Source organism: Prionailurus viverrinus, chromosome E1 (genome assembly GCF_022837055.1).
Source record: "Prionailurus viverrinus isolate Anna chromosome E1, UM_Priviv_1.0, whole genome shotgun sequence".
Lineage (NCBI taxonomy): Eukaryota > Metazoa > Chordata > Mammalia > Carnivora > Felidae > Prionailurus > Prionailurus viverrinus.
The window spans coordinates 34,186,623-34,306,780 of NC_062574.1; the positions used below are offsets into that span (position 1 = coordinate 34,186,623).

General features: G+C 40.1%; 2 protein-coding genes across 20 annotated transcripts; one reads left to right on the plus strand and one right to left on the minus strand.

The window, feature by feature from the left end:
- Positions 1–1,140: 1,140 nt before the first annotated feature.
- UTP18 (UTP18 small subunit processome component) lies at positions 1,141–42,703 on the minus strand. Of its 4 annotated transcripts, none has more exons than XR_007147067.1 (14): positions 42,365–42,703; positions 40,542–40,654; positions 39,099–39,197; positions 35,448–35,515; positions 31,247–31,335; positions 29,267–29,392; positions 28,993–29,167; positions 23,513–23,613; positions 23,190–23,280; positions 18,647–18,770; positions 8,671–8,845; positions 3,840–3,912; positions 3,621–3,763; positions 1,141–1,225 (listed from the first exon to the last, which is right to left on the minus strand). XR_007147067.1 is itself a non-coding variant. In XM_047833979.1 (14 exons), the coding sequence occupies exons 1-13, from the start codon at positions 42,701–42,703 to the stop codon at positions 2,014–2,016; spliced, it is 1,668 nt and encodes a 555-aa protein (XP_047689935.1). In that variant the 3' UTR covers positions 1,141–1,225; positions 2,000–2,013. The 4 variants fall into 4 exon arrangements, 2 of the variants coding, with proteins under 2 accessions (XP_047689935.1, XP_047689936.1); XM_047833979.1 differs by lacking the exon at positions 3,840–3,912 and adding an exon at positions 2,000–2,038; XR_007147066.1 differs by lacking the exon at positions 1,141–1,225 and adding an exon at positions 1,997–2,038.
- A 117-nt stretch (positions 42,704–42,820) lies between these two features.
- On the plus strand, positions 42,821–114,849 carry MBTD1 (mbt domain containing 1). 16 transcript variants are annotated; one of them, XM_047833968.1, is made up of 20 exons: positions 43,214–43,460; positions 44,099–44,162; positions 48,390–48,488; positions 64,537–64,616; positions 71,489–71,690; positions 78,591–78,730; positions 80,038–80,152; positions 82,846–82,931; positions 92,205–92,322; positions 94,642–94,776; positions 95,055–95,143; positions 95,356–95,590; positions 96,209–96,264; positions 96,604–96,708; positions 100,166–100,313; positions 101,187–101,269; positions 101,656–101,890; positions 102,426–102,503; positions 106,599–106,775; positions 111,615–114,849. In XM_047833968.1, exons 5-20 carry the CDS (start codon positions 71,537–71,539, stop codon positions 111,731–111,733), a joined length of 2,073 nt encoding a protein of 690 aa, XP_047689924.1. In that variant the 5' UTR covers positions 43,214–43,460; positions 44,099–44,162; positions 48,390–48,488; positions 64,537–64,616; positions 71,489–71,536; the 3' UTR covers positions 111,734–114,849. The 16 variants fall into 16 exon arrangements, 15 of the variants coding, with proteins under 15 accessions (XP_047689926.1, XP_047689927.1, XP_047689928.1 ...); XM_047833970.1 differs by lacking the exons at positions 43,214–43,460; positions 64,537–64,616 and adding an exon at positions 42,821–43,175; XM_047833967.1 differs by lacking the exon at positions 64,537–64,616.
- Positions 114,850–120,158: the final 5,309 nt, after the last annotated feature.

Here is a 120,158-nt window from a genome sequence, read left to right on the forward strand (position 1 = left end):
CAACAGCCCATCTTAATAAAGGGCGTTTTCAGAAAGACGCCGGCATACGTGAACACAGTTATCTATCGAGCTGCTCTAGGTCATCGCCAGCAGACCTGGCGGGACCTTGAAGACATTGAAGATGCCCTTCACTGAGCTGTTGGCTGGACCAGAGTTAAGTGGGATCTATTAATTCTTTGGGCAGAGTCAGAGCCATTTTTCATCACTGGGAGAACTTCCTCCTCTAACCTGACTCTCCCAGGTGTCCGCAAGGAGGTGGGGTGAAGGCTCTCAGACCTACTTGATACTTCTCGTAAGGAATCCTCCTTAGATACATGGTCTAGTGTCTGCTTTCCCTAAGAAACGTAGGGACTGGTTTAAAGCAAGGTTATACCACAACTGAATTATGCAACCAACTGTCGACCCTGGAACCTAAATTAAATGAAACATTTAAATTGACATGAGAGGGGGTGCCTGGGTGGCTCAGTTGGTTAAGGGTCCAACTCTTGATTTCGGCTCAGGTCACAATCTTGCAGTTTGTGGGATCAAGCCCCACATTGGGCTCTGTGCTGACAGTGCAGAGCCTGCTTGAGATTCTCTCTCTCCCTCTCTCTGCCTCTCCCCCCAAACACTCTCTTTCAAAATAAATAAATAAACCAAAAAATGTTTTTGAACAGACAAACAATACTTCCAGGGAATGGAGTGGCTAATTAGTAGGACACAAGTACCAGGCTCTTATGTGACCCTCTCCCGCAAATAACAATGACAACCACTTGAAGTACCAAGCCCAGGAAAATCTCATTTCCATTATCACCTTTCCAAGAAAACTTGCAAGTTCAAAATTAATCCCATGAGCCCTCACTGCTCTCATCTCAAGCCAACTGACTCCATCGCTCATCAGAACCTCGCTTAGCATGGAGAGCTCTATGCTGGGAAAGAGGGAAATCTTAAGTAGGGTAAACTGTGAAATAGAGTATCTGTCTGTGTTATTTCTGGCTGCAGACAGGTGTTTCCAATCTCTGTGTGGTCTGAAAAGAAATGCATCCAAGTCAGTGTGCTTGTGTGTAGGTAGGAAGGGAAGAACAACTTACACTTGTTTTCAAACAAAAGTTGCTATGTGTTTGTTAAAACGTTTCTGTTAACTTAAATAATACAGCTGGCTCAGTAAATCATTAGCCATATATTATCACACATTCAGAAAGTTTCTGGGAAGATCAAGACGGCTTCTCTTCCGGCTCAACTGGATCTGAGAAAACAGAAGAAATTATACATTTGATTTATAACTGCTGGTCATCAACAAACATGTGCTGGCTATACAGTTTGGGCAGGCAGGAAACCTAGGCTGCTTTCCCCTCTTGGCTGATGTTTTGCTCAACATTAAAGCGATATGCACTCCCACAGTCTCCTCAACATGTAAGAATCTCAGAGAAGACCAACTTAGTCAATTGTGAGTAACAGGCCAACTGCAAAGCTCAACCTCAGAACTACTATATTTCCACATCAAAGATCAAGCCATAGAAAGTGAAGCACGTCTTACTGTTTTAAATACTAGGCAGCAAAACTAATGACCAGCCACTAACTAGCTCTGTGACAAGCTTCCACCAACTAGCCACAGGGCACGCCACTTTTAATTTCTCAAGAAACACATACAAAATAAGAGGGTGTGAGCTCATGGAAGTTACAATTGTATGTGAAGATTGTCATCTCTCACTGTTACATCTAGCCTTTGTGGATTAAATGTTCAGTAATAACAATTTTGATGACCACTACTGAGCAGTATATTAGAGATCTGACCTCAGAAAGAGAGAACCAGACTGTTGTGATTTGGGATAAAAATTCCCAGGGAAGGTTCAGGTCCAGCTGCGCTGCTCCTGATCTACTTCCATCCCGCTCCCCTATCTAAAGATACAGCAACCCTGGGGCAAGGAAACAAAGGTCAGCTCATGTGGTCCCTCTGCCAACTGGCAGCAACGGGTGTAACCTTAAAACCTGAAGAATCAATAAAAAAGGATTTGCTTACTTCATATAATCTCTTTAGAAGTCTGAGTAATGGTGCAACCTGAAAAAGTAAAAGACAAATCATCTAAACAAACAACTTTGTGATTACCCACAGTATGGTCAATCAGATCACAGAATGGCACTGAAGAAGCATTTTTGGGGGGTAAAAAATGTATTCATAATCATTCTCAACAGGCAGCTAGGTTAAGACTCCTCAATGTGACATTCTGAAGGATCCTAAGGCTACTACCTCAGGTTTTACTAAAAGCATCAAGCTTGCTCCAAAGCATCGAATTGGAGTCTTTGAAATACCTGACCAGCCACACCCAACACAAAGGTTGTCAGTCCCACACACTTGCTAGAAACAGTCTCCCCACTCAGCAATGCTCTGGATAAAATGTGAATGGCCTCCGGTGCTTAAACTTCAGAAAAGAAAATTCAATTAGATAAACCAAAGTTTTGGGAGAGAATTTGTAAGTGCGGTAGGAATCTGCATTCTTGAAAACCCAAACTGAAACAATCACCCCACAAACGACTGCAAGCAAGTGAGAATGATGGAATGTACCAACCATTCCAATGGTGGAATGATGGAATGTGTAACCATCTTCCTTTCTGAACAGAACTTGAGACCCCATTACTCTTTGCCATAACCTCTCTTCACAACTATCTCCTTAAAACTGATTTACATTTCTCCTCTTCTTCAAACCAGATTCTAGGTCTGTGGAAGCAGGCCTTCCCTAAAGCATACAAACATAAACACAGGGTCCTACACACATTCGCCACCAACACAAGGGAGAAGGGACAGGGGGCTGTGATGGAAGGCACTAGCTTCCAGCTTGTCAGCAACCCCAGAAGAGCCACCTTGTCACCTGCATCTCTAGCAACTGTGCAGTTAGATTTTATTTGTTCCCACCTTATAACCAAGTGTGTTGAGTGCAGAAAAGAACCTGGACAGAATGTAACTTTTAGACATCTCTGTGGCTGACATTCTTATTTACAGCTCACAGCTACAGAGAAAGCAGCACCTTTTCCAAAAAAAAAAAAAATCACTTATATCAAGTGAAGTAGGTAGTGAATTAACAAATCAACAAAGGTCCATCTAGACATAAGGCACCAAGAAAGCCGCAATATTATTAAAGTGGCTACGCTGGGGTGTCTGGGTGGCTCAATCGGTTAAGCAACTAACTTTTGATTTCGGCTCAGGTTGTGATCTCACGGCTGGGGAGTTTGAGTCTCATCAGGCTCTGTGCTGACAGCGTGGAGTCTGCTTGGGATCCTCTGTGCCCGTCCCCTGCTTGTGCTCTCTCTCAAAATAAATAAATACGCTTAAAAAAAATATTAAAAACTAAAGTGGCTACTCTTCCTTGACTACTGCCAAATAAATAAATAAAGTTATTTTTAATTAATAAATAAATCCTCAGGCGAACTTTTCTTCTAGTCACATTTTATGGTAGAGAAATGCATTTTGTTAGATAATGAAGAGGACAGTCAGGCTAAACACTCTACAATTAATAATGTATCATTGTAGTTGATTAAGACACTGCGTGTCAAGTGTAGAACTGGGAATGTAACAAGAGTATCTCTTCATACTTTCAAAAGAACGTTATGGGTATTTCTGACGTTTAAACATAAATAACACCCACCTATATATCAGGGCTTTGCCTTTTTCGTTCCCCAAGGCAAAGTACCCACTTCTGGGAGAAAAATCCATGGTATGAACAAGAGAGACTGTCTTCTTTTTAATGACGGGGAAGTTTGAAAATACCGTACAGGAAGGAAGGTGCACCTGTAGGAAATAATATGAAGCTTTAAATCACAACAACTACAAACTCTTCTTTCTTAAATTTTAGTCTTCATTCTACCTGTTTGCTGGAACAAAAAGTTCATTTTGATTGTAGTACACATGATGTACAACTCTCGTAATGGAGCAGTGTTCTGAAATTAAAATTTGGTTTTCAATGTGCTATTAACCTAGAGGGAAGGGAGGGAAGAGAAGAAAGCATTTCTTTGATGCTTCTAATGCACCATCTAGCATGGCACCTGCCAGATTCCAATGTTTGCTGACTAAATAAATGAATACACTAAAGTAAAAAGTCAATAGCAGTACTCAATAATGCTCTAACTTAATGACCACAGTAAACAATACTCAAATTTGGTCACAGGGAACAGATACTTTAAATGTTACAAAGAGTCTGATTTTATATAACTGAAGCCCAGCAAAGTCATACGAACTCTTCCAGTATCATATAATCTCCTTTCCATACTTTACTTTTCTGCTTTATGATATATTCTCTGTCTTTTTCAATCTCCTCTCAAGGAAGACAAAATCATGGAAACCTGGTTTGTCAAGTGAAAACTGTGTTCTGATTTAAAGAGAGATGAAACGCTCACCACCAGGCCTAAACATGAGGGGCACTGTCTCTTTCTCCAATAGACTCCACTGTTGGGGAAAATGAGCCAAGTCCAAGATCGATGCAACCAGTCCTCACTCGATTTGTGGGTAAATAAAACCCCAGCATGGAAGCAGTTACCCGAAGTACACTAGGATTTTTAACAACTCTCACTTTCAAAGATTCTCCAGCTCTTCCAACAAATAGAGGACCTTAGTGTCCCAGTATGTGTGGAGAGCCCTCACTCAGCTATTTCCCTTTGGCAGTCTGTCATCCTCCACACTTTTAAATGAGGCTTTAAACCATCCAAACAAGGTGATTTCGTAGACGAGCCTCAGGTAAAACCCAGTGATAAACACATTCGTCTGTGGAACAGGTTTCAGTGAGTCACTTATTAGGCCCTATTCCTTCTGGTATATACCTATTGACCATATTGTCAAGAAAGTAAAGCTTACTGCGGATCTCCAAGCAATTTCAATTATTCTCAACTTTCCCAGGAACCAGGTTCTGCCTGCACAGCACGGCATCAATGCACAGGCATTAGTGCTAATGAGAAGTGGTCTTGACCCATTAAAGCTAAGAAGCTGGCAGACTTGATCCGAACTTGTAAACTTCTTAAACACCACTCTTTATATAGGTTCCTTGAAAAATATATTTAAAAAGAACAACGACAACTTAAAGCAGACTAATTATTTTAGGAGAAGAGCCACAATATGAACATTGCAAAATCTTTTTACTCTTAGTTTGGAAATGTGGAAATTATATGCATTTTTAATAAGTGGTCTGGCTTCTCAATTGCATTTTGCTTAGGCCACTGTAAGTTTGCATCCTCTAGGCACACACCAACTTTGAACAGGTGATCCAAGGCATCACAGGAGCAAATCAGGAAGTAACTACTTCCTACGAGCGCCAAGAACAGAACTGTCCTATACCTAACTTTGGTCTCCATCCTATGTGTCACCTGGTACTTTTAAACCGTGCTCCAGACGCTTGCTCATTAACTTTGCTGGCAGGACTTTGAAGTCTTTTGTGACTCTTCCAAAATAAAATACACCAGAACCAACCTTTCTACTTCAATGACTTTTTTTTAAATATAATTCATTGTCAAATTGGCTTACATACAACAGCCAGCACTCATCCCAACAAGTGCCCTCTCCTCAGTGCCCACCACCCACTTTCTGCTCTCCCCCCATCCCCATCAATCCTGTTTGTTCTCTGTATTTAAGAGTCTCTTATGGTTTGCCTCCCTCTCTGATTGTAACTATTTTTTTCCCTTCCCTTCCCCCATGATCTTCTGTTAAGTTTCTCAAGATCCACATATGAGTGAAAACACAGGATATCTGTTTTTCTCTGACTTATTTCACTCAGCAGAATACCCTCCAGTTCCATCCACATTGCTGCAAATGGCATGATTTCATTCCTTCTCATTGCCAGGTAGTATTCCATTGTATTTGAATGACTTCTTAAAGATAATTATATTAAATCATGCTTTTTATTTTCTAACCTAAATTGGAAAAAGCAGTCTCCTAATTTGGATTCAATGTAACTTCATACTTAAGTCAACTCGTTATTACAAACAGGGAGCTCACTGTGGGGCAAAAATTGGGGCACAAGACACATATCAATTTTTTAAAACTCATGTCCACCAGACGGGAGCTGTTTATTTTTGTAGCTAAATAAAAAGAAGAGAGTGCCAGAAACACTATGGTAAACACACACTCTTAATAAAGTTTAAGATGTAAACGGTGTCGCCTTAGATGCGGTACCCTCAGGCAACCAAAAGCCTACACAACCGTATACAGTGGCCATGACTTCACACAAGAGGACCGTGTGTTTTTCCAATGGAGGACAGACACCAACCTATCAACAATGTATTTTTATATTTTATCTCCTGTATTGACTTGATTCTCAGGAGCAAAACCACGTTTACAACAGTCTCCTAAGAGACTCACATGTATGTATCTGTGAGGTCCCCCAGTGGACTCTCTCACTGCATTAGCACTTTCTTCTCAGACCAATGGCTCCCACCCACATGCTTAGACATCAGCTGTGTTCTAACCTCTCTTTACGGCCCTTGTATCCAAAACTATAGGTGAACTGTTAATGAAGAAAAAGCCCATAAAAACCCAACCTCTTTACCTCAGAAAGTTCCCTTTACCTCCAACACTATTTCTGTCATCACATTTAAGGGCCCCAGTAACAAAATTCAACAAGTGAAAAGCTCACTCATCCTTAATTTAATAGATAACCAGTTCCACAACTTTCTACTACATCAAAGATTGTAGATGCAATAACAATTTAACTTCTGTGTCTCTTACTGGTGCAATGGCTTAGATTTATATTCACTGCTTTGTGCTGGGATAACAGAACTGTTTGGATCATTATAAGAGACTGCATTTAATGATACTAACGCTGTTTCACCGAGGCATTCTGAAGCTGCTATGCCTGGCTACTTTCCATTAGATATTATGGTTGACTACCATTTAAAAAATGGGATTTGGCTGTTACTAATGAATTCCTTGTGTGATTTTGCCACAGTAAAGAACCATAAATGTTGCCATGATCACTGAAGCAAACTAGGCAGAACTAACTACTAGGCGTCTTGCAGAATATATTATGTCAACAGGAGATAGATCCCATGGTTTTCTAAAACAATTTACTACCATTAAAATGATAAAAGGTTAATGTGTGCTAGTCCACCACTCCCATTAGAGGAGTGGGGATTTTAAAGCTGACTTGAATTAGAACCTTCTCATTTATCAAACAATTCATTCGACACAGAGGCAATAAAACACAGTGCTGTATTTTTTCACTCTTTTCCAACAGAATTCTTTCTTCCTTCCAAGAAAATCTTATGCAGAATGCCAATATACAGCACAGATCAGAGCAGAGCTGCTCTATGTGATACAGGCAGAGCTTGGCCTCCTCCTTGCCCCACTTGCCATCTCAAGTTCTGCACACGTTCTAAGGGTCAGAGGATTTCAGATGGAAAACCATGAAAGTTCTACGAAGAACGGAGAACCCATAAGCACAGTTCTGCCCTTTACTAGCTGCTGACTTTGGGGGAGTTAATCCTCTGAGGACTGTTATTTGGCTCAACATTTTTGTGAGAAGTCTTTATAAATCTTTGGAAACTATACGCTATTACACTTGGTCGAAGCTTTGCTAAGTCAACAAGGTAAAAATAATAGTTTCTGTAAAGTGCTTATAATGCGATAGCATACACGTAACAACACAAGCCAGTGCTGCCATTCAAAGCTCTGTGCCATCTGTCTACCTGGGGCCTAGAGCAAATAACTGTGAAATGAATAAAGAAACTGGTTCTGCCTGAAGAGTAGGAAACTTCACAGAGACTCGATGACATTTAAAATGGGCTCTGAGGTGGGGCAGAAAAGAGTTAACACAGACCCGAGGCTGCTATCCTCAGGAAGGCATGCTCGCACGGACGACTCTTAGATCATGTCTGGGAACTTGACTGGTAAACAGTTTCCCTACACTGATGTGACATTTTCCCTAAATGATAAGGATGGCTCACCAGGCCTCAAGCATTTGTATAATGCGGTTTCTGCTCAACACCTGTCTTTCCTTCTGGGAGCCTAAAATCTGGGTACATGTTAGGCAGAGTGTAGCTACGTGATCAACCAGCAATAAAAACCTTGGGCACGAAGTCCCTAATGAGGGACTTCCCGGAAGAAAACACCAAACACATGTGGTCACAACTTGTCAGAGGAATTAAACATGTCGTGTGTGACTCCACTAAGAGAGGACTCTTGGAAGTCTGTGCCTGGCTTCCTCCAGACTGCCCCATGCACCCATCCCTTGGCTGGTTTCGCTGTGTATCCTTTCCCCGTAATAACTCTTCACTGTGAATAAGACCATATACGGAGTTCTGGGAGTCCTACTAAATCACCAAACCTGGAGAAGGTCCTGGGGACTCCTGGCACAGAGGCATATTCACAAGTAGTACTGAGCCCTTTAAATTGCAATCTTTTTACATAATTTATTTTCAAGCTCAGTTTATTTTCAAAATGTAAGAAAATCATGCTTTAAGAAGCAGAGATAAGGAAAGAAAACTGTAGAAACATGAAGAATTTGCCTTAAATACGTTCCTTAGTACAAATTTGGTGGCTACTGTGCATCATTTCTACAACCACACCCAAAAGCCACAATCTAGTAATGTCTACATCCAAAGAAGCTACTCTTTTTAAAATAACCCAACACTCCCCTTTCCTCCCATCCTTCCATGCCTTCAACTTACATTTTAAGATTATTAATAATGTTTTTAAAGGTAAAGACATATTACCAATCTGACTGCTTCTTTCATTTCTTCTGAAGCAACTGCCAAGATTTCTGTAGTAGGATTGAAGGTCAGAGAAGTAACGCCTGTAACCAAGTTCATTATAGCTTTTATCGGCTTTGGGTTTATTTCTTGGAGACAAGAATCTTGATTGTATATGTTTACCACTCCACAATTAGAACTGCAAAGAGAAAAGGGAATAGGACAGATTAAAAAAACAAGCAGAAGGGCTTTCACAACCTAAATCAATACAGACTGAACCGCACAAACTGGTTTTTGCAGGAATCGTATGGTCTTATGTTACAAAGGGACCAGGGCTGAAGAGTACATCCCAGGCAAAAACTAGACACATTCTACCGGTTCTACTGCAGCCTTCCTAAACTCTTGTTAAGTCTGACAGCTTTTCAACTACGAGCTAGAAAACCCAAGAAAGCACAGACTCTCCATTATTCATTCCTTCAATAAACACTCACTGAATGTCACCTTTAGGCCAGGCACCAGACTTAAGTGCAGAGGTGAACAAGAGAGACCAAGCCTGCCACTCCCACAGTGTGTACGGCCAACCTAACATGCGAAAAGTGTGCCTGAGAGCTGTCCTTCCCCTATTTAGAGCGCCTCTTCTTTTTCCTTCTATCATATTTGTGGGAACCGTCAAAACGGCCGAGTAGCAGCTGTAACAGCAGGTCTCTTCATTCTACTCTCCCGGGAATATGTCCACTCTGAGTTTACAGAAATATTCACCAGCAACAAATTACACCCAATACTCATAAAAAGTAAATCCTGACGGGGTGCCTGGGTGGCTCAGTCGGTTGAGCGTCCGACTTCGGCTCAGGTCATGGTCTTGCAGTTTGTGAATTTGAGCCTCGTGTCGGGCTCTGTGCTAACAAACAGCTCAGAGCCTGGAGCCTGCTTCAGATTCTGTATCTCTCTCTCTCTCCCCCTCCCCTGCTCATGCTCTGCCTCTGTCTCTCAAAAATAAATAAATGTTAAAAAAAAAATTTATAAAAAAAGTAAATCCTGACAACCTTACCATTAACAGAATCATTTCACAGACAAGAACTTTTTTTTTTAAGGTTTTTTTTTAAAAAGTTTATTTATTTGCTTTGAGAGAGCAAGCGTGAGAGAGAACAAGAGCCGGGCAGGGGCAGAGAGAGAGGGGGAGAGAGAATCCCAAGCATGCTCCGTACTGTCAGCGCAGAGCCCGACTCAGGGTTCAAACTCACGAACTGTAACGTCATGACCTGAGCTGAAATCAAGAGCTGGACACTTGACCAACTGAGCCACCGAGGCACTCCGAGACAAGAACTTTCAGGAAAAGTTTTGACCTCAGTGTTCAGACTACCTCCTGCTATGGGCACCACTTATAAGGAACAAGGATAAAGGACTTGCAATACGTACTTAATTCAAACTTTATCAGCAAATGCAACACAAACTCGAAAGATGCATTAAGTCACAAGAGTGACACATTAAGTCACAAGAGTGACACACACGCATTCCACGAAGTGTGTTCTCATTCCTACCAGACATGTACCAACTGCCTACACTGAACCAGATACGATGCATGAACAAGACCAATTCAGTTCACACACGTTCTGTAGCCTGAAACGACAGCCAACCACACAAACAGTATGGTAGTGCTTTCGAGTCTTCAAATTCCTTACATACACATTTTCTCACTCGATCCTAAGAACGCTTTCAGTAGAGCTAACCGCATGTAGTCCATACTAACCACTCAAGAGACACCACATACATCCTTGATTTAATTTTGTTATGGACTGAATATTTGTGCCCCACCAAAATTCCTATGATGAAACCTTATTTTATTAGGAGGTGGGGCCTGAGGGAGGCGATTAGGGCATGTCGGTGAAGCCCTCATGAATGGGATCAGGGCCCTCCTAAATGAGACCCCAGAGGCTCTCTCCCTCTTTCCATGCGAGGACACAACAAGAAGTCGACAATCTGCAACCTGGGACAGGGTCTTCACCAGCACCCAGTGACAGTGGTACCCTGACCTTAGACTCCCCGTCGCCAGGAATAGAAGAAATAAATTTCTGCTACCTAGTCTATGGGGGTCTTTACAATGGCAACCCAAACTAAGACAAATTTCCTCTTCTCCTTATTGTATTTTTGACTGGGATCAAAATGTCTATTCACTGTACTTATTTTACACCAAATCTCTTATCTTGCTGAAAACTAATTTACAGCTAAATCCACCTTAATTAAGGACAAAAAGTTATAATCCATACGGCTCTCTTCTAAATATCAACTTTAGATCAAATCTTACCATCATGAACATCAGAGGCTCCTTATACAATGCCTATTCATTCTTATTTGACTATTGCTTAAATTGATGGAACAAAACTGGCACACGTTAACCATTTTGATGTATGGAAACTTACTTATAGTGGTATTTCTGCTCAAAGACCATAACTAATTCTAATATGCCACTGAGAGTGGGTGGTATTTACTGAATGAGAACTGTGTGTCCAATAGTATGCAATACAGGAATACAGAATAGCAAAAGGAATTTATCCCAGAAAAAAATATATGTGCATAAAATAGCCAGAAATACAAGAGGATACATAACACAGCACACTAAGCTCTATATGTGACCCAGAACCTCGAAGAAAGGAAAAATCAGCATGAGGTGAAGCGGCAGCCAAATGAAGTTTTGTGGAAGACAAAGGACTTAGGCTGGGGAAGGCAGACATGAAGTGAAAAAACAAAACAGAACAGAACAGAACAAGGTATCACAGATAAGGAGGAGAACAGGAACAAACAGAGAAATAAGCATGCTTACTAGCTTACCCCCGAACTCGTAACTAAAGAAACAGACCTGATAATTATCCTTCCACCCACAACCATAGCTGACTGGCAAGTCACACACAACCATAGCAGAAGCAAGTTCCTGAATCAGGGACAGTAAACCCATTAGCAGATCAGCAACCACAGAGTCCTGGCCCACAAAAATCTCCACAAACAGGAATGGTGGCAATTAACCAGATCAATATTTGTCTTATGAATTAGGACTGGGATGGTGATGGTGGTAGTGGTAGTTGGTGTCAAAGCTAAAAGACACAGAGAGGCGCCTGGGTGGCTCAGTCGGTTAAGCGTCTGACTTTGGCTCAGGTCATGGTCTCAAGGTTCATGAGTTCCAGCCCCACGTCAGGTTCTCTCCCGTCAGCACAGAGCCCGCTTCGGATCCTGTCCCCCTCTCTCTCTCTCTCTCTCTGCTTCTCCCCTGCTCTCTCTCTCTCTTAAAACTAAATAAACATTAAAGAAAAAAAAAAGACATTTAGAAAGGGCACACAGGGGCCACAAATAAATTAATATTATGAGCAAGAAGATATCGTAAGGTAGAACAGTAGTTATCAACCAGGAACAGTTCTGCCCCTGGGGGGACATTTGGCAATGTCTGGAGACAGTTTAATAGTCACAACTAGGGGGACACCTTAGCCAAGGATGTCCTACAGAACTTAAAGCAAACAGGTTGAACACAGAACTCAAATGCTCTCCTCTGTTGAATTCTCTAAGACTGAACTCTACCGATTTTAGTCTCGTTCTCAGTTACCCTTTCTCCACGGACTCTTACCCCAAGGTTCTCTTTGCCACCTGCCTCTAATGTCTCACTCACCTTATTTATGGCCACGGGCCACCCGTCTCCTATCACGTCCAAATCAGCATCTTTATGCCACACCACACTTCTACCTGCCTGTAGACATTAATGCACCTCTCCCAACACCACTCCTCCTTCTCCTCATACAATGACAAGTCCACTCTTCTGGCCACTCAGGCCTGCAGCCTGAGAGTGTCACTGCTTCTCTCCCACCCCAATTTTCTAAGCAGCTATGACATACATCACAAACATCACTTCCTGTCTCCCATATTCCCGCTCCCACTGTCCCCAGTGACGGCCCCACCCAGGTTATGTCAATGACTTCAAGGCTCCCTGTACCTCTGCTGCCCCCTAAAGGCTGTCATGGGAATTATCTACTTCAAACCCCAAAATTCAGATGTGACCAGAATTCTCCTCTCTGGAAAAAACCTTGGTGGTTGCTCTTTCCACTCAATATAATGTCCACACTCTTTGACACAGGGTAAAAGTTGTCCCCTTCCTGCTTTCCTTTGTGGCCTAAGCCCTCAGGAGTCATCCATCTGCACTCCACTCAGAATCCAAACCAGAACTTTCTCACCTCCACACCCTTCCTTTCTACTTCCTGCCGTGCCTTTCTCTGAACCCTACCTGGCCCTCAAGTGCTTAGCTGGAGTGCCAATACCTACAATGACACCTCTCCTGATGGCCCTTACAACAGCCCTCACCATTCCTTACAGTCTTTTATTTTTTGAGAAACAGAGAGAGAGAAAGCACAAGTGAATAAGGGGCAGAGAGAGAGAGAGAGAAGCAGGGCTTGAGCTCACCCAATGTAGGACTCAAACTCATGAACCATGAGATCATGACCTGAGCCAAAGTCAGATGCTTAACAACTAAGCCTACCAAGCACCCGTATTCCTTACACTCTTAAGAAATACCATCTCAACTGCAGACCTCATGATGACTTATGATGTACATGGATACATGTGTCCCCACCATGGGACCACTAACTACGTCACAATCCCTAGCTAAATGGTAAATGTTTTTATAAATGAGAAAACCAAGGCAGAAACACATCATTGAATAAAACAGGTTTTCCTCACATTGTAAAACATCTATGGCTTGAAGATTCTCTAGATGAAGTAACATGAAACCCACTTCATATGTTCAATGGGAATGTTAAAATAAAAGAACTATTAACTCCAGGCCCTAAAACCTAATGAATTTCGTATTTTTCTGGAGTCCTGAATTATCCAGTATTTTTTAAATATAAAATCCAAATATTGGGGAGTGGCAGCATGGAAAGAACAGTGAACTGGGAACCAGACGAGCTGGGTTCCAGATCCAGCTCTACCAATAATCAGTTTAATGAGTAACAACCAATAAACAAAACTAAAATTACCCAACTCTTAGGCCTCAGTTTCCTTACCGATCAAATGACTAGATTGGACTCGCACTGTCTACACCTTTCTGTGACGGTGGGAATGCTCTGTATCTGCACTGTCCTAGATGGAAGCCACTAGATGCACACAGCTCCTGAACACTTAAAATGTGGCTAGCGTCACAAAGGAACAAATTTTTATTTTAATTAATTTAAATTGAACTAGCCACATGTGGCTAGTGGCTACCATGATGGACATGCAGGATCAGACTACCATACAAAGATGAAAGAAAAACTTTTGTTTATTTAGCTTTAAGTTACAGAAGACTAGCTCCCACATTCTTCAAACCCAGAGAGGTTGCTGAAATCACAAAAATCCTGAAGCAAGTCTTAAGCTAAGGGTTTAAAATCCAGATTTAAGTAGGAGAAATAGCAAGTCAAGGTCATTTAGAGACTTAAAGAGATAAAAGATAAAGCTATGTAAAAGCTGAAGCACCGAATGGTTGAAGCCAACTTTCCAAAGGGATTCTATATTGGCACAAAAGGATTCATACACAAGACAAACTGGACTATAAATGTTCTTCTTGTGAGATTTCTTAATTAGCAGAACTCCTAGTAACTGTACCTTCATATATTTAAAAACATGAACACAGAGAGGTACACCTTTAAAAAAAGGCAGCAGCATGGTTAAGAGCTCAGGCTTTGTAGCCAGATGTGGGTTGTAATGTTGGCTCTACCACTTACTATTTGTGTGACCTTAACCAAGTAATTTAACTCACAGTACCTCGCCCTTCTCCACCTGTAAAGTGGCGACAGTAGGACCTATACTCTGAAGTAGAAAATGAGAAATAGTTTACGTATGAAAAATATATGTATACACACATAATATGTGTATAGTTAACATACACACACATACACACGTGTATAATTACATATGGAAAACAACAATTCTTGGCACATGGTAAATGCTGAGAAAACATTTGCAAGTAAGGGGACCCTGGGTGGCTCAGTTGGTTAAGCATCTGACTCTTGATTTCATGAGGTCATGACCTCATGGTCTATGAGTTCGAGCCCCATGTTGGGCTGTGTGCTGACAGCACGGAGCCTGCTGGGGATTCTCTCTCTCTCCCTCTCCTGCTCGTGCTCGATCTTTTTATTCTAATTATTATTCAAAGTTTGAAATTACTTAAATGGGAACCATAATAAAAAGACAATTTTGTGTATTTATAAGAAGTTGATGAAGAGTAGAATCAACAAATCTCTAATCACCTGATAGGACTTTGATCTGAAAATACAGAAGTACATATTTCTATAGCGTTCGCCTAAAATTCTCAAAATGCAAAGACCCCAAAGTGGTTTGTAGCTTGCACCCCAAGTAAAGGCAGGAGCCTAAGCTAGCGATCTGTGCCACAGCTGCAACAGGAGACACTGGCAATTTCCTCATGGTAAGCACAGAAAATAAAATAAAACAAAGGAGATTCTCCAAGTCACATTATGAGGTCATTTGAATTTGGTGAGGTCATAAGGGCCTCTGCACACAAAGGGCTGTCACACCTCTTTCCCATTCTTCAATATACAGTGCTTTGTACATAGTAGATGTTCATATGTCTATTTCTTTTTTTTACTGATGGACTTCCGGACCAGCTAGGAAGTCACAGAACACTACTGCATTTACAGAAGATGCAGCAAAGGTACGATTTAACCACAGATTCCACCCAGTGGAGTGAGAGAGGCACTGCACCTGAAAAAGTAAGACCACAGGCCTCCAGACCCCACTCTGTCCATGTTTTCAGTGGTCTCTGACAGAACGCTTCAGAGCATCAGTCCCTGTCTACAGAATGAAGGACAGTCCAGAGATCTCCCAAGTACATTCTAACAATGATGTTGTGTGAATTAACATCAAATTTTCTAAAAGTATATAGCACTCCTTACAGGAACAGATGCCATAAAAAACAGTAATATAAGTGAAAAGAGATCTCTATTTACAGCATACTCAGCTTTCCTACTGCTCTGTCAGAGCAAAACTGCAAAGCAAAGAAAGCATCTACTTTCTGTCAGGACAGTGAATGAGAAGAATTAACAGATACAAACAGATGAGTTTTTAGATCAAAGGAGTTAATTCCTAACAGCAGGAGCCAAGACAGAGGAGTTTCACACCAGTACTAGCAGGAGGAGGGAGAGGGCAGGAGAGGGCAGAGAGAGGAGAAGAGAGGCAGAGAGATGGGAAGAAAGGGGAGGAGAAAAGGAGAGAAAGGGAGCCAACACCTCACCAGTGGGGCTCTGCCTCTCCTGCCTCTGGCTTCTCTACCACCAGTAACTCTTCCCCAACCTCCCTAGTAACTCCAGAAATTCCTCTAAGATTAAGGCCCTGCTTTAAGTATAACAATAACAACCTAATTATGTTCTTGGACCAGGCACATCAGAGTTCCATTACACTGAGGGCAACTCAAATCAGTTTAAACTAGTATTAGATTTTTCCTATTTGGGTCCTTCAAAGGGCCCAATGAATAAAATAATAAAAGTGATTCAAAAAAGAGAGGCAAACTCTGGAGAACAGTACGGAGGTTCTTCAGAAAGTTAAAAAACAGAACTACCCTACGACCCAGCAACTGCACTACTAGGCATTTATCCACAGGATACAGGTGTGCTTTTTCGAAGGGGCACACGCACCACAATGTTTACAGCAGCATTATCAACAGTAGCCAAACTATGGACACAGCCCAAATGTCCATCAACTGATAAATGGATTAACAAGATGTGGTGTGGGGCACCTGGGTGGCTCAGCTGGCTAAGCATCCGACTTCGGCTTAAGGTCACAGGTCAGGTCATGATCTCACAGTTTGCAAGTTCAAGCCCTGCATCGGGCTCTCTGCTGTCAGTGCAGAGCCAGAGAGCCTGCTTCGGATCCTCTGTCCCTGTCTCTCTGCCCCTCCCCTGCGTGCTCACTCTCTCACTTGCTCTCTCTATATAAAATAAAACATTAAAAAAAAAAATAGGTGTAGTGTATATACACGTATGTGTGTATATTCATATATATAATCAAGTATTACTCAGCCATTAAAAGGAATGAAATGTTGCCATTTGCAATGACGTGAATGGAGCTAGAGTGTATAACGCTAAGTGAAATAAGTCAATCAGGGAAAGACAAATACTGTATGATTTCACTCACGTGGAATTTAAGAAACAAAATAGATATGGGAGAGGGGAAAAGAGAGAGGGAAACAAACCACGAAGGAACTTTTTTTTTTTTTGGAGAGAGAGACAGCAAATGGGGGGGGGGGGGGGGGCAGGGAGAAGGGGAGAGAGAGGATTCCAAGCGGGCTCCAGACTGCCAGCACAGAACCCGACACAGGCTCAAAATCATGAACTGTGAGATCATGACTTGAAACGAAATAAAGAGTCAGATGCTTAACTAAGCCACCCAGGTGCCCTAAACCATCAGACTCTTAAAGACACAGAACAAACTGAGGGCTGATGGAGGGAGGTGGGTGGGGGATGGGCTAGACAGGTGATTGGCACTGAGGAGGGCACTTGTGATGAGCACTGGGCACTGTATGTAAGTGATCAATCACTGAATTCTACTCCTGAAACCAATGTTACACTGTACGCTAACTGACTAGAATTTAGATAAAAATTTGAAAAAAAAAAAAAAAAAAGGCAAGGATCAGAAAAACACTAACTTTTAAGTGAAGATCATTTCTGGGCAGTTCTGCTTAAAATTACTCAAAATTAGTATTTTGACAATGCTAGTCTTCGCTTTAAAGGAGCTTCATTCCCAGAAGTTGTGCTTGCCATGACTGCTGCCACAGTGCACACACTCTCCACAAATGCTGGGCTCACACTGAGACAGCCCTCCCTACAGGTGTCACAGGGGTGGTGACTAGGGAGAACACAGGACAGGGAGGGGCCTTCGTCTAGGCCTTTATTTCGGCTGGGTCTCCAAGCTCCACAGCCTGGTCCCACTTTCCCTTCCTCCAGGCCCCAAAGGTGACCAATTTTCAAATGGTGGTGGGCATGTTCCCCAATTTTAACCCTGAAGGGAATGAGGTGAAAAAAGAATGGGGAATATGCTGTGCTTCCAGATCGTAAGACCCGCTTCATCTCTCACTCAGGGAGGATTTGACTGAAGTGGTGTCCAGTCTAAGAAAGTCATAAAAATCCACTGTTGGAAGCTCTAAAGTTACAGGTGCTAATGAGTGGTTTGGTAGGTAAGATGATTTAGAAACACAGGTAAGATGTATCCAATGTCTCCTCCCACCATGCAGCTTTAGAATCAAGTAGGAGAATAGCGTCATCTTTTCCCGAGTGTAATAACCATTTTTTTCCCAATGATAATACAATAGCATGCTCTAGGTAGTATTTTCGAGGTGTCTACGATATTAACAAACAGTATTGCTAAGGAACATATATTTGCTTTATACCACTAGCCAGACAAAGAAAACTATGCCTTAAGGGGCACCTGGGTGGCTCAGTAGCTTGAGCGTCTGACTTCAGCTCAGGTCATGTTCTCAGTTTGTGAGTTCAAGCCCCACGTCAGGCTCTGTGCTGACAGCTCAGAGCCTGGAGCCTGCTTCGCATTCTTGTCTCCCTCTCTCTCTGCCCCTCCCCTGCTCACACGCTGTCTCTCTCTCAAAAATAAAGATTAAACAAAAAATTAAAAAAAAAAAAAAACTATGCCTTAAGTATCTTCAAATTTAACTTGTTCTGTATCCTTGTCAATGGCAAGAAAACTAAAACACCAAGAAAACTTGATGTGATCAAATGAATATTTCAAATATAAGAAAAACTACAATGATATAAAGAAGTGCTATATTTCTTTGGTAAAGAGCCGGTAAACCACCATTACTAAACACTGCATTAAGAATGCAAAAAAAACTGGGTCTACTGATTTTCTATTACTGAACAGTTTATAAACAAAACCACTTAAGCATCATGCAGTATATTCAATTCTTTAATATTTTCTCATTAGTACGATGGGATTGAGGTTATAAGAACCTCTCTTTACCTACCCACAAGCCACATACTGTCCATTCCTAGATGTGGCAATGCTTAATCCATATAAACTGCCTTCATCAACGAATCTGTTAAGGCACTTTCTAGAGTTCACATCCCAAACATAAACTTCCCCATCGCCTGAAAGAAAGAGCCAAAAGGGTTTGGTTAATGTTGCTTTAAACTTGAAAGCCAAGTGAACTGACCATTCATTCTTAGCCACACTTTTTTTTTTTTAATTTTTTAAAAATGTTTTTATTTATTTTTGAAGGAGAGACAGACAGAGCATGAGCAGGGGAGGAGCAGAGAGAGAGGGAGATGTAGAATTTGAAGCAGGCTCCAGGCTCTAAGCTGTCAGCACAGAGCCCAATGCGGGGCTCGAACTCATGAACTGTGAGATCATGACCTGAGCTGAAGTCAGACGCTTAACTGACTGAGCCACCCAGGCACCCCCTCTTAGCCCCACTTTAACAGTACAAGAGACTACAAACAAAAACTCCCTATAAATGTCCTAGGTCTAGAAAACTGGCCTAAAAGGATTCCTTGTATACATTTCTACATGTAGAAAATGCATCCTCAAATAGCCATTAATAAACAGTATCTTTAAGTTTAGAGTGAAAACCACAAACTCTTGGCTTGAGTTGAGCTTTCAGACAGAACTTCTACATTTCACTCAGATGAGTTATTAGAGCAAAAAAACTTAAAATAACAAAAAACAAAATACTTATCATAAGTTCCAATATCCATCAATAGGCAGAGCACCTATTTGTAGGGTAAGTTGATTAATATATCAAACCGATGATGATGGCAATGACAGAGAAAGCACAAAATAAACTGACCCAGACCACAAGAAATTTATAATTTATGATACATACAGCGTATCTATTACCAAGTCACTTAAATGATAAGAAACGCTAACTGTGAACAATAAGCACAAATAGTTTAGAGAAAGAAGAATATGGGTAAGATCAAGGAGGATGTTAAACCTGAAAAGAACACCAGTATTTTCATGATAGAAATGACCATCGGGGCACCTGGCTGGCTCAGTCAGAAGATCATGCAACTCTTGATCTCAGGGATCATGGTTCGGAGCCCCACACTGGGTAAAGGAATTACTAAAAAAAATAAATAAACTTCAAAAAATAAAAAGAAAGGACTATTGCCAAAATCAGTCCTTATTCTTTTTTCTCTCTCCTATAAGCACGATACTGATGATCACTGTCTTCTTCATACCCATTTACAGATTTCTTTTTTTTTTAATCTTTATTTATTTTTGAGAGAGAGGGGGAGGAGCATGGGGAGAGGGGGGCAGAGGATCCAAAGCGCACTCCGCACTGACAGCAGAGAGCCCAATGTGGGGCTTGAACCCACAAACCGCAAGATCATGACCCAAGTCGGAAGTCAGATGCTCAACTGACTAAGCCACCCAGGCTCCCCATTTACAGATTTGTATAATGATCCTACACTCATCTCAAAAGTGTCTCCTCACTCACCCATTTCATCTCTGTCTTTCCTGCGGATACTGTGCTAAAGTTCACTTTTCTATACTCTTCTCCTCCCAATGAGAATTCAATTAATCTCACTGTTTCAAATATTTCCTTGACAAAGATTTTCCAGGCTGGCATAAGGTTTAGCTTAAGCAGTAATAAAATATATTTGGAAAAACTGAACAAGGTCAAACATGAAATTCTTTGTGTTTGCCTGTACAGTAATGTTACGATAAAGGAAAGCATTTACAGATTAGCCCAGCTAGCAACACACTAAAATGGGAAGAGAAGGGATTGATGGCAGGAAGGTCATCTAGATGTTACCAAAGCTGGACTTTTGATTACTTGTCCCCCTGCTCTTACAGGACCTTTGTTATAGAAAATAAGACCTCCACAATCATGACCAATGTTGTAAATACTTCACATCTGCACCTAATTCACATACCAAATTTCAGTATCTCTGACCCTCCACCTCTTCTCCCCGACTCTGGCCCCCCAGGATCCAAGGGCCATTACATTAGGAACATCACTCTGAACCAGTATTTATTCCTTACCTCTCATGAAATCTATTACGACAATAGTTGATTAAAAAAATACAAACGTGACTAACTCAACTTTGTGAAAGTTTGATTCTAGGACAAAAACAGAATATGGCAGAAAACATGAATATACACCTTGCCAAAGAAGACATCCAGATGGCTAACAGACACATGAAAACATGCTCAACATCACTCATCATAATGGAAATACAAATGAAAACCACAAAATATCACCTCACGCCTGTCAGAATGGCTAAAATTAACAATGCAGGAAACAACAGATGTTGGCAAGGATGCAGAGAAAGGGGAACCCTCTTACACTGTTGGTGGGAATGCAAACTGCTGTGGCCACTCTGGAAAACAGTATGGAGGTTCCTCAAGAAACTAAAAATAGAATTACCCTACAATCCAGCAATTGTACTATTACGTATTTACCCAAAGGATACAAAAATACAGATTCGAAGGGGTGCATGCACCCCCTAATGTTTATAGGAGCATTATCAATAGCCAAACTATGGAGAGAGCCCAAATGTCCACTGACTGATGAATAAAGATGTGGGGTGTGTGTGTGTGTGTGTGTGTGTGTGTGTGTGTGTGCATATACATACATACACATACACACACATACTGGACTATCACTCAGCCATCAAAAAGAATGAAATCTTGCCATTTACAATGACGTGAATGGAGTTAGGGTATTATACTAAGTGAAATAAGTCAATAGGAGAAAAACAAATACCATCTGATTTCACTCATGTGGAATTTAAGAAACAAAACAGATAAACATATGGGAAGGGGGAGGAAGAAGAGAGGGAAACAAACCACAAGAGACTCTTAATGACAGAAAACTATGGGTTGATAGAGGGAGGTGGCTGGGGGATGGGCTAGATGGGTGCTGGGTACTAAGGAGAGCACTTGTTGTGATGAGCAGCAGGTGTTGTATGTAGGTGATGAATCACTCAATTCTACTCCTGAAACTAATACTGCACTGCATGTTATCAGACAATAAATTAAAAAAAAAAAAAGGAAAAAAGAAACACAACAAAAATTAAACAAAAGTTAATGCCAATGTTCATCCTTTTTTTAAAAAAAGCTTTTAAAACTTTTTAATCCAGTTGTAAGTCAAGTAGATGTACTTTACAGCATGGTGACTATAGTTAATAACACAGAACTACCTATTTGAAAGCTGCTGAGAGTAGATCTTAAAAGTTCTCATCACAAGAAAAAAATTAACTATGTGTGGTGACAGATAACCAGACAATGTGGTAATCATTTTGCAACATATACAAGTATCAAATCATTATGCTGCACACCTGACTAGTTTAATGTTATATGTCACATTACACCTCAAAAAAACAACAACAAAAAAACTAATGCTATATTATCAAGTGCTCTTAGCTGAGGTATAGCAAAAGTTCTGCAAAAAGGCCCCACAGAGATTGCAGAGTAAGTACTGACACAACCATCCTGATGCCTCCCCCTACCCAGCAGCACGAGCTACACTGAGATTAGTATGGCCCCAAGATCCTGTGGGAAAGGGAGCAAGAGTCCAAAAAGGCACAGGATGATCAGAAAGGCAGAAGAGCAGGAAAGTGCAAGATTAGAGTCTGTCAAGGATGACTGACAGCTGGCCAACTGCACCATAGAAATGTCAGAGGGTGAGCTCTGAATTGTTTTCAATCAATTATGAAGAACATTCAAGACATTATCCAAGTGAAAAGGTACTGTTAAAAGAAAAAGGGTAATGATTGTAAGTAACTTTCAAAAAGAAAGGAAGTCTGAGAATGAATCATTTTTTAAATAAGCGTTTTCTTCCCATCTTCTCCCCTAACATGTTAACATGGTTAAATATGGTTAGCCCCTCACTATTTTAAGTTTGTTTATTTATTTTGAGAGAGAGAGAGAGAGAGAGAGAGAGAGCGCGCGCAAGCGTGTGAGTGCAAGCGGGGAACAAGCAAAGAGGGGGAGAGACAGAACCCCAAGCAGGCTCTGCAGTGTCAGCATGAACCATGAAATCGTGACCTGAGCCGAAATCAAGAGTCGGATGCTTAACCTACTGAGCCACCCAGGAGTCCCGGCCCCTCACCGTTAACATGCTAGCATGTTAAATGTGTAGCCCTTCACTGTCACTAGTCAGTAAATAAGAAGGCAAATGGGGGGCGCCTGGGTGGTTCAGTCATTTAACCGGCCAACTTCAGCTCAGGTCATGATTTGTAAGTTGGAGCCCTGCATCAGGCTCTGTGCTGTGCTGACCGCTCAGAGCCTGGAGCCTGCTTCACATTCTGTGTCTCTCTCTCTCTCTGCTTCTCCCCTGTTCACACGCTGTCTCTCTCACTCTCAAAAATAAAAATAAACGTTAAAAAAAAAATTTTTTTTTTTAAAAAGGCAAATGGTAATGACAATCCTAAAAATAAAAAATTACTTTCTTACTAACAAAAAAATGTCTAAAATCAAGCACTGTTTTTGGTTAAATCTGAAATGAAACATATCCAAAGCTTCAAAAAAGCTTTAGATGATCATGTCAATTAACCCACCTGAAGAGGCATACATTCTCTTACTATCTGAAGAGAATGTGGATGCTGCAACCCTTCCATTAATTTTCATGCTGCCAATCAGTTCTTTAGTCTGAAAAAACAACAAACATTACTTATCAAATTGTTAGGTGGTACACAGAAGAATCACACTGGGAATAAAAACAATGTAGGTCTGTTTTGTTATACCTATTTGACTTTGTTTTTCCCTATAGTCAAAAGTTCTCCCCAAGTCCTATTGTTGCCCTCTGCTTGAGATGATTCAAGACCATCCCTCCACTAATGTCTTATCCTAAAAGAACAAGCAACCACCAATAAGCATTCACCTTCATTGACAGCAAATGAAGATATCCAGCAACACCATTTATCAGCAAGAAGGACCCATCTGGAGAGACTTCAAAGCTCCTCACTATCTTCTCTTTCAAGCCTAAGAGAGGAGATGAATCAATAAGGATTAATATGATTTTCAGTAACATTATCTTTCACTAGCAACTGAGAGTTCCTTACCTTCTAAAATAAAGAGTGCCTCAAACTAAAAAAAAAAAAAAAGCTAGGCTCAGACTCTGAAGAAGTCTGACCCCATGCATCACTGAGTATGACCCAAGTATAAGGTCATTACAAAATGCTCACTTTTCTTCTCTGTCTTGGTTAACATTCACCATTTGAATGACAGGCTAGAGATTCAGCTCTCCAAACAGTAAACATAACAACTAATTTTCCAAATGTACACAGTGACATCTGTAATTAACTAAAAGGATAAATTATACTTCTTTCTCACAAAGTTCATTACCAGAAGAGAAATACACAGACATCAGAGACTGCTAAAACATAGTAACATATAGAAACTAGTTGTTGGCCACCTACTAAACATCCCATGATGAATGAGTCCAGTCCTTAACTTTGTGATTCCAAAAAGGAAAAAAAGGAAAAGAGAAAACCACGAAGTGTCGTTGTATTCAAGGGTCGATCAGCTTCTCAAAATGTGACTCATGTAACCAAACCACATGAGCTAAGTATATAAACCAGAGAGTCAATTTACTTACTTACAAAGGGACATGTTCCTTTTCCATGCCTAAAAGATTCAGATTACCCATTCAAGAGACTCTTTCCGACAAGACTGCTTAGTGAACAAACTTAATAAAAAAGTGCCTAATAGAAAGGATACCTAAAGAATAGGTACAACTGGGGGAAGGGAAGCAAGTGGCCAGGGGGATAGAGCAGACTTTTCATGTCTGCTCTTTCCTATGTATTGGATTTTTGTACATTTGAATGTATCGTTTAGTCAAAAAAATATTATTTTTTAATCGTTTTAATATTTATTTATTTTTGAGAAAGAGAGGAGACACAGAATTGGAAGCAGGCTCCAGGCTCCAAGCTATCAGCACAGAGCCTGATGTGGGGTTTGAACTCACAAACTGTGAGATTATGACCTGAGCCATAGTCGGGTGCTTAACCAACTGAGCCACCCAAGCACCACCCCCCGCAAAAAAAAAATTATTTTAAAAAACGTTTGGGGCACCTAGGTGGCTCAGTCAGTTACGCATCCAACTCGATTTAGGCTCAGGTCATGACCCCATGGTTGTGGGATTGACCCTCACATCAGGCTCTACACTGAGCATGGAGCCTGCTTGAGATTCTCTCTCCTTCTCCCTCTGCCCCTCTCCCCGGCTCACGCTTTTTCTCTCTCTCTCTAAAATAAACAAAATGAGGGGCGCCTGGGTGGCTCTGTTGGTTGAGTGTCCGACTTCAGCTCAGGTCATGATCTCACGGTCCGTGAGTTCGAGCCCGGCATCAGAGCCTGGAGCCTGCTTCGGATTCTGTGTCTCCCTCTCTCTCTGTACCTCCCCAGCTCATACTTTGTCTCTCTCAAAAATAAATAAAATAAAATGAAAAACATGTTTTAAAGTTGCTAAATTAAAACATTAATCAAAATAAATAAATTTAGAAAAACCTAGTGAAGACCCTTGTTCCCCTACCAGAAAATGCTGGTTTAGCAAGCTCCCACAGACTACTTCTACCCTTTTAACAGTCTTTATCCAGATGGTTTACAATCCTACAAACTAGGCCTCCTACTCTAATCCTGCCTCCACAGACTATACCCTATATTCCTTGATGGAAATCAATCCAGATACATATTTCCAATTACTGGAGTTACTCCTGCTAGGGATGACCAGTCTTCTTAACTATGAACCTATTCCTACCTAGGGTCATTTCATCCCCAAATCTGGGCAAACTTTAGGTTCTGACTACCGTAGACAGAAAACAGCTCTAAACAGAAGGAAAATACCATTACATGATGAAACAGGGAGGGAGGCTGATTCTAGCACAGTGTGAGGCTGCAGGTGGAACCCTTTCCCCCCCAGACCCAATCCTACTGACACAAAACTGGGCGGAAGAAATGCAAGAGAAAACTAAAAAGCCTACAGCTGAGGGCCACCAGACCATGGAAGGATATGGACTGCACATGTATCATCAGAGCAACAGGGAACAAAGTTCCCTCATACTGTGCAGAGAAACCCAGGGTGGCAAAGTGCCAGCGGGCTCATTACATAGGTGGCTAGAAGATCTTATGCATTTAGCCTGAGTAAGCTTGCTGTTTTGAGGGAATTCAGGAGAGGGGAGTGTCTTCCAGAAGGAAATACTGGACTTAGAACAAATAAGGATAGGTAGCTGCTTTAGCAATTAATTGGAAAAATAAGAAACACAACTATATTTTCATCCAAAACTTGCAGTATACTAGCTATATGTATACAGTACTTTAATTTTAACCTCAAAAAAAGTGATAATAAATGCTAATATCAATACTGCAATTGCTTCTTACAAACGGTGAACCTTCCAAAACAGAAACCAGATAAAATTTATAACATGGCCTTAAGAAAGAAGATACGCTTTAAAGGTGTCAGATATAAATCTTTTTATAGATCTGTGAATGAGATTTTTAGGTCAACTAATAAGCAACTGATAAGAAAAGGAAAGGCCAATTTAATTATAATAGTGCCAAATTCCATAGGATGGAAAGTGGACTTCGCTGTGATCTGTCATCAGATAAATGATATGCTGCTCCAAACAATGGCGGCAGTTACCACTGAGCATTTACCATGTGGCAGGTGCTAATTTAGGAGCTTATAAAAAATTATCTCTTTTGAACAAACTGAAGGATACCAGAGGGGAGGGGAGGGTGTGATATAGGTGATGGGGATTAAGACGTGCACCTGTGATGAGGACAGGGTGATGTATCAAACTGCTGAATCACTGTATTGTACACCTGAAACTAATATAACACAGTATGTTAACTGGAATTAAAATAAGAACAAAACACGGGGCGCCTGGGTGGCGCAGTCGGTTAAGCGTCCGACTTCAGCCAGGTCACGATCTTGCAGTCCGTGAGTTCGAGCCCCGCGTCAGGCTCTGGGCTGATGGCTCGGAGCCTGGAGCCCGTTTCCGATTCTGTGTCTCCCTCTCTCTCTGCCCCTCCCCCGTTCATGCTCTGTCTCTCTCTGTCCCAAAAATAAATAAACGTTGAAAAAAATAAATAAAGTTCTTTAAAATAAATAAAATAAGAACAAAAAATAAAATAAAAAATTTTTTAAAAAGTATCTTTCAATATTTAGGACCCTCTGTTTCAAAGAAAGAATCAAAATGGCTGCCTGACCAACTAATTTAATTCCCAAATCGTCAAATTCCTTATGCGTTTACCTGGAACAAGATATCTCTCGTAAGAATTACCCTTATAAATGACTCAACAGAAACGGTTTCTGGAATCTGAACTAGTAATCTGGGGTTCTCAAAATTTTTGTGTGTCAGTCTCGTGAAGCGTATGATTCCCCCTCTCAAAATAACAGTTGTTCAAAACTTTCATAACCGAAGGAAATGCTAAACTTCAGTTATAGGTTAGTGAAAATAAAGACGTAATGTTTTTCCCATCTGATTTTACATACCCCTGAATTCTATCAGAATTTTGAGAGTCCGTGGACCCGACATTATGAACCCCATCAGTTAATGGAACTATCAATTCAAAATTCTTCAGAATGCACCAATTCTGCATTCTTCATTTTTCAAGCTTGCATTTAAGACAGTGAATGAGTTTGGTGTGCCTGGGTGGCTCAGTCGGTTAAGCGACCAACTTTGGCTCAGGGCATGATTCACAGCTTGTGAGTCTAAGCCCCACGTTGGGCTCTGTGCTGATGGCTCGGAGCCTGGAGCCTGCTTCGGATTCTGTGTCTCCCTCCCTCTCTGCCCCTCCCCTGCTCACGCTCTGTCTCTCTCTCTCAAAAATAAACATTAAAAAGATAATAAAAAAAAAGACAATGAAAGAGTTCTGAGGTGCATAAGTTTGCACATTCTAACCAGTCAGCAATTTTTCTAATTCTAGTGTCCTTAGTTTCTTGAGTTATTTACAGTTTTATAGTAATAGACTGAAAACAGTGTTCAACAACCAACCCCACCAAAAAAAAAAAAAAAAAAAAAGTTTAATTTATCATTATCACCATTAATGCGCCAAGTTACGCTTACTGAGGAAAGAGGAGGGGAAATATTGAGAGCAAAAGATAAATGCCACGTCTTAGAAGAAAGTTAGTGGTCAGATCCACACTCCTGTGCACCAACAGATCCACAGTAACCATCACTAACTGCATGTGGGCCAACCCTGGGCTTGCTTTTCCCAAGAAGATGCAAGGCAAGGATGGACAAAAGCCCATTCCTTTTCATAAGTGGAATAATAAGTAAAAACACTAACACTACGTGTTGTTTTCTGCTACAACATGGGGGGACTATTTAAGGCTTTTCAACTCAAAGTGAGGTCCATGGACCAGCACCAGCACCATCAACTAAGAGCTTGTGAGTGATGCAGAATCAGGCCCACCTCAGACCCACAGAACCACAATCTGCACTTTAACCAGATCCCCAGGTAATTCATATGCACATTAATGTCTGAGAACCACTGGTTTAAAGCATTCTTAAACTAAGAATCCACTGAAGGTGTCTGGAAACTTAGGAAACAGAAGACTGGGAACACTGAACACAAACACCATAAATGTTTCTAAAGCTGGCCTTGTTCACTTGGAACCATTAGTAGAAAAAAGACTACACAGAGTCACCCCGGTCCTTTCCAGCCCCAAACATACACGCAGTCTAACAAGGAGATGGTCATGGGGCCACAGCGCTGTTCACACCACCTCTCAAGACTTAAAATGCTAACGCAGCCAACCTCACTACGAGGGAAACCAAAGTTCACAGAGGGTTCATGACTGCGTCACTGCATTTTGTGGTGATGTGGGTCGGGGCATGCAGGGGAAGAATGGGTAAGGCAGAGGAAGATAAATTTTCACCTACAAGATTTTTTAAATAGTCTTTAAAATATATCACAACCTCCAAAAATAGTGCTTTCTTTTAAACGTAAACCAAAAATCTATTACAGACACTGGAAGAACAAGAAGAGTATCCAAATTTCCTGACTACCAGAGAGGAGAAAGTTTATCTGAGGACGTGGAACTCAGGTTTTCTAGCTCCCAGGCTTTTTCAGCTGCATAAATTGCTAATTTTAGAGCCAAGTATTTGCAACTGCTTTTCTAGTCTGGGGGACATATGTTTCCAAATTATGATTTTCCTGTGAGTGCTCAATAAAAAGTTCCCTATTTTCATTCAAATGTATCATCTCAACACAATAACATTTCCCAAATACCAAACTAATGGCACTCTTTTTAAGAATCCTATGGGAAAGAAGTGGTTGTAAATTCTGTTAAGTGAACTCAGTCGTGGGCTGGCAGGGAAGGTGTGTGACCGGCTGCCTGTTCAATAGAAACCTTACCTCTCACTTGATGCACAGGAATTAACTTTCCAGCCAGCATATCATAAACATAAAGAACCTTGCTGTGGATACTCGTGGCTAAAACCTCTTCTCCATTAGCACTAAAACAAGCCTTATAGATTGGAAACTTTTCCAAATAGATGCTCTGGATTTTAGGATTTGTTTTTCCATCAACCTACAAGGAAATGCAAAACATTCCTTTTGGTTATTTCCACAGACTGTATCCTGGGAGTCAATACGTCTCACTACAAGTTTTTCACGTAAAAACGCATACCTGAAACAGCGATATGGCATTATCTAGAGCAGCAACCATCACAACCTGCGCACGAGGATGGAATTGCACAGACGAAATCCTGGCTGTAGTAGGACGTTCTGCGTTAGCATGTTGACAATTCTTAATCTGGGGAAAAATAAAGCTGGAATTTTATCAGTTCAAATAGGGTGACATTACCTTCTTCAAAGCATGGAGGAAAAACACAGTAACATAGCTTATAACATAGAACAAAGTGCACTGGAACGGTAACCAGAAGACCCCAGCCCTACCAACTAGCAAGTCATTCTACTATGCAATGATCCATTTTTACCATCTTTCAAGTGAGGGGATAAAATCGTTATGGTCTTAGAGCACCAGGATACAGTCATTTCCTCATGATATACCCATAAAGGTTAGGAGACTTTGACTTCCAGGGGTATTTTACTTAAAACTCTAGCGTCTACTAGAGTAACGTCTAACGTTACTCTAGCGTCTTTGCCATCATGGCACAAAATAAGAGGCACTATGTAATCATCCCCATGGTTCTATAGTTGGCATGGACAGCTTATGTTCTCCTCTCAGCATACATGGTTGCTAGTTTAAACTATTTTTTTTTTTTTTTTTAACATTTATCCACTTTTTGAGAGACACAGCGTGAGCAGGACAGGAGCAGAGAGGGAGACACAGAATCCGAAGCAGGCTCCAGGCTCTGAGCTGTCAGCACAGAGCCCGATGCGGGGCTTGAACTCATGAACTGTGAGATCATGACCTGAGCTGAAGTCGGACGCTTAACCGACTGAGCCACCCAGGCACCCCAACAGGGTTACTAGTTTAAAGCAGTGATGATCCTGGGGCACCTGAGTGACTCAGTTGGTTAAGCGTCTGACTCTTGAATTCATCTCAGGTCATGATCTCATGATTCCTAAGTTCAAGCCCCACATCAATCTCTGTGCTGTCAGCTTGGGATTCTCTCCCTCCCTCTCTCTGCCCCTCCCCTGCTCGCTCGCTCTCAAAATAATTAAACATTTTTTTAAAAACTCAATTATACAAAAAAATAAAGCGATTACTATATGGATGTTTTGTTTGTAACAAATGAAGTTAGATTTTTGTGTAACTGCATTTTCAGTGGAGGTAAATTTACCATATGAAGAGCTGAATGAATTGTCTTCACAAGGTGGGGGGAAACACAATCTCTGTCTCCTAGTGATTTGCCATAATAGGGTTCCCTCCCCCAACTAAAGCATGCCACCATTTTATAATGGGGAAAAATACCTATGGCAGAGACGGATCTGGTCATTTAACAGACACTTAACTTAAGCACTGTGTTGGGTAGGCATGTCGTTACTGCAATGAACAAGTTAGATACAGTGATGAGTTGGAAAGTAATTAACATAGACCACTTCAGACAAGCTAGCCAGGAAGGATGTGTCATCTAACGAGGAAGGTACAAATCGATTGGCCACCAGCAGTATTTAAAGAACAGACACTCAGGAGGAAGAGTGAAGGTGTGAGGCAAGAAAGCATTTGGTATGTTCAAGAAACAGAAAGAAGGCCTAGGGAACTCGGGTAGGAAATAAGGGGAAAACTTCTAACATGACGTTTCAGACGTAGGCAGATGCGAGATTATGAAGGGCAGTGTAGACTGTGACAAAGAACTCAGAAGTTTTCAAAAAGCAAGGAAAAGTGACAAGACTGAGGTTTCATTTTTTGAAGACCCCCCTGGCTCCTACTAAAGGGAGAATAAAGTGAAGTGGGAAACCAGTCACGAAGCAAGAGAGGACAGGGCAGGAACCAAGCTAGTGCCCGTGGAAATGAAGAGAAACCCAAAAGGAGAAATCAAACACAACTTTCAAAAGATCCCTGGGGATATAATTTGATCTTCTTGACCATTTCTGCAAAATAAATAACAGCAACACATTTAATCCCACAGATAACACAAATCCATACATTTGTAACAGGAAGCACACTGGGCGGGAGAGACCCAACTTCACCAACTCTCACCTTTAAGATTCCTTTAGGAAGAGAGGTTGATGTGGATATGAAATTCCCAGTCCTTTGCAACAAATCATCTTCATCCTCTTCACTTTCATCTAAGTCAAACAAACCCACAAGGCTGATCTTTAAAATCAATGAGATGGCCAGTACCTTCCACAAACATCTGCATTCCAAACTTCAATTCCCCCCCACTCCAGCCTCCAATCTCAATCCCTTTATTTAAGCTGCAATTAGTAAAACAGCAAAATAAATTTGAGGGTGGGGGGATAACAGAGAATTCAATTATATGGTTAAAATAAAAGCCTGACTCTGGAATGAAAGGTACACATTCACAGACAGTGACTAAAACAGGATGGGAAAAAAATAAAAGTCAGTATTCAATTTAAAAAGGACAATTCACAATTACAGCCAAATTGGCAATAAGGTAGACAGCAGATGTAGCTTAATTCACATGAAAAAAGATTAACACTTTTAGTTGTAGGAGAGATCAAGGTCAGCAAATTGTGTATCAGAACTTCAAAGAGACCTAACAGGGCTGATTTTTTCCTGATGATTCTAGCAAAGAGAGCCAAGAAGCTGGGCAATAGTTCCAAAACACTCATGGGGATGAGGGCAAAAACCAGCACTAAAAGCCCTCTGAGGTTCTGAAGGGAGTCTAATAAACCACCAGGCTTCAGCACGGGGCCATAAAAGGCTACATACACCGAGGATCAAGGGTGAAATGAAAGAATCATAATAAAATCCTCCATAAACTGAAACACAGCTTTGAATCCTTACAATCTCTCACTGGAGATGCTTGGGACTGCTAGTGCCCCTTACCCAGCCTCTACCCAGAAACAAACATACGAATTCTCTGGAGAAAGATATCTTCGTCCTCTTATTAAACAACAGTATTCTTTCACACACAGTGTCAACACTCAATGAGATACAACTAGGTCAATAATGACAACATAAACTAACTTGAATGAAAACCTAAGGAATAACAGATAGTCTCCATAGGAGAGCTAGATAACAGATTTTCAGACACAAACTTCTAAAGGAATATGTTTAGTATGTTCAAAAACAATGAAAGACAATATTCAGACTTGAACCAGAGAAATGGACTATTAAAAAAAGAACCAAATGCAAACTCTAGAACTAAAATATACAGTAGTTAAAATTAAGATCCCAGTGGTCGTTTTTAACAATATATAAAAATTAGATGGAGGGACAATCAGTGGTCTAGAAAACGGATCAGAAAAAAATATCCAGACTAAGGTACAGAAAGCAAAAAGGACAGAAAATGCAGGGGGGGAAAAATGACACATGTTTAAAAAAATAAAAACATTTAATATACATGTAATTGGTATCCTAGAAGAAAAGGAAGACTGGAACAGAAACAATGTTTGAAAAGGCAGTCGAGAAGAATTTCCAAAACTTAACAAAAAACGACATCAGGCCAGATTCAAAAGCATGGTGAAGACCAAGCAGGATACAAAGCAAGCTACAATGATCTGGGGGGTGGGGGGAGGAAATAAACAAACAAAACAGCAACAATAAAACAATCCATAGTATCAAGGAATTACTGTTGCTAAATTTTGAAAGTCTATGACAATAACATTGTAATTATGTTTAAAGAGAAGGGTACTACTCTTTTAAAGACAACCAATGTAGTATTTAGCAATAAAAATAACGTGTTGGGACAACCATGATGATGGGGTCTAGTCATCACGGTGCCAGTAAGAAGTATACCTTGGACAAGTCACTGTTACCTCTTTGAACCTCACTCCCCTCATCTATAAAGGAAAGGTATAAGGCTGGGATATCTCAGATGGTAGCAGACTGGCTAATTGCTGACCTAACCCATTTCTTTTTTTTTTTTTTTTTTTTTTTTTAATGGGCACAAAGACAAATTACATTTCCACTTAGTATGGCAATATGACTGAGCTCTGGCCAATTAAATCTAATTCAAGGTATCATGTACCTCTTCCAAAACAGGCCAATAAAAATCTCTTTGGGATGAGCTGCTCACTCTTCCCCTGTAAGATGCCTGGATGTCAACCTCTTGGGCAACTTTGAAAAACCCAGCGTGTAGTTGACAGAACCTCTTGGGTCCCTCCCTAAAGGACACTATCCCCTTCTCACCTCTGCATTTTACATGCATGAGAAAAAAATTTCCAGTGGATTAATCTCCTGAGATCTGGGAGGTTTTCTGTTTCAACAGCTAGCATAACCTTATCTAAAATATTCTATGAATGCAGCATTCTAAAATGGATAATAAAATTACATTTCATCTAGAAGGGCAAACTGGTGACCAAGGGTGTAGAAATCATTCAATGCAAAAAAAGGTTAAAAGATAAGAGATGTGAAACTTGTTAAAAAGCAAACTTGAAAATACATTTCTCCAATAACAACAGTTTTACATTAAGTAGAGATAAGAAACACTGCATACTTTTATTTCTAAGTTTTTTAAACTGTACACTTTTAAAGAGTAGAACTACAGAGTATAAGGAGGTAAATTTCAAAATTGGGGCAAAAATTTTATTATTTAAAAAAAAATTTTTTTTACTGTTCTAGTTTTGAGAGAAAGAGAGAGAGGGAGAGTGAGAGCGAGCATGAATGGGGGAGGGGCAGACAGAGAGGGAGACACAGAATCTGAAGCAGGCTCCATGCTCTGAGCTGTTCACACAGAGCCCAATGGGGGGCTCGAACCTATGAACTGTGAGATCATGACCTGAGCCAAAGTTGGATGCTTAACTGACTGAGCAACCCAGGCACCAAGGAAAAAAAAATTTAAGTATTTATCTTGAGAGAGAGCATGTTCCCGGGGGGGGGGGGGGGGGATGCAGAGAGAGGAAGAGAGAGAATCTCATGCAGGCTCTGTGGTGTCAGCACAGACCCCAACTCAGGGCTTGAAATGACAAACCATGAGATCATGACCTGAGCTGAAATCAAGAGTCAGACACTCCACCAAATGAGCCACCCAGGTCCCCCAAAACTGGAAAAAATTCTAACAGTTAGTTCTTAAAGAGGAAAAAACAGTCCAATAAAGAGTACATTATCTGACATGTTTAACCAGAGACTAAATTACCATCTAACAGATGCCGTAGAGAAGATTCTCATTGTGGATAAAATCAGGCTGTATCACTAAGATTCCTTCAACCTCTAAAAGTATCTGGCTGGAAATCAGAAGGTAAATTCTGACTTAATAACAGATTGAGTTTTCTTTTTTTTTTTTTTTAATTTTTTTTTCAACGTTTATTTATTTTTGGGACAGAGAGAGACAGAGCATGAACAGAGGAGGGGCAGAGAGAGAGGGAGACACAGAATCGGAAACAGGCTCCAGGCTCCGAGCCATCCGCCCAGAGCCTGACGCGGGGCTCGAACTCACGGACCGCGAGATCGTGACCTGGCTGAAGTCGGACGCTCAACCGACTGCGCCACCCAGGCGCCCCGATTGAGTTTTCTAACAGAATTACAGAAAGCTGGCTCTTTATATGGGCTCCCTGTACTGGAGTATCATTAGGACTGGATGCAGGGGGTGGGGAGGATGTGGGGGGGGGAGGTGATGGCAATCGAACAAAAGCTCATCAGAAATCAAGGATGCTAAGGAAAGAGCTCCTACGTTATGAGGGAGAATATACTCTGGACTCCCTAAAGGATTTCCAAAGTCAATTCCAAGACTAAAATGTGTAACTCCAAGCACACAAATCAAATCTTGGTAAACCATCCATATTTATAATCTCTAAACTCAAGGATCTAAAAAGGAGAGAGCAATTACGGTTCAAACCAAACTTAAAACCTGGAGTTGAAAAATAGGTTTTTACAAAGTGACTAATCATCTGGGCCTGACCTGACATGTGCTCCCTAGATATCCCATTTCCTAGTAGAAAGCTAGATTAGCTGCCAATGTCTTCAGAAGGGGCTCTGAATGAAGAATAACAGTCATCTTTCCTTAATCCCATAATGCAATACAGTTCTGTTGAAAATGAAACATAAAATTCATCAGTTACTGCCCATACTATAGAGAACACATGATAAAATGAGTCTTACGCTATTGTGAAAAGGCTTCCCTCAGAGAAATGGCAGACTTCGAAACCAGACATTTCAGGGAAAAAAATATATATATTTGAAACACCAGGTTTTAACGAGCCTCATGAGAAAGCTCAAATAACAAAACAGGAACAGAGACTTATTTACTAACTTAAACAGAAATATCAATACTCACCATCTGAAGATGTTTTCCGCTTCTTAGTCTCTGCCCAGGCAGGTACTCCTCCCATGGCATGCTGGAATCTAAGCAAAAACACAAAAATGAAATTCTGTGGCAACTAATAAATGTTCACAGAGCTTGAGACATTTAAATGGTATACATTAGCTCACCCGTTAGAGCATGTATAGAATCTCTGCCAAGGAAATTATCTTTAAGAACAAAAGGGCAACTCACACAGAGTAGTCCCAACTTACTTATTCAGGAAACTTTCATAAACCTCCCTAACCATATAAACTACTCTCAGATATAGGACACCTAGATAAATATTTATTAGTTACTTTCATCTGGTTACATGGTTGCTCACTTGCTCATATCAATGCATCTCAGATCTTGGGACAAAGTAAAAGCTCTTTGTGATTACAAACCAATGCTACAGTAATAGAGTACTTGATAAAACACATCTGAAAGAAAATGACCAGGTTGGTAAGAACATACAAAACACAATCAACATATCCTTTGAATAAAACTGGAGCATTTCACTCTGGAAAAAGTAAGTTTAAAGAGAAGCATGAGAAGCATATTCTAAAGGGCTGGTTTTGGGAAGAGTGCAGAGAATCATTCTAATTGTTTAATGCAGAAATATAGACAAGGCCACCAAACTCAGCCTACTGGCCATAAACTAAAAAACTAGACAAAATATATGAAACTGTTTTCCGATTGGACAACAGGCAACAAAGGATTGTGATCCCTGGGAGGAAGGAAATAACAAGGTGAGCACTTCTATCCCAGGAATTTTACCCTGAAGACAATTTTGTGAGACCCTGGCACAGAACCAATGACAAAAAGTCAGACTTAAGAGGAGCTAAGAAAATTGGAATTTGAGGGGCAGTGGACAGAAGAAAAAAAAGAGCTCCAAAAATCTGCACAGGGGTCCACAGATATTTTTGCTGAATAATAAGCTGCACATTCACAGGATGAAACTCCATGAGGTCAGGCAAAGAACTACCACGGAGCTGTAAGTTGCACAACACCAGAGATGAGACACTTGAGTTCCAACCCATCAAGGGAAGGTCCTTATTGAAAATTCAGGGCATTCAGTAGAGATGGCAGAGAGGTCATACCTTAAAAATGGAGCTAAACCAGCCTAGAATAAATGCTACTCTACAAGCAAGCTAAAAAAAAACCTTGAAAGGATCAAACTGATCTCCAAGCCAATTAATTGTCCACCAAGACAAACCCATTAAAAGCACTCACTCAGGGCGCCTGGCTCACTAAGTCAGTAGAGCATGCAACTGTGAACGTGGGGTGGTGAGTTTGAGTCCCCCATTAGGTGTAGAGATTACTTAAATAAATACTTTAAAAACATAAAAAAATATGGGGGTGCCTGGGTGGCTCAGTTGGTTAAGTGACCAACTTCGGCTCAGGTCAGGATCTTGCAGTTTGTGACTTCGAGCCCTGCGTCGGGTTCTGTGCTGACAGCTCAGAGCCTGGAGCCTACCTCATGTTCTGTCTCCCCCTCTCTCTACCCCTCCCCTGCTCACACTCTGCATCTGTCTCTCAATAATAAATACACATTAAAAAAAATTTTAAGTAAAAATAAAAAAATGAAAATAAAAACATAAAAAAATATGGGGCGCTGGGTGGCTTAGTTGGTTAAGCGTCTGACTCTTGATTTCAGCTCAGCTCATGATCTTAACAGTTCATTGGGTTCTGTGCTGATTGCATGGAGCCTATTTAAGATTCTCTCTCTCCCTCTCTCTCTGCCCCTCTCCTGCTCACTCACTCTCTTTCTCTCCCTCTCTCTCCTCAAAATAAATACTCATTCAATAATCATTAAAAGTAAAATCCAAAACCCAGACACTGACCAACATTCACACTGCCAAAAATCCAATCAAAATTTCTAAACACGCAGAGAAGCAGAAAAGCATGAACCATGACCAGAAAAAAAATCAGTCAATAGGAAGACACAGAAATGACAGCGGTGACAGAATTAGCATACAAGACTTTGAAATAGCCAATACAAATATATTTAAGTATTTAAAGGAATTACAAACATAACAAAAGGGAAAGTAGGAACAAACCAGAACAAAAGGTCTCAAGCTGAAAAGACCTTCTCCAAAGCTGAAAAATGTAATATTTAAAACAGAGTTACTAAATAAATTTAACAGACTCAAAAGACGATCTACTGTATGATTTCACTTATGTGACATTTTGGAAAAGGCAAATCTGTAAGAACAGAAAACAGATCAGTGATTGTCAGGGGCTAGAGAATTAAAAGTTGAGGAGAGGGGTGTCTGGGTGGCTCAGTCAGATGAGCAACTGACTCAATTTCAGCGCAGGTCATGATACCAGGATCGTGGGATCTAGCTCTCCTTCAGGCTCCACCCTCAGTGTGGAGCGTTCCTACAATGCTCTCTTTCCGTCCTCCTTAAGGTTCTCTCTCTCTCTCTCTCTGTCCCTCTCCCTTGTTTACTCTCTCCCTCTAAAAAAAAAAAAAGTTGAGAGAGGATTGACTACAAAGAGATATAAGATAACTTTCTGGGGTGATGGCCATATTCTGTATCTTGATTCCCTATCTTAGTTGTTGTGGTATTTACATTACCATATGTGTTTAACAAAATTCATAAAAAGATACTTTAAAACGATGAATTTCGCTTTATGTAAATTATACAACAAACCTACTTTAAAAAAACGAGTAATACAATGAACCTATATGAATATATAAAAAAAAGTCATCAATACAAATAAAAATTTTCATTTTAATTTATTTATTTGTTTAAAAGTAGGTTCTACACCCAAAGTGGGGCTTGAAGTCATGACCCTGAGATCAAAAGTCACATGCTCTACCGACTGACCCAGCCAGGTACCCCTAAAAATTTTTCATTTTTCAAATATTTTTGAAGATCTGTAAGTTGGAATTGGAAGAATCAAGATGAAATCATTATTTTAAAATATATGTATATTTGGGGCACCTGGGTGGGTGGCTCAGTCGGTTAAGCGTCCAACTTCAGCTCAGGTTATGATCTCAGTTTGTGAGTTTGAGCCCCCATCAGGCTCTGCACTGACAGCTCAGAGCCTAGAGCCTGCTTCGGCTTCTGTGTCTCCCTCTCTCTGCCCCTCCCCCACTGTGCTCTGTCTCTCTCTCTCTCTCTCAAAAATAAATAAAATGTAAAATATATGTATATTTCCCAGCTGTGATCAACTAAAAGCCTAGAAGTTTAGTTTACCATATAGAAATGAACAAGCAAGTAAGCAATATTATCACTGCTTATAAGTGGGTAGTGGGATTACAAAATTTTTCCAAAATTTTTTTGTACTTGTAATCCCTCTCCCTCCAAAAAACTAACACTTGGAGCACCTGGGTGGCTTAGTCGGTTAAGTGTCCGACTCCTGATCTTAGCTCAGGTCTTGATCTAAGGGTCATTAGTTCAAGCCCTGTGTTGGGTTCCACGCTGGGTGGAGCCTACCTAAAAAAATAAAAATACTAAAACTTAATCATTTCCTCCAACAGCAGTGCTCTTACTATCTTCAAAATGGAAATCTAACCAAAAATAAAAAAGGAAATCTCACTACCCAAGAAGCTGTGAGAGCCAAAGACTCAGGGAATCCAAATAAACCACTGATTATAAACACAGCTTGGTAAATCAAGTGGAAAAGGACACTTACTCTTCCTTAAGTCTCTTTTGAAGTTTGTCTTTTGAAAGTTTACTTTCACTGGCATTTTTCATCATATCTTTCCGAAACCGATTGTTCTTCATGTCAACCCTATAAAAAACAAAATAGTATACTTTAAATGATGTTTAAGGATTTGTCCTAACTAGTTGTTGCCTTTAATAATTTGAAAACACATTTAACCAAATACAAACATTTGTAAGGTGTGGAACATCACATACACGTTTATTTTTTAAAAAAATAAATACACGTAATAGAAAACGCTCTGAAAAAATACCAATGATTAATGACAAAAATGTTTTCTCAACACAGATTAAGTAGATATTTCCCACCCAATTAAACTGACAAAGTCTGAAAAAAAGATAAGCATTGGTTATAAGAATGGAGTGCAATGGACACCTTTCAATGGGAAGGTATGTTGGTAGAACCTCACAGTCAATCTGGCAGTATTTATCAAGACCCATACTCGTGCCTAGGCTCTTTAAGTAATCCTACCTCAAAAAAATCTTTCTTCAATAATTAGAAACTGGAAAAAGATTTATACAGAAAAATATCTGTCTCACTATGAATTTAAGGAAAAAATAAGAAAACCTATCTGTCCAACAATACTTTGATAAATTACAATTAGTTCACAAAATGGACTGTATTTTATCCATTTTAAAATGTTTACAAAGCTTTTACTCCTAAGTGGGGAGAAATGCTCGCAAGACAAGACATTCTCACTTATTAAAGTAGATATTTTGTGTGCTTTGTCCCTAGCCTTTCGTTTCAGGCATTGCGCTAAGAGCTTCACATATACCGTTTCATTTATTCTCAACAGCCTTCTGATATTGTTACTATTGTTACCTCCATTCAAAAGAGAAAAGGCAGTTCCAAACTTGCCCTTGGTCAGTTAGGAAGTGGCCAAATAAAAAGGCAAACTCAAACATGACACCGAACACCGTGCTTTCTTTGCTATTCCATATGGCACACAGGAGAAGAGAGCAGGAAAGAATGCCAGTGTGTTAACTGGTTCTCCCTTGCTTGTGGGATCATGAATGACCTTTTTCTTTTCTCTGCTTTACAGTATTTTTCAAATCTTCACATAATCACCAACTTGTAAAGAAAACTTTAAGGGGCGCCTGGGTGGCTCAGTCAGTTAAGCATCCGACTTCGGCTCAGGCCATGATCTCACGGTTTGTGAGTTCGAGCCCCTCGTCGGGCTCTGTGCTGACAGCTTGGAGCCTGGAGCCTGCTTCAGATTCTGTGTCTCCCTCTCTCTCTGACCCCCCCACCCCCATTCATGCTCTGTCTCTCTCTGTCTCAAAAATAAATAAATGGTAAAAAAAAAAAAAAAAAAAAAAAAAAAAATTAAAAAAAAAAAAGAAAACTTTAAAACTTGCAAAATAATTTTTAAAGTACACAGAGGAATTCTGGAAGAAAAACTCAGCAACCTACATTTCATCATCTTCATCCTCTTCATCCACCCAAACTGGCTTCTTTTGAAATAGAAAATTATCTTTTGCTTCATTCTCCACTTCCGAGTCACAGGAGTCTTCCTGTACTTGAACCTAGAGATGACAAAATTGCCTTCAAACACGAGTTTTTCAGCAGACTAGTTAGATGTCTTGTAAGCATGCTTCGTAGGCCCTCTGATGAAATAATGGGACAATGCTACCAAAGCAAATGCTAGAGACAGAACATAAAAGCAGAGATTAGAGAACGGCACCATAAGATGGACGGGCAGGTAGGATGAGAGCACTCGGACATGCTGAAAGGAAAGATCAAGTAAGACAAGAACAACAAAAGGTAAGTTGACAGGTGAGGAAAGGAGCAGGAAAAATCCGGGAACTACAGAAATCACGGGATGAGAGACAGACTAGCATCAAAAACAACGTGATTGAGGGGTGCCTGGGTGGCTCCGTTGGGTAAGTGTCCAACTCTTGATATCAGTTCAGGTCATGAGCTCAGCGTTTGTGGGATGGAGCCCAATGTCCAGCTCCATGCTGACCGCACTGAGCCTGTTTGGGATTCTCTCTCTCCCTCTCTGCCTCTCCCCTGCTCATGCTAGCTTATTTTAAAAAAAAGAAAACTTACACTCAACTATCAAATCTAAATCTAGACCACAGAACGCTCCCAGAAATGAGCTTGAGCTTTTCCAAAGACCATATTAGACATGTCCACTTGATTTCTCCCTGGTCTATTACCAGCCTATGATCCTTCAAAGCTCAACAAATCCCACCGCGCACATAATGTCCCTTTTCTGGACTATAAAACTGTCCCACCCGCCAGCATTTGTCCAGTAGCAGTTCTCTACTTCCCAACTAGTTTTCTGCAGCTTCTCTCATAAGCACCCAAAGGAGATTCTGGCAATCAATTGACACTGGCCACTTAGTAGGTCTGCATTCATTTCCCAAACTGAGTATTCTGTGAGGCTTTGCTGGGCCATCCTACGTAAAATTTCACAGCTCTCCACACACACTCATCTTCCTTTCCCTAATACTTTCATTTTTTTTCTCTTCAACACATGTCCCTAACATGTTTGCATTTTATCTTCTTCTAGTACAGATGCTCCAAGACAGCAGGGATTTTTGTCAGGTTTTGTCCGTTGCTGTGTCTCCTCCACTGACTAGAACAATTTCTGGAACTCTCCTTGTCTCAAAAAAAAAAAAGTTATAGCATAAAAGGGATGATTACAAGTGTGCAAAAAAAAAAAAAACTAATAAAAAAGTGTGCAAAAGGAAAAGGGATGATGAAAAGAATGCAAGATTTTCACTGCCAGGAAAAGTACGTGGTCCCCAAAGGGCTAACAACGACCTAACAGGCAAATACACGATCATTCTCAAAACTTGGCTAATCACTTGGGAAGCTGTTAAAACGCACATTCCCAGGCCCGGGCCCACGAATTCTGATTCCACAACTCCCAAATCACTGCAAGGTACTGAGGCAGGGGATCGAACGACGAGTAAAGAAACAATGATTTGGGGGAGAGGAGGTGGGGCTGAGCCGCGAAAAAAGCTCGCGCCTGCAGTTCGCTCAGCGTACGTGTAGAGCGCCTGCTGGATACTAGGCGCAAGGGCTGCCCCGGGGGCGGAGAAAGGCGATGTCCCCGCCCAGCTGAGACTTCCAGTCTGGCACCCGTCGGCGCCCGCCTTCTCGGGCGCCCGCAGACCTGAGCGCTCCCGGCGCCGCAGGTCGCCCAGGCTCCGCCCCCGGAGGCTCGCCGCCCACCGCGCGCCCCGCCCGAGCGCGCCCAGTCCGCGCGCCGCGGCCTCCCTCACCCGCGGGCCCTGCAGACGCCGTAGCAGCGCGTCCTCGTCGTCCTCGACGTCGCCGAACACCAGCTCCTCCAGGCACCGCTCCACGGCCGGCTTGTCCTCCTCCAGCGTCAGGCGGTTCTGCTGCCGGAGCCGTCTCTCTTCCTCCGCCGCGACTGCGATCGCAGCGGCCGCTGTGCTCGGCCGGGCCGGCGGTTTCCGCTGGGATGAAGGAGCAGCCTTTCGGGGCGGCCCGCCCGGCCCTGCTCCGGCTCTCCGGTCCGGCTTCATTCGGCTCTTCCGGCCCAGCCTCACTCCGGTTCTCCGGTCCGGTCTCGTTCGGCTTCTACGTTCCGGCGGCATCGTTGGGTTTGAGAAGAAACGCAGGCGCTCACGTGGAACCTCGCTGCGCGTGCGCCGAGACGGTTCGGTTTCCGCGGCCGCTGAGGCCCCGCGGGGTCCGAAGGAGCCTGCGCGGCCTGCTAGCACGTGACCGACACTCTCTCCCTACGTAACGCCCACTCCCCTCACCAACCCCTCCCCGTAGGGGAGTTCCTCCGGGAGGACCAATCTTCCGGGTGGAGGGGGAAGCGGCGTGACTGGAGTGGAAAATTTTTTCCAACACAACTTCGCGGCTGCAACTGATTGAAAGGAGCACAAGAAAGCCAGAGTATAGAGTGGGGATGACTGAATCAAACTTCTACTTTTCTTCCTGACTCTGTAACCACTCGACTTCACACGAGCCGCGGTTGCCTTTCCCACCCCTTCGTCTTGGTACAGCCCTTGGAGTACGGAGCCTGCAGAGGGTCCCACGCTGGAGGAGAGAGAGAGGAGGGTATGTAGGGAAGTGGGCCAATCGGGGCGCGGGTCACGGCGCAGGCGCGCTGGGGAGGGAGGGCTATGCTAATGTTGTTGATATCCTGGGGCCACCCGAGTTAAAGGGGGGAAATCCGGGGGCTGCCGCAGCCGCCACCGGTCTGGGCCCAGCGGGGGCTCCCCTGTAGTCGCCGTAGTCCTGGGGAGAGGCGCCTGCCCCCAGCTCGGGGAGGGGGCGCCGCGGGCCCGGGGAGCACGGACAACCCCTACCCATGAGGCCCTGATGGAAAACACAAAGGATCTGGTGAGAGCCGAGCGCGGCAGCCGCTTTGTGTGCCAGGTGGGGGGGACGCCTGCAGCTCCCCGACCCCAGGAACCCCTGCAGCTCCCTGACCCCGCTCCCAGGCCTGCTTCTCCATCCCACGCCCCCTCAACCTCCAGAGTCCCCCTCCCCCTACCGGCCGTTAAACGATTCGGGGGGTTCCCCTCCCCCCACCTCTCAGCCCCGGACTCGGCGGGGTTCTCTCTGCTCCCTTCGCTCTTTGGAGGAAAAATTTTAGAAGAAAGTTTTTCTCTGCGTCCCGCCCCCCCTCCCCCTTCAGCCCTGGCTGGTGGGGGGAGGGAGACTGGGTTTGAGACTTTTCCTTTTTTAGCCGTCCAGGGTGGGAGAGTGGAGTCCTCACTTGCCCCGGGGGCGGGGGCTAGATTCGGGTGCTTTGCGGGGGAAGGTGCCTGTCCCCTCCGGGGCGAGTGCCGCGAGGCATTTCGCACGTGGAGGTGAAAATAGCGAAAGGGGGCGGGGTGGGCACGTGTGGGAGGGAGAGGTGGGAGTGGTGTTTTGGGCAGCAGCCGCCTGGGCCGCTTGTTTAAAAGGGTTCTAGGTCGATGGGCTTCTGGGACCGTTGCGTTCTCTTTTGTGAAATAAGAATCCTAACATTTCAGAGTCGGAAGAGACATTAGAGGTCACCCAAAGCAGCCGTCCCCTCCGCAGCCTCTCTGACAAGTGGTAGGTAGTCTGGCCTGTGCCTAAACCCTTCCCAAACCTGACCGCTCTCTGCCGCCCGGGAAAGCCCTTCCGCTTTTCCAGCCGTTCGTATCGTTGTTCGCCTGCCCCTGTTAGACCTTCCAGTCTCATTCATGCCCTTGTTCAGATGCTCCCTTTTTTACTTCTCAAATTTTCTCTCACATCCTCCTCACCCACCCACCGCTCATTGGCCTATATTTTGTGTGCCAGGAAAGAACAGCAGGGAAGTGGAGGAAGGAGGGTTTGGGAGATAGTGAGGGCCAGCTGAAAACTTTGCTGGGTCATTTTTCAGATGCACTGGCTTGCATGTCTGAGGACGGTTGATACTTTTCTACAGGAAGCTTGGGAATTACAGTCTGGGATTTCATGGCTGTTCTCTGTCACTAGAGTGCATCTTTTTTGTACTTGGAAAACTCAGCTTCATTCTCTATGTCTCCTCTCTCAAAGCACATTAGCTTGTTGCCTAAATCACTCTCCCTAAGGATTCCTCAGATTGCCTTTGGGGATAGTACTGAAGCTGTTAGAAGCATCTCCTGGTGCAGACGTGGTCAGAGCCACTCCCCCTCCCCCCAACTTTGACCTGTGTCTTCCTTTCCAGCCCGGCTTCCTTTCAAGGCCCCTCCCTCGCAATGCTCTCGTTTCTTTCTTTGTTATTTTCTTGTGCAGTTCTTATAGGAGATTTGAAGTTTTTGGAGCACTTTCGTATTTGTTTACAGTTTGCATTAGTTTTTATGTTCTTCATTTTCGTGTATGCTGTTTATCACTCAGGAGCTGAGATAGTTCAGTTTCTGCTGTTGTCAGTTAACGTTTTCCTAATGTTGTCCTTCAATTGGTGAGCTGTGCTGCCCCCGAAAGTAGTTTTGTTGGCATTAGAATCTGCAGGGCGCTTGTCATTCCTCTTCCTTGAAATGGAGTCAAGACTATATAAGATGTAGAAGTAATGAATCTGGTGTAAAAACCAAAGAATAAATTTCCTTTTAAACTCCCAGTGCCCTGTTTAAAATATTGAAACATTTTTCTCTCTCCCCCTCTTCTGACTTAGAGACTCTTGCTGTGCTCTGCCATGCTTACTTAGACTGTTTGTTGTTGTTGTTGTTTTTTTTTTCATTTGTTTACCTCAACACCAATGAGTGTTTAGAAAGAAAATAGCTGTCTTTTTTTGCACTCTTTCTCTGAATAACAAGTAGCTTCTATTTATATAGAACCCATCTCAGGGCTTCTGGGTGCCTTGTAAATTACGTAAAACTGGCTTGAATAAGTATTTGTTCATAAGTATTTTCTATTGGGCCATGTTTTTTAGCTTTCAAATTTTTAATTTTAATTTTTAGTTTAATCCAAATAGAGTTTGACATCTATTTCATCCACATGTAGTCACTAGAATTTAACATGGAAATGAATACTAGGTGCTGAAAAAAGCTGACAGAGCTGTGTGATTCTGTCTTTAAAGTTTTAATTACTATGGAGTCCCAAGTTATTTTCCTGCTTGCTTTAAACATGAACTGTCATGACTTAAATTGACTTAGGAGACATTTGCGTTCTGAACATACTAGACAGGAACAACTGGTTTTATTTTTAAAGAAGACACTGTTGTATTTTTTTTTTTTTTTTTTTTTTTTTTTTTTTTTTTAATGGGTGGTTACATGTTGGTGTCTAAACCTTCCTGCTGTTCAGTTGCTTCTAGTCCCTGGAGTTGTTTGAAAATATAACATAGTAGTCAAAAGAAGGTAGAGCTGTAAGTTGCAAGTGAAAACAACATATTAATGTCATAAATACGAAGCCACTAGATTACTGAAAGCCAAGAGTACTCAGTGGTTTGAGTGACCACATTCTAAAATTAGACAAGTACTATTTTTTGGTTGCTCCTTATTTCTCAGTTTTCATCTTTAAAACATTTGCTGAATAAGATGTAACCTATTCACGTTTATAATTTTAAGGTAAGCCAGTTAAAATGTAACATTAGTTTCAGGATTTCAAGTCCAAGAGAAAGATAAAAACAACGGGTCAGTAGACGAGGAAGGAGTTAAAATGGTTAAAGCAAGCTAAGAAATGCCTCCGAACACCAGAGTATTCTTAACTGTCAGACACTACTCTTAGTTTTATACAAATTTGCAGATTGGTTTAGATTTAATCATGATTTTTTCATGACCTTCCCCCCTGACATGCACACACACAAATGTAGACTTTTTTGGGGTGCCTGGGTGGCGCAGTCGGTTAAGCGTCCGACTTCAGCCAGGTCATGATCTCGAGGTCCGTGAGTTCGAGCCCCACGTCAGGTTCTGGGCTGACGGCTCGGAGCCTGGAGCCTGTTTCCGACTCTGTGCCTCCCTCTCTCTCTGCCCCTCCCCCATTCATGCTCTGTCTCTCTCTGTCCCAAAAATAAATAAAAAACGTTGAAAAAAAAATTTTATAAAAAAAAAATGTAGACTTTTTTTCTTTCTTTGCTGGAACCGAGAAGAAAGGGTGGAAAGAAAGTAATTCCCATTTGAATAAAGCATGGTTTGAGGTGGGATGAAGTGACACAGTAAGAGAGGCACTAGCAGACTAGGTTAGCGTTTCAGTTCTGCCACTGACTAGCTTCATAGCACTTGTCAGACGAGATCCTGTGCCTCTGTTTGCTCATCCTCTTCCCGTTGAAGGGCTGGTCTAGAATCAGCACTGTCCTACAGAACTTTGTGCAGTGATTGGAATGTTTTATACATGTGCTGTGCAGTATGGCAGCCGCTAGCCACATGTGGCTATTGAGCACCTAAATGGTAGCTAGTACAACAGAAGGACCCGGTTTTTTATTTTGATTTATTTTGATTTTTGGACACGCATGTATAAAAGAGTGTTGTCCAGGCTTAACTAATCATTAAAACCACCTCTTGTGGCCATTGCAGCAATACAAAACCTCTCTCCTGATGGTTAGCATTCAGTAGGTGTGCAGTGAGGCCTCTGTTTTTAACGCATGCCCCAGAAACTTTTTCAGATTGATTAGGGAAACGCTGCATTTGAATATTTCTGAGCTCCCTCCTAGTTCTCACTTCAGTGTTGGTAACTTAGAGTGTAGTTAGAAATGAGCTTCTGGGAAAAGTTGGCAAACTGGCCAGGCTCTCACTCTGCTGCTTCTGACCTGTGATCTTAAGTTGCTTAACCGCTTCAGTCTTCATCTTTCTCACCTGAATGCGGGCCGAGCTTCAGCGCTGCCTCAATCCCAAGATTTCTGTAAATCAGCCAGTGTGTAAGAAACTGTAAGGTGCTATGAATGATAAAGTATTAAGTATCCTCCCCAAATCCCTTTTTCTTTTTTTTTTTTCACTGTTACCTATTACTACTCTTATTCTCATGGAACAGATTGTATGCAGTACTCATTACTTCAGTAATTTCTTGTTCTCCCAACTATTTCTTGTTCTCCGTAGTTGGTAGTCTGTGTATAGGACATGCATAGTAAATCTAAAACAGTTTTGTATTTCTGTTGCTTAGCATAATGATTTGTCTATATTGCTCAATAAATATTGGCTGCTATGTCATCCATTGCTTTACTTTTAGACCTCAAAATTTTAGTTAGCTGGTTGCAAATTATTTTATACACCAAAGAAATAATCCCCTTATGTACACATATGTGTTTAACCATATTTTAATTGTATCGTTATTAATACCCAACGGTTATTAGTGTTCAGTGATAATATATCTTTTGTACGACCTGCTCCAGATATATTTTCAAAAGATAAACACCAAGAGAATATCTTCTTATATCAGTGTTTTTGTTAAGTTTTTTTTTTTTAATGTTTATTTTTGAAAGAAAGAGAGCATGAATGGGGGAGGGGCAGAGAGAGAGTGAGGAAGACACAGAATCTGAAGCAGGCTCCAGGCCCCAAGCTGTCAGCACAGAGACCAATGCAGGGCTCGAACCCACAAAACGTGAGGTCATGACCTGAGCCAAAGTCGGACGTTTAACTGACTGAGCCACCCAGGCGCCCCTACATCAGTGTTTTGGGTTGTATCAAATCAACATCATGCTGGATAGTCTGTTTAACTTGTTTTTTGCCATATTTACATATTAATAAATGATCTCATTTGATTGCTCAAACTGCATTTGTACTATAGTCCCAGCCTTAGTATGAATTCTGTTATTTGTGATAGAATAGATAGCTGGTAATGATATTAAAGACCGTCTTGGCTACTGCATTTCGTATTTAATTTTGACATGGTCATCTTATTTTTAATTAGCTTTTCAGGTTCATACTTAAGGATTCATAGCTTTCTTCTGAAGAACTGAAAGCCCATTCATGTGAATTATTTTATTTAATCATACATCCTTCCTGTGTGGTAAGTGATGTTTTCCTTATTTAGAAGAGAGGGAAACTGAGACCAAAGTAATTGTTAACATCCAAAGTCTTAAGTGGTAGAACCAGAACTTGAACCCCAAAAGATAGAAATTTGTATTTCTTACATGTCCAAGAACAGCTTGCTTTTTGTTCACTGTTGGATGTAGAATATTGTCCTCTCCTGTTATTCCCAGGGTACTTTTCAGTCTAAAAAGGTGATTCAGTATATTATTGCTTTCAGTATCCTCTTGATTGTATCATTGACATGAATTTATTCTTTCTCATTGAACTTGTGGAAAACAGAAGCCCAGTAATTCCAAGTCCTCACCGTTTATCTTCCTCCTAATAGCAAGCTGAGCAAGAATAAATGCATTTCGGTTTAGGCCAGTGAATTGTACCCCTATGCCAGACAGCTTTTCACCTGATGGCAGAATGAGGAAAACCAGCAAGGGCTAAAGAGCTCTCTAGCTCCTGCTGAGTCTAGTTATCATAGATCTCTTAACTCCTTCAGTTTTCACTTTGTGAGTTTAAACATACAACTTTCAAACGCAAGGTTTTAGGAAACTTACACTTCATGACTACAAAACCTAGAAAATTAGGTGGGCTGCTGTACCCTATTGGTTTGGATAATGGAGAGTTGATTAACTTATGATGAGTTTAATCATATTGAAATTAGACTATTACCTGGTTGTATATTTATCTGTGCTTGCATTTAGAATCTCAAATATCTTCTGTAAAATTTCTCCTAGGAAAGTTTTATAATTCCTTTGTAAACTTTATAGGGAAAGAGGTTCATCAGGTGACAGTTACAGTAGGGAAGTGAAATTCTGCTGTGATTTGTCACTCCTGGTTATGTTTTGCCACTACAAAAACCTTGTTTTATTTTTTTCACTACAGAAGTATTATACATTTTTTGTTTAAACAAGGAAAACGGGAGCACCTGGGTGGCTCAGTTGGTTGTACATCCGACTCTTGATTTCAGTTCAGGCCATGATCTCATGGTTGTGGGATCAAGCCCCACGTTGGACTCCATGCTGAACGTGGAGCCTGCTTAAGATTCTTTCCGCCCCCTCCCCCCCCTTTAAAAAAAAAAAAAAAGGAAAATGAAAACCATAGAAAAGTTAATAATCCTTCCATTCTCACCCTGTTAATAGTTTAGCTGTTCCTTCTAGGATCTTCCTAAATGCATTTACATACAAACAGATCTATCAATCTGTGCACATACCAGCGTATATTGTTTCTTTTAATAAAAAGTGAGTCATGCCATTCCTACGTGCAATTTGCTTTTTTCCTCAGTACTTTACCTATTAGTATTTATCTCCCTACTGGTGGTTAGATTGCCTCCAGTTTCTCACTGCTACATTATTGCTGCAAGAAACCTTTTTCCACACAGATTCTTGTGTCCTTTGAGTATTTCTGAAGGACAGATTCCAAAAAGCAGAATTACATGGTCAAAAGGCATACTCCTGTTTTTGTAAGATTTCAGAAATAATGTCAAATTGTCCTCCAAAAAGGTGGCATAAATTTTCCCTCCTATGAAGGGTGTGTCAGGGCTGTTCCACACATACATTTGCCAATGCCAAATGTCCTCAACCTCTCCATTTTTACCAGCTTAATGAATTTTAAGAAGGTGATTTACACTTCATAGAAATTGACCTGTATTTTTATAAGAATAATACATGCGCCTAATGTGAAACCATGGTAAAAGTGCCCCCAAAACAGGGTCCTTTATAACAATCTCTTTCTCTTCCCAATATAGCTCTCATGAAACAAGTCCTTTTAATTCTTTAGCTTTTTCACCTAGAATGTATCTCCATGATTCTGATTAGGCTTATATCACCCAGTGTATGAATCCTAGATATTTTGACTTTCTCTGTGGTGAGTGAGGAGTTTTCACATTTGCCCGAATACCAAGTAACATATTCTCCCACCTGCAGTTTCCCATCACCTTACACTCAAGGTCTCAAATAGATAGTAAACAAATGAACATGATTTTTCAGTTTCATTTTGAAGAGCAAAGTGCTAAAAAAAAAAAAAAAAAAAAAAAAAAAAAAAAAAAAAAAGGCACACTACTGGAAATAGTTTTATTTGGTCCTTGTTATCTGTGCTTACAGAAGTTAGCTGACAACAATAATTAAAGGGAAGAAAGAGAGAAACCAGGTTAAAATTTAACATAGGTTTAAGATTATTTTCTTGATTCATGTGGCTAGTGTTCATTTTAGCAGTATGACCTTGGGCAAGTTGCTTAGCCTATTAGAGCCTCTGCTTCCTCATCTGTAAAATGGGAGTAATAACATTTATGAGGATTAAATGCATTACTACACATCAAGTGCTTAGAATGTGCCTGCCACATACCAAGCATCTTGTATATATTGTATTAATCATAATAGACCTTTACAAATCACTAGTAAAAACAGTCCAGTGAGGGATTTCTATGGAATTTAAAATAAACTCCCATACAGCAAAATGTGCTTCTGAATCAGATTTGATAAATATGGAGAAGACTTACTCTGTAAAACTGTTAGGTGATACAAAAAGTGAATCTGATGAGGACAAAGTGTTTCAAAAAATGGCAAAACCAGTATTTCTAAAAAGGAGTAAATATGTATGTGTAAACTTCAGTTTTGGAGAACAGTGGCAGCAGCCTGATCGAATTTCCCCACCCACCTTTCCATAAATGTATATAAAGCCAACAAAGAGTACATGTCAATCAGACACCACCCATGCCTTTAGCATTATTAATAAGCAGGTTATCAGGGGCACCTGGGTGGCTCAGTCGGGTTAAGGGGCCGACTTCAGCTCAGGTCATGAGTTCGAGCCCCATGTTGGGCTCTGTGCTGACAGCTCAGAGCCTGGAGCCTGTTTCAGATTCTGTGTCTCCTTCTCTCTGACCCTCCCCCGTTCATGCTCTGTCTCTCTCTGTCTCAAAAATAAATAAACGTTATAAAAAAAAAAAAATAAGCAGATTATCACAACCTTCAGATTACCTCTGAGTGAAATAATCAGATTCCAGGAGCTCCTTCTGCCAAGTCCTGCGGGATGTGAGGAATGAGAGAGAGAAGGCTTAATGGTTTTAATGGGTTCGGTGATAGGGTTTTAGGCCATGGAACACTTAGATGAAGCACAGAGTATCGCTTCCAAAAGAGAAGACTCCAACACTAAGTTCCAAAATACTGAACACAGGTTTGAAATTTGGTAGTTTGCAGCTTCAGCCATGGAGAAGAGCATTGAAAGTAACCAGTGCCTCGTAGGGAAGAGGTGGAGACATGGCAGTGAAGAGAAAGAAGGAAAAGGAGAAACTAACAACTCTTAGAGAAAAAGAAAGAGAAAGTAAACATAGGAGTGTTCTGGAACCAGGAACCCTTGACCATGAAATAAATAGAAATAGGAAAGAGTGGAATACATGCAGACAGAACTATTGGAAAAAATAATGTGAATCAGAACATCTCACCTAATGAAAATCTTCCTCTCCCCCACCCAGAAAAATGCAGAAAAAAATTGACACAACACTCAAAATGAAATAAAACGCCATCAAACCATCGGTTAGAGATACAAGGAAAAGAAAACCATGATTCAGAAATCTAAAACTAAGAAAGGAAAATTTAAAAAAAAAGGAAGAAATAAAATCAGAGTAGATTACACTTAGAGAAAAGAAGAAGAAATCCTCTCAGATGAAGACTGAATTATAAAGTTTTCCCCAAACAGTAGATTCAAAGGCAAACATAATAAAAGAGATTGAAGCAAAGCAGGAAAATGGTCAAGAGAATGAAAATGAAATTCTTTTCTAACTGATACTTTAAATGGAAGAGGAGTCCAAAAAGTAACATGTATTTAGTGTCCCTCAATAAGGGAAAAGAATAGGGGCACCTGGACTGGCTCAGTTGGTAGAACATGTGACTCTTGGTTTCGGAGTTGTGAGTTCAAGCCCCATGTTGGGTGTAAAGATTACTTTAAAAAATAAAAATTTGGGGGGGGCACCTGGGTGGCTCAGTCGGTTAAGCGCCCAACTTCAGTTCAGGTCATGATCTCATTACCGTTCATGAGTTTGAACCTCATATCAGCCTCTCTGCTGTCATCACAGAGCCTGCTTCGGATCCTTGATCTCCCGCTGTCTCTCTCTGCTCCTCCCTGCCTAAGCTCTCTCTCCCTCAAAAATAAATATTTTTTAGAAAAAGAAAAATCTTTTAGAGGCGCTTGGGTGGCTCCATTGGTTAAGCATCTGACTTTGGCTCAGGTTGTGATCTCACGGTTCATGGGTTCAAGCCCTGCATCGGGCTCTGTACTGACAGCTCAGAGCCTGGAGCCTGCTTCAGATTCTGTGACTCCCTCTCTCTCTCCTCCCCCACTTGGCACGTGTGTGTGTGTGCAAGTGCGCTCTCAAAAATAAACATTAGGGGGGGAATTTTTTTAATAAAATCTTTTAATAAAACCATAATCAAGAAAACTTTCTGGCTATAGAGATGTAGATCTATTCATCAGAAGTTCATACCAGAAGGTGAACTGCAGGCTATGTTTTAGTAAGGCTGTATGACTTTAAAGAAACAGAAAAATTCCCCAGGCTTACAGGTAAAAGATGAAGTGCCTTACAAGGTCTAGAGAATTCGACTGGTATCACCTACAAAGCAAGACAATAATGTGGTAGCATAAGGAAAGAAAATTCTAACCAAAGATTTTATATCCAGTCAACTGTCTTTTGAATGTCAAGACTGTAGAAAACGTTTTAAACACGGACAATAATTTAGAGAATACTGTTCTCAGGAGCCCTTCCCAAGGAAACTTAAAGGATGAGCTGCATCTAAAAGAGATATTTGGGAAATTTTCTGCAAAAAGTTTGACAGTATTTTACATGTCTTTTTGAACTAAGGTTAAAATCAGGAGTAGGGGTGTAGGTAGCAGAATGGTGTACATAAATGTTACGGGATCTGACAGTGGAAAGAAGGGAGCTAAAAAAACTAGGAGGGAAAAACTAGAGTAACACTATTGACTGTAGGTTAACTATTCCAAGGGATTAAAATAGTACCATTTGAAGCTGAAAAAAAAGGTTAGGTAAGAAAAAAGATACATGGAAATATAAAAGAGGGAGGGGCGCCTGGGTGGCTCAGTCGGTTAAGCATCCAGCTTCAGCTCAGGTCATGATCTCCTGGTTTGTGAGTTTGAGCCCCACATCAGGCTCTGTGCTGACAGCTTAGGGCCTGGAACCTGCTTCAGATTCTGTCTCCCTCTCTTCCCCACTCAGGCTCTGTCTCTGTCTCTCTCTCTCAAAAATAAACATACATTTAAAAAAAGTTTTTAAAGAAATACAAAATATTCAAAGGTAAGCATTGGAAAAAAATATATAAACCTTTCAAAACACTGCAAATTTAATTTAAAAGGCCAAAGAAAACCATCATGAAAAATCATGTGATGAATGTTCCATAATGCACGTAGTAATTATAACAAAATAATATGACAGAATTGAAATCAAACATACCAGTCATATCAGTAAGGATTCCCTCACCAATAAAAAGATTTTCAGATTAGCTCAAAAATCAAACTCCAACAAACTAATCTATGTCAGTTATATAAGAATAAAATCAAAATCTAACTTTATAACAGATCTTTAAAACAGCGAAAAATAAAACGATGGACAAAGATAAACCAAGCAAATAGAAGTAATATGAAAGCAGGATCGGCAGTGCTGATACCACACTAGAAGTCAAACCAAAAAGCATTAAATGACAAAGGAGGATAGCTTGTAATGCTAAAACCCATAATTCATAACAAAGATATAATAGTTCTATACCAAATACAGCAACAATCTTTATAAAGCAAAAATTATGAGAAATGCAAATCATAAAAAGCACTTGAAGTTGGAGATTGACACTGAACACAGGATAGGTACAGTAGACAGAAAGTAGGACTATAAAAGATCAAAACTTAATGAGGCAGAGTCTCCAGTATATCTGCATCCTAAAACCAGAATACTGTATATTCTCTCAGCCACAAAATATTCACAAAAATAGTTTATACGTTAGGAAAACATTAGTAGGTCCCATATAAGAAAACAAAAAGCAAAAGGACATTACCACTTCGAAATTTAGAAGCCTTCTGTTGTATGTTACAAAGCCTTGTACAAGAGTATTCATAGCGACTTTATTCAAAGTAGTCAAATCTAGATGGAGAATGGATAAACAAATATTGTTAAAGTGCAGTATTAGTAAAAAGCAATGAACCAATCATATGTGTAATAATATGCATAAATCTCAAATATGCTGAAAAAAATACTGTGTTGAGTGAGCTAAATTAGTTATAAAAATGTCCGTGGTGTCTATTTAAATAAATATATGCAGGGACACCTGGGTGGCTCAGTCGGTTAAGTGTCCCAACTTCAGCTCAGGTCATGATCTTAGAGTTCGTGAGTTCGAGCCCCGTGTCCGGCTCTGTGCTAACGGCTCAGAGCCTGGAGCCTGCTTCAGATTCTGTGTCTCCCTCGCTCTTTGCCCCTCCCCCATTCACACTGTCTGTCTCCCAAAATAAATAAACATTAAAAAAAAATTTTTTTAAATGAGCATATGCAGGGGCGCCTGGGTGGCGCAGTCGGTTGGGCGTCCGACTTCAGCCAGGTCACGATCTCGCCGTCCGGGAGTTCGAGCCCCGTGTCGGGCTCTGGGCTGATGATGGCTCAGAGCCTGGAGCCTGTTTCCGATTCTGTGTCTCCCTCTCTCTGCCCCTCCCCCGTTCATGCTCTGTCTCTCTCTATCCCAAAAATAAATAAACGTTGAAAAAAAAAATTTAAATGAGCATACGCAAAATTAACCAGTAGTGATAGAACTTTAATGGGGGAGGAGAAGGATTGACTGGGAAAGGACATGAGGGTGCTTTCTAGAGTGACAGAAAAATTCTGCGCCTTGATACACATTCAAAATTATTCCTCAGTCAAGGAAAAAACCTCTTGGGTACAAGGAGTATTGTAAACAAGTTACAGAGTTTCTAAAAAATTATGATAATGAAAATCCTGCATATACAAATCTATGAAATACATGTAAGGCAGTGAGCAGAGGAAAATTCATAGTCCTAATTCTATCGTATTAAAGAACAAAATTCGACTGAGTAATTTTTTAAAAATCTTACAGACTTTATTTAGCAGTTGATAAATTGGCCAGCATCCAATCTAGCAGATAGAAAGGAGCTCCAAATTGCTTTACAAAGCAAGAGATTTTTATAGACCAAAGTGGAAGCAGGAACAAGGAAGTTACACTGGGCATTTTGCTGGTTGGTTTTCTTACTGGAGCAAAGGGAAGTATTAGAGCTGGGTCAGGCAGTGTGTGCTGAGTGGGTGAGCACTGATAGTTTACATAAGCCTGCCTTTTTACACAGAGGTGAGCATAGAAACTTGGTTACTAAATCTTGATTTACTGAGATGGCTTAGCCAGAGCAAATCTTAGGCTTTATTGGGTTACTTTGTTTATTTATTTTTATTATTATTATTGTTTTTGGTTTTGTTTTTGTTTTTTGAGAGAGAGGGAGAGTGCGCATGTGTGTACATGCAGGGGAAGGACAAAGAGAGAGAATTCCATGCAGGCTCTGCGCTGTCAGCACAGAGCCTGACTTGGGGCTCAAACTCCAGAACCATGAGATCATCACCTGAGCCAAAATGAAGAATTGGGACACCTAACCGACTAAGCTCCCCCCAGGTGCCCGTAATCTGGTTACTTTGTCACAGTAAAAACAAAAGAGTGAAAATAAATAATTCCCAGCTCAGAAAGGAAAAAGAACAAAAAAAGTAAGCCAGAAAAAAAGTGGGGTGGGTCAACTGGTGTCTCAGTCAGTTAAGCATCTGACTCTTGATTTTGGCTCAGGTCGTGATCCCACAGTTGTGGGATCAAGCCCCATGTCAGGCTCTGGTCTGCCTGCGTGGAGGCTGCTTTAGATTCTCTCTCTCATCCTCTCTCTCCCTCTCTCTCTCTCTGCCTTTACCCCACTTGCACACATGCACGCTCTCAAAAATAAGTACTAAAAAATATGTTAAGATATGGGTAAACTTTTCTATACACTGGTTCTAAGAAAAAATTTTCTAAGAGTCAAAATCAAGTTGCAATAAAAGTAGTGATAAATAGGGGCGCCTGGGTGGCGCAGTCGGTTAAGCGTCCGACTTCAGCCAGGTCACGATCTCGCCGTCCGGGAGTTCGAGCCCCGCGTCGGGCTCTGGGCTGATGGCTCAGAGCCTGGAGCCTGTTTCCGATACTGTGTCTCCCTCTCTCTCTGCCCCTCCCCCGTTCATGCTCTGTCTCTCTCTGTCCCAAAAAAATAAATGTTGAAAGAAAAAAAAAAAAAAATTAAAAAAAAAAAAAAGTAGTGATAAATATTACTGTGTTTACAAAATTAATTTCATGACCACTTTAATAAGCAAAATAAAATTTTGCCATATGTTACAAAGGGTCAATTCCTAAATACAAAGAACTTTGAAAAAAATATTTAAAAGACGAAAAACCCTAAAGATAAAAGGACAAAAGAACACGAGTCACACAGATGCAGAAATGAAGATACAGAAATGGCTCTGTGTAAAACAGCTGAGCACATCTCGGTGGTTAATACCATTCCCCACTGAAAAGAATGAGAGCTCCTTGGAGAAATGGTTGATTTCAGGACTGGAATAACGTAGGTACAAAATGATCCTGGAATATCTTGATATGCCAGAAAGTCAATACTCAAAAAATGATTGTATCATGTGAAAATGATGCGGGAGCAAGTTCAAAAGAATGCATGTAGTTTGATGGGCACCTGGGTGGCTCAGTCAGTTGGGTGTCCAACTCTTGATTTTTGCTCAGGTCATGTTCTCGCAGTTCATGGGATTGAGCCCCAATATCAGGCTCCACAATAACAGCACAGAGCCTGTTTGGGATTCTCTCTCTGCCCCTACCCACCCCACCCCCCACCCCCCGCAAAATAAATAAAAGAAAATTTTTTTAAAAAGAATCCATGTAGCTGAGTATGGGATAATTTGAGCTCCAAAATAAAATAGGACAGTAGTGAATTATAAACCATTGGGGAAGAAAAGAAGTATGAGTTGATACTGATAATAAAGGTAGGTAGGTAGGTAAGTAGGTAAACCTAAGGAGAAGATGGAAGAATTTTATGCTGACTGGTAAAAGAGTACTAGAATTACAAAATCATTTTTCAGCCATCACAGTAATGTTTGGTTTGGCAAGAGCTATTGGACGTTAAATTTAGGGATGGGATTGGGTGGGGTGAGATTTCAATGAGAAACAATATTCACATACTTTAAAATATGTCTACAAGATTGCTAGTTGCAAGGAGAAATATGATAAGTACTGTGTAAAATTTCAACACCTTGAAGAATGATTAAAATTAGCATCAGCGATGAGGAACAGATAGGCATCTTTTGCCTCTAGATGTAATATTCTGAGGTTATATCACTTATGTAGTATTACGGGGATACATAACCTGATCTAATGAGGAAACATGAGCCTCAAATGAGAAACAGTCTATTAAAAAGGTGGGGAGGCAGGGCGCCTGGGTGGCTCAGTCAGTTAAGCATCTGACTTCAGCTCAGGTCATGATCTCACAGCTTGTGAGTTCGAGCCCTGCATCGGGCTCTGTGCTCCCAGATCCTGCTTCGGATTCTGTCTCCCTCTCTCTGCCCCTCCCCTGCTCACACTCTGTCTGTCTCTCTCAAAAAGTAAATAAACATTAAAAAAAATTTTTAAAGGTGGGGAGGGAGCCTGCATTATTCAAAAGTAATCTTCCAGATTGAAGAAACTAAGCAAACAAATACGATATGTGATCCTGGAGACTGAAAGGAAGAAATGCTATATAAAGGACATTATTGGGTTCACTGGACTGTGGATGGTAAATTGGGGGAGAATGTCACATTAATGTTAAATTTCCTGAAGCTGATAACTATGCTGTAGTTACGAGAGAACAATTTTATTCTTAGGAAATGCATGCTGAATTTGGGGAGGATAAAAAGATGTGATCTATGCAACTTACTCTTAAATGTTTTAGTAAAAGTCAGTATATCTAGAGAGAAGAATGAAGCCAGCGAGGCAAAATGTTAAGTCGTTGGCAAATCTGAATAGAGTACACAGGATTTCACTGTACGATTTTTCCAACTTTCCTAGAAGTTTGAAGTTCTTTCCAAGTAGAAAGTTTAAAAAAAAGAAAGACTACACAGACATACCATTTTCATCCGTTATATTGGCAAAAAGAAATCACATGCTGAGACTGTAGGGAAACACACACTCTCACTGTTGCTGATGCAAATGCAAAATGGTAAAATTTCTGTGGGAAGAAATTGGGTAATACCTAACTAAATTACATATACATTCACTCCTCTACCCAAAGAATATATTCTGAAGGTGATCCTCAGTTTTAAATATATACATAGGTTCACACATGCATAAGTTCATTCATTGCAGCAGTATTTGTAATTGTAAAGCATTGAAAACTGTCCAAAGAAGATTGAATAAACATGCACACAGTGGAGTACTGTGCAGTTGAAAAAAGAATGAAGAAGATGTCTGTGCACTGTGAAATGGAATGATTTTCAGGATATATTTCTAAGTTAATAAAAGCAAAGGACAGAGAAATTTAGCATGTGGCCTTTTCTATAAGAAAGAAGGAATAAGAAAATATACCTATTTACCTTTTCAAAACACACAAGAAGGATGAACCAGAAAGCAATAAAGTTGGTTACCTGCCTACAAAGGTGGATGGTGAAGCAGGGAAGGAGCAACATGTTTCCAGGTTACAACTTTTTATATAGTTCTTTATCTTTGGAAGCAAAGCCATTTTTTTAGATAGTCTCCAGAAATGAAATTAATTCAATAAGGATGGCAGGGAAGACTAAAAACCAAAGTCAACTTACTTCAAATCATTAACAGTCACATTGAAGGAAGGAGAAAATAATCCAAGTAACTTTTTTTTTTTTTTTAATGTTTATTTTTGAGAGAGACAGAGTGTTGGCCGGGGCAGGGGGTGGCGGGGAGGCAGAAAGAGAGGGAGACACAGAATCTGAAACAGGCTCCAGGCTCTGAGCTGTCAGCACAGAGCCCAACACGGGGCTCAAACTCAGAGATCATGATATCACGACCTGAGCTGAAGTCGGACACCCAACCAACCAAGCCACCCAAGTGCCCCCCAAGTAACTCTTAATACTCTGTCCTTCAGTTTAGGGAGATAGAACTACAAAGAAATTCTGGACTCATAAGGTTGTTTGTTTGTTTGTTTTAGCAGTAGTGCTCCTGAAACTATTTAAATGTATGAAAGAATTGAGCAAATAGGTACATGTAATTTGGGCGGGAGCCAAGGTTTTCACTGTGGCAGAAGAGAGATACAAATACAGATATGGGAAAATAAAAAGTCCTGTGGGATGGATTGGAATTGGAGTTCTAAATATGAATTCATGATATCCTAAGGTATATGTGTGTATTCATACGACATGTCACATACATATATATACGTATATCTACACGTATATATTCCATCTCTGCCTACCGAAGGGCCCAGAGACAGAGGTCTCAATAGCAATGACCATGTGGAGTACGTACATCTTTATTTCTAATACTCTCCACTAAAAGAAACCAAGGCTGTTTGGAGAAATGGTTGATTCTAGGCTTGGGACAGGAAAATTAGTATATGCTTGAATATCTTGCTACTCCAGAAAGGAATTCCTGAAACAATGATAGGGGCTTGTCAGAATGACACAGGAGTCAGCTTGATGGGGCTCCCATCGGCTAAATCTGGGACAGTTTGAGCTTGCAGATAATTAAGGACTATCATGAATTATAAATTATAAAAGTAGTAATCCATGAGTTGATGCCCTTAATAAGAAAAAAGAGGGGCTCCTGGGTGGCTCTGTCGGTTGAGCATCCAACTTCAGCTCAGGTCATGATCTCACGGTCCGTGAGTTCGAGCCCCGCGTCAGGCCCTGTGCTGACAGCTCAGAGCCTGGAGCCTGCTTCAGATTCTGTGTCTCCCTCTCTCTCTCTGCCCCTCCCCTGCTCATGCTCTGTCTCTCTCTGAATCAAAAATAAATAAACATTAAAAAAAATTTAAAAAAAAGAAAAAAGAGAGGGGTCTTCCCTATAGAAGAATGCCAGCTGAAACTATGAAGAAATTCTGAGCCTGGAAAGTCATAGGATTGGGCAAAAATCCTCACTGAGTATTCAATCTATAGTGAAATTTTGCTGAACAGAATATTTGCATGGTCTTTAAGTATCTCCTTGCAGATTGCTTACTAAAAGGGAAAATAGTAAGACAACAACGGAGAACCAGACCACACCTACACCAGGACTTCAAACGTATCATCACCGGTAAGAGGCAGGTGGAAATCACGTAATCTGGATTTGCTACCCTGAGAGCATCAGTTAGATGGTATTTCAACTGGAGATATACAACCTGAGAGAAAAACCTCCAACCCTGAAAGAGGAAATACTTATTTTAGAAGAGGAGAGGGAATCTATGTGGAAGAATTCCAAATTATTTTTGTGGATGCGCCATTGTCAAGAGGGAGCGTAACTCCCTACTTCGGAAGTGTGGGCTTCACAAAGCCACTGTACTTCTGAAAAGTACAGTATGGAAAGGGGTTAGGAGTAATTTTGTAACCTGGAAAACCTGAAAAAATACTGCTTCAGGTAGAGGTGGTCAAGGTCAATACCAAGAGTGATGACTCAGGTTAATAACATGTTTCTTTGTATAATTGGATACAAAGGTTACTGCACAGTACCTCTGATCTTTTTTCAAAAAACAACCCAGTCTGGTCATTAGAAAATTAGGAGACAAATCCCAGTGGAGGGTCATTCAACAAAATACCTACCAGTACTCCTCAAAACTGTCAAGGTCATGAAAAACCTGAGAAATTGTCACAGCCAAAAGGAGCTTAAGGGGACATGAAAACTAAATGTAATGTGCGATCTTGGAATAGAAATAGAACATTAAGTAAAAATGAAGGAAATGCAAAAATAGTTTGCATTTTCTAAAATTTTATATAAATGGGAGTCATACAGCATGTGCTCTTGTCTGGATTTTCATGCAGTATAATTATTTTGAGACTTACTGCTGTTGTATATATCAATTCATTACTTTTTATTAAGCTGAGCAGCAAGATGGAATCACTATATGGATATGCCCTAATTTGTTTATTCATTCACCTGTTGATATTTGGGTTGTTTCCAATTTTGAGCTGTTTTGACCATTCCTGTGTGTATGTGTGTGTGTGTGTGTGTGTACATGTGATATATGTGTTTTTATGTGGATGTATCTTTTCGTTTATCTTAGGCAAATAGAAATGCTGTGGGTAGTTGGTGGTGTATATTTAACATTTTAGCAAACTGCTTTTCTGAAATGCTTTTATAGTATTTTACCTTCCCATCTGCAGTGTTTGAGAGTTCCATTTGCTGCCTAGACCATAGAGGGTTTTTTATTTTTCTATTTTAGGCATTCTGATAGATGTATAAGAGTGTCTCGTGGTTTTAATTTGCATTTTCCTAATGACCAGTGATGTTGAGCATCTTTTCATGTCCTTATTTGCCATCCATATATAAATGAATTGTCTGTTTAGATGTTGTGCTTTTTTATTTTTTAATTGGATTGTTTCAGTTACTGAGTTTTGATAGTTCTTTATATTTTTTTATTTTATTTTCAAGTTTATTTATTTTGAGAGAGAGAGAGAGAGAGAATGCGTGTGCACGTGCAATAGGGAGAGGAGCATAGAGGGAGAGAGAGAATCCCAAGCAATCTTGGATTGCACAGAGTCAGACCTGGGCCTCAATCTCATGAACCGTGAGATCATGACCTGAGCCAAGACCAAGAGTCTGGCCACATAACTGACTGAGCCACCCAAACACCCCTTGATAGTTCTTTATGTATCCTAGATACCAGTCCTTTGTCAGACACACGTGATTTGCAAATATTGTTGTCCAGTCTGTGGCTTGTCTTATTCTCTTAATAGTAGCTCCCTAGGACCAGTTTTTAATTTTAATAAAGTCCAGTTTGTCAGTATTTTTCTTTTATGGATCTTGTGTTTTGATGTCATACCTAAAAATTTTGTGCCCACCCAAGGTCATGAAGATTCTGTCCTATTTTTTTTCCTAGAGGTTTTATAGTTTTAGTTCTTACATTTAGGTCTGTGTCCCATTTTGAGTTAAATTTTTGTACATGTGAGGTATGGATCAGAGTTTGGTTTTTGTTTTGTTTTGTTTTTTTAATTTAGTAATGTATTTGATCCAACACCTTTTGTTGAAAAGACTTTTTTCCACTGAATTGCCTTGTTTTTTTCTTTCTCCTTTTTACTTTTTTTTTTTTTTTTTTTTTTTTTTTTGAGACAGAGAGAGACAGAGCATGAACGGGGGAGGGTCAGAGAGAGAGGGAGGCACAGAATCTGAAACAGGCTCCAGGCTGAGCTGTCAGCACAGAGCCTGATGCGGGGCTTGAACTCACGGACTGCGAGATCATGACCTGAGCTGAAGTCGGACGCCCAACCGACTGAGCCACCCAGGCGCCCCTCTTTCTTCTTTTTAATTGTTTTTTTTTTTAATTTAGTTGACAGTGTTACCTTGGTTTCAGCATTCAGCTTCTCTATACATTGTGCTGTGCTCGCCATAAGTGTAGCTACCATCTGTCACCATACAATGCTGTTAATTGATTTTTCACGGTTGTCAAATATTAGTTGACCATACATGTATGGCTCTATTTCTGGGCTCTGTTCCCTTCTGTTGATGTTTATCTATATTTTATGTCAAAGTAGTGCAGCTTCATGATGCACCTTGGAGAGGAAGTATTAAGTGTTTCAACTTTGTTCTTTTCAAATTTGTTTTGGCTCTTCTAGGTCCTTTGCAGTTCCATATGAATTTTAGAATCTGCTTGTTGATTTCCACAAAAAAAATGTGCTGTGATTTGATTGGGTCGCGTTGAATCTGTAAATCAAGTTGAATCTGTAAATCAAGTTGGGGAGAATTTTTTTTTTTTTAAGTTTATTTGTTTATTTTGAGAGAGAGAGAGAGAGAGAAAAAAACATGAGTGGGGGAGGGGCAAAGAGAGAGGGAGACAGAGAATCCCAAGCAGGCTCCATGCTGTCAGCACAGAGCCCGACACGGGGCTCAAACCCACGAAACCACAAGATCATGAACTGAGCCAAGATCCAAGAGTTGGACGCTTAACCAACTGAGCCACCCAGGCACGCCAAAATATCACTTAACGTTATTGGTTCTTCTGATCCATGAACACTATGCATCTTCCCGTTTATTTAGATCTTTCTTTAATTATTTAAGCAACGTTTAGTAGTTTTCAAGGTATCAGCCTTGCACATCTGTTGCCAGATTTATCTCAAATTATTTCTTTTTCTTTTTTTAAGTAGGCTTCACGCCCAGCGTGGAGCCCAATGTGGGGCTTGAAGTCACGACCCTGAGATCAAGACCTGAGCTGAGATCAAGAGTCGGATGCTTAACCGACTGAGTCACCCAAGCACCCCTTATTCCATATTTTTTTGATGCTTTGTAAATGGTATTTTCTAATCAATCTCTGGTTGCTTGTTGCTAATATGTGGAAATATGGTTGATTTTTGTATATTGACATTCTATCCTGTATCCTTGCTAAGCTCACTTAATATAGCCAAGCAGCTCTTTGTATATTTTATCAGATTTTCTACAGTGTTGTCTGGGAATAAAGATTTATTTATTACTTTTTTCCCCAATCTGAATTCCTTTATTTCTTTTTTGCCTACTACATGGTCTTAGAATCTCTAGTACACTATTGAATAAAAGTAGCAAAGGCAGATACACTTATCTTGTTCCTGGTCTTAGAAAACATCCATATTGTCACCATTAAATATGATGCTAGCTTTAGGACTTTCCTAATGCTCTTTATCAGGTGAGGAAGTTCTTTCCTATTCCTCTTCTGCTGAGTTTGTTTTTTTTTAATCAGGAATACATGTTGGATTTTATCAAATGCTTTTTCTGCATCTCTTGAGATAATCCTATGGCTTTTATTTATTTATTTTTTAGGCTTAATATAATGAATGTATTGATTTTCTTTCTTTCCTTTTTTTTAAGTAATCCCTATGCCCATCTTGGGGCTCAAACTCAGGACCCCAAGATCAAGAGTTGCATGCTCTACCTACTGAGCCAGCCAGGTACCCCATGAATGTATTGATTTTCAAATGTTGAATTAGCTTTGCGTTCCTGAAATAAACCCACTTGGTCACTTTTATTATTATTATTATATATTGTTTGATTTAGATACTAAAGTTTTGTTAAGAACATTTGCATACATGAGGGATATTGTTCTGTAGTTTTCTTGTAAGGGCTTTGTCTAGTTTGGGATCAGTAATGTTAGCCTCAGAGAATGAGTTGAAAACTAGCCTATATTCCAGTTTTCTGAACAAGTTGGTATAGGGGTTTTTTAATGTTTATTTATTTTGAGAGAAAGAGTGCACCTGGGTTTGGAGCAGAGAGAAAGAGAGAAAAAGAGAATCCCAAGCAGGCTCCGTGGTGTCAGTATAAACCCCAAGCTGCAGCTCCATCCCACAAACTGTGATATCACGACCAGAGCAGAAATCAAGAGTCAGACGCTTAACTGACTGAGCCAACCCTGGTGCACCAGTAGTATTTTTTTAAATTTATTTTTAAATTTTTTTAATTTACATCCAAGTCAGTTAGCATATAGTACAACAATGGTTTCAGGAGTAGATTCCTTAATGCCCCTTACCCATTTAGCCCATCCCCCCCCCACACAACCCTTCCAGTAACCCTCTGTTTGTTCTCCATATTTAAGAGTCTTCTGTTTTGTCCCCCTCCCTGTTTTTATATTCTTTTTGCTTCCCTTCCCTTATGTTCATCTGTTCTGTGTTTTAAAGTCTTCATATGAGTGAAGTCATATGATTTTTGTCTTTCTCTGACTAATTTCACTTAGCATAATACCCCTCTAGTTCCATCCATGTAGTTGCAAATGGCATGATTTCATTCTTTTTGACCCCAGTAGTATTTTTTAAGTAGACTTCCCTGGTGAAGCCATTTGGGCCTGGGGTTTTCTTTGTGTGAAGGTTTTAGTTTCTTTATTCAAATTATTATAGTTATTTACCCATTCAAAGAACCAGCTTTTGCTTTTATCTTTTTTTGTTCTTATTTCATTGATTTTTTTTTCACTTGAAACATTAAGTATAGATTTTCCAATTACATATTTTTTCCCTTGAGAAGTTTGAAGGCCTTGCTTTCAATCCTGTTGTTGAAAAGCCCACTGATATTCCAGTTCCCCCCCCCCCCGCTTTTTTTTTTTTTTTTACATGGCATAGTGTTTTTCTTGAAGCTTTTAGTATCTTCATTGGGAGAGTTCTGTAATTTTTATAATGATGCATCTTGGTGTAGTTTTGGTGTTTGGGAGGGGTTTTTAAGTCATTAAGCTGGGCTTCCTTGGTCTAAGTATAGAAACTCTGTTTTTTGATCCTGGAAGAGTGTGTGTGTGTGTGTGTGTGTGTGTGTGTGTGTGTGTGTGTGTGTTTTCTTTATATAACTTGTTTCTCATTCTCATGTATATCTCTATGCTTTGGGTTTTGGTTCTTCTGGATTTAACCCTTATTTTTTCTCTTATTTTCTAGCTTTTTTGTCACATGTACACACTCCACACACATGCACTCGTGGTTTTTGAAAGATTTCCTTGGTTTTACTGTCCATTTATTGAAGTTATTGTTTTGCCTTTTCTGTTTTTAAATTCCAAGATCTTGTTCACCAGTAGTATCCTACCCTTATGTCCCTGGAGAATTAATTTCATTTTTGAAGTTTTCTTTTGGTCCCTGCCTTACTTCTGTTTCCTTATAGATTATTTTTTCCTGAGGGTTTGTTTTGGCCTTTCACATTTTTAGAGGTCTTTCTCAAATGGTAGGTGATCCTCACTTGTCTATTCATATCTAAGGATTAGTTACTAAGCAGCTGATTGGACTGAATGAGCTGGAGGTTAAGCTTTTTGACTAGTGAGATTCACTGTGGCAATTAATCCCTTTTTTAAAAAAATTTTTAATGTTTATTTTTGAGAGAGAGAGAGAGACAGTGTGAGTGGGGAAGGTGCAGAGAGACAGGGAGACACAGAATCCGAAAAAGGCTCCAGGCTCTGAGCTGTCAGTACAGAGCCTGACGCAGGGCTCGAACTCACAAACTATGAGATCATGACCCGAGCCGAAGTCGGACACTGAGCCGACTGAGCCACCGAAGCGCCCCCCTCCACTTTTTTTTTTTTGTTTTTATTGGTCCCTTTTAAAATCTTCTCCCTAGTGTTTTACACTGGTACTGTGATCTATTTAAATGTGGTTTTTTTCTTGTGTTTAATATATGTGGTAGTTCTGTCTGAATTTGTGTTTTCAGTGTTTCTGCAGAATTCTCAGCCAGTCTTTCTTTCAGCATCTCCGTATCCTCTCCTTTGAGAATTCCTATTAGACATTTTATTAGATCTTTATGTTTTATGCCATTTGAACCTTTTATTTTCTATGTTTCTGTTTTTCTTTGCAGTGTTCTGGGTATTTTCTTAATGTTTATCATTTCCCCAGTTCTTTTTTAGCCATGGCTGATCTGCTATTCATCCCATCCATTGAGGTGTTTTAGTGGTGGTGTCTTTTTTTTTTTTTTTTTAATTATAGCACTTACATTTTTTATTTACAGAAGTTACATTTGGGTCTTTTCAGATCTGCCTGGTTGCTTTTTATTCCTTTATTCCATTTTTCAATAATATTTTTGTTTCTTCTTAAACATTTCTTGAATGGTTCTTTTATCCTCTGTGCCTGGCAATTTCAGTACCTAACAATTTGGGATTCCTAATCTGTTTCTACTGACACTTGTGACGGATTGCTTATTGTATGTTTGTTATTGATTGTGTGCTCGTACTTGATCAAATCTGTAGGAATGCTGAAAGGCCTGAAGTGTAGGTGATTATTTCCTGAAGTGATCCAGTATGCTTCTGCTGAGTGTCAAGGGGCACTGGTGGCCCTTTAATGTCTTGATCTGGGTATTTTCTGACCATTTAGGGCAAGTTAAGGTATATCCTCAGAGTCACTCAGAAGGGCAGGCCCATGATTATACAATCTCAGAGTAGCCTCTCCACCCAGAGCCTGGGCAGAAAAGACCCACATGTAGGTCTTATTTTGCCTGCGTGTAGTCAGATTTTTGATTCCTACCTGCCCTTTGACTGAAGTTGTAGCCCTCTTAGGGGTTTCGGTCTGATGCGGGCATTTCCATTCCCTGCAGTAAATGGTAAGTTTTACATGGAATAAATGGATTATAATTCATACATTGAATTAGTTCATTAGTATTCTGTCCTAATCTAAGAAAAAAATGCTGAGGGAACATTTTCTCCTGAGTAGAATATAGCTTTCCAACTAGTGTGTTCTAGATTTGTCAAGATAATTCATCCCTGCAATATTTGGGACCGTCTGAGGCCTCAGGCTGGGTGCATTCAGGGGCCAATTTCTCTTGCATTGTATAGATGATCATTTTCTGTGTGTGCTGGAACTATGCAAAAGGTTAGCATTTTTCTAGATCATTAGTTCTTGGAGTTGCTTTGGAGAAGACTGAATACTATACGTCTCTCTTAAGTTGTCATAATGTTCACAAGCATATTAAAAGCTTAAAGAGGCCTTGAAATAAGGAAAATTTTCTTATTTGACCATAATACTTTTATTTTTTAATGTTAACAGTCTATAATATTGAAACCAAGATGTTCGTAATTATTGACCCCCTGAAATTTCAGGGTTATATTTGCTGACAAGTAGAGTCAGAGTAAGATATTCTGTGTTGATATTTGAGGGCCAATAAATATGCATTAGCTGCTAACCGAGGTGGCTGTAAAGTGGACGAGCTTATACGAAAACTGCAAGAGATCTTCTTCACATGGAAGTAGGCTATATGAATCTACTAGAACTAGAATTCTAGCCAGTGTTTGTAAGTGTGTATTCCAGGCACTGTGAGAAATATTTCACAATGTCTTTTCATTGCCCTCGGGGGGAAGAAAAAATCAATTCTTTACCCTGGCCTTCAAGGACCCTCATGTCTACTAGCTCTGTGCTTAACAACGCAGAGCCTGCTTGGGGTTCTCTCACTGTGTCCTCCTCCAACCTCATCTTTTACACCTGTCACTCTGGGCACCAGCCACACTGGCCTTTCAGTGGGCTAGGGATATTCCTACTGGAAAGCCTTTGTCTTGTTCTTTGCTTTGCCTAGAACATTCCAGCTGCCCTTTTTGGCCTCGAGGTCTTAACTCACCAATGCCTTTCCTCACCACTGAACATGAGTCGACGACTCCTGTCTCAGTTTGACTCTGCCTTCACATGGTCTAACTTGGGTTCCTCCTGCCAGTAAACTGTCACCTTGGTGAAAAGCATGCATCTTGTCTGCTCTGTACACCACTCGATCTGTAGCCTCTGCTACTGTGAGACACACAGATGCTTGATAGTTGTTGAATGTTGAATGAGTAAGAGAAGAAACTCATAATTTGCCCAGTGTTGACAGCTAATAAATGGCAAAACCAGGACTCAGACTTAGGGCTATCAGAATTCCGAGCTCTTGGCACCACACTTCATTCAGACAAGGACTCTCCCATTCCTTATCACCTTATCAGTTCAGAATGTTGCTAGACTTGACTTTTGGCATCACCTTCAAAATTTTATTCTTTTGAAATCCAGTGGTAGCCGATTTTGGTTCTTTGAACATACATTTGATTTTTTTTTTTTATAAGTTTATTTATTTTGAGAAAGAGAGCACACAAAATTGGGAGAAGGGCAGGAAAAGGGAGAGAGAGAATCCGAAGCAGGCTCTGTGCTGTCATCAGTTTGCAGCTCGAATTCACAAACCATGAGATCTTGACCTGAGCTGAAATCAAGAGTCGAATGCTTAACCAAGTGAGCTCCTCAGGCACCCTGAAAACACATTTGATTTTTTTTTTTTTAATACCTGCAAGTTATTCAGAACCAAATTTGTTAAATAAGATGGGTAGTCAAGCTAGGGAAAACTGTTGAGGGAAACGGATTAATTACAAAGTAGCCAGAAACAGTAGGGTTTTCTTTTTAAAATTGGGTCTAAAGGAAAAATACTGTAAGAAGTTGGAGGTTGTGGCAACAGCATTAGAACACGCATAGAGCCTCATGAGGGGACTTCTTAAAAGATAGTATTCATGTGGGCATAAAATATTTCCATTGTGTGGATTAAGGAACTACTTTTGTTGCTTTCATAGTTATACTTGATTCAAGTGAAAAATCAGTTGTCCACTTTAGTGCAAATGTTTCGTAACTGCACTTCTGAAAAAGACAGCTTACTCTTCTCAAACTAAGAGATGCATTTGGATGGTTTTATTTTGTCAAACTTTACACAACAGATTTCAGCTTTGTATTGGTCATGGGAGGAAGTTACCCTAGCCAGAAGAGACATTGTGCATAAAGTGTAAAATGATACCAAAAAATACTAACTGAAGCAAAACATTGAAAGGTGCCAGCTGATAATTTTTACTCTAGTTGTCCCATCGCGGATTCTCAGCTGATAATTTTTACTCTAGTTGTCCCATCGCGGATTCTCAGCTGATAATTTTTTTTTTTTATTTTTTTTTTCAACATTTATTTATTTTTGGGACAGAGAGAGAGCATGAACGGGGGAGGGGCAGAGAAAGAGGGAGACACAGAATCGGAAACAGGCTCCAGACTCTGGGCCATCAGCCCAGAGCCTGACGCGGGGCTCGAACTCACGGACCGTGAGATAGTGACCTGGCTGAAGTCGGATGCCCAACCGACTGCACCACCCAGGCGCCCCTCAGCTGATAATTTTTACTGTAGTTGTCCCATCGCGGATTCTCAGCTGATAATTTTTACTCTAGTTGCCCCATCGCATATTATCTTTTTTTTTTTTTTTTTTTTTTTAAGTTTTCTTTTGCTCCCTGCATTGATCCTGTTTCCTTATAGATTCTTTTTTCTGGAGATTTTTTTCCTCTTTATTATTTCCTATTTTCTTTTTAGTTTCTTCTCCCTAAACTTGAAGTTTTGCAATTTATTTCAGGACAGGTTGAGTTGGCAGTGTTACTTTTTGGGGATTTAGGCAGCTTGAGAGAGCGCATATCTTTCAGAAGAGCAAACATGTATCACTCACTGAAGATGATGTAGTGTCTTTGCAGTTTTTCTTTTGAAAAGGAAATAATGTTTAGCTTGAGATACTTGGAGTTTTTTTAACCATTGTTTATGCTAAAGAAAAAAATGAGATAAGACTGCAAATGTACAAATGTTATCTTCTCTAATATTTGAAATAGTTAATATCTAAAAATTCTCTAAAATTAAAAATTCCCAATTAATCACTCCAGAACTCTTCACAGCGATTTTTAAAAGCATCTATATATTTCCTGGATGCTCTAAATTATAATAAAAATCTACACTTTTAGAGATGAAAGGTAAATTAAGAAACCATCTGTTTGTTATGTGTATTTCACAACAACTTAAAAAAATCATCTAATTTTTAAAAAATTTTTTTGATGTTTATTCATTTCTTTGAGAGAGAGAGCATGAGAACGCGCACGAGCAAGCGGGGGAGGAGCAGAGAGAGAGGGAGACATAGAGGGTGAAGCAAGCTCCAGACTCTGAGCTGTCAGCACAGGGCTCAATCCCATGAACTGTGAGATCATGACCCAAGACACTTAACCAACTGAGCCACCCAGGCACCCCTCTGATTCTTTCTATAGAGAAGTGACCTACCTAGTTTATAGCAATTACTATTTGAATTTGAATTACATGGTGATCCTCTGATTGTGTTCCGTGTTTATTGTTGTCATTGGTATTCTTATTAGCTAACATGGTGGCTGATAAATTTGCACCCTGTAGAAAGGAAAGGCTCCATTTTGAAACAAACATTTTGTTACAAAATAAAATTATCATTTGTCAGGGCTAGGTCTTCGTTTTCCAAATATCATCACAATTTGAACTAAATTCTTTGGGGTGGTGGTTGTGTATCTGTGCTGTGTCATGTATTATTGATTTTTTCTACTTTTAAGACTGAACATTCTTCACGCCCTGAAAGGAAAAGAAGAGACTCTTTCGGGATGTTTGACGGTTATGATAGCTGCAGTGAGGACACAAGTAGCAGCTCCAGCTCCGAGGAGAGTGAAGAAGAAGTTGCTCCTTTACCTTCTAACCTCCCAATTATCAAAAACAATGGACAAGTCTACACATACCCGGATGGCAAATCTGGCATGGGTGAGTATACCGCCTTTCACTGTTATGCAGCTTCATATTGGAGGACATGTTCTGATTTCATTTCTTCTTTCATTTCCCTTCCTTGGAATTTTTCAAGGGAAAAAGAAACGCAGTCTGAAACTTACAGTTGTAGATGAGATCACTAGATTTCCATTTGATCTATCTTGCCTACCTGCCGTGTTCTGGCAGAAAGCAAGTAGAGCAAAATAAAAACAAAAGGCTGTTGAGAAACACAATGTGGACGTAAATTCAGTAATTAGGTAATAAATCCCAATGTACCTGAAAGTGTGTAGGATCACAGGCTTATAGAGCTGATACACTTGCAGAATGAGTTTCTCTCCTCTACAAAAATTCCTTATAAGAAGTTTTCTATTTTAACACTTCCAATGATAGGGTATCTCTAGTTACCAGATTATTCTTCGTATTGAACCAAAATTATCCTTGTTCTGAATTTTGTCTTTGGGTCTTAATTTTGCCTCTTAAAGGTACAGAGAAGAATTCTAATCCTTGTTATGATGATAACTGTTCACACTAGAACAGTCCCAAGTGACCCTAATTGCTTCAGCGATCTGTCATAGTGTCACAATGATTTTAATTCATCAATAGCCTGCTCACTTTCCTCTGGGCATGCTTCAGATTTCATGGTGCTGGAGTGACAGCTTACATGACTTGCCCAAGACTGTCCTGTTTTTAGGATTGAAAATCCCATATCCTGGGAAGCACCTCAGGCAAATGGCTAGTCACCTGTGTAATAAGGGCAGCTGGTCACCTGTGTAATTAGGGCAGCAGGTAGGCCACAGAATTGCTTTAACTTTTTTGAAAGTAATACTGATTTCATGTATAACTGAAACCCTTTAGTCTTTACTACAGATTCACCACTAAACCAGTTAAACCAGTCTTGTCTGTTAGCAGTTGACTTTTTAAAAGATATTTTATTTGTGAGTAATTTCTACACCCAACATGGGACTCAGACTCACAACCCCAAGATCAAGAGTCACGTGCTGCACCGACTGAGCCAGCCAGATGCTCCGACTTTTTATTTTTTAATAAACGATATGAGGTTGATTTGAATAATACCTTAGGAGAGGCACGAGCAAGGGCTATGGGAACATGAAGGGCAGGTGATGAATTCTAATCTGGGAGGGCTTCACAGGGAGGCAGATTTGAGCTGGCTTTGAAGGACAAAGGTGGAAGCTGTGGGAGAACCCTGTGGAAGAAGGGAACTATACTAGCAAAGATTGGGAAGTAGGACTTTGAAGGAATCATGCTGAGCCATTCAGATGTGGCAGGCACGTAAGTGATTGTCCAAACGAAACATTGCAGAGAGATGAAAGATCTGGTGGTACAACCATCTTTGGGCATGCAGTGTCCGAAAGCTTATTTTTAAATCAGTCAGTGCTCACCGAGGGCCTCTTTCAGGATCCAGGCATCTGGTACTTGCTGTCAGCAGAGAGGCTTCCTATTGGCAAAAGTGGAAGGACATGCTCCCACTTCACTTGGGAGCCAGACAAGGTCATTTCCAAGGACATCGCAAAGACTAGGGAAGAGGGGAAAGAAGGTGGATCAGGAAGATTTGGAGTTAAGTTTTTGGCTTTGGGCAGGCCTCTAACTCACTGAGCCTGTTTTTCCATCTGTACAGTTGGGATGTGGGTACCTGCTAGGCAGGGTGGCCGGAGGACAAGGATAAGAGAAAGTATCCCCAAAAACTCCAGCTGGGGCTGCAGTTACACCATGGATGCCTGGGAATGCTGAATGAGAACAGGAGCCAGCCTTGTTTGATACCACTTAGATTCAGGAGTGAGTCTGCCATGATAACATTCTGATTGTAAAAATTGAAAAATGATTTGGGCCCTGAAGAGGTCCCAGGAGTGATTTCAAGCTTACTCCCAAGTTGGGTCTATAGGTGGACCTGATAGATGAAATCAGCTGTACGTTTCTCTTAATGGCTCTCTTGATGAAAGGAAGTGGAGTGGAGGTGATCCGTGCTGGAATAACTGTCCTAGAACCTCAGCAGCCCAAAGCCAGGTTAAGAGGCCTGGCTGATGCAGTCTGAGGGCAGAAAACTGGTGTGGACGTCCCGGGGCCCGTCCACCAGGATGATGGACAGCAGGTGTGGCTGCAGAGGTTTCCCCTGTGGACACTGGTTGAGCTACACACTGTGCTGTTTTGGGAGCCTGTCCCTGAGTGTGGCAGGTATCTGGTGAGAATTAGGCACCTCCTCAGTCCGCAACAGGACAGGCTCTGGATTTGGAGACAAGAATCTTCCGGGGGCTTTCCTTTTGAGACCTGCTAAGTTCCAGCCCCTTTCCAGCTGCAGTGGATTTTTTAAAACTTTAAATTATCCCATGTAACCTTTTTCTTACTGAATTTTGATCTTCTTAGAAATTGTTTACTTCTAATTCTATCATTTAACATTGAAGGTTGTGTTATATAATCTTCTAGTTTTATGTCATTTGCAGATTTGATAATAATGCCCTGGAGGTATTCTAGTCTTAAAAAGTTGAACAGCACAGGGCCTGGTACAGAATCTTGTAGGCTGTGTCAAAATACTTCCCATTATTGGGGCACCTGGCTGACTCACTTGAAAGAGCGTGCACCTCTTGATCTCAGGGTCGTGAGTTCAAGCCCCAAGTTGCATGTAGAGATTACTGAAAAGTAAATAAATAAATAAACTTTAAAAGAAAAAAAATTCCTTGGGACACCAGGGTGGCTCAGCTGATTAAGAGTCCGACTCTTGGTTTCAGCACAGGTGATGATCTCATGGTTCATGGGTTTGAGCCCCACGTTGGGCTCTGTGCTGACACTGCTGGGCCTGCTTGGGATTTTCTGTCTCCCTCTTTCTCTGCCCCTCCCCTGCTCTCTAAATAAATAAATAAATAAATAAACATTAAAAAAAACAAAAATTTCTACTCACTTATCAGGACCTTAAATTTCTCAATCTTTATTGACAAAGCTGCATGAGAGATTTTATCAAATGTTTTAACTCCTAAAAAAAAAAAATTTAAAAAAAACCCATATTAACTCCTATTAATATATGGTTGACCCTCAAACAACATAGGAATGCCAGTCTCCCATGCAGTTGAAAATCTATGTGTAACTTCTGACTCCCCAAAAACTTAATTACTAGGGGCACCTGGGTGGCTCAGCCCTTTAAGCATCCAACTCTTGATTTCAGCTCAAGTTATGGTCTGATGGTTTGTAAGTTCATGCCCTGCATCAGGCTCTGTGCTGATTCTCTCTCTCCCTTTCTCTCTGCCCCTCCCTTGCTTGTGCTCTCTATCTCAAAATAAATAAATAATATTTTTTAGAAAGGTGTCTGACCCTTGATTTCTGCTCAGGTCATGATCTCACAGTCATGAGATCTAGCATGGCATTTGAGTTAGCACAGAGCGTGGAACCTCCTTGGGGTTCTCTCTCCCTCTCCCTCTCTCTCTCTCTCTCTCTCTCTCTCTCTCTCTCAAAATAAATAAACAAAAACTTAATTACTAATAGCCCACTGTTGGTAACACTAATAGTTGATTAACACATGATATTTTGTTTTTTGTATTATTTAATCTATTCTTACAATAGAGTAAGGTAAAGAAAAAATATTTTTAGGAAAATCGTAAGAGGGAAAACACATTTACAACACTGTATCTTATTTATTGGAAAAAACCCACATACAGATGGACCCATGCAGTTCAAAACCCCTGTTGTTCAAGGGTTGATTGTATACTCTTGCCATGGTTTAGTTATACCAGTCCAGTAATATTATAACAAAAGGAAATAAGGTTTATTGAAGCTTTATATGTGCCAGGCTCTGTTTTAAATACTAGAGATACAGAGATAAAACAATATAGAATAGTCCCTGCGCTGGTGGTGCTTACATCCTACTCACAGGAAGTATACTTTGATATGTATAATTCTTGCCAAAGATTCACTATCCCCTTTGGGTCACAGCTTCTTTAGCTAGATGGTCACAGACCTTTTTAATCTGTTCTATAACTCTTTCTCCTTTTTTTTAAACTTTTTTTTTAATGCTTACTTATTTTTGACAGAAAGAGACACAGCAATAGCGGGGGAGGGGCAGAGAGAGAGAGGGAGACACAGAATCTGAAACAGGCTCCAGGCTCTGAGCTGTCAGCACAGAGCCCGACGCGGGGCTCAAACTCACAGACCGTGAGATCTTGACCTGAGCCGAAGTCGGACGCTCAACAGACTGAGCCACCCAGGAGCCCCTCCTTTTTTTTAAATGCTTATTTATTTTGAGAGAGAGAGGACGTGTGTGCCAGCAGAGTTGGGGCAGAGAGAGAGAGAGAGAGAGAGAGAGAGAGAGAGAGAAACCCAAGTAGCCTCCGTACTATCCACACAGAACTCAACGCAGGGGCTCCATCTCATGAACCCTGAAGTCATGACCTGAGCCGAAATCAAGAATTGGATGCTCAACCGACTGAGCCACCCAGGCACCCCTGTAACTTTTTTGACAGAAAACCATTCCGTTTTTTCTCTCCTTAAACACCCTTTCTTCATCTCTAATCCTGTGGTACCTTTCTTTCATGATTTCTCAATAGATTTATAAGTACTGGTTAAAACTATAAGCCCTTCTAAGTTTAACTGTTTGGGTGGAGATTTGAGCCCACTCCAGCAGTTTTTCGCTCTGTTACTTTCTGGTATTTTATTTTTTGTTTTTTGTTTTTTCCTAATTCTTCTCAGGAATAATTGACAAAGATAGTTGCATATGTTTAACATATACAGTGTGATGATTTGATATACGTTGTGGGATGATTACCAAGATTGAGAGAAATAATACCCATGGTTTCACATAGTTAACTCTTTGTGTTGTGGTGGTGGGGAAGAACACAGTATCTACTCTTAGCAACTTCCCAGTATGCAGTACAGTATTATTAACTATAGTTACCATGCTGTATGTTAGAGTCTCATAATTTACTCTTCTTATAACTAAAATGTCGTACCCTTTGACCTACCTGTCCCCCTCCCCCCAATCCCTGGTAATCACCATTCTATTTTCTGTTTCTATGAAATCGGCTTTTTTTTTTTTTTTTTTTTTTTAAGGATTCCACATGAAAATGATCCCATACGGTATTTCACTTAGCATATGCCCTGCCCTCCAGGTTCAACCGTGTTGTCACAGTGCCAGGATTTCCTTCTTTTTTGTGGATGCATAATATTCCACTACAATGAATAATACTTCATATATGTATATATATACCACACTTTATGCATCCATTCAGCTATCAAAGGACATTTAAGTGTTTGCATTTTCTTGGCTCTTGTGACTAATGCTGCAGTGAACATGAGAATTCAGATATCTGTTCAAGATACTGATTTACAGTCAACTAATTTTTGACAAGGGCACCAAGAATGCAGAATAGGGCAAGGACAGTCTCTTTAATGAAGGGTGTTGGCAAAACTGGATATGCACATGCAAAAGAATGAAAATGGATCCTTGTCTTACACCACTCAACAAAAATTAACTTAAAATGGATTAGACTTAGGGGCACCTGGGTGGCTTAGTTGGTTAAGGGCCAACTCTTGGTTTCAGCTCAGGTCATGATCTGGTTTGTGGGTTTGAGCCCCACATTGGGCTCTGCGCTGACAGTGCAGAGCCTGCTTGGGATTCTCTCCCCTCTCTCTCAAAGTAAATAAACTTTAAAAAGAACAAAAAGAATTTAAAAAATGGATTAGACTTCAGTGTAAAACCTAGAAATATAAAACTAGAAGAAAACATAGGAGAAAGCTTTTTGACACTGGTCTTGTAGTGATTCCTTGGATAAGAGAACAAAAACAAATGGGCCTACATCAAACTAAAGAGGTCTGCGCGGCAATGGAAACAATAAATTGAAAAGCCAACCTACAGAATGGGAAAAAGTATCTGCAAACCATATCTGATAAAGACCTCCTACAACTCAGTAGCAAAAAAACAAATAATCTAAGTGAAAAATGGACGAAGGACCTGAATAGACATTTTTCCTAAGGACATACAGTTGGCCTACAGGTACATGAAAAGGTGTTCCACAACACTGATCATCAGGGAAATACCCATCAAAACCACAATGAGATACCACCTTACACCTATTATGATTGCTATTATCAAAAAGATAAGAGATAATGTTGGTAAGGATGTGGAAAAAAGGGAACTCTTATATACTGCTGGTGGGAATGTAAATTGGTATATCCGTTATGGAACACCATATGGCAGTTCCCCAAAAAATTAAAAATAGAACTGTCATGACCTAGCAGTCCCAGTCCCACGTATATATCTGTTTACCTATTCTGAACTTCAGTTCTTGTGACCCTTCTTCTAATTCTGCCTTTCAGATCATTGTCTATTATGCTAATTTACAAAAGAGGCACATTAATAGGGTTTTGTTTTCCTCTGTTCTCAGTGAGTAATCAAGCATCTACCTCAGGCTTTGACCCTCTCCTTTCCTCCTTGTCCTCTGAACATAACGAAAGAATCTTTGTATGACCCTTAACATTTTTCCAAGACTTGGCTCTTTTTACCTTGCCCTTTGTGTTACTCCTTAGCTGCATTGCACTTCTTTTCCTCTTTTGTTTATAATCCTTTCAAAAGCTGGAGCTCTTAATGTATAGGAAAATGCCTGGCACACAGTGAGCACTAAGGAAATTTAAGTTGAATCTGATTTATTTTGTTTGTGGGCTTAGACCCTCTGTTAAACCTTGAGCTGCGGTCAGACCCTCTGGAGCCGTGGCCATGGCATCATACCAGTATTTTCTCTAACTTTTGTGTGGGCTTTTCTGTCGTTTGTATAACAGAAGAAATTTTCTGTTAGAAGGCAAATATTTAAATTAACACTTAAGTAATTATTAAACTGTTAGATAAAAATTGGTTTTATTACATGATCGTAATAACACCATTGTTTTTGTTCTATTAATTAGCTACCTGCGAAATGTGTGGGATGGTTGGTGTGCGAGATGCTTTTTACTCCAAAACAAAGCGTTTCTGTAGTGTTTCATGTTCAAGAAGCTATTCGTCAAACTCCAAGAAGGCAAGCATTTTGGCCAGACTTCAGGTAACGGTACAGAAACCTTCTTATTCTTTATATCTGTTATTTCTATGGCTTTCACTGTTTATCTGTCATTGGATTGTGATTCACTGCACTCCACTTCTACCCAGTTGGCCAGTTACCATTTTATACCCCACATTTTTTCAGAAATATGTGATCCCCAAAGTTTGTTCAGCCTGTAAAATTCAACAGCTATTATAATAGACAAGGCATACTATCCAAAGTAAACGATGAAACTGTGTAAGTGAATTAAAAACACCCTTTTTCTAAATAAGTATAAATATAATAAACGCCTTGTTATATACAGAAATTGAAGCCATTTTCCCCCCTGGTTTCCTTTTGAGTTAACATCAAGGTAGAATCAATGCAGCATTTGGGGGGAAATGATATACCCTGTGGTTCTACTTCTCCATCATATCTGCTTTGTACTTTTGAGCACAGCCTGTTTGATACCTTGAACGATTGTGTTTGGTTAATCCAACTAACCTTTTTGAAAACGTTCATGGTATAAAAAGAAAATCATCTTTCTTTAAATGTATATCAATGCCTACAATACAAAATGGAGATTCGACCATTTGACTAAGTTGTTAACTACTGTAGCATATAAACAGTGTTTTTAAGGCATTTAACTGATTTTTGTAATATATTTTATTTGAGTGATCACATTTTTCTTATTCGCCTGTAATTGATTGTGATCCTTACATAGCACTGAAAGGATTTATAAAAATTCCCCAAATTAAGGAAATACATCACTTAGATGTATTTCTATATTTCAGATAGACAGTACCTAAGATCCTGAGCAGTGGTCTGTACCCAAATGGATGGCAGTTTGTCACACTGTGAATTTGGCCCATGATCATTTTGTCATTGATCTTTTGCGTTAGCACTAAAGGTATAAACCTCAGTCACTTGCTCTTTAAACATTAAATTATCTTCTCTTACCATATAAATAGCAATGCTTGGCAACCTGCATGAGTGAATAACCACTGGTTTTATCTAGTATAAGAAGGAATCAAGTATCCACCACAGCCTATATTTTAACATCTTATGGGATATAATTTTTTATTAACATATTAATTTGCATATTGCTGTTTTAGTCTGTGCCAGCTCTGCTACCCATAATAGATGTCTACATTGTAGCAGAACTCCAAAAAACAATTCTCATGTTAAAATTCCTTGTATGTTTCCTCTGCTTTAATAATTTTCTAAACCCTTGATGTTTACTTAAGCAGAATGAGTAGTATGCGATCAAGTTAATTTTTTCGGTGGAGGGGGATGAATGAAAAAGAATCCTATTTACTTAACTCTTCTTGTTTTAGGGTAAGCCTCCAACAAAGAAAGCAAAAGTTCTTCAGAAACAACCTTTAGTTGCTAAACTAGCTGCATATGCTCAGTATCAAGCTACCTTGCAAAATCAAGCAAAGACTAAAGCAGGTAATATTGGTGAATATAGTAGAAGTGAAATGTTTGATAATGATTCACCTAGTTTTAGTCAACATTTAAATTTTGGATTTTGTTAACTAAGCTATTTCTCTGTCCTACTAGTACATTATGGTATTAGGCTTCTTGATGATGGTTTTGGTTTCAGTAATTTATTCTAGGGGTACCTGGGTGGCTTAGTCGGTTAGGCATCCAACTCTTGATTTCGGCTCAGGTCATGACCTTACGATTTCAGAGTTCAAGCCCCACAGTGGGCTCTGCGCTGGCAGCTCAGAGCCTGCTTGGTTTTCTCTCTCTGTCTCTCTCTCTCTCTCTCTCTCTCTCTGCCTTACCCCTGCTCGCCTTGTCTCTCTCTCTTTCAAATAAACTTCATAAAAATAAATAAATACACGAATAATTCTAAATTTTTTTTTCAACGTTTTATTTATTTTTGGGACAGAGAGAGACAGAGCATGAACGGGGGAGGGGCAGAGAGAGAGGGACACACAGAATCGGAAACAGGCTCCAGGCTCTGAGCCATCAGCCCAGAGCCTGCCGTGGGGTTTGAACTCACGGACCGCGAGATCGTGACCTGGCTGAAGTCGGACGCTTAACCGACTGCGCCACCCAGGCGCCCCAATACACGAATAATTCTAGAAGAGAGTAATTTTGTTGACAGTTTCACAGTGCTTGTGGCAATATCCTTAACGTATTTTATTGGGGGGGGCGCCTAGGTGGCTCAGTTGGTTACGCATCCAGCTTTGGCTCCGGTCATGATCTCATGGTTAGTGAGTTCGAGCCCTGCGTCAGGCTCTGTGCCAGCAGCTCGGAGCCTGGAGCCTGTTTCAGATCCTGTGTCTCCCTCTCTTGCTGCCCCTCCCCTGCTCACACCCTCTCTCAAAAATAAATAAAAAAATAATTCTGGGGTGCCTGAGTGGCACAGTCAGTTGTTGAGCGTCTGGCTCTTGCTTTCAGCCTAGGTCAAGATGTCACAGTTTGTGAGATCAATCCCCACATCAGACTCCATGCTGACAACACAGAGCCTGCTTGGGATTCTCTCTCTCCTCTCTCTCTGCCCTTCCCCTGCTCGCTAGCCCTCTCTCTCAAAAATAAATAAACATCAAAAAAAATTTTTTTTTAAATAATTTCACAAACATTTTTTATTTGGTTATTTTCTGTGTTCCACTTCTATGCTGTGGCTGGTGGGGAGCATTATGGAGATAATAAGCAAAATGATAGGATGTTTAGCGGGCTTCAAAGGTAGTGGGGAGGTGAGAGTCATAAAAGGAAGAGATTGAGAAAGGATCATTTCTAATAGATTTTTTTAAGTTTATTTTGAGAGAGAGAGAGAGAGAGAGAGGGAGAGAGAGCACAAGTCGGGGAGGGGCAGAGAGTGAGAATCCCAAGCAGGCTTTGTGCTATCAGTGCGGCACCTGCCAGGGGCCTCAAATTCACAAACCACGAGATATGATCTGAGCCAAAGCCAAGAGCTGGACACTTAACTGACTAAGCCATCTAGGGCCCCTGATAGAAGATTCTTAACAGGAAGGCAGAAGCAAGGAAGTATAGTAGGGACTGAAGCAGTGAAAAACCCTAGTGAAGGTAAGGTATTAGTGGCAGATACTGGAGAGAAATCTCACTGAAAGGGGCACCTGGCTGCCTTAGTCAGAAGAGTGGCAACTATTCGTCTCAGGATCATGAGTTCGACCCCCACATTGGGTGTAGAGATTACTTAAAATTTTGGGGAAGCCTGGGTGGCTCAGTCAGTTAAGTGTCTGACTCTTGATTTCAGCTCAGGTTGTGATCTCATGGTTCGTGGGATCAAGCCCTATGTTGTGCTCTCCGCTGACAGTGCAGAGCCTGCTTGGGATTCTCTCTCTCTCTCTCTCTCTCTCCCTCCTCTCTCTCTCTCTCTTTCTGCTGCTCCCTCACTCATGTTCGCTCGTGCTCGCTCTCAAAAATAAATAAATAAACTTTTATAAAACTTTATAAAAAAAGACATGGAGAAAGGGAGAGAAAGAATCTTAAGAATCTTAAGTTAACTCCATGCCCAGCACAGAGCCCTTTGCAGGACTCCCATCTCATGACCCTGAGATCATCACCTAAGCCAAAATCAAGAGTCAAATGGTTAACCAACTGAGCCACCCAGGTGCCCCCCAAAAAAACACTTCAAAAAAAAAAAAAAAAAGAAGTCTCATTGAGATGCACAGTAAAAGCTACATGGGAATAAAAACCCAAAAGCAGCCATGGTAGTGTTTCTTATTCTGAACAGTTCTGAGCTCAGCTGTTCTTTGCTGCTTAGAACATGGAAGACTTAAGCTAATATTAGTTTTCAAATATGATCTATGTGAAAGTTCATGTTTATTTAGAAAAGTTCTTAAAATTTTGTAGGAGAAAAGAAAACTTTCAAGATGATGTTATTTTTTCTCTAAGTTTACTTATTTATTTTGAGAGAGAGAGAGAGAACAGGGGAGGGGCAGACAGAAAGGGAGAAAGAACAATCCCAGGAAGGCTCTGTGCTGCACGCAGAACCCAACATGGGGCTCAATCTCTCCGTGAGATTGTGACCTGAGCCAAAACCAAGAGACCGTTAACTCACTTGAACCACCCAGGTGATCCAAATGATACGTTAGTTTTATGTCATTTCACATTTTCTCATAAATAAAAGATTTGAGCATTGTAATATATCTAAATTTATTTTTTTTCAGCAGCAGTCTCCATGGAAGGCTTCAGCTGGGGTAACTACATCAACAGCAATAGCTTTATAGCAGCTCCAGTTACCTGCTTTAAACATGTGAGTATGGAATTTCTCACCTTGTACTGAAATGCATTGTCATTGTTTAAATCTGAAGGTACAGTAACACCTAAGCATCTTACCTTTAGAAGATCTTTTTTTTTTATACATTGTCATAAAAGTGCTAATTTTTAAATGATACTTATTAGTACCTAGAAATAACTTGTAGAAATTGTACAAGTAAACGCGTCCTATAAAGAAATTACAATTTGAAATTATTTGAATAGGGAAAAGTACTAGTCTCCTCCAATTTTCATGTTAAGTTGAACCATATCCAGTGCTGGTTTTGTTGTATATCATGTGTATTGGCAATGTCATGTGGTTCAGTGTAACACAAAGCATCCATCGTGCATGTGACTTAAATCTTTGTGGTCTGACCTGATAATTCAGAAAAGGAGGGATCTTTCTTCCAGTTGTGTTTTGTCCTCAAGGGTAAAATCAGAAAAACAAAAAAAGAACTATTAGAAACATAGTATTGTGGGCTGGAATACATGATATATCATGGAAACCCCTTTGCAAGATATTCTTTTTAGCAAGTAGATTCTTAGAGAGTATATGTTGTAATTCAGAATTATGTTAAAAATTTTATCTGACAGTAGGTTCGTTCGTTCCTTTTGATCCTCTTCCTTTTTATTCAATTATTTGTGATTCTCTCCCGTACGTTTTTGTACCTTTCTACAAGTTTAATTTATATTTAAAGGTTCTGTCTGCTACTGACTATGTACAAAAAGAAAAGAGAATTTGGAAAATGAATGAATGAAATTTTGTTTATGCTAAACATTTTGTTAAGTTAGCACTTTACTTTTAAATAACAGCATGTGGACAAGTGACCTTGAGTTCTTGCTGTGGAAACCCAAGTGAATTTTCATTTGTTCACGGCCAATAAAGGATCTTGATCAAGCCTGAGCTAATGAACTCAGTGGTAGAAATATAAAATAAAGCTTGAGTTCATTAATTTGCTAGTTTTCTTTCCTGAAAGCATAAGTGTTCAGCCCTTATGTGGTGGCATGCTGACCCTCTGAACCAAGCTAAGTAGAATCTTAGATACTTTTATCGTGGTGTAAAGTAGATAATTTGCTTTACATAATGTGGATAGTAGTGTCACTTTGTGAAATACATACGTGGCAACAGCAACATTAAAGAGAACAGCAAAACAAATGTTTAACTCTTCTCTCTCTTTCTGCTTTTCAGAAGCTCAAAATCAGATTAAGTTCTGTTATAATAACTCTTTTATCCCAAATACCTAGAACCTTTGCTGTCTCTTTCTGAATAGTCTTTATCTCTTTTCCTATCTTTAATATTTCGGTTTTTTCCTGTTTTGCTGTCATAAACCATGTAAAGCTGTGTTAATGTAAGTAGTCAAGGTATTTTTTTAAAAGCATATTTTATTTCATGCCCATGTCTTTGAATAATATTATATTAAAGTTCCTTATAAGAAAATCTCCTTTATAATAACAAAATTGATTTTGTTTTCAACTTCGCTGTTAAGATTAAAATGTTCCATCATATAGGTTAGAGCAGCTAGCCTTCACTGTATTATTAATGATACCATGCAGGCTCCTGTCTCTAGCTCAGAAGTAAAGCATCTGTCCCCCATTGTCTTCTTATTCCACTTGTCTTTCTTTACTGCCTTTTTCTCACCAAGTAGAAAAGCAACTAATACTGGTAATTTATGAGTGTATTTTAGTGCAAATGACTTTGCTTTATTGCCTTAACCAGCATCTTCACTTGAAGCCATTTGGTTTATGTCAGACCTCATGCTACAGTTGATTTTATCCTTTAGAGCTGACGCTTCCTGGTTCTTCCCCAGAATAGTTTTCTAGGGGCGCCTGGGTGGCTCAGTCGGTTAAACATCCTGCTTCGGCTCAGATCATGATCTCATGGTTCTTGAGTTAAAGCCCCGCGTCAGGCTCTGTGCTGACAGCTGGGAGCTTGGAGCCTGCTTCTGAATCTGTGACTCCTTCTCTCTCTCTGCCCTTCCCCCTGCTCACATTCTGTCTCTGTCTCTCAAAAAATAAATAAATATTAGGGAAAAAAAATAGTTTTCTAGATCTCCAAGGAGAGTCACTGGCTTTGGCTTTAGAAAGTCTGTTGCCAGGAGCTGCTGGGAACACAAGGCCCTGCCTTTTTTCATCCGCCCTCTAATCTGCTAAGACTCAAACCGCCCACCCTAACACTGGTTCATCAGTAGGGCCCACTTCCTCCAGACTCTGCATCTGCCTTATCCCCAACTGAAGCACAGGTTGGGGGCCTTTTCCTGCTCCTAGAAGATTCTTTTTCAAACATAATTTCACTTGGCACCTGGGTGGCTCAGTCGGTAAAGCATCTGACTCTTGATTTCGGCACAGGTCACGACCTCAGAGTTGTTGAGATTGAGCCCCAAGCTGATCTCAACATGGAGCCTGCTTAGGATTCTCCCTCTCTTCCTCCCTCTCTCTGCCCCTCCCCAACGTGCACTCACATGCGCGCTCTCTCTCTCTCTCAAAAATAAATAAATCAACTTAAAAAAAAATAATTTTAAGAAACCTCCAGTGTGTAACATGGAAGCAGAGCTGTTCTGAATGAACCAAGAATTGGGGGTGGGAGCAGTGTCAGGGCCCTGACTACCTTGCTTCGCTAACACAACCCACCCTCATCTGGAGTAAGGATCACAGGTAAACAAACACTATATTTTCTGGCACTTAAGTATGATTGTGATTTGTTCTAAAATCACAGGATTTCAAGAGAGGAATTCTCTTTTCCACTGCCTTTCAGCTTCTGAGAACGAAGTTTCTGCAAAGTATAGCATAGGACTGGGTCCTTTTTGGTAATTGCTGTAATTATGCAGTGGTTTATATTCAGTCCCTCAGTTACAGCGATGTTTGGCATTTTTTATAATTAGCAATGGAAGTTGAGTCTCAACTGTTATAAATATGTCTACTAATAATATCTTTCATTTTGTCTAGGTGAAAGTTTGGTAGTTGTGAGACTTTTTCTTTTTTTTTAAGCTTCAGAATTACTGCTCTTTTCCCTTAGTCTAGGTAGGATAAGAGGAAGCTGCACCACTCGGTCTAGCAAGAGTGGGATGGGGTGGCCAGAGCCTTGGCCCCTGATCCTGGGCTCTCCCCTTCCGTGGCAGTCTCTGAGGTTGGAAACCACTGAATTATGTAATAACGCTTTTAATTAATCGTAAATCATGTCGCAACACTGTAAAATGTCTTAAAAATCATCTAGCTCATCTGATTCATCTCTTGTTGTAAATGAAACTCTTGCTACTTTTTTCAGTAGCTGGATTATAATTTCAGTGTGGGGGTTTAACCTGCTTTTCCTAATGCAAAGTATTTTGTTTTTTTAATGTGGTTTTGAATTAAGCCATTATAGGAAAACCACTTTTCTTATAGTTTGTCTTTTACTCACACACTACTGCCACATAATATTTCTGACCCCAGATATGCAGGTTTTCCACACATCAAGCAGTTCTCTTACACCAGCTGGGTATCTGAAATTCAGCTCACTTCTGATGTGGTCTACCTGGAGTTCATCACACCCTCAAGTTAAGGGCTCACTCCCACGAGATTACCCCCACTTCAGATACCAGTCAAAAGTTTTAGGTTGTTACCTGTGCTTCTGACCAACTAGCTCTAAATCAGCGTTCCCATGACCTGCTCCTTGGGTTCAGTAATTTCAGCCATTCAGTAGAATGGCTCACAGCACCCAGGAAAACAAATACTTAATATTTGCCCATTTATTACACAGGTTATAATAAAGGATACAGGTGAACAGCCAGATGAAAAGATACATAAGTCGAGGTTGTGAGAAGGGACCTAGAGCCTCCATACCCTCTCTGGGCGTATCTGTCTCCCAGCACTGCCAGGTGCTCACCAACTTGGAAGCTCTCTGAATCCCATATACAGATTTCTCTTGCCATCTGAAAGTCGACTTAATGCCTCTTTACTTTTACGAAAGGCCTGTGTTAGTACGTTTTTTCACTAAGAACGAAATCAGAAAAGGATTTTTGCTTTTAGGGAATGTTACTGCTTCCTCACATTATGCCTCTTCAGCTTTTTTAAGGTTATAGTTATGGTTTTATCTACTTTTAGATGACAGGGGAAGCCTGTATTTTGAGATTCTGATGAACGCTTCATCATACAGGCATGATCAATCATGAAGTCAGTCTCCAGACCCTCTCCTGGAGGATGGGGACTGGGGCTGAAAGTTGTAAGCTTCTACTCCTAGCCCGGTCTTTCTAGTGACCGACCCACATCCTGAGGCCATCTAGGAGCCTACCCAGAGTCTCCTCATTAGAACAAAAGATGCTTCTGTCACTCAGGAGATTCCAAAGGATTTAGGAGCTCTTTGTAGGGTCAGAGACCAAACGTGAGAACATAAGGTGCTCGTGGTGCTCTTACCACTTAGGAAGTTACAAAGGTTTTAAGAGCTCTGTGCCAGGAACCAGGGGCAGAGACTGATATACAGATACGTATTTCCTACCTTTGTTTCCTACTGGTTCACAGCTCCTAAAAGCAGTATCTGTATCTATCCTAACTGTGGAAAAACCCAAAACGGTACTGCAGCACCACATGCCAGTTAGGTACATGGCATTAATGAAATTCAAGGTGATTTTCTTCTAGTAATTTGTGTTTGAAACCAAGAGAGCCTCCAATTGGTCACTGTGTATGTACAACATTGAGCTTTAAAGCATTCTTAATTTTTTAAAGACTGTAGTCTAAGATTGAAGCAGTGCGGTTTCCCATTATCTGCCTTATAAAATCAAGTAACACATTCCTTTCCTAGACACTACAGCACAAGCCAAAATGCACTAATCCCAAGTGGTCGTGAAACATATACATCACAGTCCTTCAGACACATATTCACAGACTTAAGATTGCTTTCGTTTGATACCCGGACTGTGTGCTCTGGTGTCTTGTTGACTCCTTACTAAGACTAAAAATCATCCTACATTTTTCTCCCTTGAAAATAGTTGCAGTTTTGATTTTTTTAATAGAAGGTCCTTTGTACACATACATGGAATCACTTTAAACCTGAGCTTACTATGCTTTTTCGTCCTGCCTCCACAGATATTCCTGCTATTACTTACGTGTTCTATTCTAATCCTCTGGAGCCTGACCTGTGTGCCAGGTGTTTTGAGAAGACAAGTTTGTTTCTTCACACTTCTTTGCAATATATATCACAAGCATATTTTTGTATTTTAAGGTCAAAAACGAAAGTCCTTCGTTTGTGTATGAACAGCAACGGTAGTTTTTCTTTACTGTAAACCTCATAATCCACTTCTCAACTTCTCAAGTATGTGTTTCTTAGTTCAAATAATCCATTTCAGGGGCGCCTGGGTGGCGCAGTCGGTTAAGCGTCCGACTTCAGCCAGGTCACGATCTCGCGGTCCGTGAGTTCGAGCCCCGCGTCAGGCTCTGGGCTGATGGCTCGGAGCCTGGAGCCTGTTTCTGATTCTGTGTCTCCCTCTCTCTCTGCCCCTCCCCCGTTCATGCTCTGTCTCTCTCTGTCCCAAAAATAAATAAATGTTGAAAAAAAAATTAAAAAAAATAATAATAATCCATTTCAAGTAAAATTATTTTTGACTTTTTTCCCTGGCCTTGACTACGCATACCCAGGACTTCCCTGAAAGTTGGAGACCAGTATTCGTGTCTGTTTTAACTGAAGTTAGAGTCTTCAGTATGTCACCCGGGATCGCAGAATTTCTTCCTACTGGAAATCAAACTTCAGTGTGTTCCCACTACTTGTTAGCGCTCCATCTGATTTAGCTGTCGTGGGTGTTGCCATGAAGTAGAGTTTCTGCAGGAAAGCAGGGGGCTCTAGTATTATAAAATTCACCTGTTTTTTATGTTTTAAAGAAAGCCTAAAGAATCTAGATTATTTTAATTTTGCTCTGTTTTCTAAAGTGGCTCTTGTTTTTCTGTTGGGATCTCCTGATTCTTAAACAGTATTGGTTTAATAATTTCTTTTTAAGTTGTGGACTGTTTTATGCCTTTCAGATTAGTAGTCACTGCTTTCTACCCCTTTTTACACACTCATAGCATTCTCCCATTCTTAACCTTCTACCCCACGTATCCCATTTTCCTTTTATACTCTTGGCACCCTTCCCTCAGCTGCTGCCACCACCTCATAGAGTAGATTCTGGTCTCAAATCAAAAGGTGAGTGGACTTTCTGGAGAAAGAGGGAACAATTTTTTTCCTGTTTCGACCTCCTACCAGTTCCAGCCAAGTAGCATTTAGGAGTTCTAATTTCCTTCCAGTTAATTTCCAGTAATGTTTTCTCCCCTTTTTGGCTAAACAGTATTTCATCTTTCTGTACTAGATGAACTTTAATAATCACATGCCTGTTAGTCTTAAGATGTTTCAGTGGTGGCTTTTTGTACATTTGCCATATCATCCATCAGTGGGATAGATTCTTTCTTGGTTACTTATGTGCAATTTCAGGGCTAACGTCTGCCCACTTGTTGAAGTTTGTGGGCGGTTATCAAAGTAGGTTGGCAGTTCTGTGGAGGGAAATTGTATTTCTGCCATAAAACATCATATATGGGCACTGTATCAGCCCTCTGAGAGTCTAAATACTAGCCATCTGGGCTGTTGGCCTATCTGGGAATGTTCTTGAAGTGTAGAAAATAAAACTTCCCGCTCCGTTGTTTTTTGATAGACAACAGTCAGGTGTAGGTTATCATTCATTTGTGCTGGGGAGCCCTCAGCATGTGGATTTGGCCATGTCCTGCAGGACCTGATGACAGCTTACCTTGCAGGGAAGGAGAGTCGCTCCCAGATAGCCCTCACGAGTGGCCCTGGAGCAGGAAGTGGTGAAGCAGATCTTCCTGATTTGGGAGGAGCCTGAGGTGGACCTCTCGTCCTGAGTCTGGAAGGTAAATTTGTTGTTACCTGTAAATTATGGTTCTGCTAGTTCATGCTATGCCAATCCAGACTTTCAGAGGTATCCCTCCTGCCAGCAAGAGAAGACAGATGACTTGGATGAAGATGGCTGTCAAGCCCTGGGTCATTTAGTCTTCCACACTTAAGAATATTCATTTTAAACAAAAGGGCAGATATATCTATGAAATTACCTTATCATATCAACACATTGAGCACACCCTATGTAGTAGTAACTATGGTGCTCTTTTTTGTTCTTGTTTCTTCGTTTTTTGTTTCTCAGAGTGAACCATATGGATTGGTTTAAGAGGGCCTAGCAGAACCACAACCTTACAGGCAAGAACAAATGTCACTTTCTGCTACTTTCTCCTATACCAATCCAGACTGTAGGGACAAAAACATAATATCCCCCAATAAAGTGAATATTAACCTATTTTTTTAAGTGAGCAATATATTGACACTTCATCTTCTTTAATAAAATGTGACTAAAAGTTATTTTCTCCAAACAATTGTTAAGGCTGAGAAGAAAAAAAAAAAGTCGGTATGACATTGTCATATCTAGCTCGAAGAGGAGTGCTGTATGCCAAATTCACTTAACAGTGTGCCAACCTCACCCCCAGCTTATCGGCATAACCATGCTTCTTTCTTCTCAACAAAAACTAAACCCATTCCACAAGATTTGGCAGCCAAACAAAGAGGGATTGATACCCTACCTTAATTTAGTGCATACATTTAGCTGCATCTATCTGCTCTAATTGGTTCTTCCTCACAGAAATGAATACATGGTCTTGATGTTACTATATCTTAGCTTAATCCACGTTACCTATCATCCTTCCAGCCTCTCCTTTTCTGATCGTATCTGCTGGCAATAGGGATGGCCCTACAGTCTAGAATGATATAGGGGGAGATAGCAGAACCTGAAGAGTCCAGTCTTTCAGTTCAAAAACAGCAGCAAGAGGTAGTCGTATTGGATGTATTATTTTATTTTTGCACGGCTCAGGGAGATAGTTTACATGTACTCTTCCAGAATCACAAATATTTGAGGTAGGCCACTGTCTCCAAGTTACTAAGGTATATTCATTGCTTGCTACTTAAAGTAATCACCATAATTTGATTCTGTCTTTGGTTTCCAGACTTACTCTAGTTCAGTATTAATTTGACCTTTTCTTCCTCTCCTTCAGAAACGTCAGAACTATTGAGAGGATAGGGGTTGAGTACTGTTTTAGGCTAATCCTCCTATTGGGTTGGCATCTACCAAAGTATAAGAAGCCTTGCATGGAAGACATTTGCCCACTGTTCAAATTGGCTAGATCGTGTAACTCGTAGATGTCTTTGTTTAGTCATCTTTGAGCTCTGAAGCTGTTTTGTCTTTTCCTGATTTGTTCATATTATCAGGTCTTTTATAACCTCACCCAGTCCTTTTCTCTGTGTTTAGGGTTCTAAGTTATATTTAATGAGGAGCCAATTATCAAGGCCACAGAGGCTATTTAATATTATCAGCATTTATATTCCTAAATTCACTTATTTGACTTAATTAGCTATTGCATAAACTTCAAATAATTGTAAATAGCCTCAAGTTGTAAGGATTAAAATGTAATGGAAATTATAATTTGGGAACATGGTAGATTTGGGAAAGTTTCTTCATGATGCTCTTTTAATCAGTTTCCTGAGTCCCCATCATAACCATGTAGTGTGGAGGCTAATGATTACCAGTTCTAACACTGAAAGTTTTCTCTTGTTTGTAGTAATTCCTGCATGAGAAATTTAGAAATAATAAGTTACTTGACAATTTACCACGGTATGCAGCTCCAAAAACTCTTCAACTCCACCTTTTTTAAAAACTTTAGCCAATGTTTTTGCCATATCTGTTTTAACAGACTCTATTTCTATTTTATGAATTTAACTTAAGTTGAAAATATAGATAAGTTTTGTTTCTCCTGTTAATAGAAACCACATGCTGATTGGAATTATTTTTCTTTCTGCTCGTTAGCCAGATCCTTTAAAATTAGAGGTTGAGGTAAAGTGCATTCATTGAGTGTATATTAAAAATAACAAGTTTCTTAAATCGGCTTTATCCTGTGAAATCTGTTGAGTTTGTGATTCAGCTTTTATAAAAATTGCTGTTCAAGTCTTATATTAGAACAGTATTGGATTTTGAAGTTAATGTGGATCTATTTTAATATATGTGAATTCTCTTCATCTTGAGCTTGCCCCTGACACTGGCTTTTTCCCAATAGAATTCTGTGAAAAGGGAAATAACAATTATATTTTTAGAGAAAAATGAATGAATTAAATGGCATTTTTAATTTAATATTTCCGTTATTGATGGTAATGCTTATTTTAAATAACGTGTTTTAGGCTTTATGTTAATAAGATGATAATTGAATAATTTTTATATGACAGGCACCTATGGGGACCTGCTGGGGTGATATCTCAGAAAATGTGAGAGTAGAAGTTCCCAATACAGACTGCAGCCTACCTACCAAAGTCTTCTGGATTGCTGGAATTGTAAAATTAGCAGGTGAAAGCACATGTAATAATTTACCCGAAAATGCCAATTATATCTGTAACTTTTAAGAAAGCGTATTTGTAAATTTTGCGATTGTTGCCACATAAATAATAAATATGATAACAGGGCAGAGGTTAGCAAAAAAAAATTTTTTTCTATAAAAGCCAGGTGGTAAATATTTTTAGCTTTGTGGGCAGTACAATCTCTGTCACAGTTACTCCGCCGTGCAGTTGTAGCCTGAAAGCAGCCATAGCGATACATAAATGAATAGGCGTGGCTGTGAGCTGGTGACACTATTTATGAGCACTGAAATTTGAATTTTATAGAACTGTCATGTATCAAGACATGCAACCGTTTAAAAACGTAGAACCAATAAAAGTAAAAATGTAAAAACCATTCTTAGGTGGCAGAGTGTAAAACACATCAGAGACAGTAGATCAGATCTGTGGGCCAACCTCTGGTATAGGGAAATACTTTGAAAGGTAACAAAAACCTGAAGTGCTAAGAAAAGTGGTAATGTCCATAACCCAAAAGTAAACTAGTGTTGATAATTTCATACATCTTAGGTTCTTTTTCTTCACCCCCACTGCTTTCCATGTACCCTAGTCCTTGTTACCCTCTGGCTCATCACATAAACGCATTAGGTATCTACTGTGTTAGACATGATGCACAGTGATGTGCAGAAGTGTAAAACCTAGTTTATTCCATGACCTGATATCTGCCAAACGCGGACTACCTTTATGATGAGGTGCTCAGTGAGTGGTGCGGTGGGGCACTTGTGTGGGGGTGCACAGCCATTCAAAAGATAAGAAGTTGTCCTTAAATTAGTGAGCGATATCTCATGCATCCTACTTTTCCTATTTCTCTCCAGCCATTCTCCCCCAAACACCCTGCCCACTGCTCACTATGTACTGCTGACAGCCTTGATCTACTAAACATGATCTTCTGTTTTTCTGCTCGAGCACTTCTGATGGCTTCTTCGTCCTTAAAGGATCAAGATGGTTGGCATTTACAGTTATTGATGAGTTGCACCATAGACCACTAGCCAGATTTTTGGTTGCTCCCCACCATAAATGCGGTCTATGTCCCGATGGGGCTAGTTCTCTCCCTCCTCCCTCATAGAGCACATTGTCACCTCTGTGCCTTTGCACATAACATATTACCCAGTTCAATTCCCACCTTTCCCTTGAAACATTCCCCCAGCTGTTTAAGCCTTCTCTAAATCTTGCATTATTCTCTATACTATAATTTAAAACAACATAATCTTTCTGTCTAGATGTTTAAGCTAGTTGCATTTAAATAGCTCTAAAGATCAATGCGTTTAATATCCAAGAATTATTTCTACCTTCCATCTCCAATTTTACATTGCTGTTTTATCTCATTGCACCATGTATCTTATTTTAAGCCATTTTAATGACGTTTTAGAATCGAGCCTGATGTTAATCATGAACTAGAGCTCGGCAACAGTTGGCAAACTCATGAATTATGTTGTAAATTGTTGAATTTTGAAACTAAAGGTTTAATGCTATAAATTTTCTCCATGGATCTTAACACGTGAAAATGCTGCTGAACTGAGCTCCCTGCGTGGAATATAAGTTTGTTGGGCCTTTTTTATTCCCCTGAAGGCCTTAAATTAAACTTTAATGTTGCCAACAGAAGGTTTATTAAATTATAAATAGGATATATCATACACTTTTTGTTCTTCCTAAGAAATAAGTCATTTCACTTACTTTCTTTGGTGTTTATTGAACTTTTTTACTTAGTATTTTCACATTTTGTTTCCAGATAAATAGGACAGAAAAATTTGGGCTCTTGAGGCAGCCACATCCAAATCATCCCAAAATAATTGGTCATCTAATCAGCTGGACAAAGCAGTTTCTTTGAAATGACTTCAACTGGATTTCTATGATGTCTTGACAAGATTTTCCTAACTTAACCATAACCTTTTTTCGTTTATTTTCAAAACTACACATTCTAGTAGGACTTTCCCACCCTTGTTTTCACTAAGAATTTATTTTCTAGAAAATTTAAGAAACTATGGGTAAAATTGAACTCAATATTTAAGGGGGGAAGCCATGTCTGAAAACAGTTAAACTACTGGCATTGTACCTCACCTGGGGACTTGTTAGAAATGCGTGTTCTCAGACTTACCCAAGATCGACTCACTCAGAATCTCTGGGGGTAGGGCCCAGCCCTCCGTGTGTTAACGTGCCCTGCACGTGATTCTGTTGCAGGTGCACCCTGACATTTGACACCCACTACCAGCAGCTGTGTCCTGTTTGATCCCATTCCATTTTTCTTACTGTGTGGTGGTTGATCTGTTGGTTTCAGGTTACAATGCCCTTTTAAGATATGAAGGATTTGAAAATGACTCTGGGCTGGACTTCTGGTGCAATATCTGTGGTTCTGACATCCATCCCGTTGGTTGGTGTGCAGCCAGTGGCAAACCTCTCGTCCCTCCCAGAAGTAGGTGGCCTATTTACCCTCACTGTCATTGAAATATATGTACTTTATTGCAGTGTCACACGTAGTAACATTCAAGTGATACAGAAATTAAAGTAATCATTTTTGGTTTTAAGTAACTTCTCTGATGGCAAAACATGCTCGTTTTCTTTATTTTTGTGACTTTTCTTCATAACCTTAATGCTCTGAATTGCAGGGGAAAATTGTTATTTTTTTAAAAATAGTTTATGAAGCAATTCTGCTCTTTGCTAAAGTGTAACTGGTTATTTCTTTTGTTTTAGCTATTCAGCATAAGTATACAAACTGGAAAGCTTTTCTAGTGAAACGACTTACTGGTGCCAAAACACTTCCTCCCGATTTCTCACAGAAGGTAAAGACAGGATCTTAGAAAGGACTGAAGTGTCAATTGAGAGCTCTGAAAAGGAATAGCCTGGAAGTTTTTAAAGGAATTGTTTTCATTTAGTGAGCCAGATGATCTAGTTAAATATCAAGTGCACTCAGTATTTTTAATGGTACAAAATTGAAATCAGTTGTAGAGTTCTGTCATGAATTCCGAACAGTTTTTGTCTGCTTTTGTTTAAGGTTTCAGAGAGTATGCAGTATCCTTTCAAACCTTGCATGAGAGTAGAAGTGGTTGACAAGAGGCATTTGTGTCGCACACGAGTGGCAGTGGTGGAAAGTGTCATCGGAGGAAGATTAAGACTAGTGTACGAAGAAAGTGAAGACAGAACAGATGACTTCTGGTGCCATATGCACAGCCCGTTAATCCATCATATTGGTTGGTCTCGAAGCATAGGCCATCGATTCAAAAGATCTGGTAAGCACCTGTCACAAGCCCGCCTATTGAAAACATCATTGAGGCTGAACTGTACTACCATGGTTATCTTTCTTTACAGAATAGCAAAGATCCGAAATAGCATTCTAGTTGTCTGGGCTGCTTATTCTACCTTAATTAGGGGATGTTCACACCAGAATATGAGTGTCCCGGCTAACTCCTTTATATTCCTTCCATTTGTTCTCAATTAAAATATAATGCACTTTTGGTCACAACTACATTTTGTTCTCTTCTACTTTTCTTATCCAGCCCATTTGGAAGATCCAAAGGTAGCCTTTCCATTTGCATTCAGTTTTAATCAAAATAGCAAAATTATATGTGGTTAGACCTAATACTGAACACATTAAAACATATTTCTGAAGCTGTGATTCCCTCACTAGGGAATTGCAAGCATTCTAATTGGCTGAGCGTATTTCATAGCACATGTACTCTGAAGAGAGCATTCTATTAAAGAATTATTTTTCACCATAAATGTAGAAGGCATGTATTTCTGCCATGTTTTAGAATATACATACCTTGTGAGTTTGAAACCTTCAAAGAAACGTGGTTTTTGGTCTTCTCACAAATGCTGACAGATTAGTATGTAACTTTTCCTTGTAGATATTACAAAGAAACAGGATGGACATTTTGATACACCACCACATTTATTTGCTAAGGTAAGAAGTTTTTATAAGAACCCTCATTTGTAAATTAGGTTTGAAAGAGGGTTGTGGGTTTTTTCCTAACATTATGGAAATCACAATTACATTTGTTCACTTAAAAGGATTAAGACCTTGTGATCCATAGGTGTCACAACTATTGATTATAATTATTCTTAAATTCTGTCCATTTGCCTGAACTCTCTCTATCCTCCGACGGAGGTTTGAGTTACAATACTAGGTAGGTAGGAGAAGGCATTTGGTTTTTTCATCTGGTAAACATTTTCAAAGTGGTAATATTTATTATTAAAATGATAACATTTGTAACAGCCGATGTGCTTTCATGTAATTCTTTAGGTAAAAGAAGTAGACCAGAGTGGGGAATGGTTCAAGGAAGGAATGAAATTGGAAGCTATAGACCCATTAAATCTTTCCACAATATGTGTCGCGACTATTAGAAAGGTAAGACAATAGGTTTTAAAGTATAGAAATGCAATTGTAAGAACTGGGTTTAAGGTAATAGGAGAAGGAGGCCCTTAACATACTCATTTTGACATAAAATGTATGTATCTGGATCTTCACTGGGGAGAGGGTTGGTAGTAATTTTGAAATAAATTTTAGTTCTCTTATCAGTGGTTCTCTTTCTACGTAGCTTGTTGTCAAGATTGTCATCTTGAGTCTGCTGCCTCTAGTTATGGAAATAATGTATCCTGAGTTAGAGGAAGAATATTTATTTAAATTACTTCTGGTCAAAGCTAGTCCAACACAGAATTGCAACAAGGCCAAATTTATGTTCACTTTACTGTTTTTCCCTTTGTGCCTTTTTTCTTCTTTTGGTAGTACTTTATTTCTTCTTTTTTTCTCTCTTCTGAAGCTGCGTTTATGAAAAGGTCTAGAAGAGTGGTTCTCAGTTCTCAGTAGGCATCAGAACACCCTGGGGAACTTAAAAAAATACAGGTGACCAGACTTCTTAAATGCCTACCCCACCCTGTTCCGATTTCATCAGTCTGGTGGGGGGCCCTTGCATTGGCATTTTTTAAAAGTCCCCAGGTAATTCTCCAGTTCCGCCATGGTTAAGAACCACTGATCCAGAGTCTACCTATATAAGGGTGGAGCTTAAATTGTGATTTGCATTTCAGCACAGTTTAAAGCCTTGAGCCAAAAGAATTAAAACCAGTTATGGTTGCTGCCATTGTCCCAGGCACTTGAGCTCAAGGTCACACAGCTAGACAAAACCGGCTCCAAGTTTTTGTTCTTCCTCTTCACCTGACCCAGTGATCAGAGTCACCTGGTATGATTTCAAACATAGATTTCCAAGACCTACTCCAGACCTACTCGATCGGAATCACAAGAAGTATTACACAGGATAATGTATTTGTTTTAAAAATGATAAAGTTGTCTAAGTGATTCTGACAGTCAGGTTTGGGAACCAGTCCATTATGCCATGCTCTGTTCCATGAAATGAGAATGAAGCGTCCAGGGAGTAGAGCATCAGACTTCGTTCAGGAATTACTTAGTTCATGCTTGCCACACTAGGTTTGGTTTGGACTCTAAATAAAAAGCTTACAGTCTTGTAGAACAAGGTAAGATGCATAAAAATAAGTTTGATACAGGATTGACTATGACTTAAATGTACACACTACTGTTGGGATTCACATAAAAGGGCACATTGTCTCAGAGGAATCAGGGAAAGCTCTATAGAAAGGAGGCTATTTGAAAACTTCACCTTGTAGGTTGGGAAAAACAGCCCAGCAGAGATGCAGGGAGGAAACTGTTGTGGAAAGAGAATATGCACAAAAGCATCGAGATAGGAAAGCACAGGCCAGGTTTAGGAAGAGACTGAGTTGTTCATACAGTATACATCAAACAAGTCATACTGAGTATGGTGGTCAAGGCTTTTCTTTCATCAGGAACAGAGACCCATGCAAGTTAGCTCTAAGAAAGTTACCCTAAGGACATGGCAGTCTCACAGACAGACATGCAAGGACACAGGGACAAGAACTGGAAAGCTGTAAACCTAGTGTTATTCTCCCCAACTCTCGGGGCCTCTTTGTCCCATCTCTTCCCTGCTCTGAGTCTCTGCCATTTTCATTCACTCTTGTGATTGGTGTTCCTCTCACTCCGTCTCCCTGTGTGGCTGCTAGCTCCATCCTGTATCACAGCCTTTCAGGTCCAGTTCTGACCCATGACTTGACAATAGCCTCTGTGTCTGTTAATGGTAATTACTGAGAGAGATTCTAGCTGAGCCCAGCCTTTGGCTTCGTCCCCTAAAGGTTAGATACTAGCCCCCAGCCCAGTCAGCTGTATTTGGAAAAAGAATCTGTGCTGAACGGAGGTAGCTGTTGCCAAAGGTATAGGCAAAGCTGTTAAGCTGGAAGAGGAAGTTATTATACACATCCGCTATAGTAGAAACCACTAGAAAAAAGGCACTTGGGGGCAGAGACTAAAAGATGATTTAGAACCAGGCATGCAGGCTTTGAATACTCGGTCGGGCCATCTGAGCTTTCTCTGGTGAACAGGTGAGTTGGAGAAGCTTTCTGGCGTGAATAGAGGTCATAACACAGGAAAGTTAAACTGTGTAAGAGGAGAAATGTCCGAAAAGGAAGCCTGAAAGCAGTGATCTCAAACAGTGCAGTGGAGACAGAATTCATGGCACAGAGAGAGGAACTAACATTAAGGGGAGTTGTGGGGTCTGGTGCTTGCTTACCTCTGAAGGTGACTTTGACAGCCTGCATGGACTCTGAGAGGGCGTGTGCAGCACTCAGGGAAAAGGCAGGACTGAGACCCTGCGAGGGAGACAAACTCCTGACTTCAATGGAGGAATTGTGAGTGTAGAGGTCAGTTATTGAAGCACTGGGTGTGGGTGATATCAGCAAAACAGAGAGAAAAGGGCTAATATCAGAAATGTAAGGATTGGATGTGAAAGGACACTACCAAAAGAAGCATCACCAATCAGAAGAGGTGAGAGGGTCGGGCAGTAGACTGTAATGTAATGAGAGTCTGGGAAAAAACGTCACAGAAAGTTGAGAATAGTCAGTGGATATCAGATATTTCAGGGAGGCTGAGGTTTGAGGAGGATAAGTGTTGGGAGAAAGGCTCTGGACTTGACAAACTAGGTCACTAGTGAAATTTGGCATTTTAGCAGGATCAGGACAGAAATCAGACTGCAAAGAGTTACATAGTATAAACCTTGAAGTGGGTCTCTGGGTGAAGTATATAGGAGTTCACTGTGCTATTTTTGTACCTTTTCTGTAAGTGTGAACTGTTTCAAAATTAAATATTTTTCAATACTTTTAATGTAATGAAAATTGGGAGATGTTAGATTATACAAGATAGTGTTTTTGGAGCCAGGTACCAGTGGTAATAGTACAAGATGGAAAAGTTATTTTGTGGGGTGGGGTACTATCTCTTAATATAGTCAGGGGTGCCAAAGAAGGAATACGGGGACCGTTGCACGGGGTGGCCTTCGTTTCTGTCATACGGGAGCGTGGGTATCTGTAGCATAGGAGAGGGAAAGTGAAAGCTTGACGAAGGTGGAAAAGGTTTGGAAAAACTCCTCTGCGAAATCAGAAGGAAAGGAGTAGAGTTACCGAGTAGGACACAGAGCCGCGCTGAGACTAGACGGTTAAATCGGAGAGGAGCACTCAGCCCTGTTTCATGGGCCACAGCAGCCAGCACCTCAGCCATCCGCAAAGGCACCACTTTCCCTACACCTCTGAGGTCACTCTGTGTAACCCTGCTTTTGTTGCTGGTGCACACTGCAGTCCACATAGGTTCTTACCGTTCGAGTTGCCAGCGTAATTCAGTGAGGAGACGGTTATGTGGTAGATTTTCATTTCTTGTAGAATGTCACTTAAAGGATCGCTTTTACAATAGTGGTGTCTAATTTCAAATACTTGAAATTCTCTTAATTTGAAAGGTGCTGGCTGACGGATTCCTGATGATTGGGATCGATGGCTCAGAAGCAGCAGATGGATCTGACTGGTTCTGTTATCACGCAACCTCCCCTTCTATTTTCCCTGTTGGTTTCTGTGAAATTAACATGATTGAACTTACTCCACCTAGAGGTATTTCATCCTAATGTGAACGCTGGGTCTTTATCCTTGCCTTCTTTTTACGTGGTATCTATTTACATCATTTAACACAGCCCTGGGTTTTTTTGTTTTTTTTTTGCTGTGTGGACATATTACATGTGTTCCTATATGCAAACATACATACACATAACAAGAGCTGTGGGGTGCTTTACACACATAAAGCACTATATTCTAGCTACCTTTGATAAATTATATTAGTATAGAATTTTTCCTGCGTATCTGTACATTTTGTAATATGAATTGGTATTCTCGAGCCCTGTGGAGATGGTGATGTAGGTTATGGCATACATAAACGTTTTTTAAAAATAGATACAGGCTAAAGCCTTTGAGGGAAAGCAAGTTTCCATCTTTAGAATACCATGTGGCTTTTTTTTTTTTTTTAAAGGCATACCCTTAAATAGCTCTCAAGTCTTAACTAGTGACTTTCCTAATTTCAGTATCTGAGCGTTGGGTTTTTCTCTTCAGAAAAGAAGGGGGGAAAACTAAAAACAGAGGCCTATAAAATAGCTTTTGCCCAGCAGAAAAATATCACTGTGACATATGAAATGCTAGACTATCCTAAGCGTAGGATTACAAAAGCAAAAGTTTATAATTCTTCTGGTAGACAGGAGAGAGACACTCTTGCATTGGGTAAGTAGGTGCACCTGTGTCTGTCTAGAAAAAGAAGAAATCCTTATAACATGGAGGAATTATTGCATTAAATAATGTGAGTGCAAGAGTTAAAGTTTATTATATAATCTAAAATCCCGAGATTTTAGTGCATACTGAGTTAACCTTTTATATCTACGTTTTAATATGATGGTAATTTTAAATGAACTGCCAGTTAAATCAGGTGTGTTTTTTCAGGTTACACAAAACTTCCTTTTAAATGGTTTGACTACCTCAGGGAAACTGGCTCCATTGCAGCACCAGTAAAACTATTTAATAAGGTAAATTTAAATAATGGCATAATTATGTGGAATTTTTTTGATGCCTCACGAATGCAGATCATTGTTGGTCAAAATGTGTTTGCTTTATATTAGAACTTCTTAATGGAGATTAGTATAAACAGAACAATATATTTTCTTTACCTAGGAAATGAAGCTTGTTTTCAAACTTTGCTTCATTTTTAATCTGAGTAAAACAGAAATTAATACATTTCCTGACTAGTTCTGAAATGCTTCACCTTCACGTGCTTTAATAATTAGAGAAGAATTTGCGAATTTTTTTGGTTTAAATTAGGTTATTTGGATCCGTTGCTGCTTTTGTTTCTTAGTGATGGTGGACTCGGCATACTTCTTCTCACCAGTGTTCCTGTTGTGCTTCTCCATGTCAGGATGTCCCAAATCACGGATTTCGTGTAGGAATGAAATTAGAAGCAGTAGATCTCATGGAGCCACGGTTAATATGTGTAGCCACAGTCACTCGAATTATTCATCGTCTCTTGAGGATACATTTTGATGGATGGGAAGAAGAGTATGATCAGTGGGTAGACTGTGAGTCCCCTGACCTCTATCCTGTAGGGTGGTGTCAATTAACTGGATATCAGCTACAGCCTCCAGCATCACAGTGTAAGTTGGTATACAGAAAAGGTGTCCTTTTGTAAAAATCAGCAATTCTCCAGAGGACTATTTCACATAAATCATCTTGTGAGCTCACAGGACAAGAATATTCCTTTATCTGATTGGTTGCCAGGTAAGATCTTAAGATTCACCAACAATATCCCAGAATCAGACCATGAGTACCATGGCAGTGTGAACTCAGTAGTCGGTTACATGATGACTGTAGAGACACGACAGTAAGAGCACCCACCAAATTAGACTTGTCTTAATGCGTTTGAAAGTATAAGCTAAAATTTATTGGTATACATATATGTGTGTATGTATGTGTATATATATATATATATATATATATAATAAATGTTTATTGATTAAGTAGTGGCATCTGTGGTATCATGGGTTTTACAGGAACAAGCACCCTTATTTTCAAAGCATCATGTACTTTTATAAGTATAATGGCCTTGGTAAAGATAATCTATCTAAGTTGTATCTAGAGTTGTATGCTTGCAGTGCTTATCTGGTACCAATTTTCCCTTTTATTTTTCAGCATCAAGAGAAAGCCAATCAGGTTCATCAAAACAGAAGAAAAAGGCTAAGTCCCAGCAATACAAAGGACATAAGAAAAGTGGGTCACCACATGGTGTTTATATACATTTTCTAAGTTATTAACCAGTTGGGGTCATGGTTTTCTTGCACAGAAACGAATATACCATACGAGAGCCGATGACTGTGCATTATATAAATTATGCTTAAAGGTGCAGTATGCCATAAAAGGCAAACCTTTTCAGTAATGAGAAACACTTATATTTTAGTTGACAGGAAACGTGATTACCATCATATTTTAAAACCTATATGGTAAAGAAGAGAATACAAGTAGTTCTTGAAATAATATGCAAACCTACTGAAAATTAATTCTTTTTTTTAAACTTTAAAAAAATAAATGCTTGATACTTACAAGAGACTTGGAGCCTAGGAAACCCATCCTTCATAAACCAAAACAATCTTTCTAGAATGAGACTTACACAAAACTCAAGTTGATGGCTAACAAAGTCAGGCTTAAGAATATTTTTTTAAAGTGTGTTTTCTATATTATGTTTTACCTTACAGTGAATGATTATGGCCATTAATAGCCAAAATAACATAATAAAATATATTGATAACTCTATTCATATGAGTTGATAACTCTATTGATAACTCTGATACTGATATTGATAACTCTATTGATAACACTGATAACTCTAATCATATCTAAAGATATGATTCTTTTCAAAGTCCCCCCACCATAGGAAACCACAAGTTTTTCTCTTCACGAAACTTGTCATGGAATATTTCGTTCTGAGATCAGATTATTTTTATGTAAGGATATTTTTAAAAGTAAAAAGTATGTTTGAGGATTAAAACTAAAACAGATTTTTCAAGCTGACTTGCCATATGTTCAAATAAGTGTTAATCTGTCTCATTAACAACCAAGAGACTGAAGCAGCATGAAGAACCAAATATACCCTTACTTTCTGATTATCGTCATTTATGTATAATTTCTTTCTCACTGGGGACTACAAACTTTCCCCACCCACTGCCATGGCGCTCTCATGTCCTCCCGGCATGGAACCCAAGTCAGATTCAACAGGGATAACCTCCAGGCCTTTCTCTCACGCTCTCTTTTATATTAGAGGTATAGGTTTCCCATTTGCCCAGAGTTATTTTGCCCACTAGCTGCTTGCCATGTTTGATATTCACCTAAAAGAACTTTAGAGAGCATTGCCAGACAGGCAGATGGAAGCGATCCCCAACATATCTGGAAATGATGAGGAAGAATTCACAAGGCAGCTTTGTCAGTGGACTAACCATAGCACATGTGATCCCTAAGCTTTCTGTGAGATTAGATAGCACAGCCTGCTTTGGCCTGTCTTCTCACTTTCTATTGGACAAGACTGAGAGAGATTTCAGAATTTTTTTCCCAAGGTGTTACAAACATTTATTACTCCGTGGCTATGTGACATACAATTTTTAGGACTAATTTCTGAGCACTGGGTACACAATTCACACACCTCCCTCACTGTGACTCTTGCGGGTTTGTTTCCAGCTTACGGGGTTTAATTATTTTGGATTAATGGGCCATGGGAAGAAGTAAGAAACTAATGAAGTGATATCAGTATGCCAGTTTATAGTGACATTTAATAGTACCGCATTTCTGGGTTAGCTGGAAAAAGGAATTCAGCTTTAAATGTATAACATGTTCTTTAACTGTAACATTGCAAGAGCTCTCGATATTGAGAGCAATATTGAATGCAAAGGCATCATCTTTGATGCCTTTAACTTGTCCTTTGGACATATGAAGGAAAAGGACTATAAAGCCACAGTCCCTTATTAGAAACCTTTGGGACCAGATGTGTTTTGGAATTCAGAATTTTTCAGATTTTAGAAAAGAAGTGTAGTACGTAGCATATATTATGTAACACTGCTTACAGACTCTGGCACATTTTCTGAGACAAAATATATGTAAATGTTTACATTAAGTGGGCCAAATAAAGATTATAAATAGTATCACCAAGTGAGATCTGGTTTTGTTGCCAAAGTTTTACAGAAAAACTGTGGATTTTGGAATTGAGGATAAGGAATATAGTGCCATGTGAATGAAGAAGAAGCAGTCTTCATTGTGAGGGTACTCTCTGTTCCTTTTATTATTTTACAATGCTCACCAGATAGTTGATTAGAAATTTTTCCCATAAAACTTTACTTGCCCCAATAAGAAAGATTTTGGGGTCCATGAACCTAATTTGTCCATTGCATATGCAGTGTCAACAGCAGATTGGCCACAAACCCTATTGTTTTTAAATTTGCCTACAGATTCTTTATGGCTCTGTGGTTTCATCTTCTAGCTCTTTGGTCTTTTTGTCCTGAAAATCCTCCATCAGTGTGTTCTTTGATAGTGTTGTGTTTTTGTTTGGTTGGTCTTTTTTTTTTTTTTTTTTTAAACAGAAATAGATGGTTGGCTTCATTGTTCTAGCTTGTTTTGTAATGATCTGTGTTCATTCTATAGAGGGACAACTTCTAGTGCTTTTAGAAAATAGGGTCATGTTCTGCCAAGAGGATCATATAGATCGTCGTATGCATGTGATCTGTCCAATCTGAAAAGCCTTAATTTTTTCAAGGTTTAGTAATTCTAGAGCAGGAAACCCAGCACTAATTTCTGAACCATCTTCAGGGGCTGTCATAGGTAGGAGAGAGTTGGAGAACCTCCTTGCGTTTTAACTTGCGAGTGTGTGGGACATGAGGAAAAGTCTAAACGATTGCTGCACGTGATTTTGGTTTGGCAGCTGCAAGTTGAATGTGTACTTGCGATTACTTCTAGCTTAGTTATCAGACCATTTTACATAGGAGGTACGGTGTAACTTAGATTTATCTTGTAGCCCTGATTTCATGAAGCCTAAGTTCTGATTGCTCTTGCCTGAGTCATTTGTATACTCTGGAAGAAAACAGGTATAATTTCTAGTTCCAGAGATATGTAAGTATCCTTTAGCTTTCAACCTGACTAATGGAATATGTTGGTGGTTCACTATTTGCAAAGTTTAGTGTACTTTTTTTGCTGGTGAAAGCATTGTATAAGTCTTCGAAGGCTTATGTTTGCTTAGGAAACTATAATCAAAAGGGCGTTTCAGAAGATATTAGATTGCTTAAGTACTTGCGGGCAACAAGCTTTATGTTTTAGAAATGGTTTTCAGTGTAAGAATTACAAGTGTTATCTAAAAGACTAGACTATAAACCAGAAGGTAGGGGAGCACATTTCATATCGGTATAATCCTGCCACCTGGATACATTTATTCAACTGATTCTCCCTGAAAGCCAGTGTTTGGCCTTGTCTGGGCAGTGGAATGCTACCCTGCAGTCGGGTTTTAAAACCTTCTTTCTCTCCTGTTGGATTGTCAACCCCCTCAAGCTAAAATTTTCTTGAAGGAAGTTAGCCAGCTATTCTCCACACAAAATGCTCTCTGTAGTTCATTTTGTTTTATTTTATATGTTTTTAAGTATTTTGTTTTTAAGTAATCTCTACACCCAACATGGGGCTCACACTCATGACCCTGAGATCAAGAGTCAGCATGCTTCATTGACAGCAGCCAGGCACCGTGCTTTGTTTTTTTTTTAATTGATTTAAGAATCAGGAACCAGAGGAGCACCTGGGTGTGTCAGTGGGTGAAGCGTCTGACTTCGGCTGGGTCATGATCTCATGGTTCATGGGTTTGATCCCTGCCTCAGGCTCTATGCTGATAGCTCTGAGCCTGCTTTGGATTCTCTGTCTCCTTCTCTCTCTCCCCCACCCCCCTCTCTCTGTCTCTCTCTCTGCCCCTCCCCCACTTGCACTTATGTTCTCTCTCAAAAATAAACAAACATTTAAAAAAAAAAAAATATATATATATATATATATATATATAATGTATTTATGTATTAGCGTGTGTGTATATCCTTTTTTTTGTTTAAGAGAGTCAGGAACCAGGATTACCAGGCTCTCAGAAACCAGAAATAACCTCCCCCCCCCCATTCACCCCCAACATACACACCCACTTGTACACACACTCACACTCCTTGTTTTCAGAAACACAGACCTTGCATAGTTGGTTCTCTTTTCAGAGTATCCTATGCAACATAATCTTTCCTAGTTATATTGCACTTTTCTTACCACGCATGTAAGTAAAAGCTTACTTTAGTCTGACTTGATATTTAGAGAGGAAGATGCCAGTTGGGAAGAAGCCTGTCAGTTTGTCGAGCCTGCCCATGACAGGTGGGGTGCGGAGGAGCTTCTCTGGTGACGAAGAGTTGACTCCTCCTCCAGCACAGACAGCCCCGGAGGCCTTCCCACCTCCCAGCACTAGCCGAGAGTTCATTCCCAGCCTCAAAACAGGTAATAGTCCTGTCAGCACCTCAGGTACTACAGGGGGTGAAAGTCTGGGCAGGGCGGTGGGAGACAAAAGCATGGTCTGGCGTGACAGATGCTGGCTCATTAAATTTTTATTTTTCTTTCAACTAAAAACTTCATCTTCACTAGTCCTTGGTAGTCACTTCACTAAGTTAAGTCATCAGGGAGGGGTTTTTATTTTATTATAAACCACTTCTGAGCTTCAGATTAGGAGAAAGCTCATCATTTCAGTTGGTGGAATTGAGAGGCAGCATGTCCTGGTTCGTGGTTTCATTAAACCATTAAAAATGGCTGAACATTTTCCATTGCAGAATTCCATGTAGCTTGACCAGGGGAGAAGCACACCGTTAGGGATCAGTCTGATTAATCAGAGCCAAATAGGAGGCTTTGCATTCCCATGGAATTTTGGTTCTGGTGGTAACATTTACCACAATCTTAGTTGAATAACATGGACTTGGAAATACAGTCTTGTGTAATTTTGGTGTTGAATTTGAGTAAAATTTAATTCCCATTATTTCACGCTTATGTACTTACAGTGATTAAATAAGTGACATTTAATTTGAATTTAATTGGTTTGGCGAAGCTACTAGCTTGTAAGGAATGCAAAATATTTTGCCCTTTGTAATTGCTAAGAACAAACATAGCACCATAAAATACTAGAAAGGTTTCACTTGCGTGTGATGAACCTCAGACAGAAGTGCGGAGGAGAGGACTTAGAAGCCAGAGTTGTCTTAGCCTTGGCATCTGTTCTGCCATATCCTAATTATTGCTTTTAAACTCCCTTGTTGTATTTAATCCGTATTCTTTAAAATGCCTTTTGTATGTTGAAAACCCTGATGGGTGTTAATACCTAGCTGTGTTTTCTTCTTCTTCCTCCTCTGTTCGTAATATCTTTATACCTGAAGTTTTGGGGGACTTGGGGGTTTTGGGAGGTGGGGGACAGGAGTGCCATTTTTAAGATACGTTCTTTAGCTTTAGTCTCCTTATCAGGGTATTAGGTCATCATCATTCTTCCTACTCTGTCTTCCTGAAGATCACTCTAATAATATCCTTTATTTCTAGAAGAAATTACTCTCTTTTTTATAAAAAGTAGATGAGGACTGCAAATACGAGTTTATCTGCTCTTTAATGGAAAAACATTTAAAGTCTATCTAAAGAGCATTTCAGTTTCTTTTCTTGTTTGTCTCTTTTGTTTTGACCTTGTTATTTATGAAATCGTCTTTAAGCAATTAACTATAGATATTGTGAGCTCTGAATACGTTTGAATTTTTATTGAGTTTTGTTGGATTTATTGGCGTTTTTATCGGGTTTTAAGAATTAGACCAATTTAGAAGGTGCGTGTCACATTTTGTAAGATGTTACTAATTCATGTATAATAGAACCTAAGTTCTAGGATTGGCAGAACCCAAGAACTTAGAGTACATGCATGGGATGGAAACCACAGGGTCTCCTAAGTGACTTCCTTCTTCCACCGGTGTCTGTAGTGTCTTCTGAGCTGGGGGCACATCCTGTGGGACTTGGTGTGATTTTACTCTGGTGAAACTGTGTGGTACTACATTGCTATCTGACCTACCTGGAAGCTACAGTTTGATTAGCTACTCAGAGTTTATTACTTCTGGACTTCCAGCTAGGAAAATATGATTTCCATTAGTTCATCTCCTGAAATATTAGTGATGAGAGTCAGCAAAGTGACTTCCTTTTAAAAACAGAGCTAGAAAAATGCACTTGCGCCGCATTCAGCCACAGGATCTATTTTATTTCATCCATCATTCATTGAGTATAAGGCCTAGAAAGGAGAAATGATTCATGTGAAGATACCAGACCGGCATTGTTTTAGGTTCCATGAAAACCGTCAGACTGTGCATCAAAGCATTCCACATCTGAGTGAGCCTTTCACCTTTCTCTTGAGTTACTTTTTTTTAAGCACATTATTTCCATATTTTAACATGAGTGGAAGCATACTCCAGAAATTTGTTGTTTATAGTAAATGCAGATAGTTTCAGGATGTGCTTTAGAATCTCGACTTACCTTTGTCCCATTTCAAAAAAACAAACATCCATTTGAATGGAACGTTTGGTCTGAAGCACAGGAACTCTTTTCTCATTCATTTAGCCATCTGATCATCCTAGAACAAGATACTGTTTTAACCAACCTTTTATTGTGGGTACTGCACCTTTAATGAAACATGGTTTGTTGTTTTTGTTTTTTTTTTCTTTTCCATGTATTTATTTTCATGGTATTGTTTAAATGTCCTTAACAATTAATATGTGTTGGTTAGATTTAAAGGTTGACTATTATATTCTTGTTAGTCTCCATAAAAGTATTGTTAATTATATTACGCAAAAGAAGAACTGCACAGTCGTGTTTACTTTGAGTTTCCCAACAGTCTGATTGGTGTTTGTTTTGCTGTTATTATAGGCTTAGTGTATTCGCTTTTCTGTCTTTGGACTATTAAATTTTTTAACACCATTACCAAAACAAATACCAAAGTAAAATGAAGTGAATTGACCTCTCTCAAAAGATTATTCTTTAAATTATTCAGATATCAAATACCACTATTCTTTTAAAGATTTTATTTGTAAGTAATCTCTACACCCAGTGTGGGGCTCAGACTCACCACCCTGAGATCAAGAGTCCATTGCCTTACCAACTGAGCCAGCCAGGCACCGGAAAGACCACTATTTTTTAAACTAATCTTTGTAACTATGATCAGGAAGAAAGTATTTTTCTGCGACTGCACTACTTGACTTTAAAAATATAACCATTTTAATATTGTTCCACATGGTGGTCCTATCTAGTTAGTGATTCAGGTAAACTTAATTGGCTTATTGTTCATCTAAATACTCTCTGAGCCCTAATTCTTCTCATAAATTGACTTGTTCCTTTCTGTATAAGCAGTTCCCAGCTTTACATTCCATATATGTGCACATCGTCTTGTTCCAATTGTAATGAAAAGATCCATAATGGAAAACACAAAACTTGCACCTTTGATTTGAAGACGAGTTATCTCAGAGAGTAACACAGCCAGCATGGGTGGGAGTCACACGTTGCTCAAACGCGATTGTGGCAGGCACCGCGGCCCAGGGAGGCTTGTGCTGGCAGTCAGTTCCCCCAGCCACAGCCCCTGGAAAAGCTGGCTGTCTGTGGCCAAGTGTCCCTACTTTCCAGGGTCTTAACGGGAAATCTCTTGTTTCCAAATATTCAGTCAAATTTAAAAGAACCATGGGAGGAGGGAGTGGGAAGGACACAGTTTGTGACCTCTGATTTAACACATCCTTGTGCTGAAGAAATTGGAGAAGGAAGTGAGCACCGCTTACCGTGGGATTGGATCCCAGTCAGTGTGTTAGCATACAGGACCACCCATTTCCAGTATTTGGAGCTTGACCAGCCCAATTTTGGTTAAACGGTAACTTCTTTAAGAAACCTGAATACCTTTCTGAGAAGTTGGTGGTTACTAAGACTAGTTTTTAGCACCTAGCTGAGACCATTTTTATTTAAAAAGTAGGGAAGTGATTTTTTGAAGGAGAGTTCTATAGGAAGTAACAGTAGACCATGAACCTCCAGGAAAGGATTCAGAGGAATCTGAAGTTACTGGATAATTGTGTTGAAGGACAGTAACTTAAGAGGGATTTATTTTTTTTAAAAAGGAAAATTTCGGTATTAAATAGCCTAAAGTTTTTGCCCAAGGCCACTGCTGGGCCCAGCAAAGAAAAAAATTTTTTTCTTCGTCTTTGCCCATGCATTAGAAAGAAGCCTTCCTGTCCCTAACGATTCTGACTAGCCATGACTTCAGTGGCTATCAAGAAATCTAAACCCCACTGAAAATACTAGAAACTTAGAAACAGTTGTCCACAGAAATAAAGACTTACTGGAACATGGCCTGTTTATGAATCGAGGACCGTCCAGTCTGTTGGGTTTGTCTTCATTAAAAAGGAAGTCATCAGGGGCACCTGCCTGGCCCAGTCGGTAGAACATGCAACTCAGTCTCAGGGTCATGTGTTCAAGTTCCATGTTAGGCGTGGAGCCTACTTAAAATTTTAAAAAAGGAAGTCCTCAGATCCTCCGATAAGGACTCAGGCAGTACTGCTGTTAGGTGATGCTGTTGCCATCATTAGCCATTTTGCACCAATGATTTTCACATTGCTGATGTCAGTAAAGTTTTATTTTACCTAAAATGATTGTTCAAGTTTTCCAGGATTTTAGTTTTAATATAGGTGTTTATCCAATATCAGATTTATGACTTATTTTTATGAATATGAAAATTATGTATAAACATAACATGTCTATATAGATGATATCCTACTTTATATTATTTATAATACTATTTTACTATTATTATCAAATTTATATCTTTTTTCTACAGGGAGTCTTTTTAATGAAGGTACTCCTTGGAGATGATAAGATTATATTGAAGTCATTTATTAACGTCACTTATTTTAAATATTAGAGTTCAGAATCATGCAAGAAATGCGTCACTGTTGTATAGACATTGACATAAAAGTGAATACTTAGTTATAAGAAAAATTCAAATTATTCTCATCAAATCAGCGATCACTATTAACTTGCCCACTTCATTGAAGAGGTTCATTGTGCAGTGTCTAGATTACGGCATTGTTCCTTTCTGGGACTTTCTTAACTGCCAATATATTTTAAGAATTAAAGTGAATTAAAGGTTCATACTTCTGGGGGTTAATTTTAAGAGTTATGGAAGACATGAAGAAGTCTTATTAACTGTATAAAGCTGGTGGAACCTGAAGACTGAAAGTAATCTGAATTTTCCAGAAAGGCTTAATCACATCCCCCGCATTTATCTCTCTCATGCAGTGACTACATTGCAGCTGAAGGAGGAGTTGATAGATGGAGAGGATTATAATTTCCTCCAAGGAGCGTCCGATCAGGAGAGCAATGGCTCTGCCAGCTTCTACATCAAACAGGAGCCCTGAGGCGGGCTCCGGACCCAGGGGCGGGAGGGAGGGGTTTTACAAAACAGGACTGATTTATAACCAACCAAGCTGTACAGCGGGGCTATTCCACTGGGACATTTTGCTAAACATAGAAAATTTCAGTTCCAGATTTTTCAGGTGGGTGGGGAAACTATTTTAGTCGTGGGGGGAAATTTTTCAATTTATAAAGATGGACAATTTTTGTGTTGTATTTGAAGCTTTTGGAAGAATTTTGTAATATTTTCCAAGTTTGGATTTATGTGCATTGTTAACAACTGAAATTCTAACTTTTTGGTAAGATTAAAGTTTAGGTAGCAGGATTGAAGGAAATGATTTAAAAGAAGGATATAGTTGTAAATGCAAATGAACTGTCATTACAAATGAACCTTTTTGGTACCTGTTGGGAGATTTTGGGATTTTAGAAGTTAGGCCAGTCACATCTCCAGCTTCCTTTGCTGCAGAAATATGCAACTGAACCCCCCTCCCAGGGAGGGTTCATCACCACATAGGATCATGGAAGGGGTAATTAATTCTGCTTGTTGGCATTTTATTGCAGCCCATTTTAAATGTTTGTACAGAAATGTTTTTCATTCTGTGAAAATTTATTTGGAGTTCTATATGAAACTGGAAGAACTCTGGATACTTTTATATGTTCTCTTTTAATTAAAAAAAAAAAAAAGATTAAAATTATCCTAACACTAAAGTGTTAAACTGGAATGGTTGACAAGATATACAGGATCTCAGTCTACCTGTCGAGGGGTTGGGGAAAATGCAATATTGTCCGTAGTTCATTTTATTTTCCTTACTAAAGATACCCCACATGAGGGATTCTGGTCAGGCCTCTACCATTTCCCTCCATCAGTTAGATGATACTTGGTATAACCACACCCCAAAACAGATGTTCTACTGTATTACCAGTGGAATCAAATTCAGAGTTGTTTAAAGCCAAAAATCCGTTTAGATTTCAAAATCATTCCAGCTCTGCTTTTAACTATCCTGGATTTGTTAGAAAACTAATTTGAAAGAGAATTTAATTTTCTTAAAATTCCATATATATAAATATAAATATATATATATATATATAGTATGAATTGTCTTTTAATTGTATTCAAAATTAATTTTAACGATAATAACTGATTTGGACCATTTCAGACATTCCCTATTTTAAAATTCACATGGCTTCCTTTAAAAAAAGGATACAAGGGTAAATTGGTGAAAGGTTTGCTCTCTGCATTTTTCAGACCTTCTGAGTTGTGACTGAATGAGAGAGCTCTAGCGTTTACCAGTGAGGTTCATAAACTAAACTCTCAGGAATTAATTGCATCTGTTCTAGAAGTGCTTCTGGGTCTTAGCCTGGCCTCTTCAGAGTGGTAACATTGGCCATCTCCTCTGGAATATAGGTAGGGCTAATTAGAAATTAATCAAAATGATTAACCTCTAAAGTCCTTCAGCCTATGGAATGCTTTAAAAAAATGGTAATGGAAAGCCCCAGGAGACCATTTTAGGTAAGATTTTTGTTTGAATTTTAAAATGCATAGAACATTAAAAACCAGCAATTTATTTTCTAAAATATTGCTCTACTTTTGGGAATAAATAGCATTGGTAATACGCACAGGTTTACCTCATTCTATGCAAGAGGGGTTAATAACATAAGGTTTTGTAGTTGCTACTGGAAGTAAAATTTGTTACTTTATAGTGTAAGAATGTATGGAATCGCATGTCAACATTTCTTAATACTGACTCTTTAGGGGCATAAATGCAGATCATATCAACGCCAGGTTGATTCTCACGTGTCAAATATATGTGAATTCAGCTGTTAAATTACTGGATATTTATCTTAAACAACCTTACTGAGAGGGACCTACTGTAAATGTGACATCCTCACACTTCCCAAATCTTTAACTTAAAGAATCTTCCCATAAACTTAAAGCCTGGAAGACTTCCAAAGCAGGGCTCACCACGATCTTCGTTCTCAAGCTCTGGTTCCATGACACGTGACGGGGGCACAGGAAGCAGCTGCATGGTGCGCTTTGCCAGTACCTTGGGCTCTGGGGCTCTGCAGGGACCTGAGAAACCCAGGAGGGATTTGATTTGGAGCCTGGTAATGAGTTGTGTACAATGCTCATTTGTAGCCAGGTCCTGTAAGCTTCCAATTATCTAGCAAAACCAGGCTCTGAGTGTTTTCGAATTTCCCACCTGTTCGCCAAGTGTTTCCTGTCTTGACCCCGTGACCAACAGCTAAAGGTTGGCAAGGACTTCCTAGCAGCCTAAACACAATCTGAAGCCCTCCTCATCATTCAGGCTCTAACTCCTGCCGCTGATAAACGGGAAATAAGTCAGTGCAGAGGAGATTGGTGTCTTAGCCATAACTCCAGTCGTACAACCCAATAGCCCCATTCTCTTTTACGGTTCAAAATGTACTGCTGACCTTGGGTTTGCTTTCATTTTTTTCCTGTTAGGATTATTTGGGGATTTTTGGTAGTTTAAACTCTTTTAACCTTTTCCTTGCTGTGTATGAGGAAAGCTAAAGCTGTTATCAACAACTTCTACGGATACTAACACGGGTTTTCAGTGTTTGTTTGTTTTTATTATATTAATTTTGCGTGATGTGAATACCCTCTCCCATCAATATTTGTATTATGGTGCTATATATTTGGTAATGATCCTTTACTATTGGGAAGGGATTTTAAAAATACTGTGATTAAACTGGGTTGCTTCCTTTGATTTTCATATTTTAAATAAAGCCACAGTCATTTATACAAAAGAAAAGCATCTGTCCCTGGGCAAATCTTTTGAGGACAGAGGTCAAAGTAAACTGCATAAGGTTTTTACATCATTTCTGTATGTATTTGATATATAGATCAATATCTGTACAAATTTAATCTTTTATTTTCTTGGTAACTTGTGATCATTGAGAAAGTGTTTGAGACTTTCTCAGGAAGTGTATATAATGGCGTGAAAAATTCCTTCAGAGAAACTTATGTTCCTTTCATTTTTACCAAACTGCAAATTTTCAGCATGGATGTGAAAAGCATTAAAATTATAACTTTGTGTACAAGATGAAAATAATTCACTAAATTTGCCCTTTTTTACACAAAATAAAATGTTAAAGTTGAGTTGTATCGGAGCGGTTCTTTAATACGCTTTAGTCTTTGAAGGGTGTCATTTTTTATTCAAAGTACTGAGTGCCTTCTGTAAGCAATCACTGGTCTCTGAGAGAGGTCAGTTCCTTCCTCCCAGAACCTGTGCCCCTATGTGGGAAAGCAAGCACATGAGTGAGGAAGAATCTGCTGGTAGCTGACAAGGGAGGAACAGAATATGGATGGATATGTGGATGTGGCTGCATTTGAGCCAGGATTTCATAGAAAGGTAAATGGCAAAAGCACAGCATGGGCAGAGGGGAGTGCGACCACCGGCAGGGAGGTTTTGTCAATTTCGAACATGCTGTTTCAGCCTTGGCATGCTTGCTAGAGGACTTTTTTTTTTTCTTTCATTTTTTATTATTTTTTAGTCTTACATTTATTTATTTTTGAGAGACAGAATGAGACAGAGTGTGAGTGGGGGAGGGGCAGAGAGAGAGGGAGACACAGAATCTGAACCAGGTTCCAGGCTCTGAGCTATCAGCACAGAGCCCGACACAGGGCCCAAAGCCATGAACGGTGAGATCATGACGTGAGCCAAAGTCAGACACTTAACTGATGAGCCACCCAGGTGCCCCATGGGGGACTTTTTTTTAAGCTCCCTTAACCTCAACAGCAGACAGAATTCATAGGCTGTATATAAATTATCCCAGCTAGAGCACTATCAGCAATAACCAAAGTATGGAAAGAGCCCAAATGTCCCATCGATGGATGAATGGATAAAGATGTGGTATATATACAATGTAATATTACTCAGCATTCAAAAAGAATGAAATCTTGCCATTTGCAGCTAAGTGGATGGAACTAGAGGGTATTATGCTAGGCGAAATTAGGGAAAGACAAATATCATATGACTTCACTCCTATGAAGACTTCAAGATACAAAACAGATGAACATAAGGAAAGCAAAAATATAAAAACGGAGGGGGACAAAAAAAGATACAAATATGGAGAACAAATGGTTACTGGAGGGATTGTGGGAGGGGGGATGGGCTAAATGGGCAAGGGGCATTAAGGAATCTACTGAATCATTGTTGCACTATATGCTAACTAGCTTGGATATAAATTTTTTAAAAAATCAATTAAAAAAATTAAAAATTATCCCAGCTAGCTCTTGTTGTTTACATGAAGAAGAAATGCAAGACACCCTCCTTTACCAACTGTCTCTTCGGTAAGTTACTCAACATCTACTAAAAAAGCTGCAGAGAATTTTATGGATGTAAGATAATGGATTGAGTCTCTTCCGGGGTTAATTTCATCATCACACTTTAGAAATATAGAACACATTCCAAGAAAAACAGTATCTGCCTTGCTTTCTACCTTAAATGGCTTGAATAGTTGCCTAGTACATGGGAATTCCCAGCTTGGCTCTCATTTACAGTCCCAGGAGTTTTACATATATATATTATTCTTTAAGCCTCTTAGGAAACTAGTTTTCTTTATGCCGAGCATATGCATTAAGAGTAGTAAGTGTTTCCCAGAAGTAACTTTTTAGCCCTGTGTTGTTTATCCAGCCTTGTGAGATCAGGGAGAACAGTAAAGGATTTCCTCTTATAGACTTGCTGAGGCTGGCGTAACCCTCTTTGGCCAGTCTCACAAGCAGGCCAAATAGGGTTTGCCTATTGACAAAAAGCAAATAACCCTGTAAAAAAGTAATGCATTTTATTTTTTTTTTCAACGTTTTATTTATTTTTGGGACAGAGAGAGGCAGAGCATGAACGGGGGAGGGGCAGAGAGAGAGAGGGAGACACAGAATCGGAAACAGGCTCCAGGCTCTGAGCCATCAGCCCAGAGCCCGACGCGGGGCTCGAACTCCCGGACCGCGAGATCGTGACCTGGCTGAAGTCGGACGCTTAACCGACTGCGCCACCCAGGCGCCCCGAGGAATGCATTTTAAAGAAGAAACACAGATGGCTAACAGACACATGAAAAGATGCTCATCATCCCTTACCATCAGGGAAATACAAATCAAAACCATGATGAGATACCACCTTACACCTGTCAGAATGGCCAAAATCAAAAACATAAGAAACAAGTGTTGGCGAAGATGCAGAGAAAAAGGAACCCTCATGCACTGGTGGGAATGCAAACTGGTGCAGCCACTGAACACAGTATGGAGGCTCCTCAAGGTTAAAACCAGAACCACCTCTCCCTCTCTCTGTCTCTCAAATAAACTTAAAAAACAAACAAAAAACTACCCTACCATCCAGCAATCACACTACTGGGTATTTACCCGAAGAATACAAAGACACTAATTCAAAGGGATACACACAACATTATTTATTGTGGCATTATTTAGAATTGCCAAACTATGGAAGCAGCCCAAGTGTCCATCCATAGATAAATGGGTAAAGAAAATATAGTGTATATATAAACACAATGGAGTATTATTCAGCCATAAAAATAAAAAAGGGCTGCCTGGGTGGCTGAGTCAGTTAAGCATCTCTTGATTTCGGCTTAGGTCATGATGTCACGGTTTGTGGGATTGAGCCCCGTGTCGGACTCTGTGCTGACGGTGTGGAGCCTGCTTGGGATTCCCTCTGTTCCTCTTCTGCTTGTGTGTGCTCTCTCTCAAAATAAATAAACTTTAAAAATAAATTAATAGGGGCACCTAGGCGGCTCAGTTAAGTGTCTGACTTCAGCTCAGGTCATAATCTCACATTTATGGGTTTGAGCCCCATGTCGGGCTCTGTACTGGGAGCTCAGAGGCTGGAGCCTGCTTAGGATTCTGTCTCCCTCTCTCTCTGCCCCTCCTCTGCTCACACACACTCTCTCTCTCTCTCTCTAAAATGAACATTTAAAAAAAGTTTCTTAATTTAAAAATAAATAAAAATAATAAAATACTATAAAAAAGAATGGGAGGTGCCTGGGTGGCCTAGTTAGTTAAGTATCTGACTCTTGATTTTGGCTCAGGTCATGATCTCATGGTTTGTGGGATCAAGCCCCGCATCAGGCTCTGTGCTGACAGCTCAGATTCTCACTCCCACTCTCTCTCTGTCTCTCAAACTTTAAAAATAAATAAAAAGCATGAAATCTTGCCATTTGCAACAACATGGATAGAGCAGAGTATAATGCTAAGTGAAATAAATCTGAGAAAAATAAATACCACATGACTTCACTCAATGTGGAATTTAAAAAAAAAAGCAAAGGAGGGAAAATAGAGACAAACCAAGAAGCAGACTCATAACTCTGGACAACTGACCATTACCAGAGGGGAGGTGGGTGGGGGCACGAGGGAACCAGGGGGTGGGGATTAAAGAACATATTATGATGAAAAAATAAAGCATTTTGGTTTTTTAAAGGTTTTATATACATATATATGTATATGTATATATACATATATATATATATATGTATTTTTTTTTTTTTAGAGAGGGCAAGCAAGTAGGGGAGAGGGAGAGAGGGAGAGAATCTTAAGCAGGCTCCACACTCACAGAGCCCGATGTGGGGCTTGAATCCCATGACCCTGGGATCGTGACCTAAGCCAAAAACAAGAGTCGGACATTCAACCGAGCCACCCAGGGCCCCTAAAGTAATGCATTTTAAACAATGCGTGTAATACACGTTCAAATAAAAGTTGTACTGAAATCATAAAAGGTTCTGAAGGAGTTAACTGCTTTCACACACCTAGCTGGTATATAGGATTTACCCTCACCACAGTCCACCCTTTCTCATTCACTACCAAAGTAAGTCCTTAAGTCCACACCGTAAAGTCCACAGCTTTCCCCACTCCAAATTTGACTCCAGTTACCCTCCAACCTTATAATTTTCTGGAGTCACTTGGAAGGAAAACTAGGTAAAGCAGAGTGGCCAAGAGCGTGGGGTCCGAATCCAGCTGCCGGCAACTGAAACCTTACTCCCTTTACTGGTTAAGTCTGTAATCTGGCTCCGTTTCCTCAGTTGTAAAGTGAGGATACCAACCTCCTAAGAGTTGTGAAGACTGTAAATAAACTGATGTACGTAAAGTTGTTAGAACAGCCTTGACACAAAATAAGCCCATAATTGCTGCTGCTAATCCAAGTACCTCAGCCCGTGTGCAGAGGGATCACCGGGGGACACATTAAAATGTTGAACCTGGGGCGCCTGGGTGGCTCAGTCGGTTAAGCGGCCGACTTCAGCTCGGGTCACGATCTCGTGGTCCGTGAGTTTGAGCCCCACGTCAGGCTCCGGGCTGATGGCTCGGAGCCTGGAGCCTGTTTCCGATTCTGTGTCTCCCTCTGTCTGCCCCTCCCCCGTTCATGCTCTGTCTCTCTCTGTCTCAAAAATAAATAAAACGTTAAAAAAGAATTAAAAATAAAATAAAATGCTGAACCTCGGGACTGTCCCATCTGTAACTTTAATAATCAAACTTCTACTTAATGTAGTGAGAGCACGTAGCGTATATAAACATTAAATGTGACATTGAGGGGCGCCTGGGTGGCTTGGTCGGTTAAGCGTCCGACTTCGGCTCAGGTCATGATCTCACAGTCCGTGAGTTCGAGCCCCGAGTCAGGCTCTGTGCTGACCACTCAGAGCCTGGAGCCTGTTTCGGATTCTGTGTCTCCCTCTCTCTCTGCCCCTCCCCTGTTCATTCTCTGTCTCTCTCTGTCTCAAAAATAAATAAACGTTAAAAAAAAAAATTAAAAAAATAAATGTGACATTGAAAAATAATTTAGAAAATGTTGAACTCGTTGACTTGTAACATTTTTTGCACCAAACTGTCAATGTATTTTTGTCATTGTTTTGTAGTCTAGCAATATGCATTAAAAAAAGTAACAATGGGGCACCTGGGTGGCTCAGTCTGTCAGGCATCCAACTCCAGCTCAGGTCATGACCTCACAGTTCCCACGTTCAAACCCCACGTCGGGCTCTGTGCTGACAGCTCAGAGCCTGGAGCCTGCTTCAGATTCTGTGTCTCCCTCTCTCTCATCCCTCCCCTGCTCATGCTCTCTCACTCTCAAAAATAATAAAGAAAAATATTTTTTTTCATTTTTTTTAATCTTTATTTTTGAGAGAGGGAGAAACAGAGTGCGAGCAGGGGAGGGGCAGAGAGAGAGGGGACACACAATCCGAAGCAGGCTCCAGGCTCTGAGCTGTCAGCACAGAACCTAACACGGGGCTCAAATTCACGAAAGCGAGCTCATGACCTGAGCCGAAGTCAGAAGCTTAACCGACTGAGCCACCCTGGCGCCCCGAGGGAAAAAAAATTTTTTTTAAATAATACGGAGTCTTGGGGCGCCTGGGTGGTGCAGTCGGTTAAGTGTCCGACTTCAGCCAGGTCACGATCTCGCGGTCCGTGAGTTCGAG

Coding starts and splice junctions, on each gene's coding strand:
- UTP18 (XM_047833979.1), bottom strand. CDS start 42,703: ATGCCGCCGGAACGTAGAAGCCGAACGAGACCGGACCGGAGAACCGGA. Junction 29,393..31,246: donor TTCCTAAAGGAATCTTAAAG/GTGAGAGTTGGT, acceptor ATTTTTCCCCAG/ATTAAGAATTGTCAACATGC. Junction 2,039..3,620: donor GGCAAAGCCCTGATATATAG/GTGGGTGTTATT, acceptor TTACTTTTTCAG/GTTGCACCATTACTCAGACT.
- MBTD1 (XM_047833963.1), top strand. CDS start 43,440: ATGGAAAACACAAAGGATCTG. Junction 100,314..101,186: donor TGAACTTACTCCACCTAGAG/GTATTTCATCCT, acceptor GTGTTTTTTCAG/GTTACACAAAACTTCCTTTT. Junction 102,504..106,598: donor ATACAAAGGACATAAGAAAA/GTGGGTCACCAC, acceptor CTTGATATTTAG/AGAGGAAGATGCCAGTTGGG.